Consider the following 105,751-nt stretch of genomic DNA (forward strand, 5'->3'; position numbering starts at 1 on the left):
GGATGTGCGAGCAACGCAGCCAGGCCGCGAGGAGGCCGGCGGCGGCCGCCGCCCTGCCCCAGCCCCGGGAGCCCCTGGGAAGGCCCAGCCGCCCGCGGCCCAAAGCCTGCCCCTCTCCCCGCTCCTCGCAGCCCCTGGCTCGGCCAGGCCGCTGCCGCCGCCATCTCGCCGTCGCCCTCACAGAGCCACCTGAGGGGAGGGGGGGGAGAGGGAAGGGGCCGGCGGCCCGGGGGGAGGGGCGGGGCGGCCCCCACCGCGCAGGGGCGGTGCCGGTCACGTGGGCCGCCGGCGGCCCCGCCCCGCCCCAGCTCCGGCAGCGGCAGCGGCGGCGGCGGCGTCGGCGGTGCGCGCGCGCGGGCGGACGTTGCACCTGGCGCCTTTCCTCGGGGCTCCGCGTCGCCAGGACAACCGGCCTCGCCGCGGCGCCTTTGCCATGGTGAGCGAGCGGCCCGGCCCGGTCCGGCTCGGTCCGGTCCAGCCTGGCCTGGCTTGGCCTCGCTTCCCACCGCCGCCGCTCGTTAGGGGGCTGTGGCGGCGGCGGCTCGGGGCCCAGGGCGGGGAGCGGCGGCGGTTGGGCGGCAGGTGGCGGGGCGGGTGTGTGTGTGTGTGTGTGTGTGTGTGTGTGTGTGTGTGTGTGTGTGTGTGTGTGTGTGTGTGTGGCGAGGGGGGGGGGCGGCTGGTAGGGGCACGCGTAACGTCTGCGCAGAGGCGGCGTTGGTATATAACGTATGGGCGTCCGTGTGGCGTGGCGGGTGTCGTACCGGGTGGGTGCCCCTGTGCGGCCTCGGGGTGGGGGCATGTTGTCCCCTTCCTTTCTCCCCCCGCCGGCGGCACAGGGGGAGAGAGGATGTGCGTGTGTCCGTGTACAGAGCGGGTGAGGTGGGGCGGGCTGTGTTGCCCCTTTGTATAACACAGGGGGAGAGAGATGGTGTGTGTACGTGTGCATAGAGTAGATCGGGTGTGGCAGGGGTGTGTTGCCCCCCCCCCCCCCCCCCCCGGGTATAAAGTATAGGGAAGGCTAACGTGTCCGTGTCTGAGCGTAGAGCAGATGTAGGGTATGACAGATTGGATGCGCGGGGCCACTGGGGTGTGGCATCGTGTTGTTTATATGCTCGTGCATGTGCGGTGAGCCAGGGTGTGACCTGGGCTGTGTGCGTGTAGCAGATATAAGGTGTGACATGACGGTGAAAACTGTGTGTGTGTGTGTGTGTGTGTGTGTCAGTGTGTTTGTCTGTGTGCTGGGTATGGGATGTGCGTGTGTATTTGTGTTGCAGCTCAGGGGTATGACATTGTGTGCAGGGATACGACATGGCATCATATGCCTGTCGGTATGTCTGTATACTACTGTGTGTTATGGGCTGTGTGTATATGTACATATAGTGAATGCTGGGTGTGATATAATGTGGATTTTTTATAGGCCTGTATGTTATGGGTGTGGCAAGGGTTATCTGTGCTTTTTATATGTGTGCAGTAGATAAATGATATGGTATTTCATGTGTGTGCAGAGTGACTATTGCTTGTGTGTAACTATACATAGCTGTGATGGCTTGACGTGTGTGCACAGATGAATATATAAATACAATATGTTTGTGGTATGTATGTGGTAGGCATGAGGCGTACTGCATCTGTACGTGTAGAACGTGTGCTATGGGATGTGTGTGTGCCGAAGGTGCAACAGAGGAGGAACAGTGTGTACTGTGTATGTAGGGAGTAAGTGAGACGGCACGTGCATGCATCAACTGGAAGGGAGACGTGCATCATTGTGTTGTGAAAGGAAGATAAGGGGCAATGTATAGAGACAGACATGGCATGTTTGGAAAGGGTGTTGGTATGATCCCTGTTTTCATATCTGATGCCTCCTTGCTTTCCAGTAATAGTTTTATACAGGAAGAAGGCAGAGTTGCTGGCTTTTGACGTGTGGGCAGATACGCTGTGCTTTAAGGCAGATCACTTGTGTGTGTGTGTGTGTGTGTGTGTGTTTAATGGTAGTAGGCTTCCTGTAACCCTTCATATGTGGGGGAAAAAATAAGTGCCAGATCTTAATGGAGAGGAGGAAGATGTGTGTGTACGCCTCTGGTGTTGTCCTAGGTTTATGCTGAACCTTTGTTCCTAGTAACTTTTCTTTTTATTCTTCCTTTGCATGAAGGTTTGTTCGTGCTGCTTCTGTTTCTTCTCTGGCTCTTTGCCTTCTACTTTTTCCTGATTTAGCCTATGTGTTTTGAACCTAACAAAACGACACCGAAAAATAAAACGTGAGGTGGAATAAAAATATGGATAGATTGTATGGGCTTGAAATACACTTCTATGTCATGTTTTGGAGGTAGATGGATTTGGTTTGCAAAGGTTTTGTTTTGGAAATCTCTGCTGTTACAATTACATCTCTGCTGTTGCATTTACAGACTGACAAACAATGAACAAAAAATCTTATAAGTGGTTTTACAATGTAAGTAAATGTCTTCCATTTAGTGAACTTCAGAACCAGGCATAGAGTTTTCCTTCGTGGTCCATTTTGACATTTCTCATTAGGAATCTTTAACAGTCTGAATTCAGAAAGCATAGAATTTGCAAAGAACTGAATAGTTGCTGTAACTGCACAGGTAAAATCTCATAAATTATACCAGATAAGCCTTACTGTAACGCAAATTAAGATTCTGATATTGGGCAGCTCCATAGTTGCACTTCACAGCTGATAAGAAAAGGATGAAATAGTCCTGAGTTTTGTTTGTTTGTTTGTTTTGGATATGTTTCAGATGCTTTATTCAATGAATACTTACACTTCAATCATTCTCTGTTACGGGACTGGTCCTGTTTAGGTTGTTCTCTTCCTCTTATTTCTTCATGGCTGCATAATTTAAAATAAAAGAAAGATAAGGAAGGAATTAATTTTGGCCAATTAACACCAGACCTTATAATATAGAGGGTATATAGCGTTCCTACAGTGTTCCTTCAAATCAGAAGAACCATTAGCTTGTTGATAGCTTGTTTTGACAGCAAAAGTAGACTAAAGGATTTAGTGACCTTAATTAAAAATAGAGACAACATGGAGATAAAAAATAAGGAAAGTTTAAAAGAAGTTTAAAATAAAAGTCACCTTTCTATTGAAACATAGCAACTATTTTTAAGTTAGTGTGGAAGAGTAGTACAAATCTTGGCACTGTGGCAATGTTGATCTGAATGCTTAAGCCAGCAGAAGGCTACACATTAAGTATGACAGAAACATATGAAATTGTGAAATCAAAGTTTCTCCGTCATGGCTCAGGCTGTAGCCTGGAGTTAGTTCAGACAATAGCTACGCCATTCATTTGCGTCCTTTAGGAAGGTTGTTCGTATACTGCATGGATAGACCCATTTTTCTCTTTATGCTTCAGCACAATATCATAACTGTTACAATTTCTGATAATATTTGAGCTAGGTATTTCGGGTGACTTCATTTGAATGTAGTAAGGTTGGAGTCCAGGCCTCTGAGCTTTTGCAACTCAGCTTTCCCACTTGAACTTTTAACATGTGATTAGATATTCTAATTGTTAAGATTCTGAGAAGGAAGAATGCAAATGCAGAGTAACTTCTAAATGACAAAAGTCAAACTCTGCTCCTTGCTACAACTTGCTAGGGGACCATAAAATGGGAACTGCTGTACTTTATTCCATTAGAAATCTTATCTAAATCACTGTGTGATTGTGGTAAAGGCCGATATCTTGTGTTTAAGAGAACTGCTGCAGCAGAAGCTTTCTATTAACTCCTCAAAATTAGGTTGAATTCAGCTTTGTTACCTGAGTGTTAATATGCTATCCAAATCATTTGCGTTAAGAACTTCATTTTTTTCTGTAGTAGATACTTGTTTGTCATGCCTTTCTGATCTACTCCTTTATCACAGAATCTGAAATAAACCAATTTTATTGTTAACAGTACAGGGAAAAGTCTTTACCCATTGCTAAAATGGGAAAAGGTAAGTGTAAGGCATTAAAGGTATGTAATGATGGACCTAAAATTCACAGTACACTGGTATTTGCAATGTCAAATCCATGTTTATTTTTCAGGGTCAAGAAATTACTTGTAAAACCACACTATATACACGTTCTCAGACGTTCATAGCACGATGAAAATCAGTCAGAGAGGAAAATTTGATTTTTCACAAACTGCAAAAATCAGTGAAAATCTTCAAGCTTACAAAGGACAAACTAATTTAAAGTTTGACAAACAGATACAAGTAACTTCTTGACCCTGAAAAATAAACATGGAGCAAGGGAACATGAAAGCAAACTGATCATTTTTGTGATGAGACAAACTTTAGTTTAATTTTTAACGCTGTCCCTATGAATGACATTGCGGTGGAAGCTGCCTTAGAGTCTGTTGCAGTATTTCTGCTTAGCGTCACAGCGTTACTTGAGTAATCAAAGGGAGGTATCTTTTTCAGGTATTTCAGACTTAAGCTTTTGCAAATTGCATTTGAGTCTCTGTTTTGTGTTTGAGGAATGATTTATTTTTTACCTGCTGAAGAAAAAGAAAGTATAGAATCTGAAAGAAGCTTATTTTTGCAGGCTCCAGTGGTCTCCCTTCCCCCCCACTTCATGAAAACCAGGTAAAAATGCAATACAGAGTTAAGCATTTGAATAAACTAAAATAATTTCTGTGAAGTACAGAGAGATAATAAAATGAAACAATACTTAACATTGTTTAAAATATAGGGATAACCCATTGGAGGCAATCCACTAGAGCCAGTCTCTAGAGTGATTCCCTCTGGGTTGTCATCATGGCCTTGGAGGAACCACTGCGCTCATGCTAGAGGAGGGATTGGACCTGGAAATGCACCTCTTTCTGGTTTTGCATATTTACGATTACTTAGAACCACAAGCTGCTGCTGTGCAGCCCATAAGAAAGTGCCTAAAATTTGGTATGAAGTCCCTTCCATTAAGGTATTAGCTACACTTCATGGTATACTCTTCCCCCCCGCCCAGTGTTTTCCTGTATTCTCCTTCAGGCAGAAGAAAATAGTAAGCTGTTTTCATTAGAGGTGATTACCGTTCAACTTGTTAGCCAGTGTTCTGAAAATTTAAGTAAATAAGGAGACAAGACATCATCAAATTCTCATAAATACGAAACTCTACCAATATGTCAAGTTCATCTGTCTCCAGAGGTTGAAAGCGAGGTCAAAACTTCATTGAGGAAAGACATTTTCGTATCATAACTTGATGTTGTGTAGCTATTATCTAAATATAAAGGGGCATAACGTTTTACTGTTCTTGGAGATATGAAAATGAACTTAGGCGAAAGTATTAAGGATAGTTTAATTCTTCAGCGAATGCAGGAAGCTGAACTTTGGCAAATGTCAACAATTAAATGGATGTCTAGCTTCTCCTTTAAATCTCAATCTCTTACCTTTCGTGGAATAGTATAAAAAAGATGTTTTGGAAATGGTGCTATGATGCTATTTCCTTTGAAGTAAGTCATAGTTGCCACTTGTTATCCTGAAGAGGTACCTAATTTAGTCTCTTGTAAATGAAAATTTTAATTAAATTATACACTGCATATATGGCTTGTGTGGCAGCTACACAGATCTTGTCATCTTTCTGCTGGTTCCTCCTCTGAGGAGACTGCCTGGCAGAGAAGGTTTGCTCTTCAAAATCCTTAAGACTTCACATTCTCATAAGACAGACATTTGTTCTGATGTAGTGTTTGTAATGCTGATCAAGCACTACTTGGAAAAGGCTTCATAGAAGCTGTGGAGTCATTTTTATAATGAATGACACCTTTTAAATCTCAAATATAATTTTGAAGAGCATTTGTGTTTGGGGGGAAAAGAATTGAAATTTTTTTACCTCGGAAACAAAGATGCTTAGAAGAAGGGATTCAGTTTCAACCATGCAGTCAGGACTTAAGATGTAATTTCATTTACTGCTTAAGCTAGTACTGTAGGAAAAGGAATTGTCCTTCTGGATATGGGATTATGTGGTTGGAGGGAGGACTGCAGTAGCCCAAATTAGAATGATGGAAACTCCTGGAGAAACAGATCTGCAGAAGAATTTCCATTTGCATGCTATGTGAGCATTTCTTCTCTCTGTCCTCATGCCAGCAGTGTGCTAGTTTATATGCTAATATTGGAGACTGGGAATAAAACTAGCCATATATTTGGTGATAAGTACAACTGTATGCAGAAGTGGTGATTCAGAGCAGGACTTTTGAAATGCCTATTCCTAAGGGCTCTTACAAATCTGTGACGTGGAATACATCTAGATGGCAAAAACGGAGCAGCCTCAGTGATGCACCCCACTTCTGATATTCCCAACCAAAAGTCAGTGCACTAAGGCGAATGAACACCTGTTTTTCTCTATAACTGATTTTCCAAAAGTATGTAATGCTGCCAATGTCTGAGAATGTGTATATAGTGTGTTTTTTACATGGGAGCATGAAACCGAATTGATTATTTTTGTGATGAGACAAATATTAATTGGAATATGCAGTCCCTATGAATGACACGCGGTGGAAGCTGCCTGAGAGCCTGTTGCAGTATTTCTGCTTAGCGTCACAGCGTTACTTGAGTAGTCAAAGGGAAGTATCTTTTTCAGGTATTTCACACTTAAGCTTTTGCAAATTGCATTTGAGTCTCTGGTTTGCACTTAAGGGTTTGTTGTTTACCTGCTGAAGAAAAAGAAGTTATAGTATCTGGAAGATGCATAATTTAGCTTTGCAGTGGTCTAAAGTTGACAACTACTTTCACTATCTGATGTTTATCTTCTGCCACAAGTCTGTTGCTCTTGAGGCCTGCAAACTAGATGATACAGGTTTTCTTGTGTACCACTTTAGCAGTCCTCACATTACTTCAGTGGAATGTTTTGTTTTCTAGGGATAATGTATAAATGCTTCACCATGTACTCTTTTTATTTTGGAATGCATAAGCTTAAAAAAGAAATAAAAGAGTAAAGGATAAATACCTGAAGAAGGAAATGTTCAAGTTGTTAAAATGTCTAAAAAACAAAACCTCCCCTCTACCCCGTCAGCTGAGGTCTTAGGAAGAAGTATATGACTAAGGAATGGAACTCCCCTTCAGCAGGTGAGGAGGATTAAACCTTACCAAATGCATTTTTTTTAATCTGGCTTCTTATATATGTTTAAAGAAAACTGTGTTGCAATTAACTTTTTCCAAACTTCTTATTGTTTAAACAGTCGTCTTCTAAGCTTCACCCAGTCTCTAGTCATTAGAGATTAGGTAAGGGATGGATTTTTCTTTTTTTTTTTTTTTCTCCATACATACTTCAGGTTTTTTGTGCCTTCTGTGGTAGCGGTTAGATCAAGATGCTTTAAAAAGAGAAAAGGTGGACTAAGTAGATCATAACCTACACGGAGTAGCTGTTTCATATTAGAGTGATCTTCCATGTGGCTCCCATCTCTGACTACAAGAGACTGAAGATTAGTAACATGATGGGGAGCAGCACTTAGAAATCCTTTTTTTCAAAATAGCGTAACACCTGTTTCAGTTGGTTAGGTATTGGATTGAGCCTAATGTTTTATGTCATGCAGACTACCAAGCATCAGTTATGTAAAGTAGGTATTGATAAAATGCTACCCTTCAACTGCATTTCAGGCCTGCAAATAATTAGGGCGTTAGTAATTCCCCAAGCCATTGGATTTCCCCTTTATAGTTTTCAACAAGTTAATTTGAATGTGGTAACTAACATGCTCAAGTTCCCTGAGGAACAGTCTACGTTTCCTGAAAGCTTAAGACTAGTACTGTTGAAAAACTCAAAAAGCTTTTTTTGTGAGGTTGTTTCATACCTCTTTGGATTTATATCAGAATTGACAGTGAACAAAATGTTTGAATAAATCTTTGTCATTGCAACTTAAAAAAAATAACGATGGTGGTTGGGTAGCAGTAGGTGAAAGTATATTTAACGTGTGGGACTAATTCAGAGGATTGCGTTCTCTTTGACTCGCTGAGAGACGAGATAAGTCTTGCATTAAAGCAACTAACAGTCTTGTGTCAGCACAGCTAACAAGTTAGGCTAATCTGTTAGGCCTTAGCAGCTTGCTTGTTTGGAATAGCTAAGCAGCTCTTAAAAGGGCTAGATCTGTGATTTCCAGTTTTGTACAGAAAAGGGTGATATCAGCAGTTCTGTCAGCTGAGAGTTGGCCAGTGTGTTCAACACAGTCGACAGGGCAGCCTCCAAGCTCCTCCTGCTCTGTGCTGAGAGGCAGATGAGTTGGAGTGGCCAAAGGCCTCAAGACAGAGCTGTGTGGCCAAGGGGATTAACGCTGAGGTGTTCACGAATGACCTCGATGTGTTACACAATGAGGACAGGGATTTGCAGAACGAGATGGATGCCCTCCGGTAAAGTGATGTAAATGATGTGGTCTGAGTACCAGTGCTGTTTTTTTGTTTTTTGAAAAAAAAAAAAAAAAAAGATGATGGCTTTTTTGGAAGTGCTTTGGGAAACCAAGCAGCAAAGTGGATGGTTTACCCTGCTGGTTCTGCCTGGCAAGTTTTATTATATTGGCCAGGGCTCACTCTGGGGAAACTTTAAAGGCAATATGGCCCTGGTAGGCAGCCCTAGGTCAGTGAAAGGCGTTATGGAAAGAGAGATCTGTCTGGATGTGTTGGATGTTGTTCTCTGAAGCTGAGACTTAGCGTTTTAAGAAGACCAGTGCATCAAGAACAAGAAGCTTTTGGTATGAGGTGTTAGTTGTGTTTGATTGGTCAGCTTCAGGCAGTGCTGGAGGAGACAAGATCCTTTAGAAAGATCAACATAAAAGATGCAGTAGCTATCTTAGCAGTGAAGAGGAAGCTTACTGCCTACTGAAGTCAATGCACTGAGCTCTGGTAGATCGTATCCAGCCACAGTTAGCTGCCATGGCAGGACAGAATGGCTGGGCTTTTAAATCTGTGCAAAATCAAAGCCGGAGTGGGTGCAGTGAGGCAGTGGAGTATAGGGCTGACTTAGCCTGGAGGGCAGATAGTGTCTGTGTGTGGGAAGAAAAAGACTCTACCACCCTCTGACTTCAGTATCTGTGGCAGCAGTGTTACTGGAATTATATAGTCTTTGTCTGTGCTATAGGTGGGCTTGGTTTTTAATGAGATTGCATTTTGAGGTTCAGTTTTGCATTTTGTAGTTTTATTGATTATACAGAAAGCTTTACTGTAGGTTCAAATTTAACAACAGTCTTGTGCTATCAGCTGTTGTGTCTTTGATATTACTTATTTCCGTTCTGTTAGCAACACATATTATCCATTCTCTTGTCTAACGCTCTTCTTGTTGCCTAGATACAGCTACTAGATTTTGCTAGATTTTGCTACTTGCATAGCGTTAAATGATTCTGCTTGTCTGCTTAAGTCTACTGTATTAATTGCTCATCTCTAGAGGAAGCAACAGCTAGCAGCAATTCTCTAGCCATTAGGAAACAGATTGTAGTGTAACACACAAGATAATCTTTAATTTATAGTAAAGAAAGATTGCTTTCCTTTTTCTTCTTCTTCCCCCTTCCCCCCCCCCCCTTTTTTTTTTTTGCTGTGGTTGAATATAGAGATTTTTAGTATGCTGTTGGTTACTTTAGTGTGGTCATGAGCAGCTCTGGGGGGAAAGCTGATCTGCTCACTTTCTTTTCACTGTAGCAAGAAGCAATTTCAGTAGCACAGCAAAGCTGAAATTGCATAGGCAACAATTAAGCCTTTCCACTGAAAAGGAGTGATGCGCAGCAAGCTGGCAGGTTTTGTTTGGTGACAAAAATCTGCACGTCAGGGGAACTGATTAAAACTTTAATTTTATTTTGTCAGGATTTTCCTGTAAAACATCTAGTTCTTATGATACCTAGTACTGCATAAATTATGCTAAATAAATACTGCTCTTGCCAGTAAAAACCTGAAAGACTTATTTTACATACAGAAATGTTTACGATTTAACTAGGAAGTATATGCTTTGTCAGTAATAGGAGTAGGGAAACACATGGATTTTAATGTTAAACTACTGTCTCATTTGGTGACACTGACCCAATCTTGGGTTGTATTCCAGACTTGATAAATATTTCAGCCATGTTTTCAGTGTATAACTACCTTCTCTATTTGCTGATGTTCTGGGGTCTCTCAGACTTCCTATTCCCTCTTTCCTATGCCAACATTTACTTGTAGGTGCTTGCTTCCACACCCTACTAAGCAAGGTTATTTTTGAGAAACTGATGTTAATAATTTTTTATTTGAAAAGTTGGCAGATTGAAAGTGCTGTCATTCATTCTGGTTTTAGTGGAAACTAGACACCTGAATATCTCTGTGGAACTAAGCCATAATGGCTAATCTGCTAGCATAACTTTCATGTGTAAAGAAAGTAGTCCTCTTTAATAGAGGATTGAAGGACAATGAAAACTTCACCACTGGAAAAAATTAAGGGCTGTTAACAAAATTGAGTATGTAACCTTATTTTGATGCTGAAAATACTAGTTAACAGGAATTTCGAAGTGTTTTAAATGAACACAATTAAGCCAGGATGAAAACTCCTTTGTTTCTTTGCATAGAAAAATGAACTTTTTGGCGCATGTTACAGTTCCTTGCCAGATTGGGTACAAAGCCACATAGGCATAAGTCAAGCAGTTAAAAGATTTCTTCAGCTCAGATTTTCTGGCTCAAACAGGAGAAATTTGTCAGTAGCTGTTAAAAAGACCAAAAGAGAATATGTGGCCAGTTCTAATGGTGGCAAGCTAACTGTGGCGTAACAGGAAGTTGTATTCCAGGGCTAATGATAGTATGGCTAATAATGTAGAAGAGGAAGCAAAAAGTGAGATGATTCGTTTTAGTTTTAAATTTGATAGATTTACGCAAGAGGTAGAGTAGATCTACTTACACAGTGAGGACATGCGACAAAAATTGTACGTAGTAGCTACTGACAAAATTTGGTGTAAACAAATAAAAGGCCCTTTTTAAGGAAATGTTCAATTGTAGCTTGTAACTAATCTAGAAAAAATATACTGAAGATAGCACGGAGAGAGATCAGTTAAGGAACATGAGCAATCTTGTTCATGGACACAGTGAATGCAATTATTTTGTGGCTAATAAACAGTTAGTTGTGGAAAATAAACTTTGGTAGATCATCATTACGATTTCTTCTCTCTCTTTTTTTTTTTTTCTTTTTTTATGTTGAGATTTTCTGTATCCCTGTTCACGTTTACAGGAATGTTAGAGCTGATTGTAGAATAACATTCTGTTATATATTTCAGTCTTACTTTTCTCCCTGTGAACAGATTTCTATTGTGTTTCAGTGTTCTTGCTGCAGTAAAAAACCCACACTTTTCTAGCGTTTGAGAGAATGAATGCCCTATCATTAACACAGTGAAACTTGCTATCAAATGCAAAAGTAAAGAAAGAAAGAAATAGTCTTTTTAAGTCCACAGTATTTTTAACTGATATTTCATTATATTATTGTATACAGGTATTTTGGGGATGTGTCATTGTCAGCACTGTCTGTAACTAAAGAAAAATAAATCATATTTGACAAGGTTATGAGAATGTTATTTATAGTAGCTGATGAAGTGTTAATTGAATGACTTTTTTTAAAGTTATGGTTATCTATTATGCATAGTAGATACAATAGAAATAGAAAACACCTAGCAGAAGTCATGTGACAACAATCAAGTAAAGATTTAAAGGATAAGACTGTTTACTTGAGGGAGGTGATATGACTGGAATGGAGACCTGCTTGCCTGTACCCAGCGTATATACTTTAATAATAAAAATTTTACATTGTCAGGACTCTTCAAAGAAGAAATATATTGTCCTATTTGGCCGTTCTCTCTTTCCTCTCCACCTGTACACAATCAAAATTACTTGACAAAACTTCATCTGGAAGATAGCTGCCCAATTATCCCTTGCCTCCTCTTTGTTTGTGGAAAGAGTAGTATGGAAGCCTTTTAAAAAAACAACAACAACAACAAAACCCCTCCCTTCTAAAAGGAGCTGTTTTGAGATGCAAATGCAATACCATTCTAGAGGCTAATATACTTTTTCAGAGTAAGAGTACTTTAAAGAGGTACTTTCATTTTTCTAAATATTCTTACCCCATAAAAACAATGCTTTAATGGGGTAACTGTAGCTGTTGCATGAAGAAGACATAAGAGTCATTGTCTGAAAAAAAATACCTTTGAACCTGTGGCTTGATCTGTGACTTCTCTAGCAGGCGTGGTACCTTACGTGTGGTGGGACAAGTCACATGCTTCTCGTGTTCAGTAGTAAAAGATGCATTTTTTCAGTTTAACTGGGATTCCTAAGTGCTAACATATTGGTCATGTTTTGGTGTCATTTATTTGAATTAGTTTGTCAGTCCTACTTTAGTTTGTCAGTCCTACTTTAAGTTAAGTTCAAAAGATCACTCTCGTACATACACAGATTATAAGCCTTTTTCACATAAGAGTTGTCAGAATTATAGTCTGATTGTAAGTTTAGATTTTTGGCTTGGCCCCAAGAGAAGAATAGTTACTGTTCCCCAAGCGCTGTGCTATATTTTTTAATGATTTGGCTTTTTAATGCAGGAGTTGATGAGGAGTTAGAAATGCCAAAAGACTTGAGCGCACATTGTAGCTGTTTTTATTAAATAGTAACATACTCATGCCTTATTAACTTAAATGCTGTGTCATATTCACATAGTGAACGTATATCCATGTTATTGTACATTTGGGAATCTACAGTGTAAAGAAAAAACAGGTAATATCAGCATTTGTATCAGCAAAGTGGTGGCACACATAAACCAGTAGCACCCTACAAAGCAGCCATATTTACCCAAAGGGGAAAAAAAAAGTGTGTATATATATACCCTTTCCACTTATGTTCTAGATAGATGTTATAACTTTAGAGGAAGTAGCTGCAGCTGTAGAGTAATTAAGTTGAAAGAGGACTTATAGTGGTCTGTGATACTGAATATTAGGCTACTGGACCAGAATTAATGAGATCTGGGATCACTTGTCGGTTTTACCTGCGTGAAAGCACACAAAGTCTGTGATAACTTTTTCTTTGTGAATTTTTTTTTTCCCCCCAATAACGCAGAAGAATTTTTTTTTTTTTCCTTCCTCACCATTTGGTGATTTAAGCTCTATGAGGATGGCATATACTTCTGCTTGTTGTGATTGAGTGCCGCATTGAATACAACTAGGCCTTGAATTTGACTGCTCTTCTCAAAAAATCTCAATATATATGATTGTTTTAATCCTTTAGGCTACCAACTGACAGAGTAGCATATAATATTGAGATGGCATATGTACAGATAATCCATAAATCTATCAGTTTCCAAGCTCTGAAGTAGTCAACTAGTTCTGAAAACAGTGTTGATGTACACAGTCTTTCAGTGTAATGGCTGAAAACAACAACAAGTACTGGATGCGGAGCAGAACGAAGTGCAAAGCTGAACCTGTGGTCAGCCATGTGGAACTGCTCTGTAAGTAAAACCAAGAATGTGTTCTTTCTAGAGGAACCAGAATCTTCCTATTGAAATATATATGCATATGTGTTTTAAGCTTTGAACCTCTACAGTCACTAACCCGTGAATATTTGTGCTACTCCAGTTGCAGGAGGAGGAAGCTTGATTAAACTTCTTGGTTTTTGTCCTACTGAAAGGTGACAATTTTATGTTTTCAGATGTGTAGTTAGCCTATTTGTTGTGTACAGAGGTGGTAGGTACAAAAAGTGGCTTTTGCTGTTATGTCAAAATTGAGAAGTGGTGTTATATGTTAGACCTGAAATCAGTGTTGTACAAGCTGGAAGAGAAACAAGTTTCTTCTCAGTAACCAGAAAGAGATTCTAATCTCAGAAGGATTTCTAATCTTACAATGTTTTTCAGGGAGATATTTTGAAAATTCCCTCACATGTACTTTCCTCTGTCTCCAGTGTTCTACAAAGACAGAGCCAAAACTATAATCAGCTCTTTTCCTTCTTTGTTTGATGCACCTTTTTCCAGAACCACCTCCTGCTGAGCTTTCTTCTTTTCCACCAAGAAGCAAAACAAATAGTTAACAAGTATGTGGTATGTGCTGATGGGAGGAAGATGCCCTCATGCTTGGGTCAGATACCAAGTATGTATGTAGACTAATTCAAGGGCGGTGAAAAGGTTTCTTGTCTTTTTTTTTTTTTAATATTTCTATTTTATTTGAGATTTGTATTTATCTTCTGGTCTTCAGAAAACTTATAGCTCCCCTAAGGAGGGATCCCTCTCCTTAGCTTTTGTCCCTGATAGTGCAGAAAATGTATTCCATAAAGGCCTTCCTCCCTTTAGAAGGGCAATGATTGCTTGGTGATTTTTGACTTCTTTCAGTCTGTGCCATAGTTCCTTAAATTCTAATTCACCTTCTCTTTTGTTTGTTGTTGTGTTCCTCTCACAAAATTTCTCAAACCTAAATATTAGCAGTAATTCACAGATCTGGTCAATATCTTCTTTTTTTAGTATTTCTGTTTAACTGTTGACCAGTTCTTTTCTCCACTTGCCTCACACTTTTCTCATACCATCTTAATATTGTCTATTTTTTCCGCTGGGTATTTTCTTTCAGTCTCTCTGTTTCCTCTTTCCGGGAGATGTGTTAGTAACGTGAAAGGCTAGGTGAGGCATTTTCTGTTCTTCTTGTAGCATTCACTGAGATGCTGCTTTTACTTATATAGTAGTCGCTGTTGTAGTGCTGTTGTATCTGTGGCGGTGAATTCTTTGACTCTTTAGACTATTACAGTTTATCCGTTTTCACATATCTTGGGCAACTGTAGACAGTGAAAGGACTTGAATAACTGGAAAATACCCAGTTTCTGTCTTCTGTAATGGGACAGTTCTGGAACTGTAGAGCTAGTGCATGCATGTATATATCTTGCTTTTGCTAGAATTGTTGCTACTACATAAAATACTTCTTTATGGCATATAAGTGTGGCCTCTGAGTATTTACTGAACATAAAGTTGCTCCAATTTTGTGCGGTTGAATCTTAGCGTCAGGAAGGAGCAGGTGTATGTCTGGGTGTGGCTGTTGTGCATATTGAAATCACCTTACCAGATTACTAAAAAACCTATTGAGAGGTAGGCATTACCCGTAATTAGAATTAAACACCTAAAAAGAAGGTGAAAAGACTCTCTGAAAGCTGGTTTTCTTGGTCTAGTGAACTATTTGTTGAGATGGCTGTGTTTTTAAATGATTTTTTTTCCTTCTGTTTCCAGGTTTTCTCAAATAATGATGAAGCCCTTATTAACAAAAAATTACCCAAAGAACTTCTATTAAGGTAATCTATATAATGGGTAAAGGAATTCAAATCTGAGGATCATATATTGTGTGATTTACAGGCTATAAATTACTGCTCATTCTTTCTTAAATCCGTCTTGTAATGAATAGAAACATATTTGGTTTTATTTCTGGAATTCTAGAATGTGTTTTCTTTTGGTTAGTCTTGATTTGTTTTAATGTGTTGAAATTATACTATACCACAGAAGATACGGTTTATTGATAAACTTTCTTACATACCAGAGAAAGCATTGAAATAAAATGTCCGGGAAGCTTTGCTATATAGAATACTCAACAAAACTCTTTTCTACCTTGTGCAAAGTTGTGTCTGTCTGAATAGTGTATTATTCTTTCTGTAATGTAATACCCTGTGGTGCATATTCAGACTCCTCTTGTTATGAGCTCTGGTATAACAAAATAAAATGTAAATAAAACTTCAAAGCTTTCAAAAAGTCACTACAGTGAAAAACATTGCCTGTTACTGTTACTCTCAGTCTATGTTGTACAAGTTAGGAGTGAGGGAGGGTTTTTCCTTACTGTAGTCATTCAGCTAGCCATGAGTCTCACCAACTTGCTGGAGTGTAAGTAGATCATTTGTGCAGGAATTGGCTGCAAGATCAAGAAGTTCAGCCTGTGGTTAAAACACCGATGGATGTCTTCATACTCTCATCATGTTAAAAGTTGATTTCAAGCAAAGCGCAGACTGCCTAACACAGAAATACTTCTCGACTGGATGTGACCACTTCTCCTCAGAGCTAAAACCGAACCAGCACAACATATCTTCCATATCTACCTGTAGTTTCTACTACAGTCCATTCATCCTGCAAAAAAAAAATGTTCACATGCATCGCTACAGTTAGTTTTTAATGATGATGTTATTAAAACTAAGCTCATAATTTGTTCTTCATATACTGAAGAGCTGTTTAGGTGACCTGGTATATCATTGTTGCATGTCTGATGTGAAAGGGAGAATGTCAGAAGCAAGTGTTTTGCTATTTTGCATCTAAAGAAAGTGTTCCTAAAATGTTATGACATCTTCTAGTGTCTGTACAGTGCTGTCATGGTGGTATTAAGGTCGATTGTTAAAGGATTTGAATTTACATTTTATTTTTTGTTGGGAAATATTCACTCCATGTGGTCAAAATGTTGTGAATTAGATCTCTAGAACTGTTTAGAAACTCTGACTAAAAGAGAGGCATCACTGAATGATATCCTGAACACAAATTCTGATGATTTTGCTTTGTTGCACTCAATGTCATACGTGAGCCACAAGATGAAAGTCACTTAATACGCTGCCTCCTTAGCGAGCAACCATAATCTGAACACGCTTCTTTTTTAGCAGTAGGACTCTCCAAATTTGTCTGCCTTTACTGTGGTAACAACAGTCCTCTTCACTGTTACATGTGTTAAAGATCCCAGTTATGTAGTTAATAGAATTCATTGAGTGTGTTTTGGATAGTGAAAACGAGTGTAGCGTGCACTAAGATGGTAGAGAGATCTTCTTATGAAATAACTTTTTTAGTTATGTGGTATGCCTTAATCCTCTGTTTCTAGTGCAAATATGTCCTCTCTTGGGATGTCACAGTGACCAACCAAAGCAGCGTTGCTGCTGTAGCCAGAAGAGCTGGGGGTCTGAGAAAGTGACTTGGGGCAGTTAGCTCTCTCCGTAAGGGTAGGCTGAGCCAGGCTCTAGAAAGGCTGGAAGGTAAGAGGTGACCTGAAGTCCTACCATAGCTCTCCTTAGGTACTGCTCAAGATGGAGACTTGAGGCCTGTATTCTCAGATACAGCTAACTGGCTAATTCTTTTTCTTTTAGAATGTGTCTGGAGAAGTAGGAGGTGGTGGTGGCAGTACCTACAATTCGTGGGGTAACCTCATGCTTGTATGCTGAGACTTGGGTGATATTCTGCCCACAGTCAGAGAGAAATAAAGTTCACGCTTTCTCAGCATCCACAGTATTGTACTGATCCTCAGGGTAATAACAGGGCTTTGGAATGAAGCAGAAGGAGATAAATAGGAGAAACAGTCTGTAAACTTCCTCTTGAAATTGTACTACTGCAGAGCCAAATTCACATGGCCAGAGACTGAGCATGTTAGAGGGAGTATAATGATGGGACATAGTTCTAGGTTGTAATTCCCACGGAATGCTAAAGTGCCTAGGGAAATTTAGGGGTGCAAAGTGGATGTCTAAAGGATTATTGGTGGGAATTTGTGGTTTATGTCCTGAACGGAAAATGCTTTTGTAAGCCTGAGCATGAATATCTTTTAAAACCTAAAACGCAGTTTGTGCTTGTGCTACTATACTGTTTAAAATTGTCTTGTAGTATTATTATGCCAAAAGAGATTCAATGCTGCTGTACTGAGTATAATTAATAGCCTAATTATTTTTACTATGTTAACTGTGTAGTCTATACTTTAATTAAAAAGAGTAAATCAGTTGCTGTGGAAACATTTTTCTCACAGGGCAGGAACTAAATAGTAAATGCTATTGCAAGTATCAAATGCACTTACTTTGCACCTTATATCAGATACATAGGAATACCCTTGGAAAACACTGCAGCTCTTTCTTAAATGTCTAACACTGGACATGTGGAAAAAGTGCTTAATACCATGTTGTTACATTCAATTTTCAGATATTTGTAAACGCAAAACTTCTAAGGCAAGAATCAATCTATTCTCGTTTGCATGAAGCATTTAAACTTGCATAATGTGACTGTAACAAGCTGTCCAGTTTTTCTCATTAGACTTTAGAGTCTAGCCTATTTCTGATAGCAGGCTTCGGAAATACTACTCCTTTTTAAAACTTACTCGTTGATTGAATAGTTTTATGCTCTGAAGTTAAACACAGTAATTGTCTGGTCTTATACTGCAGTCCTTATATCTTTCTCATTACCTTACCCCCCTGATTACTATTATTTATCTAACATCTAAAATTGGATTGCAAGCTCCTCAGGGCAGGCTGATGGCTCTTGCTCGTTTCTTCAGACTATCTACCACACTTCTGAGTAAATGACTGAAACCTTCAGCCTCTCAGACGAGGAAAAGTTCGTTTGGAAGTACCAAACCAAAGAGATCAGTTGTTCTGTCTCAAGTAGACTGGATAATTGGGCAGAGGAAGAAGAGAGTACTTCAAGAAACCCCTAGTTTGGAGAGAGTAGTCATGATTTAAGGTAGGCAGGAGAACAGTTTGAGTGGAGAAAGGGAGGCCTTTCATGTATAGCTTTCCTGTTTTATGGAGGTTAGTTTTTATTTGTAATATTGGAGTCAATTTTTTTTCTCTGAAGAAAATAGATTCTTCCAAAACTTTGATTGTTTTGTAGTGCTGTTCAAGGCAAAAGAAAGATAACTACCCCTTTTGCCTGTTGTAGTGCTATTAGTTTGCCAGTTGGCAAAGGCCACTAGACCCTTTGCTCTTATATTTTACGACAAGTGAAAAGTCGAGTGAATGCTCAATTGAGTAGTGTTTGAGTAAGAATGCCATGGAGGTATTTTAAAACTTGTAATTTAAGCAAAAACTTTGGACAATTGTAGCTTTATTTTTTCTTAGCCTGTACACTTATGGAAAAGCATTATTTGATTATGCAGTACATTACTTGCAGACTTGCATTGGAATGTGAAGTTAATAAATCTTTATCTGTCACAGAAGGATCAGAAATAAGGTCTGAGATGGACTATTGCAGTTTTAACAGTAGTGACTTTTGCGGTAAGATGTTGCAGTCTTCAGGAAGAGCTGCTTTTTATTTTTCTATTACTTGTAAATTGCCAGAATTTTCTAAAAGAGCTAATAAGTCTTACATTGTCCTAAAAATTTATGGTTTAGTGAACAGTGCTGTTTCTTTAGATAAAAATCAAAACATTTAATCACTTTTCAGAAGCTTCATCTTGTCCACGGCCAGTGTCTATAGTTCATTCTAATCACTTGCTTTGTTGGGTTTCTAATCACATCCTTGGAGTACCACTGGAAATAGGTAGGTGACTCCACAGGAGTGAATCTAGATTTGATATTACCCTGTTCTCAGTCCTGTTGCTGTTTCTTGCTTTCTGTCAATGTCAGATTCCATACTTCTAGCTAACAGTATATTTTCTTCATCTTTACCTAGAGGATTTTTCTCTAGAGAGAAGTAAGTGTGATCTTGCAGTGCTGTAGCTGCTCTGCACTAGTTCCTTGCATTAACATTTTTCTGGCATGCTAAAAAGGAGAACTTGCTTTACTTTATGAAAGTCATTTGCACAAGGCACTATTAGACTTCCATATACAGAAACTATATTTGTGTATACATACTTAAGGGAGATAAATCTTACTTTCATAAGCAGCTTCTGAACAATTAGGCTCCTCTGTATGAATGCAGATGATGCAGTTGTATCAATTTAGTTGTTTATGGTTCTAAGTAGCTATACTTGCAATTGCTTCTAGTCCTCCAGAGAAGTCTGTCAAAGAGATGTAAAACATGGTCTATGTCAAAATTAAAAAGATTGTGTATGCATTACAAGGTTTGAATGTTTTCCTGAGATTGTCAAACACTGAACAGCAATCTTTGCTACTCGGAGCAAAACATTGTCTTGTTTAATTATCAGCTGAAGTGAGGAAAACGAGGCAGCGTAGTTGATTGTCATGTTTGAGATGATAATAGATTTTTTTTCCTTCAAAATACACGTATTGTTTGTCTGCTTACTGAAATTCTTGCCAATTTTAAATCAGTTCCAGATGCAAATTTGTATTTCTTAGTTCTTTGACTAACCAGTTGTTTCCCTCTACACATTTTCTGAGTTCTTTATATGATATAAAGTTCAAAACACTTGCAAAGGATTACATTGTTACCAATTAAGTTTGACCTTTTGAAATTGGGAAGGGTAGCTGCCATCCTCTATTTGATATGGTTTGGTGATTTTTTTTTTTTTTTTTTTTTGTTCACGAGTGCAAGGCTAAGCTTAAATCTGAATGTTTTGGGCAGAGATGTTTCATATGGAATTCCTTTAAAAAATGTTTGTGAATGAGAGCCTGTAGGAACACAAGCAGAAAATTGTCCAATAGTGCTATTGCACACTGTGCTCATGCAGAAGAGATTTGGGAATGGAATGGGTTTTTCTGTTCAGGTGCTGAAAATATTTGAGAATTGTTTAAAAAAAAAAAAAAACAAATACTCTGTTTAATGTCTGTCCTCAAACAATTGGGACCCTCTTATAAATGGAGTGCTTCAGCATTACTTGATTTAATTACAGATATCTCTCAGTAAGAATATGTTTGTGGCAAAGGCTTAATCATGCTGGAACAAAGAAATAAATAAAAAATAAATAAATAAAATAAATAAATCTGAAACATGAGTAACAAGTAAAAGTAACAATGGCTTACACAACTCTCAGATTCATACATTGCCACTTGTTGTTTTGTTTCTTTTTTTTCCTTTTATGTGCTATTAAATTTCTCTTTAGAATCTGTACTTTAACTAATCAAGGCCTAATTGCATTTAGAGCTTTATTTGCCTTGAAATGGGAACCTCATTTAAAGTCAATGTCTTGATTAATGAATTATCAAAGCCAAGTGTTCAGAAGTCTCCATGATATAAAGAAGTCAGGCTATTTATATGAAGCTATTTTGGGAGGGAGGGGGTGAGGAAGGGAACGTTTTTCGTCCTAGTATTCCACACCAAAAGTGCCATCAAAACATAAAGGCAATTCAGAAGATATTCTTACCTTAGTATCTCTCCATACCAAAAAACCCACGTTATTTTCATTTTGTTAAATATTGACTCTAGAGAGTTTAAATAACAATGCCAAATGTTTATACTATGTTTTTGTTCTGTCTATTACTCCTGAAGTACTTTACAGTGGGGGTAAGCTCTCTTATTTCTGTTTTTCTGATGCAGAAATGGGCATCAGGAGGCGAAATGTTTTGTTCAAGGTCATCCTCTAAGCCAGTAGCAGGGCCTGCCAGTTGGATCAGCTCTACCAAATCCTAGTGCAATGACTAACCAAGGTTTCTCTGACTTTTATAGTTTCAGGGATCATGGTTTCTGGAACATTCCTAGGGTGCATACCACCATAGCATCATGTTATTTTCCACATCTGTGCCACCGCACTAGTGTGCAGGATGAGTATGTTTGATGATCTTGGCTGTTTTTGCCCAAATTATATACTCCCCTCTTTCATGGGAAAAGGTAGACAATGGGACAGTTGAAATGGCCAGCGAGTTGGATTGGGACTCTGGGCTGCCAATTAAACCTCTGTAAAGTAACCATTAAGCTAACTGCTTTATATTACCAAATTTGAACTTCTGTAGTCATAAAACTGTAGAATAGCTGAGCCTGGAAGGGACCTCTGGAGTTCGTCTAGTCCAGCTCCCCTTCTAAAAGCATAGTCAACTAGAGTGGGTTGCTCAGGGCCTTGTCCAGTTGAGTTTTGACTGTCTCTAAGGATGAAGGCTCCACAACCCCTCTGTGCAACTTGTTCCAGTGTTTGACAACCTCGACTGTTTATTTAAAAAAAAAAAAAAAAGTTCAAGTGGAATTTCTTATATTTCAGTTAGTGCCCTTTGCCTCTCACCCTGTCATTGGGTACCACTTAGAAGTCTAGTTCCATCTCCTTTACAACCTCCTATTAGGTATTTGTACACGTTGAGAAAATCCCTCCTGCACCTTCTCTTCCAATGCTGAACGATCCTGTCTCTCTCAGCCTCTCCTGATAGGGCAGATGCTTCAATACCTTAATCAGCTTTGCTCTTCACTCCAGTATGTCCATGTCTCTTTTGTACTGAGGAGCCTAGGACTGGACCCCGCACCCACGTGTGGCCTCACCAGTGCTGAGCAGATGGGAAGGATCACGTCCCTTGATCTGCTGCCTACTGCAGCCCAGGACGTCACTGGTCGTCTTTGCTGCAGGGGCACGTTGCTGGCTTATGTCCAGCGTGTCCACCAGGAACCCCAGGTCCTTTTCTGCAAAACTGCTTTCCAGCCTTTTTGGGTCCATGGGGTTATTCCTCCCCAGGAAAAAAAAAATCTCTGCTCTAGATAAGAGGGTCTGTAGCTGAAACTTTAACAAAAACGTTACTTTTGAAACTCAAGGAGTTCTATGAGCTGCAACATGCAGGATTGTAGAACTTACAGAACATGATAGCTTATACAGCACATAAAAGATTATTAGACTGGACAACTCATGGGACTTTTAAGGCTATAAATCTGGGTCCTCCCCCTTTAAGAGCTGATTAGGAAGGCATGAAAATGTGTCGATTTTCTTGGTGAATTTTCTTTTTCCCTCCCCCCCCCTCTTTTTTTTTTTTTTTTTTCCCCCCTCCCCGCTCTCTTCCCCTTTGAACTGCTGGTCCTTTACAGCTTCACCTCTAGCACAGGACGTGCCTTGGCATTTGGTTTGAAAGTAGTATTTGGTCTTTAATGAATATCATCATGGAAAGGGAGAAAGATGATAAAAAATAGAAAAAACTCCCAGCGTAGAAAGGATTCTGCGACTTTTACTATTACCTTTCCTTTTGGAAACACTGCAGTAAAAATCCTAACCAGTATTACCAAAGACTTAATGACATTAAATATTATTTAAGATTCTCTTTTAATAATTGTTATGGTTTTTCCTTCGAGATTCTTGTGTCTTGCTATTGGATAAATAGGGAAAACCAATGCAAAGAGGTGATTGCTCTAAATTGTTAGGTCACCGGCTGTTTTCAATGAAACAGGGCTAAGTGAGGATGTTGAAATCAATTCTAATATATAACTGACCTTTGGGAAGCATTAGATAAAATCTGTTTCACGATTTGAGCTTTTCCTGAACGCTTATTATATATCTTGTGTTTGAGTCTTTTTGTGACCTTCTAGAAGTTGAGTTAAATATGAACTTTTAAGTTGCGTTACCCGTCCATAATATCAGAGTAAATATAAATTAAAGATGCAACAGAAATGCATTTCTGTTCTATCTTTGTGTTTCATTTTCAGACTAAAATTACTCTGTGATTTCCATAATGTAGTTGTATTCATTACCTTCGTAATTGATCCTGCATAGGGAATTACCACATAATGTAGTTGCTGTATTCTGTATATCAGCTGTGAAAAATAGTTCTTCCTGAATTTATCATAGGGGATTTAGCTTCATATGCTAAAAGCCTTAGTTACTGTACATGTTGCCGTTGTGCTACATATGGTCATGCTTTATGAATAAGTAAATTTCTTTTTTTAGAGGAGTGATATGATCTGCTCATCTTGTGAGTAATGTAATGTATAGGCCATAAAAAATCAGATGTCATATAACTATAAAATGAATCCAGCAGAGCTGATTATTTGTAGAAAAAGCTGATTTCTGTTTCAACTGAAGACAAATTAGTTAGGCGTCCTGTAGACGTCCTATTCTCTTCTATTGTTAACATTTATGTCAGTATTGTATAGCAAATAATCATCTTGGCAAAAGAAAAGGAGGTTTGGCTTGTGAATAAGTCGGTTTTTGGTACCATAGTTGTTATTGAAAGATTTACTGCTTAGATATGTTGAGAAAGGCATCATAGTCTGAGTAGTTTGCAAATGGTGCTTGTGGAAAGCTTTGGAGTGTCACACCAAGCAGTGCCTAGCTTAAGTGCTTTAGTTCACAAAGTAGCACACCCCTAGTAAAAAGAGATTTGTTTTAATAATTGAGCTGAAAGGTCAAGAATTAGATCAATCAGTTGATGCGTGGTTTGTGCAGAAACCAGTGCTTGTCTGTCTTTTGTGAGACAGACAAATGAACTAAAACAAGTAATCTTATTTACTTTAAAATCATCCAATTCATTCAATTTTTAATATGCCTCAACATGTACATTTCCAAGGCAGGTATTATTGTGTGCATTATTGAATGGGATGTTACTGGGGTCTGCTGATGGTCCCTAACTGCAAAGTTGTTGAAGGTTAGGAGAAAGAAGTTAACGTATTCAGTACTGGCTCTAGCATTGTTAATTTATCCATATAAATATAAGTGTTTGTATTCAGAATTCTGTTATCTATTATCACTATTAATGATTCTATTTATCTGTAATTTTTCTGTCCTACATGGTTTTTATTGTAGTGTTTGTAAATACTGCTTGATCACAGTTACCAATGCGATGCCTAGTACCTCAGTAGGGTCTTTGAATTGGAGGAAGAAGTGGGGGGAGAAACCTTCCACGTAAAAAGAATTGCAATAATTTGTGTTATAAATTGGATATGTCTTTTTAGGAGATAGACAAAACTATTTCTGTGATGGTTGCGAGACTTTGCAACTGTGTGTGTTCAAACAGGATTAGTAGTGAACTCTGAGAGCAGTCAGTGCTCTTCTCCCTTGTTGCTTTTTTGCAGATTGTGCCTCGGCATTATTCCAGACCAGAACGCTGAGAAAAGCCTGTTAAAAAAGGAAAAGAAAATCTGTGAGAGTTGTACTTTGTCTTCCTGGGATACTTTTCCACATGTGAAGGCGTTAATCTTTCATGTTGCATTTGCATTCTAATAGCATGCAATGGCCTTCCATTAGAATGGGGTTTACTGTGCTAGGAATTGTGCAAATCAATAATGAAGCCCCTTCCTTAATAAGTTCACAGTCTAAAATGGGGAAGACCTGAGGAGTTTGTTGTATGTTCTTTTTGTTACAGCTGGAACATATGGTAAGGTTGAGAAGATCCTCTGAGAAGGTATTCTAGATTCTTCAGTGAGGCAGTCCTCATCTTTAGTATTTTGATTATCATGTTGATTGATATAGTTTGTTACCTTTCATTGAGTGTAAGCTCAAAAAGTGCAAACTTCAGAGATGAAAAATAAATGTGCTGAAATAGAATTCCATGCTCAGATCAGTCATAAAAATACCACACTTAATTTCTATAAAGCTTGAGCAATAATGTATCAGGCCTTTCTGTCGTGCTGCAAAGATACCAAACTTGGGTTTTTAGGCCAAAAATTCACAGTAAGTCTGTGTGTGTGCGCCTACGTGTGTGTGCTTTTATTGTTTGTTCTTTTTTTGTTGTTTATTTTTGCTATCCACTTGTAATCAGCCCATATAGTACTATATAAAAACGCTTAAAATGAGTAATTGCCAGGCCAATACTGTGAAAGCTTACTGCGTACGTGAACAAATTGGGGAGAGCCTTTGAAAGGCGAGAGGGCAGCTGTTTCCTTTTGCGTAGTTTTATTTCTCACTCTGTGCACGGTGCACTCTTCAGTGTTGGGGGTTTGTGTAATAGCTACTTCTTTCCATGGTTCCACGCGGAGGGAGAAAGAATAGTAAGAATGAAATCAGCCATTTCTGTGTCTGGAAAGAAGCAGCACAGTCTGCTTACAGCACATGGAAATAACGAAATACGTGTGGTAATATACAGGAAGAAGATAGAGGCTGTAAATCATCCCTTGTAGTTGGCAAGCCCATATAAATTGCAGGGAGACTTCCTTAAAGAGGTGACTTAGGAGGTCTGTGGCCCCCTCCTGCTGAGTTTCAGTGAGTCTTGGGTATCAGGAAAATTCCAGAAGACTAGAAGAATATTGCACGCTGACTGTAACACTCTTCAGCTAGGTAAGGTGGATGCTGAGAAAACTCGGCTTCATATCCGGCATGGACTGGAAAACTCACCTTAGATTTGTTTGGTAGAGAATGAAGGGAGAGGAGAGGAACTGACAGTTGCTGTGGTTTTGTGAAGGATAAGGGTTTGGAAAACACCGTTCCGTGAGATTAAACAATTGGCTGGGTTTACCGATCAAAATTATATGCACCTACTCAGACATTTGACTTTTTAATATGTCACCTTTTGGTTTAAAAGCACTGTTCAGTATAGTGGTACATGTTAAGGGAATTCAGAATTGGTTAACAGATTTTTTAAATTAAACCTTAGTAAGAAATTATTTGCATTTGAGTATTTTAATACATTGTTGCAGCAATTGAAAGGTAGACCCAGTATCATTCAGTTTTTTTAATCAATGTTTTGGAAATAACTGTTTCAGAAGTCATTGGAGATGAAAGCTACAGGTGACACAAAAGTAAGAGTAATGATAAATTACTACGGAGACAAGACACTCGCAAGGAAGTCTGAAAAACATGATAAATTGGGATGTGTTCGAACAAGATTTATTTTACATGGGTAGCTATATAGGTCTAAGGAATATTGCTGTGGCCTTGATGGAAGGTATCTTCTCAAAAGCTATCATAGGGGTGTGCAGGTAGATAAGCTGCTTACAAGTTTCTGGTTTGATGTTGTGTAAAAAAGGTTGATATAGTTGATGGCTGTGAAAATGGGGAAGTAGTGAAACCATACTTCATGTCTGTGCACAACTTTGTTAGTACTGATAGTTCTAACTGCACGTGCTTCTGATGTCCCCATTTGAAGAAATATTTTGGAAAAATGGAGAATATGTAGAAAGGTGAGATGTAAAGAACCAAACTAAACAGATTTTCAAGAAGAAGAATTAAAGATGACGTGATAAATGGCTTTAAATCTCCACAAGGAGCTGCTAAAGCGCTCTTTAGTTTGCTGAAGAAAAGCGTAGTGCTGGCAAGCTGAAGGGCAGACATTCACCTTGGAAATGAGGCAAAACATTTTAACCGCATGATTAACCAGTGGAACAAACTACTAGAGAAAGTAGTGATTTTTCCATCTCTTGAAGTCTTTCAAATCAGGAATAGATCCCTTTCTGGAAGTTTGGCTTTAGCCAAATACAAGTTCTTCAAGGAACTGAGGAACTGTGAACTTGCACAACCCTGTCTGCCTTTGGCACGTGGTTCATGCTTGCTGCAGGTACTGCTAACATTGAAAGATCTCTAAGGCCAAGCTCAGGAGGAACATATATGTCCACACTGGTACGTGCATAGGGGCGAGAAGGCCTGAAGAACTCCAGTTATTGGTACGCAGTTTTTCTTTCCTGGGCTTAGTGCGGGATAACTAAGGACAGTTTAATAGCCTGGGATATAGGAAGTCAGAATAGATGGTCCTAAACTTTACTGTGGATCTATTAACTTCGTTTCTAGCTTCCCTGTACTAATCCATGCCAAAGACTAAGTGGAAGTTAGTTCTGCTGCTGGCTGCATTAGATTCCATCTACGTAGCTATGGTCATAGAGGACATGTGCTATACACCCATCAGCTGGCCTACTTGGTTATTTTTCCCCTTTTTTTAAATTACAAGTGCCTGCTGGCATAGGCCTTCATCCTAAGCACCAGACAACGCTAATGTTGCCTTCTCCATCTTGATTGGCTGTTTCTGTTTGTTTGTTTGTTTTAAGCCTTTAAACCATACGGTCTTTTTGTCTTGCTGGCGAGTTTTCCTTTGCTGGTAAGAATTTACCAGTAGTTCTGCAGGACTACAAGTAGAAAAGTAACCATGTGCTAGTGATTTGCATGTGATACTATAACATAGAGGATAAATAAATAGAAAAGTGTGGAAAAAACATTTTCAAGCAAGTTGATAAAAGGATTCTTAGAAATTATAATAAAGGAGTTTACTGGTATCTCTTACCTATAGCAGTATTTAATTGAATAATAGTGAATCTCTCTTTTCTTTGCTGGGTTGTAATGCATCCTTAACATGGTTGTTACCCATGTAAAATAAATCTGTTTCCATTGAGACAGCTTGAGCTGCCTGCAGGAAAGCTTCTTTAGAACAAAAATGAAAATCTAAAGGCATCATCAATGTTTATTTACACTTATTAAAATATTTCTTCTTTCAACATAAAAAGACTATTTTTAGATTTTGCCTTTTTAGAAAGATGCCTCATAGAATAATGAACTGTAGAGGAAAAATAAATAAACCTGGTTTGCACTTGGTTTTAATTTACTTTTTTTTTTTGGTAGAAATCACACATTGACATTAATCTCTTCGTAGTCAAACAATCAAACATGAAGACAGACTGCTGGACAGCTCAGAGTAGTGGGATATATAAAGTAACCTTTTTTCAACATCTCGTAGTCCCTTCTGTTCTTTTGCTTAAAATAGAAGTTGATGCATCATTTCCGGTGCATGCCATATGTTCTCTCTTTAGACAAGAGTATTGTGTCATGAAATAATTTGTCGCTATCCTTCACGTCTTTATTAGAAAAATTTAGAAATCTGTTTTTTGTGCTTCATCTTCTGTAAATCAAAGATAATCCGATTCCACTCACTTAGCATTACTATGAGGAAGTTTTACAAGCCAAGAAGCTTTTGTAGCCCGCTAGCACAATCCCTACACTCTCACCTTCTGCCTTTTGCCTTGTGGAGGGTGCAGGTGAGGTGACTTCAAAGAGGGTTCACGATGGATCATTGCTATAAATGTTACTCTTGAGAGAGAACGTTTTCAGGGCTCATCTGAGCAGTTCGGCAGTCTTACATAGAGAGTGTGCTTCGTGTATGAAACACGGTTAGGTTTCTTAAAGGGTCTAGACCTTAGAACGGATGTTCAATTGATAAAACAGATGCTATCAAAAAAAATGTTCCTGATATGGTTTCAGAAATTATTCCATGACTTCGCAGAATGTTTGCCCTTCTGTGTGTGCGGCTCATTGTTTCTTGGGAAAATGTGTTATTGTACATTGAAAAAGAGAAAGCATTTATACGTATTGGAAAGCATTAACATCGGAAGTGCCCAAAATAAACATCCGGAAGGCCTGATGTTTCTCAGAGGTACTTCCGTTAATATTTGTTTCGTTGTTGGCTCTTACCACATCTAAAAAATGCAAAGTTTAAGGTTTAAACATCCATTTAGAGCTTGAGCTTCAGACTTCCACTTGGAAAATGGTGGTCAGAATTTTATGTTCTCTTACCAGTTATATTTGCTCCTAAGAGTTAAGATTTCAGTTTAAGAAGATGCTGTTATTATTCCTGTTCATTATTTTGATGACTGAAAAAATTAGTTAAGGAGCAGGTAAAGTTAATAAGTGAATTACAATAACATCTTTCATGTATTTTGTATCTTTCATTCTCTTTGATAAAAATTGATTTTGGAATAGGGTCTGTATTTTATGCTAAAGCTAATAGTTTTCCTTCTCTGAGAACATCCTTTCAACAATTTTCATTGTTGCTGGAAATGGTATTTAGCAAAATTCACTCTGGCAATAAAAAATTTCTTTTTGAAAACTATTAAGAGCATGCAGCCTTGAAGAATTGGTTCCATGTCCAGAATGTAGAACAAAATAAGAAGAGATACCGACTGTTTTAGACTGAGTAGTCACATTTACAAATTTGGGTCATTGTTGTTACTTAAATTCTTGAAGTTGGGTTTATATATGTGTTATTTCTCATTTCTTACTCTTCACCATCTTCTAAAATCTTTGCCTATATTTATGTAAGATATTCTTTAACTGTAGCACAATTAAATGTATATAAACCAGTTTCTCTGAATTAAAAAAAGAAAAAAATCTGTTATTCATACACGTTTGGGTAATGAGGAGGGAGAAACGCATTCAGTTTTCTTTAGCAGCACCTACTGGTTCTGCTATGAAGGTCTTGACTGCCTTAGAAGATGGCTATGAAATTACTCCTTATGTCTCGATAAGCAAAATAATTTGGTAAAACACTCATATTGCATTTAACTTCTTTTTCATATAACTCATGTCTTTCCATAGAGCTATAGAACTATAAATCTATGTATTAGTCTGAATTAATAATAAACATCTGTTGTTATTAATTATTGTTCTTTTGCTTTATTCCTAGAATATTTTCTTTTTTGGATATAGTTACTTTGTGTCGATGTGCACAAGTTTCCAAGGTATGTGTTTCTGTGTGTGTGTGGTGTGGTTTTTGGGTTTTTTTTTTTTTTTTTTGGCATTCTTTGGACGTTCTCTGAACTACTTGCAAATCATGGACTTTCGGACCACCTCCTTGATCTCCAAAAATCAAATAGCACTCTCAGCCCCTTCGTTCATTAAAGCAGATAAACAGTGGATTCAGTCTTGCATTCAGATATGTGGAATTATGTACTGGATTTCTGTTTAAGGCCAGTGGAAAAGATAGCCAGTAGTGTACGCTCTATATCTGGAGAAAGGATTAAGCCCGTTTTGGCGTAGTGGCATTTACTTTTTATAAAGCGTGTGGCTGTATAACACTATTTTTCAGACGCGTTTTCTGCATAAAATTCCATGTAGCTCAGTTAATGTGCACCATGTGTCTAAGAAGTACATCCATCATTTGCTTGCCAAGTACAAAAGGTGTTAAGTAGAGGGACTACTGGTAGAGAAAAAGGCACACAGAGGATAAGAGAGAACTCATGTCTACATAAATGTTTATGTTTAGCTAGTCTCGTTTTTTTTCTTGAATTAAATTGAAAAATATTTTGTTCCTACATGAACTGTGTACAGTGAAGTGTATAATTCTTGTACACCGTGAATGAATTTTGAAATTTCCATTCTTTTAATGAGAATTTATTTATTTATTTATTTATTTTTCTTTAACTGTATAAAAAGGAGTGCAATTATTTCACTCCTCCATCCATATCTCCTTGGCCTGTAATTTCACTAAGTTTTATGAGCTAACTAACTTCAGATTTTCTTAGTATCTTCAACTGAAAACTAGAATACAGCAGAAAAAAAACCCAAGGTGATTGAGTAAGTAATATTGTTCTCTGAGAACTATCTGGCAGTCAGATGTGGTACTCCTTTTCAATTTTTGCCCTAAACGTTCATGTAATAAGTACATTTGTTGAATCTCCAGCTTTGTTGTTTTGCTCTGATTTGAAAAGCTATCATTTATTGCTTCAACAGAGAGGGACAAGTTCCTGATGTGCATCTAGCAGTGGAAAGTCAGCCCCTTTCTGAAAGGTTTCTGCTCCTCTCGGAATAGGAGCTTGTCAAGTTGAACTGTAGAGATTAAGCATGTATACACATACATCTTAGCTCTCCTAGCTCTTTGTGTGTGATTTAGTGGTAGCATGTTAAGTTGCTATTTTCGTACAGATGGAGCAAAAGTAAATTACTCGACAAATTTGCTAAAACTTTTTTAAAATTGAGGATTACATTGTGTTTTGCATTTAAATTCTTGCTGATGCATGCTCTGTGGGCAAAAGTTAGCCTTTGAGGCATAATCTGTTGAGGAGATTTGAGATTCATTTCCACAAATTCCATGTTTTCAACTATTTTATGACCACAGGTATCTATAATCGCCTTTGTTTTTAAAAAGCACTACAAGGAAGTGTATATTATATTTGAGAATTTGTTATATTTGAATTGTTGAGAGGAAAATTTAGGGAGCAGGCGGCGGAGGTGTGTTAAGTGTTTTTGTTTTCTCTAGGCATGGAATGTTTTAGCTCTGGATGGAAGCAATTGGCAAAGAATAGACCTTTTTAACTTTCAAACGGACATAGAGGTTAGTGTCTTTTTTTTTTTTGTTTCTTCTTCCTCTTTCTTATGGTGATGTTTAAGAGCTTGGACCATTTGAGTATCCCATTGACTGTGCAAATAGTTCACAAATTCTAAGGGCTAAATTTCAAGATAGTAGTAATACTGTGCGGGAGCGAATAGAAAAAGCAGAACACTGTATTTGACTTGTTTTTTACACTGGAGGAATATTTGAGTTTTGGTTGTTGGCTATCTGTTAGATAATTTAAGTATATCCTACGCATGCAAGGCTCTAGATATTCATAACTGCTCATTTCCAGAAAATGAAGGCATGGAAGGTGCCTCTGGGGTGAGTGAGACCCTCAGGCTAGAGGATAATTTTATTACTTGTCTCTGGTCTCTCTGTGAGAGTGCCATCTAGTGCTGAAAGCTCTCTGGAATCTGGGGTAATAGGAGTTGGAAACTGAAACAATAAAATGCTGAACAACTTTTCTTTCTTATGACTTGGGCCGGATATGAATTGCTGTGTATCTTATTACCGTTTATGAACGTTTGTTTTCTAAGGTTTGAACCTTGGCTGAAATGCAGGTATATCTGGGTGAAAGTCCTTTTCAGCATATAAGGAAAAGATTAGAGCACTCCATAAGAAAAACATGTCTGTATTAATGCTATCATAAATGTATATAACCAAATAAAATATGACATCTTAATGAGAAAAATCCATGGGGAAATACAATTGCTTAAGTGAATCTGAACTAATTTATTATTTACGTTTGGTGATACAAGCTAAAATACAGAATACGATAATGAATTTGCTTCTGGATTTTGTGTTTAGGTTCTTAATTTAGCTGCATGAGTAAACTCTAGATGGGGTTCATCTGGTATGTTTTGCCAACTGTGGTTCAGACTGTTTCTAAAAAAACTTGACAATGGAATATACAGTAAATTTTCCCACTGCTCTCTTGAAACTTTATTGCCTGCCTCTTTGTTACACCAGTGTTAACTGTAAGGATCTTATGGCATCTTAAGGCAGAGGAAAGATTTCAGCATCTGCAGATTATCTAAATGTGTCTAAGAGGGCTTGGAGCTTTAACGTCGTATTTTCACTTGCCTATGAAAAAGACTGTTTCTTGTTTGCTACAAAAGAATAAACAAAAACATAGATCTGTGCCCCTTCTGTTGGTCAGCCTTTTCTGTATCTGAAACCCTTCTGCTATTTAGAAGCGTAGTATTGGGGTTTTTTTTACACTTTGGATATGTTTGTCTTAAATACCTAGTGGTGTTGCCCTTTGAGATGCTATGTCTGTAGCATGATATTTGAGAAAATGATTTGAAATGAGTTTGTGGTCTGCTTTTGATATAAGGCGTTACTATGGTTTTAAGCATTACTTCAGTACACTACATTTAAGTCTGTTAGTAATATAAACCCTTTAAATTTATTCGTAAGAGTATGTTAAACCAACAATTATTACATAAAATAGTTTTAAGCAAGAGACATTCAGTCTCTAAGAGCTCTGCTTTTGTTTATGCTATTTTTTGCAACAGATAATTCTTGCCTTTAACTTTAGGACAGGTAAAATGTAATAATTGTATTTGGCAACTTTTTGCTCAATTGAATGTTCATATGCTATTTGGTGGTGTTTCACATAGCACCGAACTACTCATCTGAAACTATCAGTGAACTTAAGATTAGGTTTTTTTGTGAAAATACTCTATTTAACACCTCATATGATAGAGAGTAAAGTAGAAAAAAATGCGTACTAGAACAGGAAAAAAATATATCTTTTCTACCCCAAAGTTATGTCAAAATCTTGAAGTTGGGTTTGCCAGAGAATTTGTTGGTATGTGGCACCAAATGTAAGATGGGATAGTTTGAAGAACTAGGGCTTGTTTTTGAGTTTCATTGACTTAGTTCAACACTAAGCACATCTGAGTGCGCTTAAACTGTCTTTTTGAATATTCTGGCTTTCTTTTTTAACGTGCTTAAAGTAGTAAAGGGGTTTGGAAAAACAGAACATATTGTGTTATTTGTTTCTGTTTTCTTTGAATAATAATGGTTTAGGTATTGGCTTTCTTTCCCCAATTCAATTGAATATGCATTATATGTAGTTCATTGTAAAGGCTTTATTCTTACAGTAAAGATATTTGACTTCTGCTGAGAAGTAGTTCAGCTAACCAGACTGCTTTTAAGAAATGCATGATTCCCACAAGGTATATCACGATCTTCAGTTTGATTGTTTATTTTGGTGTAAATTCCTCTGAGAGATCAGATCATCTGTTAGTTATGGAGCAAGAAAAAGCTCTGATAAGAAAATATTTTCACATAGTGTTAGCCGAGACTTTGATATTAAATATTGAATAAAAATATAAAGAGACGTTGTCCACTACCATCCCATATAGAGAGGAAAACAAACAAAAAATTACACACATGGAGGTGTGGTTTTATAAGTAGTTTTTCTTTTAAAAAAAAAAAATTAAAAAAGGAGAGAAGAAAATAAATAGTGCTTTTATGTATCTGTTATTCCTCTTTGTTAATTATCAGTGTTGAATGCTTTTTTCCCTAAAATTAGACACAATATGGGGTCTAGTCAGTTGCTGCAGTGATCGCCCACTTTTTGCTATCTTAAATATTTTCTTCTACAAAAATGTTAAAGATGGATGTGTATTTTTATAATAATTCAGTAACATTTTATCATAATGCTACTTTCAAACTGAATATTAGAAGTATTATGCCATTCTGGCTTATTGCTAATGTATAGCAAAATGCTTTCAGGGTGTAAATAAATGGCGTGTTGTAGGACGTGAGTCAAGTAGGGAATCTGTAAACTGTGCTTCAGCCTTTGACACATAGCTAAGCTGCACAGTGTGAGAAGTGATTTGCTGTTTCCCAGTGTCCCAGATATATACAGCTTGGAAATCTGGCAAGTAGGCTCTGGCAAATCTTCTGGAGGCAGCTGAAGTGGCTGTTCCCAAGAGGTGTGCAGCACCTTTCTTGTGCAGGAGGTAACCATCTCTATAGCAGGGACTGTAAAATGAGACTTGGCAGAGGTTGTAGTTCAGATTGATACACTAGCCTAAACATGTCTTCGTGGACAATTAAAACTTATATACTGTAGTAATAACTGTGATCCCTGAGGTACAGGTATGCTTCTCATTTTGCCTTTGGGGCAGGAAGAACAACTTGGACAGCTTTTCTGTCTCCCTGCAAATTTGACAGAACTTGAAGACTGTTTTAGCAGTCTTAATGGGTGGGTTTTGCTGAAACAAAAAATTGATCAACGTATGATAGACAAAACAAAGAAGGGAGAGCTAAAAATTTAATTGATCGTCACTCTAATCTGTGTGAGTGGGAGCAGATTCCCATCCGGTAACTGTTTTTTCCTAAAGTAGAAATTCAAAGAGGTGTAATTTTGCAGAGGGGGATATCTGCCATTGATTTTTCAGTACTGGCATTTTTAATTTGGTTATAATGTTATATCGGAATAAAACTCAACAAAACCTTCCTTTTATTTGATTTAAGGGTCGTGTTGTGGAAAACATATCGAAAAGGTGTGGTGGGTTCCTGAGACAACTTAGTCTGAGAGGTTGTCTTGGTGTTGGAGACTCCTCTTTGAAGTAAGTAAAGTCCTAGATTGAGACGTGACTTTATTTCCTACTATCTGGATCAAAAGCAATGACTGTTATGTTTGTTTGGATAGCTCAGTACTGTCTGATGACCAAAATGGGATCCTTAAGTAAGTACTAAGTACCTTAGTAATGACTAAATGAGGCTTCAGTTTGAGATCAAAATACAGTTACTGTTTTTTCTGGAAATGAATTAAGAAATGAGAATGGTGCTTTTCAGGAGAAATGTCTTTTTATTTTCATTAGTTTTATTTTAATATCTATTCCATTTTCAAGCATCTAAAATATCTTCAGATCCATAAACTAGCATCCTACAGATACAGTTTCATCAAGATAGTAGTCAATCAGTTTATAGTAGATTTTTTTTTTTTAGTTTGGACAAGAGGTGACCCTACCGATGGAAGGGGGAGTAAAGACTGATACAGCTGAATGCCTACAAAATTAGGAGAGGCGTGAGATACTCTTCTTGTAATGTAAGAACAAGCAGGCAACAGCAGCATCTCAGGAGTCTCTAAGCAGAGAAAAGGACCCTTCTTGCAATATGTACATTGAACAGTGCAACTTGTTGCCACAGGATACTTTGAATTCATGTAAGCTTTTTGGCCTATACAGACTGATCAGCCAGTTTCCTCTGTGGATGTTTCTTTGAGTATTTAAACTCAAAGATCCTACTTCCAGCTGAAGGGTCCCTAGGCCGCAGGTACTTGAGGGCTCAGAGAATATTTGGAGGAAGCCTCAGGATATGGCTGTTTACTGTTGTCATGCTTTCCTTCACTGTCACAGGAGACGATGAGGCTAATGAACGCTCAATGGCTTTCAGTCTGACCTAGCGTGGCCGTTCTTATGTGGGAAATACAAGCACAGAGATTTCTGTTAAGCAGTAGGCATTAAGTCAGTATCTTGTAACCTCTAGCTCTTTCTAAGATTTACAAGCAAGTCTAATTCATTTAACTAGTCTCCAGAGTAAATTCATGAGCATTTCTTATGAGTAATCTCTCACTTCTGTGTGTAAAAGTCAGAGTATCTCTTTCTTTGGAGGCTTTAAGGGTTTTAAATAAAAAATTGCTATGCAGAATATCACAGTGAGTAGCGCTGAAATGCTTGAGAAAGGAACTGTTGAGATTTAACACAGAGCTCTGATTAACTTTTGGCCAGAGTTTTGTTTTGGGGGGGGAGGGGGTGGAGACAGAGGAGGAGGACAGCAAAACCTAGAAATGTTGAGTTGAATTATTAACAATATTTTTTCTTTTATCTTAATCTTTCTAGATTTATTTTAGATGTTGCTTAAAAAAAAACATTTTTAAGCTTTGGAATCTGATGGAATGGTAAAATTATAGGCGTAGTATCAGATCATGGGGTTAATTCTTCACATCCATTTCACTAATATAAAAAATGTAACGTCTGCAGTCCTTAAGCTTTTTTTTTTTAAAATCATTTTTATATGTGGAGGAGCAAATCCTGACAGAGTTTATGGTCCTCTGTGTCCTGTACCTAGTTAAGCAATAGATTGCTTTAGTAACCCTAATTGGCATCCTAGCTTCCAGCCCAAAGATTTTCCTGGAGGTTTCCTTGCCTCTGTATACAAGACAGACCCCAAAGTCTCCACAGGCCACCCTCCTAACTCTTCCCTGGAGTGTTGCCATCTTCAGGCAGTCTTGTCTGCAAGCTGCTTATTGCCATCTTCTTCCCCGGTTACTGGCAGCTACTGTCAAAAAATGAAGTCGCCCCAGCAGAAGCTAACTTGGTGCGTAGCTCCTCCGAGTTCCCAGAGCGTTCGTGCAGATGGTCCCCCCTTCCTTGGTGGGGAAGGGAATAGCAAAGGTGGAGGACAAGGGGGGAGGTTCATGCTCCAAGAGAAATTTAAAGGTAGGAACTGTAATGGAGAGGAGATAGCAGTGAAGATGATGAGACGGGTGTAGCAGGAAATTGTTAGGATAGTAGGTAACATGTTTCTTTCCCCTCATTAGCTCCACTTTCACATTCATTTTGGGCTCCCCGACTCTGCTTCTGGGGACACCAAGGTCAGGGGACCACAGCGAGGTTGTGAGTAGAACCAGAAGTTGTTAAGAAGTGGGTTCAGGTATTAGTGGTGCATGAGAAGAGGAGGAGGGCTGGGACTGGGATATTTTTTTGAACTGATTATAATTAATAAACAGGTACTTAGCATAAATATATGGCAGTTCAGTGTGTAGCATGTTTGTTACTGAGATGGTACGGCCAGTCATGGAATTAGGATAGGGTTAGCCTAAGGGTGGCTGCCAGAATGCCATCAGTATTCACTGCGTCCATAGTGACCAAATGGTGCAGATGGCAACGTTTGAGAAACTTTATGAAGGAAGATGGTTCACCCGTGAAATGTAGGACGGTGATAGAGAAATCACTCAGTGAGTGATAAATGCCTGAACATTAAGACTTTCTTTCAAAACGTTAGCATGAGAAAAGCGGCTTTAATTTTCAGATACTTGGTCTGAAGGTGACCTTTCCTATCAGGCTTTTTGTGTTGATTTGCTTCAAAATACAAGATTTATTAGTTTTGTGGGTGATGCTAATTTCCCTTTTTATCCTTCTCGTAGATCAACCTCTTGTTTAAAAAAAAAAAAAAAAACCATTATCAAAGCGGATATTGGCTATGTAAATACTGGATATTTGTGGCATCTCTGTCAGGATATGCCCCATGCTCGAATCTCAAAGGCTAAGTTTACAGTTCCTGCAACTTATTACACAGTGTAGTGTCTTTCCAAACAGTTTGAAGAGTGTCATTTGTCTCTGTTATAAATCTCGCTCCAGTACATGAATTTTGGAATAGCTGTTCTGAGAATTCAAGTGGAAACTATCACCAGTATAACTACTTGCTTTTTTTTTTTTTTTCCATTGTTTTCAGTCCACACTGGAGAGCCAGGAAGTTGTTACCAGCTGAGTGTGTAGTCGGATCTGTTAACCACGGCAGGCCTCCAGACAAAACTGTTTTTGTGTGTTTCCTCCACCCCTGCCAATAAAATCCATGCAGTTGAAGGAAACATGGACATAAAAACAGTGCTCTGAAATGCAACGCAGCTGTAAATATTACTCTGCAGAGATGAAAAGAAAGTTTATGTATTTTTTCTGGGTAATTATTATAATGATACATACAGGCTTTTAACAGTATAATAGCTCCAATCATCTTTAGATTTCCTGCCCAGTAGTGCACACAGATGCATTTTAATTTTTGAAATCATAAATAAATAATGTGCAACCCACAAGGCTTTCCAGTAGGCTTAGGGTCCAATTCTGTATTATGTAGGGTACATGCCTTCTCCTTTGATATAGGAGTGAGCTCCCTTACAAAGGGTTCAGTAATGAAATGTGTGGAACAGTCTCCCCAGGAGCTTAACTACCCTAAATAGTTAACCGATGTCATATTTGAACCTTATATTTATTCCCTTGATATTTTTAATTAAGGCATTTGAAGCAAGTCAGTTCTGCTTTATATATGACAGAAATAAACACCTTGCTGAAATTGTATTTGAGAGAGGAACAACACTGGTTTCAGGAGCTACCTAAGACAGCAAATTGCAATAGCAAAAGAAAAAAGCAACCACTGAGACAGATGTATTTGATATTTACTTTGTATTTACTCTGTAGCCTGAAGATTAAGCTTTTTGACTGAGATGGAAGGAGGTAGGTGGCAGAGCGCACTCTGGTGACTGAATTATAACTTGTGACATTATATTAATTCTCCAGCTTTTTGTTGCCGTTTTAGGACCTTTGCACAGAACTGTAGAAACATTGAACACCTAAATCTAAATGGGTGCACAAAAATTACTGACAGGTAAGTCAAAGATTTTTTTATTTGACAGTGAAATTTGGAAAAAGAAGTAGCTAAAGGTATTTTTAGTGTGTCTGCTGTTTTGCAGCACGTGTTACAGTCTTAGCAGATTCTGTTCCAAGCTGAAACATCTGGATCTGACATCTTGTGTAGCCATCACAAACAGCTCTTTGAAAGGTTTAAGGTAAGAAGATTCAATATTTTGTGTTAAAGAAAAAGCTTAAAGAACTGTTTAACATTCAGTGAAGTAAAAAAAAAAAAAAAATTAAGCTGTGTTGAGCTTTAATATTATGTATCAGCACTGACTGTATCCTGTATCTAGCACCTCGTGGGTGTAGAGTATGGTGTTTGTGTGTGGTCTTTTCTCATGGCTTTTCTGTAGAGGCCTGGCACAGTCCACTGGCTATCATTAATTTCTAACAGTGTGTTTAATTTGGGTTTCCCACTGTTATGACTATATGAAGGCTGGATTTAACTTTATGTATTTTTTTAATTCTCCCAGTGAGGGTTGCAGAAATCTGGAACATTTGAATCTTTCCTGGTGTGATCAGATTACGAAGGATGGTATTGAAGCACTGGTGAAAGGGTGTAGTGGACTAAAAGCTCTATTTCTTAGAGGTTGCACACAGGTACATAACTGCTTGGGTGATCCTTTAGGAATAAAATTTTTGCTTTGGCTTTTTGAAATCTCCATGACTTAGAAAATTTTGTTTTTGTTAGTGTTTTGTTCAGTATTGCAAGATGTGTATGTTCCTTGGGCTGCTTTGCTTTGCTTTTAATTTCTTGTTTCTTTTCCTGTGTCCAATTTAATTGCTCATATAGTTAGAAGATGAAGCACTGAAACACATTCAAAATCACTGTCATGAACTTGTAATCCTGAATTTGCAATCCTGCACAGTAAGTATTTGAAGCTTCAAAAGATGCATTCTCTAAGAATCATAAACAATTTTCAGGTATTAATGAACTGTACTGCTACACACTTCATTCAAATAGTATGTTTACAGAATTTTGTGTGTGGAATACAGGCCTTAAATGAACTGGCTGTTTCTACAGCTGTGGGTGGATTTGGAGTGTTTGTTTTTTCTCATTATATCTTTTAACTGTAACGAGCTCTAGAGTAAGAATTAAGTGCATTCATTCAACTCTCATGAACTGTGTACACGGTAAACCAAGCAGTTTTACAGATGTGGGTCTTACTCTCCCATCCATTAAGGACAGATGTTTAAGCCTGTTGGTAATTTTAAAGTTTTTAATTGAGCAGAAGCCATATTTTTGGCTACGCTATTGAGAGTGTAAAATGTGATGGCATCATAATTGAAGAGGGATTGTCAGAACTGACTAGGTAGCAGGAGAAGGGCATGCTTTTTTAATAATAATGGCAGAATACATTCGTTTGTAATAAAATGACTGGGAATCACTCATGCATATTTAATACTACTTACATAATACACAAAGATTAGATTTGCTGTATTTTGTTTGCTTTTTTTGTTTGTTTGTTTCTAATCTAACTTTCTAGAAATGGGAAAGATTTCCTTTTAGGCTTTAAATGTATTTAAGTTACATTTTGTCCATAAATAGTCCTTAGGACAGTTTGAAATAAATTAGATTTTCAGTTTTTTAATGATACACCTTTGAACAAGGAAGTTGTTAGATTTTTTACTTGTGGAAAGTTTTCTACAGTTTTATTGCCAGAAAATATCTTAAAATCTTCTTGGTCTAGAACTTTCAAAACTATTTTAAACATTATTCCTCAATGAACGTGACATGGGACCATTTTTATTAAGATTGGATATAGATTTTTGGACTTAGTAGATTAAAAGAAAATGTTTTGAACATTTTGGAGTGTTGCAGATATAATACAACTGACATTAGAAGTTTTGCAGAATGATCAAAGCGCTCGCACTGCTGTTTATACAGCAGATTTCCTTGTGCTTCATACGATCCACGCTTTAATTTTAGTGGTTCTGTTTTGTGGACCTTGTAAAATAGCAGGCCAGCTTCAGCTGCTGTGGCATGAACTGATACTACCTCTGGAAATTGTGAATGCGAGAGTTATCATCTTTAGAGTGTAGAAGCTGGGGTTCTGCAGGCATCTTTTTGACCACTTTTCTTTCCCGTGAAGGAGGTAGACATTGAAATCTAAAGCAATTTCAAAGTGAGACAATTTCATATGTAGCTCAGGGGTTTTGCCCAACTCCCGCAGCAGCAAAAAATATACATAGTCCCCACCTACAAAATAGTTCTTTCTTGCAATAATAATGTCATGAGCATCTCTCAAAGAAAACAGAAAGTTCCAAAAAATACCGTATTTCGAGAGAGAAAGCTAGAAAATACTTGATTGATGTTTGACTTATTTGTTTATTTAAAACAAAAAAGCAAACGCTATTTTGCCGTCTGTAAATGATGCAAGTCCTTCTGGATCCACAAACAGAAGACAAGGCTTCTAGTTTTCTGCCTAGAATCATTTTTATTTGACAGAACAATTTTCAAATTTAAACTATTCACATTAAAAACTGCTGTGTTTGGAGGGGTAAAATCTCCCTTTGTGCTGAACTACTGTTATTTCTCATCCTCTTTTCATCTTTGAAAAGTAATGTGTGGTAATGGAATAATGGCCTCAGGAATATGCTATAGTAATGTTAGCATACGTAGATGATTGCCTCATAAAAGGAGTGTGTACTTTCAGTTCAAAAGATGGTAAAGGTCTTTGTTACCATTGCAAGAATAATGTTAATCCAGGAAATAAAATAGACTTGGGTCGGCATGAAGGATTTGTCATTCAGCAGAAAAATTAAATCCTTGGAGTAGAGGGGGGAGGAGGAGAGAACACTTTCTCCAGAAGAGAGGACCTAATAAAACGGACATATAAACGAAATAATATTCCTCTCCCCCAATAAGCTAGGTCCCATTGCTATTTTGTGTGCAGCTGCAATGAGGTCATTTCTTACAGTATATGTTTTGGAGGGAAAAGAAAATTTACTCACCTTCCAAAATTAGAGTTGCTTTTATCAGAATATCAAGTACAGAACAATTTTGGGAAAGGGAAAACCCAGTCTTCTGAATTAAATCTTTCGGCTAGAGACAACTGTGGGGCAAACCTGGCTTTTAAATTTAAGCTTTGTAAAGGAAGGATGAGGTATAATCGCTTACTGTAACTCTTGCTTTGAAAATTATCATATGTGAAGGATTTTGACTCTTGAGTCTTACTGCTGCAGTGTAACATAGGTACACTTTTGCTGTAGAGCTCCCTAAGCCCTCTCTGGCTTGCTGTCCGTGAACTTCTTACGTTGTGTAGTCACTAGAATGAAAGACCTCAATCCTACAGATGTCTGAGAAGCAAGACATTTCACACAATCACAACTGCAATTTTAAAAAATAACTATTTGAAAATTGTAAAACAAAGTAAAACAGAAGAACAACAACAAACAACTCTCCCTCTGTGCTTCAGATTACCTTAGAATAGTGCTCTGATCTGTGGGAAAACGTTAAGTAGGATAAGTAGGAATTGTCTGTGTTGATTATCTTCAAAGTTTTATCAGACAACATGATTCCACAATGCCATTTTGTGTTTAAAGATTGACAGGTTGCCATGGCCATGATCAGTTCAGAAATAAGACTTGGCTTTTGTTCTCAGCAGATTACTTGATAACAGAGTAACTTTAACTTTTTATATGTTGCAGCAAATTTCAGATGAAGGCATTGTGAAAATCTGTAGAGGATGCCATAGACTTCAGTCACTGTGTGTTTCTGGTTGTAGCAACCTTACAGATGCTTCTCTCACAGCACTTGGTCTAAACTGTCCAAGGCTGAAGTGAGTATGCCGTGAGTATGTCATGTTATTATTGTCCTGATCTAAGCAATTCACTTCTGAAGGATATCAGCTGATATCCACAGGTTTGATTTAGCTCCATGTTGTTTGCTTTACCTTTATAATAAAAACAAAACATTAAGTCAGAAGTGTGAACTGAATCTAAGCTCAAGGTCAGGTCCTCAGTGTAACTGCCATATGAATGTAGTCTGTTGCATATGGGAAAAAGAAGGATAATATATGACAAATAAAACACGTTGAAGGTAGTAGTTCAATTCTCTGCTTCTAACTAAATATTTTAGGTACTAATTGCAAGCCAGAAGAAAAGAAAACATAAGGTCTATTAATTTTTTTTAGAAGGTCAGAATATCTGTAGTTGTGTAGTAACTTGTGATGTTCTCTACCTGCTGAACACTTTTCACAGTGTGCACTCTAATGTGGTTTTATGCAATCTTTTGCCTTGCAAAAAATAGCTAAATCATACCTAAGTACTGTATTAACAGATTTTGTTAGAAATGTATTTTTAATATTATGCTCTGCTGTACATCCTGACAGTCTTAGACTCTGATATGAAATGGGCTAACGTCCCTGTGAACGCTGAGGAGCGGTGGTATTTGTGGGATACGTTTTGGGTAATGAGGGCACAGAAGATGGTTAGAATGTGTTGCTTCTGGAGCTGGTTCTTGTCCTCCCTTTTCTTAGTGTCTGTTAGAGCAACTGTAAAAACCTAGTATATTTTGAGAGCAGCAAATTGCAATGTGGAGGTAAGGAATTAGCTTTGTCACCATCTTGCATATTTCTAGTACTGGATTTTTCAGTGTAATATAACAGATACTGGCCTTTGGTTCTAGCTGGAGCCTCTCCCGCAGCAGGGAACCATGCCTGCTTTTGGCCTCTTTGTTAGCACAGCAGCACAGAAGGGCTGGGCAAAGCCCAGCTTTAAAGCCCAGCTTGGCTTTATAATATCGTTACCATCTGTAACTTACCTGTCAAGTAAAAGTAATGTAAACTGTTACATTGCTGTAACTTGCATTAACGCGTATCTCATGGTGGTGTTCTCGGAAGTGGGGAGAGCTTCAGCTTTAATAAGGAAGCTCGGTTATATAACAGTAGCACTCTCATTGTAAAGACTTGTAATACTTCCTGTAAGGTGGACTTTTAATGCAAACAAAATCAAAATAAAAGATGTTTGGGTGACACTAAATTGCCAGTTATGTGAGGAACATGCAGGAGTTGCAACAATTCTTACAATTCAATCACAGACGAGGGGAGGAAAATGTAGATCATAAAATTTAAAGCAAGCTGTCTTCAGATGCCATTGTGCAATATGCTGATAGCACAGAGTTCTTTCATCTGATTGAGTGAGAAGAGGTTTTGTGACTTTGGAGAAACCTTTCCTTAAGACTTTGGTAAAACTGGATCCCGAAGTGATGATCTCCCTCCCATACCCTTATAGTTACAAAAGCTTACGTGTGACCTTGTTTGGGGCTTAGGAATCTTCCGACACAATTAAATGGGTTCCTTAGAAAGTGGTGCTGTTATTACTAGTCTTTTTCTCTTGATTTCTCTGCTTCTCTCAATTCATAGCTCAATTTGGAAATAAAAGAAATTTTGAGATGCTGTTAGTTGCAGCTAGTTGTTGTTAGTTAGGGGAGTACAAGTGTAGCAAGAATCATTTTTCTAAAGAAGATTTAATATGTTCTTAACAGGAAATAGTCATTGGTCTAAGCAATGACTTTCTGTTGCATAAACTGTTAGCCCCTGTTTGTGCCACGAGGGGGAGGGCTTTACCATTTTTCTCCTGCAGCGAGGTAGGAAATAAGGAAAAAATATGACCCTTTGCAGTGATTACCACAGAGGTGAGCATGATGCATAAATGGTACAGATAACTACAGCTAGACCTTTAGGATCATGCATTGAAAATACTTGATTACAAATATATGGGAAATCAAAGGGAAATGTAGCTACACCTTTGTTTATATCTTCTGACTATTTCGTTGTTGAGTGTGAAAGAAAGCTTGCAGGAACCGAACTCTCATTTGCGTAGGGATCTCAGGTGTTTTGCTACACTGCTTTCTATGAGAGTGCTCTGTTCTGCAATTGTTACCTCCCTCAAAGTGGTATCTCCTTTGGAAAACATTCAGAGCGTGACCAACTCTACCAAATGGATCTCGGGGTCAGTATCCATCAGCTTTCTTTTCCAACATCAAGATACATCAGTCTTTTCAGTACTCTGTCTGCTCTATTAAGTGCTGAATAGCCACCCCCCTTCTTTTTTTAGCGTTTTTTAGCGTTTTTTTTATTTTTCTAGCATTTTTTCTTTTTTAGCATTTTTTTAATGTTAAAATACTGGTAGGTGTTTTGGTGAGACTAAACTTATTGGGAAAAGCACCGATGAACACCGTGGGTTCCAGAATATCCTTGTTAAGGTGTAGTTGTGAAAATTAGGAGTCACGTCTTTAACTGCCCCCCCCCCCCCCCCGCCCCGACATTCTCTCCTACCTGCCGCTAATTCAGCGGGAGTAGGGAAATGCTGTGTATAAAGATACTCCAGATGTACCCAAAAGACATCTGCAGGCAGTGAATGCAACTGTGAGGTTCTTTCGTTTCAGGAAAAATGGATTTACAAGAATGGGGAACCTACTCTGGGGTATCTTTCGACTCTTCAGCTCCTATGCTAGGTACTTTGTCACAAGTCACAGGATGAGAAACAAATGCCGCTGGTATCTGGAAAAAATTCTCTGGAGATGCCTCTATAATTACATATAATCACTAAAACAAGGCAAAAACTAGAACATCACTCATTTTTGTGCTGACCAGTGTCTTCCTAAATGTTGCGCGTGCTAGGACCTGGTTGATGCAGCATATCTGTACATAGCTTATCCTCCCCGCTCTGCTCTTCTGACTGCACACCTAATTCCAGAAAAGGCAAAACTGCTGGTTTCCTGGTCTCTCAGCCTCCGCACCCGTAATCTTCAGAGCTTTTCAGTGAGATGTGCAGTAGCCTTCCCGCTATTTTCCCACTGTAGATGCCTTTTTTACCCCTTTGAAGTGAGAAATGTCATGGGGTTGGGAATCCAGTGGTTGCAAGTATAGGGTTAAAAGCAGATAAGTAGTGGAGGGAGTGAGAAGCATAACAAACACAACCTGACTCATGCTTCTCCTCCCCACCCCCAGTCTGGCCTCCTGTGCAAGTTTCACAGTAGCTAGGAGTATTTTGTGATGGGTTGCTAACTACCCTTGATGCACAGAGTCCCCAAATGTGGATCTGGAAAAGGACAGTCCATGGATGTTCTGAGCATCCCATCTGGAAAGTTGTGCCTGCCCAGTACCTCTGTGCTGGCTAATCTTGGTTTCCCAGGATACTTCTGAACCTTGTTGAAGGTTAGCCATTTGGAAATAGTTATCAGGTTATCATAGTTATAGTGATCAAGCCTATGGGGCTGCTTAGCTCTAACCCCAGTTGTGCTGTCACTTTTGATTTGAAGAGATTAATTCAGCAAAGTCATAGTGAGAGCCCCCCACATCTCATAATCCTAGTGGGTTTGTATTTTTCTCGTGCACACAGCATGATTTTTGCTTTTCCGTTTTGTCCATAAAGAGAGTGCTTTTTAATGAACTCTTAAATAATGGACTGATAAAATTCGTCCAAGTGTTACCTCAGCAAGAGGTTCTTCTAACCATCTTTCCCTGCCCCCTCCCTCCTGGCTCCACAATGTAGCAGACGTTTGCTGTGGTGAACAGGTAAGCTTGTAGTCCTGATTACACAGTGCTGTGGTTTCACCTCATTTATCTTGATACTCGCTCCACTTGCAAAGTACCATTAATGGCACGGACGCCTGTCCTACTTACTAGTGGTGCTGTTTGGGGCAGCTGTCCATTTTTTTTGTCAGTTCCACTGCCTAGTGCCTCTCCAAATGGTTAATTATCAGGTGTTAGGTTTATCTTTCCGAAATATATATCTGTGTTATTTTCTTTAAAATTGTGTTTTGGCTTCGATAGTTTGTTTTCTGGTAGCTTGCTTCACAGTGCTTTGTGCACGTACTCTGAGAGAATTTCTAGTATGTAGTTCCTCTTTTTTGTGGCTTCCCAACATCACATGTTTGGAGAACAGCTTTTTCTGGAGCCTTTATCAGCATTTTCCTTAACTCTCTGTGTATTCTCCTGTATCTTTCGTCAGGTAACACATTAGAGAACTTGAGCATTGCGTTATCTTACTGAAGCAAGAGTTTAAAATGTGTGTGATTATGTGTAATTTTTCCACTAACTGTTCAGAACATTTGAGGATTGTATTTCATCTGTTCTGTAAGTCTTCTGATAAGCTGGATCAAAAGTCTGTCTAGTACTTTTTAATTGCACATCCCTGTGAAAAGTTGGCGTACATATTTGCTATTAAGAGCTTTAAATTGCAAAATATAGATTTGTATCGCAAACACATTTGCTTTTCATTATGTTAATATTTTCTTTAACATGTAAAACTTTTTCAGGATTTTGGAAGCTGCGAGATGCTCACATCTTACAGATGCTGGCTTTACCCTTTTAGCACGGGTAAGGGTTACTTCTGAAAGTTAAAGCTCACCTTGTTTTCACTGCTGCTGAACAGCTGTGAATTAACGTAGACCTGCTAGGAAGGAATCTGAGAAGAGGGAAAAAAAAAAAAAAGAGGAGAAAGAAGCCAGTGGAGGAGGATTTTTAAATTAGATTTATTATGCTTAACGTAACAACTCTAAACTTGTGTTATGTATTCCAGCCAAATTTTGCATGTAAAGATAGGAAATGCTGGGGAATATTTGCACCAAAAAGTCATTGTATGAGAGATTATTCTGAGCATAACTTGTAGCTACAAATATACTTACAGCCATGTAGTATAAACTGTAAGCACTTGTGCCCTGATTCATACTGTAAGTATGTAAACTAAGTGTATTGATGGTATCAAATGCTTAGAGTTATATGCTTGCTGGCTGAGAAAAACTGAGCACAAAAATAATATCCTGTAAACAGGACTCATTTACACTGCTGATCTGGAATGTGAGTGAAAGTTTCTGTAGCCACAGTGGTTAAAAAGAATGGTTTCTGATCAGTCAGCACTACAGTCTTAGGCTTTTGGTAGTCACCTCAAGCCTGCTTCTGGGAGCTGCAAGGTAAACTATTTCTGCTAGTGCCCGCTAATAACAGGGGTTGGAGGTAGGTCTGAGCACTAGTGCCCTGTGGTCTACTATGAGGACATAAGCTCTGGTCACACAGTTGCATCATTTTCTCGAAATTAGTCATGACCAGCTATTGAAGGCAGTTCTAAAAGCTTACCAGGATCTCTCAGGATAATGGGAAAATTCCTTGCATAATCACATATTATGCAGAGCACAGCTTCTAGTCTCAAAGTGGGCTCTATTTTGATATTTTCAGCATTCAGTAGCAGAGCAAATTGTTTTTAAAGTTTTGTACTAAAGCATGAAGGTGAAGAGAGATGTTTCATGGGCTGAAGTGTTTTTCAGATTAGTTTGGTGGAGGTTGATGTACACAGAAATTGGATTTATGTGTACACAGATTAGTTAACTTCAGTACACAGGATATAAACACCATAGGTTTGAGTTGAAGTTGACCCCACGAGAGGGAAAGGGAGCAGAGGTGGGTGAGTACTGTTCACATAGCTGCCTGTCCAAGCTTTAGAGGGCAAGAAGGAGAAACTTCACCTAGTAAGAAGAAAAAAGGATGGAAACGTAGAAATTGGGGGTAGGGGAGGACTGCATTGTTTGTGAATTTCTTTTTTTTTTAATTCTTTTTGTCCTGTGGTCAAATACTTGAAGCAATTTAGCTCAGAACTTGCTCTTGGAGGCTGTGCTTTCCCGTATAGCGAGCCCTGCGGATGATTTTGGAATATTGGTTTATTTCATCTTCTGTTTGTTTGGTTTATGTTTTCTAGAATTGCCATGAGCTGGAAAAGATGGACTTGGAAGAATGTGTTCTGGTGAGATTTAATATTAAAGAATTTTCAACATCCAGTGTAGGAATGCAGTGCCAACAAGAACATTAGCACTTGGAGTTAAATGTACTTTGTTTTTTATTAATACTTGTTGTGTTATTGGTAGTAAATAAAAAGTAATTATTGGGAAATTCTATAAATGGAAATACATGAAGGGTAACAGGTAACGGGATGTTTTCCAGAGAAGTGTCTGGTAGAGAAGTACCTTCATCTGGTATGGAAAGGGATAGCTTATTTGAGGGTTGACCTGCCCGCTGTCTTTACTTATGGTTGCTTTTTTGTGTGTGTGTATGTGTGTTTTTCTTCTAGATAACAGACAGCACATTGATACAACTTTCTATTCACTGTCCTAAGCTACAAGCATTGGTAAGTTTTCCTCTGTGTTTGTGAGTTTTAACACCTACAAAATAAAAACAGGCTGTCACTCTGTATCTGGAAAAGCTTCCTGAGGTAGTATGATACTGCACAAAATATATGCAAGTTTCAGAAGTATTCCAAAAGAAGCACTTGACTCCTTAACATATTTACATGTTTTTAAGTGTTGCAGAAAATTACTATCAAATCAGTAGTAGCCAGAAAGCTTGTATTTTATGGTTAACATCTTTCAGCTGTGATTAATTAGTTCAAATAAAACTTCTAGCTTAGAGTACCCAGATCCTTTATGGATACTCTTTCCTGTTCCTGAATGGTTTTCTTAGGGACTGTGACACTTTTAAGTTACAGATTGAAATATGTAAAATATTGAATAAATAAAAAAGTCTCTCAATGAGAACATGCACGTTCCACCCTACAGTCAGTTTTGCATGCAAGCAATTTTTCCCAAGGACTGAATTTACGTAGTAAATTATGTTGGGTTTTGTGACATAGTCTTTCAAAACTAAGTGGAGAAGACTGATGCGCCTTTAGTGGAGTACCTGGCTCTGCACTATTTTAAAGAACTAATTTTTAAGGAGTGGCTGTTTTAGCTGTTCTGCAGTCAAGGTACCTCAAAATTGCTAGAGTGACCTCACAACAGTGATTCCTGTGTTTAGGGCGAATTGTGCCATAAGGGTAGATCTGTTATATACTGCCTTAAATGTACCTGAGAGAAGAGGTATCTTTGTAATCTGTTCTTAGACAGGATTAAAGAAAGGTTTGCTGCTTCATTAACTGAACTGCCTTACCATTGGCTTTTCCCATGCACCCCCAGCTCAGCGTTACTAAGGTAGCAACAACAAGGAGAGAGAGATTTTAAAAAGGAGCCTTATTCACTTTTTTTGTTTTTTTTTATTTTTGCTCATTAATTGTCCCCCATCATTTTTGGACCATAATTCTGCATGTTAAGGCAAACAGGGGTTGCCAGGAGACACGGAGCCATTTTATGGGACTCCTCCTGTTCTTCGGCAAGGGGGGTATTTTTGTATTGTAACCCCAAATATTACCAGTCTGTTCCAGAGTTTGCAAGAGATATTTTGTACCAGTTCTGCCAATACTTCACTGGAAATGTCATAAAAACTAATGATTTTCAAGTATTTTTCTTAACTTGCTCCTGTTTCTTGTCACCTTCCTCTGTGTCAGCCCACAGACAGGGAAATGTGGCACTGATAAAATAACACCCCTTTTCAAATGGCACAAGTAGAAATTGAACTTTCTGTTCATGTATATAGCAAGTATGTAGCAAGGAAGGGTTGAGACTGAACAGTGCTGGGTTTAAAATTACAGGGAAAGGAAAAAAAACAGAATAGCAGATGCCAAGTGTCCCCACATTAACTAATCTTGATATTTGAAATATGAAATCATAAAACTATTGCTGGTTCTGTAAACTCTTGTGTGGCTGGGTTTTAGCATATATTTATGTATATTTGCACTTTAAACAAATGTTTCAAAGTTGCAGAAATCAACTCCGATTTTGTTTCTTAGCGTTTGACGACTGAGTAGACAGTGAAAATAAACAAAACCACTGTTAGAACAATGATAACGAACTGTTACACCTTCATCAGTATCAAAGTACTGAAATGCTTTATAGCTTATTGAACTGAAGAAGTAACTTCTCGTAAACTGTTTAACATTTCTGTATCCAACTTATTAGAGAAACTGTAAAATACTCTTGGATATTCCTGAAGCTGAGAAGGCAGATGAATTCTTCAGTTACGTTGATCATGCTGTTTCTTACTCGCATAGTATTTCATGCCTTACTTGATTTGTAGACAGCATTTAATTAAATGTATTAACAAAAAAAAGAATTTGACCATTTCTATTTATTCCAAAGGTTTTTAACAATAATATTCAAAAATTCCATGTTATTAACTCCTTCTACAAGATTATGAAGACAGAAAAATCATATGTTTTAATATGAAATATGTATCATTTGGCATATTTGTTTTACAAAGTTCTATGAAATCAGCTGTACATCCTGTATTGTCCTTTCAGTACCAAATACAGTGTCTCGGAAAAGCTGAATTTTCTAAGCTGCTTACTTCCTGGGATGGGAAACTCTTAATTAGCCAGCAGACTGCTACCATAACCGGTATCTTCATGTAACCTTCTGTCCTTCCTTGAAACCACAGTCTATTATAAATGTTCTTTAACTCTTCAGTTGCTGTTAGTTTCCAGGCTGTGAGCCGGTTCAAATGTTCAAAGTGTGTATGTAAAGAAAGTAGATATATGAGAGAACTTAAGTATTTAAAGAGTTAATAGACTTGCAGAATGAGAACACTTATGTTGTTGCTTGGGATCATTGCCAGCTGTGTGCACTTGGAGTGAGTAAAACTGAACCAGCTGGAGCTTAAGGGAGGATGTTGGTGGGTTCCTCCTCAGACTTGAGGAGAGCTGCAGACCTGTCTCCCGTCCTCTCTTCTGGTTACTTATTCCTCCTTCGCACTCTTGAGCAAAGGAGAAAAGAAAGGTGCAAGGCAAGTTGTTCTGAAGGATGGGACTGACTTTGTGCGTCTCGGGTAGCAGGCAAGAAATGCTCATGACTCTAGCCGAGATAAAATACGGGTAGACCACGGTGGTAGCCTTCCTTGTCCTGCTAAGCTAAAAAGATAGATGTGATGTGCTGAGAGGAAGGAGGGAAGGATTGCATGTTTGATTCAAGTGATCGGTAGGAGATACTTCGGAGTGCTGCTATTTGCTTGTGCTGAGTTAGAAAGCACTTTTGGTTTGCTGCCAGACATTTCTTCTTCAGTTGCTGTCTGAAAAATACTTTTGTCAAGGAAAAGCTATGTCAAAACCAGTCACCACTAGACTTAGATGCAAGTGTAGGCAAAACACAAAGCTAAGCAGAAAGGAAAGAGCTAGGTGAGAAAGCAAAGTGGGAGGAGTAGAATCTGTAGATCACGTGCACCTTGAGGGCAGAAGACGTGAGAGCATTCATTTCATTGGCAACAGAGTGGTTCTAAAGCCTCTTCCAAGGAAAGGCTAAGGGTTTCCTGACATCATCAACATTTTGCAGTTTCTGCAGAGGTCATAAATTCCCTAAAGAAACCAGGAAACTGCTGTATGTGGTGCTACTGCCTGGGAAGCTGCAACTTTTTTCCATGCTCTTTAAATTCAAGGGAGTAAATAAGTATGCTGAGGAAGAGCGTAATTTTGTGGTTTGTTGTGCTGATTCTGTTGCAGAAAAGACTTGCTCTTGCAGTTCTACAAGATATTTATTACTTTTTGTATGTATCAGATGAAGTGTTAAGTTCTCGCAGTTGTCCTGAAACTGGATCTGGCAAATCAGTCCAGTCTGGTTGTTCTTTATCTGTGTGGACTTGAACAAGCTTGGTCCTGGTGATGTGTACAAAAACTGACTCTATTGGGGTAGCTGTGAAATTCCTGTCTGGAGATCCCCATTCAGTCCTTTTGTGTTCTCAAAGTTCATCCTTTAAAGTTGTCTTCTATTTCTGGCACTGTATATATGCTGTTTGGACTCTCCAGTAACTGAGGTGTGTGACAATGACAATTGGCATAAGAGTTCCACATTCACAGAAGGCAAAGGGGGTTGACAAGTTTGCCGGTGACATACATTCTGGGACTTTAAGACTAACTACAGATTTTGAAGCAAAGTTACAAATTAACTACAGCCATTCTGTGGCTGTAGCTAAATCTTTTGTTATCACTGCCTAGTCTGGATTTCAGCACTGTGTTCTGTGGACTGGATTAACCACTATGATGATACAGTTTGAAGAGGACCTTGGGTGTTTGGAGGATTGAATGATTTGGGATTAAGTGAGGTCATTAACTGTTTGCCTCTCTGTTTTAGAGCTTGTCTCACTGTGAATTGATCACTGATGATGGGATTCTTCATCTCAGCAACAGTACCTGTGGTCATGAGAGGTTGCAAGTATTAGAACTTGATAACTGTCTTCTCATCACTGATGTGACTCTGGAACACCTGGAGAACTGCCACAACTTGGAGAGAATTGAGCTATATGACTGTCAGCAAGTCACGCGAGCTGGAATCAAAAGAATCAGAGTACGTGGTGTGCTGATTTGTTCTGGGGGAATGACAAAGCCATTGATACGTCCTGAGATTGTATGAATCCTGCAGATGTCCCGAGCAAAAGAGAGCAGAAAAAGAGTTTGAGTATCGTTCTCTTAGGTTCCCATCTCTAGGGACTAATCATGACTTTTCTGTATGAGCAGTAATTATTGTCTAATTCTGTTGATAACTCAAGATAACTCGTGCTGTTGGAATGATAGTGCTTTTCTTTTGCTTTCTACATATGTATTTTTAAATATGGGTTTCCAGACTTTTAGGATTGTGTAGTGGCATTCTTCCTTTAACTCTCCCAAAATACATTCTTAATATACAGAGCTGATTGATTGATAGTAAAGCGTCTGCATGGAAATTTCAATTAATGGGTTGTAGGGCAGTTAGGCCCTGGAATCCAGCCACAAATTAAAACTCTTCCTCCATGTACTTCCCCTGTTAGATCAGGGACGGCCTAACTTGGGAACAGCATTTAGCCTCCATGCTAATCTTGTCTGCAGCTCAGTACTACACAGGTTCACCTCCAAACACTTTTGAAATTGGGAAGCTCATCCCTGGTAGTGACTACTGAGGGCAGATGCCCTGTTCTATTCCATGCTGCTTTCTAGGATGAGAGAACCAGGGGAATATGGGAGACGAGATACAGACAAGTCTTTCTTCAGTAGCCAGGAATCCATCTCTCTTCTGCAGCAGAACACATACCTGTTTTGACAGAGAGCTCTTTGGCTGATCAGTGCTATATTGGGAAATAAGTGGGACCCCAAACAGGTGAGTGTGCCCAAATGTTAGTGTGGCTTAGCTGGATGGAACACTAGAAATCCGTGTCAGGACAAGACAGCTTAAATCATATCAAGTGTGTAATGCTTTTTAGCTTACCAACCTTAACGAGAGTTGGCTTGGCAGTAGTTGAGGTGTACGTTCCTACTTACTAGCTAAGTTTTTATTCTCTCCCACTAAGACACAGAATTTTCATCCACAGGCTCATCTACCTCATGTGAAAGTTCACGCTTACTTTGCTCCAGTAACTCCCCCTCCTTCGGTAGGAGGGGGTGGACAGCGCCTCTGCAGATGCTGTATTATTCTTTGACAGTAAGTGCATCACACAGAAAATTCTATTTTTTTTTTTTTTTGGTCGTTGAAGAAAAGAATTGGACTGAAGGTGGTTGGGGAGGAGTCAGTTTCATGACAGTCGTAATGGTTATGTTTGGTCATCCAGTTTTGTGACAAGAAAAGCATTTTTCCAGGTAAAAGAATCTTAAGTGATATGCCGATGTGGATTAAGTAGGTGTTGTTATTTGGTTTGTTTTGATACCTCCATCCTTCTGTTGGCATGAGAACTGAAGTACTGTGTAAAATGTGGGGGCGTTTCAGTGTAGCAGCTACTCTGTGGAAGTTCACTAAACCTGGAAGTAGATTTGCATTTGTAAGCACTGTTCCGTGTGAAGTTCTAATATAATGACGTGGGGCTCCAGTCAGTCACACACAAAACATGAAACTGCTGCTCTGTAACATACAAGACAGATTAAATATCAGGTTTAAGGACAAATCAGCTTTAGCAGATTTTGACCAAAAAATGCAAGGTAATCATGAGCTCTTAGAGCACAACAGTGTACTCTCTTTCATGGTTCAGCTTCATATTTGGTTACATAAAACGGGCCATAATAGGTGATGTCGAAAGGTAAGATAGTACCTCCAGATAACTATAGAAATATTTTTTCAGATTTTTGAACTTGGTTCAATTGAACTGTGTGTTCCTCTAAAGCTTGCTGGTTACTGAAGCACGTTTTATGCCCAATGCCGTCAGCCTTTAAAGGACTAAAGAATCCACTGTGGTAGAGCTTGTGCACTCTACTGTAATTGGCTGCCACAATCATTCATGGTGCTTACTGTAATGCCATTACCGTGTGCTCTGTTACCTCGGTTTGTGATGAAAAGCTGCAGCAGTTCTAGGAAGAGGGATACAAGATTTATGCTCTTCTACAGAATCTACAATGGAGCAAGGAGTTCAATCCCAGCTGTTTGTCCAGCCCATTTTTAGGGACTATAGCAAGCAGATGGGCAAAATAAACCTGTAGGCAGGAGTTGAACCAAACCAAACCTGTTGTTTTAAAAAAATGTAAAAAGCCAAACTTCACATTTGGGTTATTTAAGCAGCTGTCAATTTCTGAAGAAAAATAATAATAAAAATCTTAAGTATTAACTAACTCTTAAGGCCATGCTTTCATCCTTAGTTTTTCAGTGCTAGAGAGTAAATAAACAACTTTTTATATTAAGCAACCTAATTATCCAAGATAGATAAACTTCTCAACTGTTCAGAAAACGTTTCTGTGTAAGATTGAGAGTGTGTGCGCGTGTGTGTGCACGTGTAGGTTTTAAGCAGCCAGGGCCTGTGTGTTTGTTTACTCAAACCTAATAGAAATACTGGCTTTATTAAAAAGCAGTCGGTGGAACTACTGGATAATACTGCAGTTTCCCCAATGTTTAGAAACGCTTTTAAAAAGCGAGTGTGACCATTAAGAGCCTTCTAGGGCAAAACTGTGTTGCTAATATGCTGTGTTGCATTTGTGATGCTACAGATGGCAAATTCAGATTTGAACTTTGAGGCTAAATTGAAGATTATTATACTGCAGTAGATGAATGTCTTTCTTTACTACTGCTAATAAGCCAACTATGGCTTGTTTTGCACAGTAGTAAAGGAGTGTTCTTACAATCATACTTAGATTTCCATTAAGATATTACTATAATGGAGAGTTTTAAGCAGATTTTATTCTCAGCTGTACCAGGAAAGTCATTGGTACCAGTATGTCAAAATGTATTGCCTTTTGTTGGCTCATTTTTTTTCTAAGAACATAACGAATGTTGTAAGTCTATGGCATTAAAGATGTACAAAAACAAATGGAACCTACTCTGATATAGGACACTTAAATAAACAATCAGCTGATGTCAAATTTGGATTTGTTTCAATTATTTCAAATCTGAAGTCTTCTCTTAGAAGCAGCAGCTCTTTGTGTGTGTTGGGTGCAGGAAAAATTACAGCAGTGGTTTGGTTCAGTTATGTACCTTTTTTTAAAATGAATTGTTCGAGTAGGTCTTGCAATTTCTACATCTTAATAGCAAAGGTATCTCTAGTATATAGTAGAAGTAAATGTGGAAAATAAAAAGAAAAAAGCACATTTAAAAAATTATTGAAAAACATTTATTATACTTAAATTGAAATGTGTACATCTTATTTAAAAAAAAACAAAAGCAATTTGCTGGTGCCATAATTTAATTCCAATTTCAAGTGAGCTGGACAAACTACTGTACAACTTTCAATATTCTTTAAAATTAGATATTTGGATACTTTTCGATCAAGGATTTTTCCACTTTTATAAAACATTTGGATTTGAAAATGGTGCTAAGTTGAAAAGACACAATTGTCAGTTCAATAAAATACTAGGCCCAAACAATACCCATAGATGAACAATTTATAGGCAGAAATGTTTAAGTAAGTACATCAAATTTTACTTTCAGTGCAGAAAAAGTGAAATAGGAAGGAACCTAGCTTCCATGAATTTAAATTTTCAAAATGCTACAGCTTTAAGAAGCTTTTCTGCTAAGCACTTGAGCCAGTTATGAAAGAGGGAATGACAAATCAAAGTTGCTTTTTTTAACATGCTGTAGTAGTTGTTTACAATGCACACTGCAGCATAAAAAGCAAACTGTTCCCAAGCGTTTTAAGCTAGAGATCAAGGTGGAAACTTTCAAAAGGCGCAAAATGGCAGATATCAAACTGTCATTTCATACCTTTTCAAATATTCCCCCACCTTTAAGTACCTCAACAGTTGAGCCTTTGTTAACATAGGAAATGCAGTGCCCTGTCCTTACACGAAATATCCAAAATACTGAAAAAGCACATTGCTTGTTTCAAAGTAAAGTAAATATTTGGTCATATGGAAGAGGCACTGTAACAGTTTTACAGTGTGGATTTGAGGGCAAAGAAAAGTCAACAGAAAAGGTAAGATACTTGTCCATAATAGTGACTACAGCAAGGCATTTACCTGCTGGTAAGGAGACTTAAATGGTGTATATTTAGTGTTTCTTAAACAATTTATTTGATGTTGCTGAAAGCTATGATGGCCCCTTGGTGCCAGTGGGTCAATGATGTCCCTCATTAGCATAATTCCATTAAGAAGTCATAAAAAAATCCATGTCTCACTGCTAGTATTTTTAAACCCACAATTTTACAAGCAAAGAGTTAAACTGCAGCAGTGCTCTGCAGAGAACCTAGGAAACTAAAGATAAAGGATGCATAGGCAATTCTTTTCCATTAAATTTGTTAAAGCAAAACACAATTACTTGGTACCCCATAGGATTTATATTAATCCTTCCAGTAAGGTACAATTGATAATGCAGTTTGCTGCATGCATATATTGCATCTGTCTAGGACTTCCTAAAAGCCCTATTCTGGCATTTACACTTCTTACATACACTCTTATACACAATTTACATGGGAAGCTGTTTTAACAGCTTTACTCTCAAAGACCTGACAACCTGATCACTATCAGCTTAACTACTCATCTCCACACAGATTAATATGTGCTCTGCTAACATCAAAAAATAAAATCAGCATAAGGTACAAGCAAGTAATAGACAAACTGGCACAGAAAGGTAAATGCCCTAAAATAAGTTTACATTCATCTCCAATTGGATACAGATAATAGAAGAGGAATAGTGTTCCACTTCTAGAAACTGTATCTACTGGCCATATTTTGCCTTATTTCAGGAAAGGGCAAGCACCTTTGCTTACATTGTCTTCCATGCCTGTACGTAAGCTGTCATGGCATTATACCTCTCATGAGGACACTTAGCTATGGCAGTGATAAGAAAGTTCACCTATCAAACAGCTCATTAGAAAGGTCATTTTGTGTTTTCAATATGAAACATCTTATACAGTGAAGTTAGATCCCAAGTTTTTGGATGATCTTCATAATCTTTAGGCAGGACTTCAGTCTGCATTGAAATTTCAGTCTAGCACATGTGTGACATCACTTCAGAATTATATGGAAACCTTCATTTTCAGCTGAAAGAGAAAGAAGCGGTAGTCTTTCATAAGCAGAACCACAGATATACTAGCAGCAGCTCCACCAAAATGTCAAAAAAATGAACTTACTTATTTGTTCTTTATTAATTACAGAGACTGTGACATAGTAAAATTTGAAAAATGAAACGTGAGTAAATTGCTATTCAGACTAAATGCCTGAAGAATTAACTTTTTAAAATCTCTCCAGTTTGCAGTTATTTCTGAACTCTTCCTGTTGCATATTAAAACCAGCTGATTTGACAGTTGCAGTTACTATCATAGAAGAAAGCCATCATCTGCAAGCCCAATACATATCCTTAGTGTATCTGGCTTTTAATCACCTATTTTATGATGCTCAGCCTTAAGCTAGAAAACCAAATGGAAACGACGTTAAATAAAATCCTGGGGATTTTTACACTTACTTAAGCTAGCAGCACCATCAAAAGGCTTAACAACTGAGACAAACAGGTAACTAAATACTAATTACAGAAATAGACTTTTATACTATGTTGGTTTCACATCAAAACGCTGCAAAAACTGAAGTGGGCTTTCTAAAGAAAACAGTTTGTGTACAGCAAAAAAAAAATCTAAAGTTTTTTCCTCATGCTGAAGCAAATAAGTTATGATTAACAATTTATAGTTGGCTCGTCACAGTTGGGACAATTTTTTTTAATTAAAATGTCCAGAGAGTCAAACTTGTCTACTGGTTGTGGCAACTGCTGCCAACTTTTATCACAAAAATAAATGGGATTTCTACAAAAACATGGTGTTCATCTCGACAACTAGTGTGAAAAGGGAGATTCACTCCACCTACTGAGGAAACCTGAACAATGCTCTTTCTTTATAGACTAAGTTCAGATTAATCCCAGTTTAACTGCATATATGCAATTAAATGAGTCTACCTGTTTGAGAGTACTGGAAGAGTTTATTCTATGAATGTTCCAGGTTAAGTTTACTAGTTTACAGGGAACAACAAATTGATAAATGTGAGCCTCTGTTAGGCAGAGGAGACACAGCGTTGTCTTGCGTGAGCAAAAAGGCCAGGTCCCCTCTACAGCAACAAGGTACTAAAGATGATTACGAGCAATGAAAGCACAAAATGTTACAGCTCAGTTCTGCCAACTCTCAGGACTTGGTGAACATTTTGTTTCTGAACTTAAACCTGCTGACAGATTTTAATTATTATTTTGAAAATTCACCATGCTCAGTAACCGTAATAGTGAGCACTCTTCCATGTCGAGTGACTGAATTTTAAAATGAGGTTTGTTACCAAGTGCTGCACTAGTTCCGAGTTGAAAGCTTGGAGAAAACACTGAAGTGCTACAGAGAACGTGAAAGGTCTGGCGAGGAAAGGAGAGAGACTTGCGAACGCTTTCTGCCACTACTGTATGCAGTTTCCTTCTCACAAGTCAGCCTTTACTGGCACTGCCATAGCGCTTTCCTTGAAGGTGTTGTACTAGAATAGCACTCTGCTTTAAGCAAGTAAGTCTCCCTGGTGGAATAAAAAAAAATTATGTTTTTAACTATCATAAAAGACACCCTACCTTTTATTGTGGTGAATAAGAAACAACTCTCATCTTGAAAGTTTTGAACCATCTACAGAAAAAAAAGAACAGTGTGAACCATCCTGAGTATGACCAATAGAAAAGAAAAAAAATTACACCAGACATTAAGCACAGCCTTTTATAAGTAACTGCATATTTTGGTTTTATTCAGCAAGTGTTCAAAGACGACAGTTATACACTAAAATAAATTAAAATTCATTACTGTTAAAATAATCGCGTGTTACTACTCAGTTCACCCCATGTGACCACCAGTTGGGAGCCTATCACCATAGCCTATGCAATTGTGGCAGATGCTCGAGTAATCCCTGTTCAAGGGTATTTAAACATTATTTAGATGCTTCCTGCCTTTGGCATGCTCACTACATACCAACTAATTACTGCAGCATCTCAGCACTACATAAGAAGGAAGGCCAGGTGTCTTTCACTTCTTATAGTTTGAAATTATTCAGGTATGAGGAAGAGATTAAAGTGACATGTTTAAAGGCTGCTTCTGCTTATTTTAATGCAAAGAAGAAAAACAGTCAAAACATCAGAAGACACTAGGTTGCATCATCAAACAGAAATAACGGTAACTAAAGAAGCCTGCATGAGAAACTCCTCCATTCAATTAATAAAAAAAAAAAAAAAAAATCAATAAAGTAAAATCCCCATTACCTGATCACTAACAAGAATGTGGATACCAGTGGGACCCTGTCTGTAAACCTGATTGATCTGATGCAGAGGAATATTAAATGCCAAAGCAAGCTTGCGTGTGACTTCTGAGGCTGCCATTTCTTCTAAGTAGATTGCATGATAAACTACAAAAAAAGAAAAAAAAATCTATTTAAATAAGCATTGTACTAATTTAGAACAAGTAACTACATTAAAAGGTTTGTTGTTTATAGTCCTTGCTTTCAAAAATATTAACAGCTGAAAGACTTTACTTTACTGTCCTCCTGTTCTCATTAGCAAGCATAAACTGCCCTGACTTTTCTTTCAAAGTAAATCTGTTGTAAGTACAACTCTCTGAATAGGGGTAAGCTTTTGCTTGCTCTGATACTGAAGGCAACTTCCGTATTTTTTTCCAGTATCCTGCACAAAAAGACTTAGTCATCTCTGAAACAGAACTAAATGGATCTTTAAAGAGTCATCTAAGGATGACTTTGGGAACAGTTTTGGACTGTCTCAAAAGAAGCAGGTAATACTTTTTACCAGTAATACTATGCTGTTGCGTTAAATGGGTATCCAAACTTTTTTTTTTTTTTTTTTGGGTAAAGAAAGCCTTTTGCCTTTTTCAACTCTGCAGCTCTGAGGAAATGATTCAGACAGAGAGGGGAAATATGGCAGAGCAAACAAACAGAACAGTATCATGAAGTAGCTACTCATAGTTTGATGTTGTAGTTACAGTTTTACAGCTTTAATTAATGGTGCTAGAAGCCCTTAGCCGTTCCATGCATGGACACTCTTCCATCCCAAACTGCAAACTGAAGACATTTGAAGGAAAAAACCTAGATATTCTGACAGACAGCGTCCTACTTACAGATCCTCTTCCACCCCTGGTTCTTGCGTGGAAAACACACAAGCACTGTTACAGCATCAGCCTGTAAGGATTCTACAGATTTCTTGGTGGGGAATGGGGGTGGGGTGTTTCTTCCCTCAAAGTCAAGAGCAAGAGAATAATAATTTCAAATCACTCCATGCTCTTAATTATAAGATTGCTGTGAATTTGCAATTAAACATTAAGTTCCCATCTGTGTTGGAACAACAGCTGCCTCCCAGGAAAATAATATTAAAATCATGAGCCAGTACACAGCTTGGCTGTTTTCCCTTCTCCAGACCATGCCATTTTTATTTCAGTTGCATAGACGAGGACAGTAGAACGTAACTGAAAATGGGCAAGAATGTAAGTCTTCAATTTGCAGCTAGCTTTTATGTTCGTCTACGTTCACCTAGTTATTATCTTGGCTGTACAACACCACACAGCTAATTTGAGAGCTCCTTAATTAGTTCTCCAAGTAACTACAGTTGACTTTACCAATGGACTGAAAAAATCTGTGATTCAGTCTTCAGAGGTTTTAAGTTCCTGTTCATCCTTTGCTGTGTTACAACTGCTCTGTCATCATCCCAACACTTGTTGGGACATTTACATTCTGAGGACAACTTCCTGCAGTTTATCTGTATACCAGAAACCCAATTCCAGTTGTTGAAAAAACAAACCATTACAGACCTCTTCACTAGTCTTTTTTTCCTTCTCACCCATCTTGTTTTATATGTGTTCAGACAAAAAAAAAAAAGTTAGAAACTCCCGATGTGCCATACCATATATTGCACCATTGCTGTTATCACCATTGCCTGCATCTTGTCTTTCCAGTTGTATGCTCCTTGATGGCTCCTGACAGACATAGATTGTTAAACGGGGCCTAACAGACCTGCAATTCAAACCGATCACAAGTTAAAGAAAGGCTTACTTTCTTGGCAAAATAAGGAAACTGATGCGTCACAAATATGAATTCATTACGGTAATAGTTAACTTAAAATGTTTTCTTTCTCAGACCAAAAAAAAAAAAAAAATTCATCTAATGATTCAATATCAGAAGCAATGACTGGTCTCTCAGGTGCTAGCACACCTGATTTAAACAAAATTTCAATCAGTTCACATTCATCAAAACACTGCTTATTGGAATCCTGGAACGTAATGACTGGATGAAGAGCAGCGACAATTCTTATAAAGGTCAACGGCAGTAAATACCCATTTCAGTCAGAATCAGACAGATCAGTTAGGATGCTGTATGTGTTGATAATTACTAGCTGTAACCTCAAAGACTTATGGTTGTTTTTATCTCACCTAAATGAGAAGCTTTGTTTCTTGGCAATAAATTTATCTGTCTCCAAGAAATTAGTAGTGCCCAACTGCTTGCTACCAGTCTCACAGTCTACTTCTGAACGCATCAGTATCTGCATCTCTTCTGTGCTCTGCCCTGAAGGTGTACACAAAGTCTTCTTCTTGAGCATATTCATGCCAGTGCTCGAGACAGCTCACACAGGCATATGCCCATCCAGTTGCTGAACTGTGATCTCCCAGATCTCCTACTCCAAGGATGGGGGATTCTAGTCTACAACAGGACAAAAACCATTCAATTTCACATTCAGAATTTTACCTGGATTTCAGTGCATTATATAGCCGAATTCCATCGGCTGGACCACAGATTTGTACCAGATCTTCTCTTGTCAGCTTTAATAAATCAGCACCTGGAGAAACACATGCAGATTTAAAGTTTATTGTAGAACACCTAGACTTTAAAAAAGAAATCAGAAACTCATTTAAACCAAGAGTAACAAATGCAACCGTTATAAAAGTGGAATCCTGCAAACATGAACAAGCAAGGACAATTTAGAATAGGCAATAGCTAGCATTATGAAAAACGCCTGATTTTGCCAAAGGCAATTAGTTTCACTTGATGGCGGCCACATTTTTGGAAAAAACAGAAAAACTGCAAGACATGCAATTTTAGTAGAGGCAGATGACTGTTCTGTATCTGTATGTAAGAGGATGGCTTAAGCGACTCAAAAGTTTTAGCTGACACCTGGGTTAGTGTATTTGAGCAAAATACATGATGGTTTATTCTAAGCAATGACTTTAAACTGAATCATGACAGGCATTCAACTAGTATATCATACCCTGCCACGTGCGTAAGTTACTACATTTTATTCCTTAGAAGATATTGCTGAAGGTTTGCGTCAACTAACTCAGGGTTGTCAAGCCAGTAGATCAGCAGCCTATGGGGTGGGATGCACCTTGTGGGATATTTCTGGACATAAGTAATTTTTTTTTTTTTTTTAAATGAGCCTGAGAATACCGTGTGATCTGTGAAAACAACTGCTTCCCAGGAAATTAACTTCAGAAAAAGAAGCTTCTATAAAATGATACTAAACAGATCTAAAGACAGAATGGAAGGAAGTATACTTCTTAGAAGTGGCATAGGTGTCAATAAAGTAAATAACAGTTTGAAAAATCAGTTACTGTGATAGACAAGTGGAAAGACAGAAAAAAATTACCTTATTTATGAAAATATTCCACAGAAGATCTAAGAAGTTATGGGTAAAAGCCAGCTAGAAAAATTTGTCATAAACCTTTAAGTACTATATCAAAAAAAATCTGAAGGAACATAATAAAAGCTACACCTCTTGCTTCAAATGAAACAGATTAGCAAGATAGTATTAGATGCCTGTGAACAAAGAAAGATGATAAAGAACTGGTTAAAAGTTTTCAAAGGGTCCTTTTCAGAAATTTCATACTAAAGTTTACTAGGAAAGCTGAGCAGTCATAGCATAAGAAGCATAGGTCAAAAACCGACCACAAGCAGAAGAATAAATGGTGAATTTCTAACACTGCGAGGGATGACTAAAACATTGTGCATTTCTGTTACGTCCTATAGTATTTAAAATAAAAGCATCTCACTGATTATCAGCGACGCAGCGCGTCAGGTCTTGAGCCTGGAGATACTGTTTGTTCAAGGGAATCTTGCAGTGGCACTGCCCACAGATGTGCAGGAACAAGGTTTCTTTGCTAGGTGTACTGTGCCACTTTGAGAAGCAAAATTCAGGAAAGGCACCAATTTAATGCAGAGACCTCCAGGACTGCCAAGTGGTTCTTACACATTTGTGGTTATTTTGTTTGTTCAGGAAGAAGTCACGTTCTTACGTGTCAAAAGCTGCAACTTTTCTACAGGCCTCGATATCTTGTGACCGTCTGCTGAATAGTATTTGGAGAAGTTATACTGCCTGTGCATAGGAAAACACTGGGGTCCTTTGCAGTCTCCGAATACAAAATTTCAGTTATTACTGCCCATATTGATGTCACCATAACTATATCTAAATTGTTTTCTCAATGCCATGTAACCATGCTGTTTGCTGGAGAGCCTACTGCAACACTGGCTCATTCACTAGTGAGCTCTTAGAAGATAGATGGTACCTTCACAACTTGCTCAAAGGCTAAGCATGAGCTTACTTCATAAAACTTGCACTTCCTAGCAGAAGACAGCATGGATTTTAGGCAGGAAACATTTAGGCAGCTGCAAATAGAAATAATTAGCTACAGAAAAGACAAAGCTTTAATAAGTCTTACGGATGTCAGGAACGCCACATCAGAAAACCCCTACTTTATAGGCAGGCTGCAGTCCTTACAAGATCAAGCTGAAGGAACATGATCTCAACCGGTGACAGTGGCCTGGTACGAAAGGACTTCTGAAAGATGTATGGGCTAAGCGAGGAGGCAGAGCACGATGGAGTCATTCATCACATTCTCTCCATCACGTGTGACAACAAAGAACTGAGAAGGGATCGTGCTCACTCAGTTGCGTAAGGTGCCATCTCACCCTTCATGTAATTATATGGAAGATTAAGGAAGCAAAGGGCAATAACATAGCTCCAGACACTGCCTCTGTTGCCGTTCGTGCTTACACGCCTATAGTGGAAACTACACTGATACGCATTTAGGAAAGAGCAAGCAGACTTTTTTGGAAATGGGGGGGGGAAAAAAAATGTAGACATACGTATAGGTAAAAACTTTCCTGTTCTTTTGAAATTTGTTCTTTCCTTCAAGCAGAGTTCACTGCAAAAAAGAATTTGCCATTTCTGTGGCTTCGAAGACTGTCCAGAGCTTCAGAGTTTGGAAGGAATGAAAGCTTCATATGTTATAGTTAAATCTAACCCCAAAGAAAAGATCTATCACGGGGAAGGTATCAAATACTCTACAACTACCTAATGAGTAATTTTTTGCCCTTTCTTCCAGATCACCACATACTGGCTGCCATTAGGAAACAGCATACCAAAGCAGATGGTCTGCTTCGCTGACTCAAATTCATTCATTTTTATCAAGGGACTAATCAAGCTTAAAATGAGTTTGTGAGCCGTCATCAGGAAAATAGAACCTAGTTTCACTTTTGGGTATCGGGTCAATTTGCACAACAGGAAATTAGAATAAAATTATCTTCCAATGCAAACTGAACTTTTCATAAGCAAATTAGAAAGTTACACTAAATATTGATTCTATAATTTATTTTTACAGAATATTTCCCACACCAAACTTGCATGTTAACCCAAAGAAAAACTGTAAATAAAAAGTTATATCATATATACCTGAGAAATTTGAAAAAAGCCTTGTATAGGTAGAGAACCTATGTTTGAGCAACCATTGCTGAGTTTCCTGGATTGTGGCTGAAGGATGAAGTTGCTGTAAGAAACAAGGTTGAATATGATAATGTGGGTATTAAAAAAAAAAAGAAAAAAAGGAAAAAAAAGAAAAAAAATCTCACTCAGTTAAGCACTTTTCCTCAATACACATTAACATCAAGCTAGGTATAAATCAAATGTACTGAAACAAACATAAGCCTTTGTGCAACTACGGCCATGATCAATACCAGAGAACAAACACTCACATCTCCAGAGCCTTGAGAAGTTCCATCTCCTTGATGATTTGGGGAGGAAGAATTGCTAAGAGAGAAAGAGGGAGAGAGAGAGAGAGAGAGAGAGAAAAAGATAGTATTACTAGAGTCTTATGAAGAAAATACTCAAGCTTAGTGAAAGATAATAGGAAATTCCCCAAACAATAAATGTCTCCATTCAAAGACAAAAACAACATAGGGAGAAACTTAGTAAAGTTAAACAGTAAGGGAAACACTGTCACACTTTGGTATGCAAGTCATCTGGTTCCTATTCTCTATCAGTTGGAGAAGCAGCTTTACCAACACTCACAGGAGGATATATGGCCAGTTACTTGTCTTGAAAACAAACGGTGACTGAGACAGAGATAGTAAAATATAAGGCACGCGGAAGAAAAGTGTATAGGCCAGACAATACCACTACAAATCAATCCTTGATCATCCAAGTTTAATTGCAGTAGTTTATTTAATGCCTTAATGCAAAATGTTTTTACCTATACAATGTCTGTTAAAAAGCTTCTAAAGATTATTCTTGTTTTTTTTTTTTTTTTTCTTACAAATTACATTAACAGGGTAAATGAGGGGTGTGGAGTATGTGCTTACTGGAAGAAGCAATATAGTTTTCATACACTGATAAGGACTAAATTAGAATGTTTGAAAGGTATAGCCTTTGCTGTACACCAAAGGACAAGACGAAAAGTTCCCAACAGTGAATAGCGAGAAAGAAAAACGGCATTTGGGGGCAAAAGAAGTTATTTTATAGTTGAATCACTTGATGCAAGGGTCCAACTCTAAAATAAATCAATAAGTCAAGACATTAATCTAGCTGTCATTCCCCAACAGAACTGGAAACAGTTGCAACCTTCCAGATTTACTTTAAAAGTACTTTTAATTAAGCCGGATTTTAAAATGTTATCTTAAATTAGGTTACAGAAAAGAAACTTACCTGTCGGGGACACTGTAAGTACTATGTTGAGCAGAGGTAAAAGCTGGAGCAGGAGTAGGACTGTTGTTTACAAAAGTTGGAGTATCAGGCCATGGTGAGCACTGAAGATAAAAAATTAAAACTGTAAGTTCCCCTTAACAATATATTTCAACAATTTATTTTTTTATTTTGTTACACAGTTCTTTGGCTTAAACCCAGGCTTTTTTCCCACGCACACTTTTGATCTGTGATTCCAAATCCAGATTCCCTCCATTCCATACAACTCCATGCAGCTACTCTAGATAAAATCAAATTTTGGTTTTTATCTTGTTCCTTCAAAAAAAAACTCCTATCCTTATTGTCTAGTGTTAACACAATGAAGGTGGAAGCGATGGAACTTATGGAAGACCTGTACAGATTACTCAGTTAAAAAACACAAAAAACCCCAAGCCACCTGCTGAAAAGCTTCCTTTATCCTTACATGAAGAGGTTGTTTAAACCACAGGTATCATGACTTGACAATCGGTATTCAGCAATAGTAAGTTAAAACTGTGAAGCTAATTTCAGATTGCTGGTAAACGTAATGTATCTGCCCTGGCAGCAATTATATTAAAGTACAAACTGACTTTTCAGTAGAAATGTTGTGGTTTTATCATTTACTACAGGACTAAAATGATGCTACATATACTGCTTTCTTGAAACTGCCTGCTAAACTAAAATTTTTATACTAGAATTTTGAAGTCCTCACAGGTATGTGATGAGTCAGTTGTCTAATTTGGTCAGTCTTTTTTTGTTTTTGTTTTTTTTAAATGAAAGCCCTTCAGAATGGCACTAGCTTTTAGTATTTCCAATACCACTGCAAGTATTGTAAAGAGAAAAAAAAAAAAAAAAAAAACCTCAAAACAGATTTTGGTATGTTCAAAGACAAATGTACAGGAAGAACCTTTGCCCCTGGTTCTGTTTAATTCAGTATTTCTGGTAATCGCTGCATATACACTCCTGCCAATTATGTAGTCAAAGCCACTGAGACTACAGACAATGCCATTCACACAAAGCTGGCTCTTCCATGACCTTCCCGTGTTACCTGCTATTCCTTTTATTCTGTATATTCCCATCTGATGCTTCTCAAGTCAATATCTCACAAATTTTATATTGCAACAGGTGAACCAAATAGGTCTTCTTTCCCTATTTATGTGCTCTAAAACCATAGTTTTAAAAGAAAAGTTCAGCCTAATAGCTTTGTTCTTCTGATTTATTTTAAAAGTGAAATTAATTTTCTTTAATTTTCTGAGATTCTCTCCATAAACGTTAATGGAAAACATTTATCTGGAGACACAAATGCAAGGTGCTGCCTCTTCAACTCTTATTCTATTAAAGCACTCTCTTCAAGGTTTAAATTTAAATTTACAGGCAGGGAAGAATGTATCCATGTCAAAAAGCCATTCCTAAGGCAGGTACTGCAGTTAACGTTTCTGTCCTCCAGACCAAGCTAAAGACCTTGACAACAGAACTCTGGAGCTTAAACACAGGAAAGGGCATATTTGAAACATTTCAGGGGAAGGGGAAAAAAAAAAAAAAAAAAAAAAAAGTCCCAGCCCAAAGTCAGCAGCCTTTTTCATCCTGCAAACACACTTCCTGCCTTGGCTGCTCTTCCAGCAAAAGTGTTAACTACCCACCAAGATTGAATCAGTTAGTAAAAAAAAAAAATTCAACCTCCTTCTTTCTCTCAAAAGTTTTTGTGCTGCTTTCACTCCTATTAGTATCCTCATATGGTACCATATAAATTTAAATGAATCTCTATTTCTTATAACATGAGGTAATAAAATTAAAGGTGACTATGGCAGCATGCACATTGGCTCAGTTCTCTCTTCTTCTACCTAATAGATTCTGGAGAAAAAATAAATTTAGCACCAAGATACTTAATTCTGAAAGCTTTGAGGAACAGAGAAACCCTAGCTGCAAAAAAAAGGGTCAGAACGATTGCTACAGAATATATTCTTCAGGCATCTCCTAGCAAGTAACCTGATCTACTTGCACTTTCAGAATCACACGTGTGCACACCTATCCCACACTCTGTAAAGCAATCAGGCTCAGACAACGGATTAATCACATTCCTGGGCAACAAATCCATTAATAGATACTAGAAAGACTAATCAGGGACGTGCCTTCCAACAGCTCTGCTTGACAGTTTGGAGCACTAGGGGAACACAAAGGAAAGGGACCGCAGAAAGCGGCAAGACTAGCGTGCTCTCTCTGAATGGCATCGGCCATTTCCACCGCCAGAGACAGAGCACTGGACTGTACAGATCCTTAGTCCAATCCAGCAGGATATTTCTTGCATTCTTAAACCCAAATTGAGGTAACTAAGGACACTGAGCAAGCTAATGAAATGAACACAGGAGTCCCAGGCCACTAGTCATAAACTTAAGAGAATAGTACCACTGTGTTGCAGGGAATCATTCAACTCTGTGAAGAGCCATCAGAGAACAGGAAAAAGACCGGAATTATATGTTTGCCTATAAAGAACTATGAATATATACTGGTGAATTTTCAAACAGGTTATTTTTGAGATCTCCAGAGTAACTGCCCTCCATTACTAATAAACTGATGCAATACTACTGATACTACAGTGCTCCAGAAATTATGCCTTAATTTCTGAATACTGATAAATTCTTAAAAAGAGACAATTATTTTATTTTTAGACCTTTCATGTTCATCTGTATGGGATATAAATGGAGTTATAAAGTGTTGACCACTGGTTTTACTGAGTTAAAAAGGAAGACAGGAAATCTTTGTTTGAAATATGATTTTTCAGACTCCAGGATACGTAGCATTCAAAGCTAGAATGCTCCTAACTTTTTCAAGACTTCCAAAATACTCAACTCTGCCCAGATTCACGCTTTACAAGAGAGCAATGTTAAACTTTGCCAAAGAACTCAACACTATATTCAAAGAGCAAATCAAGATTAAAAAAAGGAAAAGAAAAAAAAACAAAACAAAACAGGTTGTTCTCCAAAATATGTTCATCATACTTTGGCACATAGCATCATCTTTATAGTTAAGACGACAGGTCAGCAATTTGATTACACATGACACAGAGCTTTGTCAAGAAACCTAGAAAATACCGAGTTCTTGCCCCAAGGAACTTCAGTCCTACTTGGCCAAAGCACAAAGCAACTGCTCAGACTTAATTATTCTGAACACAGAAGTAAAGAAATTATGCCCAGAATGTGAAGTCCCCCATATTACATATCCTATATTTTACTGATATTACTATATGAAGTATATATGTAAAGAGAAGCAAGCCCAAGAAATACTATATGCTTATGTTGGTAAATTAGTTCTGCCCCAACTTTACTTTCTGACTGAAGTAGTCTCCAGAAGGTTTTGTATTCTAACTTTAAGTAACTAGCAGAAAAGATTCAAGTTCTGCACAAGCCTTTCATCCTGCAAAGCCTAAGGTTCCCATTTATTTCAAGTCTGTATCTAGAAGTCTTCTAACTTCTAGAAGTTAAAAGTGTCCTGTCCATGTGTCCTGTCATCAGCTCTAGTTGCAAAAAAATGCCAAGTTTAATAAAATTGTACTTTACATATTCCTGCTCATGACACACAGGACAAAAGTGGCAAGACTAACACACCAACCAATGAAGTACTGAATACAGAAAAAGGTGCAAAGAGTCCGCTATCACAATACATATTCATCTGCTTTTGCAAAATACAAAGCAGGGGAAGGAACTTCCCCCTCCCCCCCCCCATTTCCTTAGGAAAGCTCTAGTTTCTGTATATCTGAAAGAGATTTTGAAAGAGTGCGTCTTTCATAAGACTGCCCCTCGAAGAAGGTCATCTGTATGTAGACATCAACTCTGAGGTCCGGAACGTAGCGTTAGGCTCATAGCCTTTTATCCTCCCTATAAAAGACTCAAACCTCCATACAACAAGACACCATTAATGCACGGTTTAAATATGCACCTGTCTAAGGAAAATACTGCGATAAACACTGCAGAAACTTGTGGGGAATGCACAAAATTCTGAAATATCAGGTGAAGAAAAGGAATAACGGAAAAGCTTTTCTAGATGGCATTCATATCAAAATGAACGAGAAGGAAAAGACAGAACACTAACTAGGTGATTGAAAATCCGGATTCTTAGAGAAGAATAGGAGAAGAACAGAACGACCTTTGAGAAAGCAAGCTTCAAACGCCTTCAATTATGTTGGAATCCCATAGCAATTAAATTAGAAAAGAAATGATTTTAGATTCAACTTTTCCTGGTTGAGGTAAGAGACCAATTTGGTAAGAGACCAATTTGTCCAAATCAGATCGTAGGTGAGCTGGAAGAAATCATACAGAAAAAAGAAATGTTAGCAATATCTAGCAAACAGATAGCAAAAGCTTATAAGGGCAGAACAAAAAGGTCAACATATAAAATCAGATACAACAGGCAAGGAACAAAAAAAAAGACAGCCCAGGTTAGGCGTAGGAAAAAGATAATACCCAACTCGAAAAAAGGAAGCAGACTATAGGCTGGATCAACCGAAATTTGTGAAATTCCCGAAAAAGATACCAAAAAAACATTTCTGAACATCTAGGAAGCAGCATACGCAAAACTAACAGCCAGCACACATTTCCCAAGAAAAATACACTTCAAGCAAGCTTGTTTTCCTTCTGTAATGGAAGCACAGTCCCTACACCACCTGCAGTTTAAGATTCTTCATATCTTAAACAGTGTTGATTCTCATACATCAACTGGGGAAACATGACTTCAGTTTTTGTGTCCAAGCCCCTCCCTGATAGCAGGCTGAACTGCACATACGTCCCCCTTGGATCTGCACATATGAGGTAAGTCTGAGACATCCAAACCTTCTGATTTATTGGGTGGGAAGATGGATCTCCAAGGACAGAACTGCTCTAAGTAGAAATATTCATCCAGCCTGCACTGCCTTCCCTGTCCCTATCTATAGGGCTCCCAAGAAAAAGCATGCCTGAGCAGAAGCCTGGTGAACTGGCCTTCAAGCTGTAGAACAGACGTTCTTTTCTAGCTCAAACAACTGTAAGTTGAGTATACAGCTTGCTTAAAAATAGTACTTAATCAGTGTATAACAATTACCAAGGTTCCCCTACGAATACTGCAAAAATAGTGTTTCATGGGATCTTTCATGGACCTGGTACTTTTTAATATTTTCGCTAATGACAAAAAAATCATCATTGTGGTGGAACAGACCATGTGTTAAATCTGATGATACCAAATTAGCAAGGTTAGGAGCGTTTCATAATACAGGATTAAAATTCAAAATGATCTTGCAAACTGAACAAATAATCTGAAGATAGGATTTTATTAAGACCAAGTGGCACAACAGGAATAGTCAGCTCTGCAATTACAGAATAGGAAAAAGGTAGGTAGCTCTTATTTCAAAATAACCCGTGGGTCCTAGTTCATCCCAATTCAAATGCATGTCAAGAGTATGACAATGTTACAGAAAAAGTAAGCAATCTTGACATACAGGTACAGCATCATGGCAGTCATGCCTGGTAATCTTTCCAATTCACGAGGAGCTGGTAAAGCTCCAGCTGGTGTACTGTGCTCAGTTTTAAGTATCACCTATTAAGAAGGATATGGACCACTACAGAGAATTCGGAGACAAACCAAGCATGATCACATGCATGATCGGAAAGCACTATCTGTACAAAGAAAAATCTGAGACAATCAGGATGCTCAAAGCTTAAGAGAAGCAAAGCCTTAAGGAAGACAAGAATATTTTGCAAGAAGCAAGCAATGAACAAATAACCTTCCTTTTTATCCTTTGGCATAGGCAATAGAAGTCTGCTGCTACCTGTCCTCACTCAATTTTTCTTCACTAGAGCTAAAGCAAATGCTCTTATTCATAGAAGCTTAGTATTTCAAGACATTTCTACTACAGTGGCTGTTGACTCTACGTTTTTGGAGGATTTTAAGAACAGGGTAGACAAATTTCAGGTAACATTTAGCAGGTAATTTCAGGTAACGTTTTGTCTTATTCTGGACAAGGGATTTATTACATCTTTATAAAGTATCTTTTTCTGTTATTCATCTTATAAGCTATAATCATTCTCTTTAGTACAAGTAACAACAGAAAGGAAGGGGTTGGGGGGGAAGGGGTAAAAATCCCTCCAGCAACCACTTCCAAAAGTTTCTTCAAGTATTAGAAAGGAGATGCTATATAAGTGATAAAATCCCATTTTTTCCTGTCGTTATTTCCCCATAGTGCCATCTGGAACAGAAATAAAAGATATAAAGGTATATCTTAAAAAACAAACAAACAAACAAAAAAACCCACCACACACCAAGAAGAGTAAACAGTAAATTCAGATAGTCCAGTGCTTACTTTCAGAGGGGAAAAGAAATTTCTCACCATCTTACTTAAAACTGCTTGCTTCCCTCTCGCCCCCTCCCCTGTTACATGCTTCATAAACAAAGAAAAGGCAGATATTTAAGAGTTTTATATCCTAAAGCCTATACATCACTTTAACAGATCACAAATGCAAAACTGTGTCTGAGGGACAAGAGCAAGGCAGTCATTGCCTAAGTGCTGCTGTGAAAGAACCGTAAAAACAAAATGCCTGCTCAAATAACGATGTCAAATAATTATCTTCCACCATCGGACTATTTACATACGTTTCAACAGGCCAAGTGGAAGATGCAGGATTATTTCTTATCTTAAAAATGCTACGGTCTTGATCTTCACCTTAAACAGCACTTTGGTGATCTAAAATGCTAACCCTTGAGAGGAAAAGCGTACAGGGTATCAGTTAGATTCATTTAAGGGGACGCGCAGAGTTAGCATCCACATGCTCTAAAGATGCGCTGACTGTTTTGAACTGTGTTAAAGCTGCTTAGAGCACAGTATGTAGATGGCTAAAGGAAGAGAAGCAGCTAACGAACAACCATCTGCAACAGTATGTGGAATTTTAAAAGTACTGATGTACATGGAAAGTTATATTGAATGCAAGTAGAAATATGGGACAAAACACTTCCACTAAATTTTGCTGTTCTTATTTCCACTAATTACACGCATAAAGGAAAGCAAAAAGCTATTTCATTTAAAGTCGCATAAACTGATAACTCTTGACCTTGAAAAGTTACACAGTCTCTCTGCAACATTTTATCTGATGTGTTAGATTTAGGAAGCATTCCTTTGCTAAACACAAACATGGAGTAATTGGTATACATAAACATGAATAAAATTCAACCACAGCAATCAAAATATTTTTACTTTATATAATGGAAGTTTCTCCTATATCTAACACTGCACAAGGTATCTTGCACAATGAAAAGGTAAGCAGAAGTCCCTTACACTGCCTCGCTTTGCCAGAGAATCACCGTAGTCTGCTGGCAAAGTCCGCTTGCTGGACTTTTTCTGCTCATGTTCAACTGCATCTTCAATTATAGGCTCAAGCCTCATCTGGACAAACACCAAAGATTTGGATCAATTTCTTTTCATTATACAGTGAGGAAAGATCTAAAAGCCTTTTAAAAACTTGAAATCTTTAGAAAACTGTATAGAACTCACTGGTATTTAAATAAAAAGAAAATGTAAAAAACTACTGAGGCTCTGGCCTTAAATTCAGTATCTCCAAAAAATACAGTCTGGAGCTCAACTTTGGCAGATAATTCTAGATTCCCCCCCTCCTTTTTTTTTCCCCCCCCTTGGCTTTTTAGCTGCAAAGTTTTTAGATCTGTACCATAAGACTTGCTCTAGGGTTCAGTACAGTCAGTCAAATAGCGTTCAGCCTTTGTGTGTTTTAATAAAAGCATCTATTGAGTATCTAAATAAAGTTTACTAAACAATCTTTAAATTTAATGTTGTTTTTATTGGACATATTTGTCAAATAAAAAGCCTACCTTTGTATAGAACTCTAATTCTCCCCCAGCCCTTCCAAGACTGTTGTATCTATGTATTTTTTCCTCAGTAAAGAGATGCAATTCTATTTTGTTACCTCTGTGAGAATTGTGGTGTCATAAGAAGGCTGATACTTTTCTTTTTCATGTGCAGTTCGCTTTTCCATCTTTTCTCTGTCTGTTTTCTGTTTCCTGTCTGCTCCTTTAGGCTAAAAATGAACAGGTACATGAACAAAAAAGCAACTTTATAACTGAAATCTCATCTCAGAAGTCAAGCAGTAATATAAAGATGTCCTCCATCTTTCGGAGAGATTTTGAGAGATTTATTAAGGATCTTTTTCCTACTGTTACCTTAAAAACTTTGATTTGACAGCTAGCTGAATGCAGATGATCTGTATATTCTCCATTTTCAGTCTGTTTAAAAGTGTCAACCTGAATCCGAAAAGGAACTCCTTTCTCTCCTCCATGTTTACGAGGGGTAAATTCAGTGCTGATACAATGTACCTAAAAATAAAAATAAAAAAAACAAAAACAAAGAACACTCTCAAAAGCATTCTAGCATTTACTTCAGTATGCGTTACTAACATCATCTACATTTTCTAAGGAGAAGTAACCAATCATCCAGCCTATTCAAGGACAAAGCTGCATAACTAATCAGTGCTTCTTTTTTTTCCTGTCCACATGTAAAAGAAACCCAAAACAAATATTGTGTCTCCAAAAACCTGAAGTCATTGTACATTCTTATTAAATGAGAACTTGCTGTAAGAGCTCTCATACTGGATCATAGGGTAAATACATGTCGATGACAACAGTATCTATCAGAAACACAGTAGAGATTTTTTCAAGATGCTGTTGTCCAATGCATTATAGCTAGCATAAATTTCAGAGTTACTGGTAATAAATACTACCAAAATAATATAAGGTTGCTGCCTGGAAGAGTTTTTAACTTCTGCTAAAGCAGGGTATTTTCAAATATGTTTAACGCCCAACTTCCTATAAGTCAGTAGGCATCAGTATTTTATTGCCTTAAGTGCTTTCAAAACTACGTAAGCCTACAGACTTTCAGTTTTAAGCTAGAAATACCCCTAGAAGATAGCTAATGGCAAAAAGAACATTACAGAGAATTGTAATGAATCTCACCGGACAACGTTCCCAGCTTTTGTTTGGAATATCAAGCATGTTTCTGGAATATCAAGCAAGCTACGCGCTACGGACAAGAGCATACTGCACGCTCCCAATGACAACAGTATTATCTTTTTCTTTTCTACGGCTCTGAGCAACAGCAGAGATCCCCAGGCTGGGATTTAAAGCTTTAAGTGTAATTAGTGCTGCTATGCTCTGTTCTCCAGCCTTTAGAATAGGTGAATCATGCTTGCATAATAGGAATCAGTTCCATTTTCAGTCAGTCTGTTATCACTTCCTCTAAAGAAGTGCATAAAAAAAATATTAAATGGCTCATCTCACACTTCAGGGAAGGCAATATTTTAGTAATTGTGTAATTCTAAGTGGAAAAACGTCTTCTTTTGCAGCAGATCTAAATTCATTTACTGACAATCTGGAAGTTAAGCTATTTTGGCAGCCTGAGTAAGGAACACTGCTCCCTCATAATAAAGGCAAAAGATCTGAATAAAAATAAGTGAAAAATTCCAATGCAAAACTGAACATTCTATCTAGATAATTTCCAAAACAAACATATTCAATTGTCCTAGACATCAAAAAAATCCTACTACAAGCAAACATACTGATAAAATAAGAATCTTCTTTGAAATTTTGCTTTAAAAACTTTATTTGCAGCACATTAAGTTCCATTTTGTGCAGTCAAGCCAAGCCTCTCATGAAACACCACTAGGAGAGCGGTGTCTCAACTGAAATAACGGAACGACAAGTTATTTAGAAGAATACATTAATTCTAATACTCGGCACGACTAGATATTTTAACCATTACAGCTCTCTTCAACGAGCATTTTCAAAACCCTTCATTTCGATTGTTTATAAAAGCTGCTTTTATAAACTCAAACGAAGGTGAAAAGCAAACTAGGAACCCTTACAGAAATAATAGTAGTTATAGTTCCGTGTTTCTTACAGCGCTGGTATTTAAAGGCTATCTCACAAATAGGAGACTGAGAAACTTTACAGTGTAAATGTACCACTGTTTGTGACCTGAAAGACACCAAACGCATAGACACCCAGTCAAGTAAAGTTTCAAACCTGAATAAAAGCAGATGTACATTTTGTTGGATCCCACAAAAATTCAACTGCATTGAGCTGGCTTGGATTTGTCTTGATATCAATGACTCCAACAGACATTGGAATATCTACATAAAAATAAGAAGTATATATTTTAAAATAAGCATATTTCAAGAAAACACAAGACATTTAATGTTACCATCAGCAACCACAGGTAACTGGAGAAAAGCTGCACTTTGGTGGCTTGACCTAGTAATAAGCAAGATAAAACCCATACAGCAGTTTCTCAGGAGAAATCTGAAGTGAACCCAGCATACAAAGGGTTAAGTTCTGTTTGTTTGTTTTATCTCCCTCCATTTGCATACACAAACATGATAGAGTTATGCAAAATAAAGAAACCACGTTGGTTCGATTTCCACAGTCTACAAGATTGTGGAACGTTACTTTGTCTGTGTTCTCCTAATTACTATACCATTTAGTAATCAAAATTAAAAGGAATACTAAATGAACATAGTCGGCATAGCACTATCTTATTTCTGCAGTGCTTACGAAAAGTTTTACAGGGATCTGAATCTGGTAAGAACATTTAAATCTGAAATACCCACTATGACAAAGTGGCACACAGAAACTGGTTTGTGGTTTTGTCATCAACCCTAGCATAAATATGACCATAACCTATTTAAACTTGGAATTTGAATTTCATATAATGGCCAACAGATACAAACATTTATACCTAAGTCCAGAAGTCTGTCCCCAGGGCGGTTCCACTTCCAACCTTCTAATTGCTGGTGCTCTGTATATTGCAACCTTCTGTCATGGAACACCACTCTTATAATACTCTTAAGAAAGAAGAAAACATCAACAGATGAGCCATGAAGTTACTACATCCTAAGAAATAGCCTGATGGTAAGGCACTAAAGCATTCCAAAACAGCCATACTGCTGATAAAAACACATTCACAGCAGAAAACTTGGCAACTATCAGTATCCCAAAACATTCTAAAACACAGAAATAGAACTGAACAGCAGGAGATGTTTGAAAACGTGCTAAAAACGCAGAAGGAAATTACATCTTATTGAATATTCTAAAGGTTGTTATAAATTACTTGCGGTGAAAAGAGTAAGACTGACAGCACAGTATCAAGACTGTGTGGGCAAAAAGGACTTGTTTTAGAAAACACACACACAAGACTTCATTTATTTGGAAAGACAGTGACTGTAGTTTGACAATTTTGTTTTCCTCAGAAATTTTGTGAATTATTGTAAACTGTTTTAAGGAATAGAAAACTCCTTCCTAGTAAACATATTTACAATAAATCTATGATTTCAATTAATAGTAAGAAGTAATAAAAATATCTTGCAAAATATTCCAACTATTCTAGCTGAAATATTCATTAAAAATGCAAGGACACCATTAGCTTTTCAGCTAGCAGAAATTATCCAACAATACCCATATTTGTGACCAGCTCTGCTACAACTGCGCTCTTACAGTTGTAAGAAAGAAATGTTTTGATCCTGCTGCGTGAATGCACATACAAAGCAAAGGAATGTATTATACAAAGGAAAAAAATATACATGAATTGCTACTAAATGAACAAAACGTAGATAAACATTTAAAATGTCTTATTTCTTCTCATCAGTCTACAGTATTACTTGTAATAACAGTGGTAAAAATGCCCCCCCCCCCCCCCATCACAATTTCAAAATGAAATGCCTCTTCAAGATGTATTACATTTCCTCGGTTTTATTTCAAAGAGCTTTTAAAGTGCACGTGCTCATACACCCACCCCAGGCCTTTTGCACTGCACACTGTTTAACGTGTTTGGAACGTGAAATATCTGCAGCCACTTCCAACAACATGAAATAACTTGTTTCTGAAAGTACCAGGATTACAGTCTGTAACTGTCTGAAACGGAGAGTTTCTTGGTGCTACACTAAGATTTACTTTTTTCAACTTTTATGCTGCTTTGTCCTAATCTGCCTACCAGCTGGCTCATCACTGATATATGAACCAATAAAAGTACAGCATAGCGATTCCTCAGAACGGTAAGGTAATAGTATATAAAGGGGCAAAATAACAACATGTTTACTACAACAGCAAGACAGCAGGCCAGGTAATAAAGTTTTAATTGCAGAGCTCACAAATCCGTTTTCCAGGCGTGTTTAACATTTCCTGAAATTATCTCTGAACATGCATCCAACAAATAAATAAGAGTAAGACATAGGACTATATAAGCCAGCCAGATTTCAGAACTGATGGAGCCAAAAGTTGACACGTAAAGACTCAGTTTCCCACAGGCACAACATTCTGATGTACTTTTCAGTGCAACTGTAAAAGTAACTAATTGAAACATTTTTCCCTTCTTCGCCAATAGAAAACAGGAGTAAGATTTTTCTGAAAATTTGAGAAAATTCTCAGGTATTTAAGAGAAAAGTTCATTTTTCTCCACCAGTCTTTTAATAATTTAATTGTCTGCTGAAGTGGATGTTTTTCAGTCTGCCTCATTCTTACATTGAGTGCAGTACCTCAGATCCACAGAACCTCCTGCTAACATTAAAACATAAGGACAGGAATCTGAAATTAGGAACAGGAGTTCAGCTATGGAACAAACTCTTCAATGAGCAGCAGCAGAACTGGAGAGGTCTGCTTTCTAGTGGATGTGTCTCCTATGCGTCAATATCCCACTGCTGCAAAAACCACAGGTTGTCTCCATGTGTCTTCCGTGACACCAGCGCTCACAAAAACATGCTCACAATACCTCCACTTCTTCCTAAATTAATCTCTAGCTTCCTTCCATATCTCCTAATCCCTTGAAATGGAAAAAAAAAATGGCTCAGAAGAGGCTGGATACAAATCTATAGAAATTGAGATATATTAAGCTGTGCATGAAATCATTCTTTCATACACACATACAAGAGTACTCTATGCATTGGGTATTCATATTCAGATGCATCCATATTTTAATATATCACTGGCCAACAGTCATTCCAAACAAGTATCTAATGACAGCAGAAAAAAAACTACAAAATGTTCAGTCTCTGGATTGGATTTATCTCACCTAACTTTAGATATCTCAACTTGAGGTCAAGGCTGTTACCACGACCTTACTCAGCAGAAAGAAATGGGCACGTTCAGGGAAGATACAGCTCATCTTAAAATAGATCAGACTGTAGACCTCATAAATGGTACATGAAGTGATTATCTCACCTTTAGTTATCTAAAGTTACATGAAATGAACCCATTCATAAATGGGGACATGCATACATGTATATTCTTTTAATTGGTAGTAAACCTGAAATAAAACAACAAAACTAAGCATTAGCTTCCACTGTGCCCGTTTTCTTTATTGGTCAGATCAGCTCGTCACTTTTTCCCACCCGCCTCCATGAATCAGAGTACAACAAAAGGTTAAAAACTACTGTTTTCATATGCAACCAGCAGAGGTTTGTTAGTAACACTATCTAGAGAACTTCAGTTCACCTTCACCAGTTTTCCATTGATCTCTGGTATGTCTCCAGCTTTCCGGTTATCTAGCATCCGTATTTCATAGGACTGACCTTTGAAGAGAAAAACGGTCGTATCAATAGAACAGTTAAAGCACAAAGCCATCTCGTGTTCAACACACCTAAATTAGCTTTTGGTTTATATCCAGTACACAAGAACATCACCTTAAAAGTTGAGTTCCTTTATTTTTGAAACTGATGAAAGGCCACATATGAGAAAACAGAGGTTGGTCCTGTGAAACAATGCTGACTGCAAGAAATGAGTTGTTATACCGTTCACGCAAACGACTCGTGTTACTCTTCCACGTTTAATTTCGCTCAAGTATCTGCTGCCTTTGTATGATTTTCAGGCTTGCTATGATTTTGGAAATAACACTTTGAGAAAGCTAGTTACTAGTTTGTTTAAATAGGCAATAGTAAACTTGTTTTTCCAGTGCATTTGATTAACTGTTTTGTTTCAATAAACAGAGAGAAAGGCAGAAGTAATTTATTTGAACTACAGGATTTTTTTTCTCTAGGTTGAGTAGCTGTTAATCATTGGCAAAACAATCTTTCCTTCATTAAGATATAGGACAAGATATATTTCAAGAAGTTCACCAAGACTGACTGCAGTGAATTCGTTACCTTCTGTACTACCTTCCAAACTTTCTTTACCCTCTAGTATTTGCTACGTTGAAAAGATGCTTACTGGCTTGCCTTACAAGGTGAAAGTCCAATTGTCTTATTCCCGTAAGGCACACTGAACAAGCAAGACAAAAATGACTTCCGCATCAACTCCTCCTTTCGTTGCTCCACAGACTGACGTTACCTCCAACTATGGGGATATTTTTTTAATCATGTAACATAAAATGCTGTGTATGTATAAGTATATATACACATATATGCTTTATATGTATATATGCTACACATACAGGCATCCTTTACTCCAGCAGCATTTGAATATTGATGACATCAAGTCTATATAAAAATCAAACGTACCCAGAGCAGCAGAGTAGAACACTCACAATTCTGAAGCAACCGATTATTTCTCCTTATATGTAACAGGACAGAGCATTTTTTTCTGTTAGTGAGATTTGTTCAGCTACCAGCATTATTTCACTCATGTAGAGACATACTATATATAAGTCCATCTAGCTTTATCCACATCATTAGCGTTTTTTAAAAAAAAATCTAGCCTTAATAATAAAAGTTTTGCAAATATTTCTCTCAGTTCTCTTTTACAGTTATTTTGAAAGGGAAAAAAAAAAAAAGAAAAAACACCTTTCTGATTACTTACTCAATAAGTGTTACTAACCTTTTATAAGTACCAAATAGTATTAAGAATGAGGATTTGATGAAGATAAAATCAACAGTATCAGACTCAGTAAAAATACAAAAACAGCCTTGAGAGCTTTTGAGACAATCCAAGGGACAGCTACCTTCCATTCTAAAATTTTTAACATGTACCTGCTCAGAAAGCATGAAAAGCACTGATTTTAATCATCTCTATAGTGAGTGCTATATATGTGCTACTTTCTCTACTCTTTCTTGGATTTCTCACTGTTTAAGACCCAACTGTAGTATTCTCTTTGCCTTCACAGAACCGCTGGCCTAGTCGAACTAACAAACCTAATGAATGTTTCCCCATTAGAAGCAATTCTCTTCCGTACAGCTTCTGTTATCTGAGGATATGCACCTAGCTAAACAGCAGCCAGCTTAAAACACTGTCCTACAACTGATAAACCATCTTAATGGACTCATTTAACAGAAATATTAGAAATATGAGCTGTGCCAGTTAAAATACTTACTGACAGAGGGGGTAAAGTCAGGGCTTACCTAAGCGTTCCCTTAGAAGATGTCACAGCTCAACAGACTTAGGGGAAACATGCCCTTTGCAGAATTCCAGCATTCCTAATCCAGTATACTAAGACAACGGCTGACAAAAGTAAACAGGATATCAGCTTTCTGTGGTGCCCCCTACTCACAATCCTCTTGAAACGATTTAAGGCAAGGCGCAGCCTGAGACTAGGGCTGTACTATACCCCAGATAACTGAAGTACTAGGATTAAAATGAGTCCTTTTTTAGAGGACTTCATCCAACTCATTACACAAACATCTGTATCCGCACAACTCAAGAGAGTTATAAACGGCAGCAAGTGACCAGAACAGGAACTATTTCTATCCTTATTTTAAAAAAGCTTTAGTACCAAAGATGTTTTACCACAAAACTACACGAATGTTTATAGGTTTGTACTAACAGCTAATAGAGAAACTGTTGGGAAAAAGCCTGAATCTAGGCAGCAAATGTACGGTCTTTCTGTCTCGAGCATTAAAATAAAAGGGAAGTGGGAAGACTGTTTGCACATGCATTTGGAAAAAGGGTATACCAACACATCGTTTTGTCAGCATCAGGAAAAGTTACCTAATATACTGAAAAAGAGCAAAATAATTTTGCGAAATAAATCTAATAATACAAATTAATATACGAGAGATTTTCAAGACCGGATGAAACAATCATTTCACATAGTGCTGCTCAAATAGCAAGCTCTTCACAGAATTCAAACAACAAGCACAATTTTCCTTGAGCTTGCAATTTTGTGCTAGTTCCCCAGAACACCGAGCAAAACTTCAAGCTTTGTGCTTGGTTAGGGAGGCTGGATCCTGACACTTAAGGAAACAAAGTCTATTTCTGCAGAATTTAAAGTTGTGAAGACAGTGCAAAGCACGTTGCTGGGCTAGAGTTCTGCTGCAATTGTTCTTCTGCTCCTGACTAGAGCGCACAGGGTGTAAGAAGTGATAAAAAATAAAGTAAACGTGACCTGAGCAGATAGCCGAATTACGCAATCATATGTTTGCAAGATATGTTATAAAAATCACCTAAAGACCTTCTGTTGTTCTCATCAACCAAAGAGTCTAATAATGTTTAAGGCTCATTTACAAAGACTGGATGCAGCAAGATGAAGCACTCTGTGACCTTATTCACATGGAAAACTGAAAATACTGCTTTGTCATCATATCAATATTAAATTAGATGCAATTTGCTCACATAAATTTTGGGACTCAGCACATGGGTTAAACACTTCCAAGCGCTAAAAATTCATCACCAGAAGCCCATTCTACGAAAAGCATTTTCAGCTTGAACAGAAAGAAGACATTATCAATACAAGACACATAATACATACATGCATCAACTCTATAATGCAAGCAAGAAAAAATTGCCAATACATATTTTAACCTGTATCCTCCTAACTGCACGCTGAAGTAGTAGTGCTCAGAGAAACATGATTTAAAAACAGGCATTGTACCAAAACACAGTAGATATGGAAAAGAAATGGTGTACATTGTTTTGTTTTTGTTTTAAATAATTGCACTGTGCTGCCAAGACTGTTTCTTTTAATTTCAGAGGGGGCCATCTCTATTGAGAGATCTTGGGTCCACGCCCACAAAGAAAAAAAAGGGGGGAAAAAATCTAGGAACAGTGATCTTTAGAGTGCTAAAGCCTAGAAAAAGAAACATATAAAAAGGAAATCAGCATGGTACAAAAAAATGTAAGATGCAACAGTGTTTTCGATTTGAGCCCTGAATATTAACTGACTAAATTTAAGATACCAGTGCCATTTCCAGAGATGAGGGGCAATGTATGACACAGCAGTGACTACATTCAGATTATTTTACTCAGCAGTCACAGCCTTGTGTGTGTGTGTCAGGGCGCGGAAAGGAAATCATATTTTCATGCCAGTCAATCACAGGCTATGAGAAAAAACAGAGAGACTCACAGGAGACAGCTATCTAGCTAACTTCCAACAACAGAGAGACATAAGTCTGTAAATACACAGAGACTGCAAAGGTAGCTGCACTCCTGTTTATGTTTCAAACATGAGACGTGTCCCTAGCTGGCTTCAGAGAGCTGCCTTACAGCGGCCTACCTTGTGAGACTAACTTTTTGACTAGAAATCGACACGTTAACTTCTAGTATATGTCTGTTGTTTCCACAGAAACACCCCCCCCAACCACCTTATGGAAACAGCATCCAAATAACTTCCTACTATCATCAAGTTTAAGCGGGAAGACAGAATGTTAAGCAATTATTACTATCTGAAGCTGCTGCATTGTCTTTCTTAGACTTGAGACAGTTTTATGTTCTTAAAAATACGCTCCATCTGCTTGATTGTTTGGATGTACCTACAACTATCAAAATATGAAATAATTGCACTTTTAAACATGTAGCATAATGGTCTTCTAGGCCTGAAATACATCAAGATACATACAACGACCTTTTCCTTTCTCTGAAGGAAGAAGGACATCTATTTTCAAACTTCCAAAGCCTGAGAAATACTGATAAACAACTCAATACCCAAATCTTCTCTTCAACTAGCATTTTCTTTCTTCAATTTTTCAGAAAATTTCTCATTTCTTGAAGAGATCACCCCTGATCCTTTATTACTACAACTTAGTTATCCTGATATTCAGTAAGCTGCATGCACTACAGTTATGCCTGCAACACATGCATACCAACCTTGGTTCAAGTATGTAAGAGTTTCATCATGTAATTTTACTGCTGGAGATGTTGCAGCACACATAACATACTGAAAGGGTGGATGTTTGGGCTCATTTTCTGGTGGAAGGCTGGAATCTTCCTGTTTGAAAATAGGCAGTGCCAAAACATCACTGAAAAGAAAAAACAAAAAAAACTCTGTGAGACTGTTGGCCCTGTTTTGCTTGAAGATTAAAAAAAAAAAAAAAAAGTTACGTTATTTAAAAAAACCACAGTAGAATATGTACAGAACTTTGTTGCTCTGAGGTCATTAGTAAAACCGATCTGAGTGGTATCCAAACCGTTTTCCACCAAGATTTTGCGCTAGAATACATAAACGATGCTGATGGAGCTAAGCAGACTAATAAAGTGCTGATCCTCTAAAAACTACACCCTTAGTTCTGATCTCCACTGAAAAACACTGTTTATGCTTAACATTTCACCTATCTACTTACCTAACATAATGCACCTGAAAGTAACGTATGTGCTTTTTTCCTTGAAATAATATATTCCCCAAAGTAAATTAGTCATGCTGTAAAAATCTTTCTCCTTATTCAGAATTATTACATGTAACCTATGAATTCTCTTTACACTGAAGATTTGTCAATCCTGTTATTAGGCTTCGGTTTACTGAATAGGATAAAAATGATTAAGCAGGAGCCCCAAAACCCCTAAGTTACAGAAAGTAAACATGCCAAGATTTGTTCAGTTATGGAAGGAAATAAGATGACTGGACAAATTTTGGAAGTGTAAAGTTTCAGAATAGTAAAGAGCAATCCAGGCTTTCCACAGGCAGAGGTAAGGAGAGCAGCTTTACGACAAACAGCAAACATTTATTTTCTGCCTTCTTTGAAAATTAGTTTCTAAACTGAAGAACTTGGTTCAGTTTTTTAATCTAAATACGCATCTCCCTCATGTTTATCTCCCTTGCATTAATCACGACCATAACTTTAACATAGTTTTGTAAAATAATTCTATGTGTTACCTCTATCACACTGCTATTTACTCTTTGCAGCATACGATTTTTGAAGTAAAATTTCTCATTTCTGTGAGAGCCTATTTCTTAAATAGAATTCTGCAATTGCTCTCGATTTCCAGCTCCTCTCTGGAGACTCAAAAAGCATCAATAAAATAATCAATCTTGAAAGTGAAATTCCAACCAATATTTCTGTGTCATAAAAGCTTATAGTACAGGCTTGGCCTTACTTATTAGGTGTGGGGAGTACAGCTGCTAATGGGCCTGGGTCACCCCAACTTTTCTTTCAGAGCATGAGCCACATACAGCGCTGATGAGATAAAAGCCAGCCACATCATACACTACCCCTCAGTTACCTGAAAGAAGCTGTATTGACCTGAAAGAGGAAATGCTTCTGAACTGTGAACAATTTAAGTAGTCAGTCTATACCTTCCTTACAGGCGCTCTCAAAAAGTAAAGACTAGAATAAGAATAACAAAACAAAACAAACCCAACACCCACTCTCCACTAGGACAAAACCCCAGGAGATGTTACTAACAAGTAACAAGTATGAAAGCAGGCAAAGGTAAGAAGCAGTCCAAATATACAGTACAAGCCTGCTGAACCAAACCGTAGCAATTTATGACGCCAGGGCCCCTAACTGGAGCCCAGAGGAGGCTATATACCTTAACTACCTACAAAGGAAGATAACGTGCAATTTCCAGACGAGAGAAGCAAACACTCTTGAAACCAGAGTTTATACACAGAGACAAAAGGAGCATCAGATGCAGAGGTAGGACCAGAAGATTTCACAGGAGATCAGAGTACTACTCCTCGAGGATGACTCAGGAGGCACAAGCAGATGCTGCATGGCCCTGATGTCAGTTCAAAGGCAGCCGGAGCAGAGGGCAGCCCAGCACATCACACCTGACACGAGAGGGAGCACTGCAACCAGCCCTTCTTTGGCAGGAGGAAGCACTGTCCCAAGGCATGATTTCAACACTACACACCTGTGCATAATTATAACACACTTTGGCACATAAAACACTAGTTAGCGTTTTTACAAAGAGGAACTTTAACACTGAAGGAACATGGAAACAATTACAATGTTTAAAATACACACATAGGAGTAGAAGCACAATAAAGACGGTATGCAAAACATCTCACCAGATGAACAACCCATAATTCTTGAAGTTCTGCAGTACTTGCTTTCCCTAAACCTGTTAGTACTTTTAAAGGCAACACACAAAAATAGTCTTTTACCTATATATGAAGAAAATCTTTTAAGCCTTCATTTTCCATCTAATTTACAAATAGAAACGCATCTGTTCTAGCTAAAGAACACCTAGCTTCAGAACACGTGAACTAGTTCAATTAACAGACATGGCACTGGAGGCCAAGAAATACAAAGGGAAGAAAAATTTAGCCAGCTTTAAACCTGCTTTTTCTAAGACTTACAAAGCGGTAATGACTAACTGCCACTGCAGGGGGAAAAACATCCAACTCTTCAACCCTACAATTAAGCTGTAAAGAGCGCATATTGCATATTCTTAAATGTCATCATTCCAAAAAATGTTCCAGCAAATAGCAAAAGGCAAATATAAGAATCTTCATACATTTTTGCAGCTAAAAACATGAGCTTTCTCATTAAAGAAACAGTCTTCTGGGCACTAGTACATTCCAAAGGAAAGAGAGAAGCTGATACAATTTAAAACTTCTTTCTATTGCATCTTTAAATAAATACCACTCAAATAACATTTTGGTTTGTTCACTCATACAAAATGAAACATCCATGTTTTCACATTTAAACATACGTGCGTTCCCACCGAGCAACAGATAAAAGCTGCAGACAATTAAATACAGTCAATAAAGTATTTCAAAATTAGGTTTTTTCAGTGTCAGTAATTAAGAAATGTGCCTCAAAAAAACCGAGACGTCTTTTCTGACTTTCTATAATGAAACTTTAATGGAGTGACTGGTCTACCTTTCAATCACAGTTGTACAGCATCAGAGAAAGACTAGTTTTATTTGACACCCACGAGCCTACAGTTCAACAATGCAAGAAGTTTTCCGGGCAGCACTGGCATAAGGAATGCCTGCCACACAGCCTGCTGCCCTCCCTACCTTCCCCTCTCCAAAATATTCTGCGGAGCTATGTTGGCCTCTCTGTCAGGTTACAGCACAGCCCAACACGCAGCTGCATGCACACAACTGGGGATAGTAGCAAACCAGTGATAAAAATCTTACTGGACAGAAACTCCCATGTTGGCAAAACTAACTCGAGGGTAGCCGTAGTGGGTGAAGCCCATTTCCATCCTCCTGATTGCTAGTAACAGGAAAAATGGAATCCCCAAAGAAACTGTAGTGTCTATGCTTACGTAAAACATCATGGAAAACATGCAGTCTTGAGAAACAGAAGAATACAAACATCGTTCCTCCCGTTTCTTTGCGGTCAGGAAAGTTTTGTTTATTCTTAGGTTGGTTCAAACACCGACCACCAAATTACACAGCGATAAGAAGCATTGTCTACAAAAAGTATTCACTGTATTCACAGCACAGTTGAAGAAAAGACACCGGGTATACTCATAATCAAAGTAGAAAATGTAACAGAACTAAAGGGAAACAGAGATTAAGTGTCTTTAACAGTCTTCTTTACCCACAGTAAAGAGGACTATCTTGCAAATGACAAGCTATATGATTATGTAGACCACACCCCTAAAAGCTATGGAAATCCTACATGACAGTCTTTTTTTTACATCTGGTTTTATACCAATTCTATTACAGGACTCAACAAAATTAGCAGGAGAGCAAGTGAGCCTTCTCAGTTCCATCTTTCTTCTCAAACCTCAGACAAAATTTCTGTATTTATATTGAGCCAACGGCCTGGCTGTGCAAGTGATCTCTCCCCAGTAAATCACAGGCAGTATCCACACTTATGTATACTTTAGCATCCAGACATTTTCCTACTCAGCTGGTGAAATTTTATTTGTGCTGGCCCAAGGCAGATTAGTGGCCGGCATGTTGATTGCCAGCTTTGCTCAGGTTATCTAGGATAGCCGAGATCCTCTGACCTAGACTGAGGCTTCACTGGCAGAGCTGCCCAGATGGAGGGGAAACAAGGTTTCCAAAACAGCTAGCGTTGAAACAATCTCAGGCCAGAGGAGAAAAGAGCTTTAAGAAATGGATTCTGCTTTTTCCTCTACCCTGATAACTTGGTCTCGTGAAGTCAAAGACTAATTTACTTCACTTTTCCCACCTAAGTGAATTTTGAACTATTACAAGCAAGCTATTCTCCGTGAGATATGAAAGAGGAGCAATGTTTTGAAGGAGCAGTAGCATCTTTTATTAGACTAGCTGATATAATTTGAAAGAGCAGACGAACATTATCAGGATCTTTCAAGGTTTTCCCTCCTGATGAAAAGAACTCTAAGATCAAATTTTGAAGTGATTAGCTCCAGTAAGAAAACTCTTATCTCAGTCCCTCAGAATTTGTTATCTGAAGCATTCAACCAAAACCATTCTCCGTCCTCTTAGAGGAAGGAGGAATTATTCCCAGAGAAACAGAAGTAATCTCCGTTATACACCAAAAACAGATTATAACTAGGTCTCCAAATCCCAACCTTAGCTATTTATGCCAATTATAATAAACGAAGTAGTATATAAATGAAACTTCAGCATATGAAAGTGGGAAGGTTTTCGAGAGGAAACAAGGGTGCACGTTACACTCGAACTGTAACATCCAGTAGGATGAATCACATGTGATAAGCTATCCTATTTTGTGTATCCTACATGAGCAAAGTACATAAAGACCACAAAAAATGCAAGTTACCCTTCTCCCATGCTTGTGAAAATGGCTGTCAGCCAGAAAACTACCTTTGTTCCAAATCCAACCCCCATCCCTTTTCATCACTTTTCCTGAAGCATTATAAAAGCCTATTACTAATACGATCACAAAGCAAATGAAGAACCTCCTGTTCTTACAAAAATAGGAATTAGTATGTCATCAAAATTCAAAGCGACTTCCCACCAATCGTTTGCCTTATCTATCTTCCAGATTGTATGCTTTTGGGAGCAAGTACTAAAACATCCAAGAACATGCAGGCCTTTTGAAACTTTAAACCATGATTTACAAGGGCAAATATTTTGAGAAAAACATGCGATCTCAAAAAAATCAAGCTCTGCACTGTTAAGGGGTCTTAACTAGCAATTGGGGAAGGGAAGAAACGGGAGAGGTGATACTTCCTAACACTTTTCATGTGCCCAAAAAAAGCAATTTTGACATGAAATGAGAGCCTGAAAAGTAGTTGCTGGGAGACAGTGTTCCCTGAAGCACTTGCTCAAATAACATGGCATAAATGAGAAAGAAAGCGCAAAAGTAAGGACTATTCCTGGGAATCCTACAAACTCATAATGGGAACTCAACCGGCTGAAGGCTCCAATTTATGGAGCGTCTGGCTGGAGAGAGAGAGAGAAGCCCCTGAAGGAACCAAAGAAAAGCTGTAAAAATAGTATCTGTTCACAAGTAAAAATCCCTAGGTTCTCCCCCCACTCCTCAAACACAGGCAGCTGCTCTAATCTGCACCAGCTACTGTATGGTATAAGGATTACTGATAAGTGGGAATAAGGCATAAAGCATAAGTGACAGTTAACAGGCTGCCCTGCTCACAATCTCAAACTTCCATTTCCCATGCGAGGAGAGAAGAAAACACAGAAGTTAGTTATGCAAGCTGAACAGTCTCTTCCTTAAGAATTAAACTGGTCTCCTTGACCTTTTAAAATGCATTCAGCCATTCAACTGGAAAAAAAAACGTCAGTGATCTAGAACAAGAGGTTTATCATTCAACATGGCCATTTACCGTTTGTAACCAGAATTGTTTTATGTATGGTAACAAAGCTGAGGTTTAGGTGTGGGGGTTTCATTTTTCCTTAAATGACTATTTCTGGACAAGTATTTGCATATTTGTATATCTGTACACAGAATCAAGCACCGACTGCAACCAGTACATAATATTTTATTTTAGTTTGGAGTCCAAGGGTTACTAAAAATTACGCCTTCCACTTACACGTGGGAAAAAACATAAAGAAAAATAGAATGGATCAGCAAAATGGAAGTTTTTTAGTTTATTCTGCAGAAAACAGTGTGTACATCTTAAAAAAAAAAAAAATTCCAGGTATCTTAGTAATCATCCTCCTACAAATAAATAAACAAGCAAACAATAACCAATAGCAGAGTATCAAAAAATTATCAGGATGTTACGGGAATGTGACTAAAAAGTTAAGACAGATGCAGTTGTGTTAAACTGAGACCAATCAAAAGGATGTCAGGGACCTAAAAATTGCGAGGAAAAGTCAACGCCTCATCTTCTTTACTAGAAAACAAAACTATGAGTTTTAACATACTGGTTCCCTAAATTCTAATAGGCAACCTTAATGTTTGCTTCACCCTAAACTTCGGACAAGCGTTGATGCTCTAAGTTCCTTCACCACCAAAGGCTGCAGCCAGCTCCTCCATGGCACAAGGAAACAAGACTGCAGAAGGTTTCCATTCTTTCTGGTACAAGCAGCAGCCTGTTAAACTCTCCAAAGACAATCCAAGCTTTTCGAAGATACAGCAGGATCAAAGCGACTTGATTCTCTGAAAACGAAGGACTGTTCAGATTTTAAAAATGTATTTTGGTACAGCCTTCTGTACAGGCTTTCCTAGTTCAGAACTAAGAGTTACCCTTTTCAATTCAGTTTAATAAGTTTCAGGTTTTAATCCAGAAATATATACGAAATTAGCTATTCCTGAAACAATCATTAAGTTTCGCCAAAACAGGCCTCAATTTCAGCACTAAATAACCAATGGAATGGCAAGCATTTGAAGTAATCCATACTAAGCTTCCAAACAACATATTAGAAAAAAAGAATCTTAACAAATAACAGGTAGCTCAGGAATACTCTGATATTAATTCTTATAGTAACACCTAATATTGAACTTAAATCAAGGCTTTCTTTATATAAAATAAAATCCGTAATTCTGCTAGAGAAATGGCAAGTAGTTGCTCAAGCTTTTCTTTTGACTGAAAGAGCTTCCATTCTTAATACTGCATAGCAAATACCAGAGGTCCCCAAAATCATACAGTTCTTGCTGGGTTAGGAAGATACTGTTGCCGATCAAGGATATTACGATGCATTTGAAAGAACTAGGACGAGTGCCTTAACTCTATCCATGATCGTTCTCAATTGAAGTTAACAGTAACACCCAAAACTCGACAACTAAAGATAGCGCTAAGCTTTTATACAGGTTGGGGGGTGGGAAGGGGGAGTGTTTTTGATACAAATGACAGTAACTCAAAAACTGTCATCAACTGAATCATTATTTCCTGTTTATAGTCAGTCTCTCATTGCCTGAAAAGATGTTAGAACAGAAAAACTGGTCTTCAAGAGATTTTTTAAAACTAATTAAAGACATGGGAACCTGCAGAGAAATGTTGTCCTCTTCCACTTCCACATTCCCTTTTAAGAAATCTGCAATCACTGATTCACGGACATGAGCAGTTTTCTTAGTAAGAACAAACATAAGAGTTATGTCACATATTCTACTCCTACTACTAGGAGTAAAATTGACCATGAACTAAAGGAAGCTTCAGATATGTTATATACGCCCTACCCTTAATACGTAAAGGGGTCACATGCAGTTCTTCCTTAAAAAAGGTAAGGACATACAGCCTAGGTAGCTTTCCCAGCATTTTTCTCTGGAAGACATTTTTTTTTCTTTTGCCATCTCTGTAAGGAAGAGACAAGTTATTAACTTCTACCGGTACACAGAACAATGACAGCATACCTTTGCCCTTCATGTTACACTGCTTATTTTTCCCTCTAAGATTACCATGAACTTAAGAAACCACGCTTTCCCCCCAAGTAGAACTTTAAGCAATAAATAAGTTATTTTTAATTTAAAACAGTCAAACATATCTGCCACCACAAGCCTGCTGAGCTCACAGTCCCTAATGCTAACAAGAGAGACTTCATTTCTGTACGTCTGAAGTCCCTGTATGTAACTCTGAATGGAGACACAGTAATTATAACACTTCACCTAAGAAGCGCTGCCTTAGAACACATATAATAGTTGAAAGATGTGGTAATCTTCAAGGTTCAGGTAACACTGACAGAAGACACTCACCTTCCACACAGGTTAGGCCATCAAAACTATCAAATGTCCGTGTTCTGTTTCTCTACGCTAGACGCAAAATACTGAATAAGTCTGTCAAAACCTCAAGCCAGAATGATTCTCGCTATCTTAAAAGTAGCTTCCTTTTTTCAGACTAAGTCACTTAGAAATCTAAGCACTCCGCCTAGAACTGAGATAAAACGTACTTATTTCAAACAAGTACAGCTTTATCTTAACTATGAAAAAGCACACCCAAACACTATTTAAACACTTCAACTGTAAAACAGTCAAGAGCTACAGAAACCGGCAAGTTGATTAAGAACAGAAAAAGGTACACGGCAGAAAAAAGAAAAGAAAACGAAAGAGTCACTAAAGACACATACTAAAAAGAAACATAAAACCATAAAGAGACCCGAGGAAAGTACAGCTATAACGCTAACCTGTCAACGATCACAATGCTAACTCGCAAAAGAATGAATGCTTTGAAACGTTAAACAAACAAAAAGCAGCTACTGATTGCTTATTATGAGCTAGAATTACACTTACTGACTAAGGAAGAACACTTTTCTGAAACACGGGGTCCAGGTACACAACCGAAAGACAAAGTAAAGGCCGTTTCCAGGGCAGAAAGTATACCCTGGGCCAACCAGGGGTCAGTAGAAGTAGCAGACTCATTTTTGAAGGGTAAAAGCTGAGGAGCGTGGTAAGAGCCCCCGCTCGGGCAGAGGCCCTCAGAGCCACTGGGAAAAACGCAGGGCAGTGCCCGGGCGGAGGCGGCGGCTGTCAGGGGGACGGCGGGCCGCCCTCGACCCCGTGCCCGCTTCCCGGGCAGCCTCCGGCAGCCGGCGCAGCGCGGAGGGGACGGGCAGCTTCCCGCACTCCCCGCGCAGGGGCACAGGCCGGTAGGGCCAGAGCACTCCCCTCCCCTCCCCTCCCGCCCGGTGGCCCGCGGGGGTACCTCATGCTGTAGGCACCGGCTCCCAGCTCCTGCCCGATGCCCGAGAGGCTGGCGTCGAAGTCGTGCACCAGCCCGGACTCGATCACTTCGTCCATCTTCAGCACCCACGCCATCTTCCGCCGCCCCCCGCGCTCCCGCGGCGCCGCAGCAAGAGCCGGACGGGGAGGAGCCGCTCAGCCTCGCCGCCGCCGCCGTCAGGCGGTGTCTCCGCGGGCGGCGCACGGGGGCGGGCAGGGGAGGGGGCCGCGGGGGAACCGGGGCGGGAGGAGAGGGAGGAGGGGAGTGGTGGGGAGGGCAGGGGAGTGCGCGCAGGGCGGAGGAGAGGGGGGGAGAGAAGTCCGCGTTCAGCCCCGGGGGGGCCCTTTCCCTGCGGCACGACCAGGGCGCGGGGGCGCCCTCAGCATCCTGCGCTCGCCCGGCCGCCGCGGGGGGCTGGGGACCCGGCGGCCGCCGCTGCTGCTGCCGCCGCGCCCTTCCCCGCCGCCTCCGACCGGACACAGTTCAGGGCCGCCGCCGCCGCCCGAGCTCCGACCCAGCCCCGCGGCGCCTCCCGCCGCATCATTCACCGCGGGGAGGCTGCGGCGGCAGCAGCCCGGGACCCGCCGCCAGCGCCGGGACCCGCCGCCAGCTACAGCCCCGCCCGGGGAAAGGCTGCTGCCGCCGCCAGCGGCGCCGGGCTGCCTCGCGGGGCTGTAACGGCTGCCGGTGAGTGAGGGGCTCCTCTCCTCCCCCCGCTGCTGCGCACCGCTCCGGCGTCCCCCGCTCCGCGCAGCACCAGCCCTCACGCCAACATGGCGGCTACTTCCACTCCCAGGTGGCTGCCGGGGCTGAGCCTTACCGCCTTCGGGAGCGCTCATTGGCTGGCCTTCATCAGCGCGCCCAATCAGAAGGGGGCGAGGAGGGCTGAGTGGGAGCCTAGCCAATGAGGAGGCACTTCCTCACACGAGGCGACGTCACCAGGTGACAGCCCAGGCGCTCCCTCCCCCCCCCCCCCCGAACCCGGACTATAGGGCCCATCATGCATTGCTCCAGCCCTCTTCCTTCCTGCGTCCTGGCCCCGCCGAGCGGGAGCCCCGCCGCGCGCAATGCGTGCTGGGAAGGGCGACGGCCTGGACCAATAGCGCGGCCCGCCCTCCCCGGAAGCGGTGACGCCGAAGCGTGCCTTGAGGAGCATCCCGTGCAGCGAATCCCAGAGGAGCAGGGAGAAGCCTCGCGCTTGAAGGGCTAGAATTGCAGGCGGCTGCGGGAGGCGGCCAATAGGCACGCGGAGGGGGCGGGGCTTCTGCTGAACGGGGCAAAGGCGGAGGCGGACAGGGAGTGACGTCACGGCGCCCCGGGCCGGGGTGCTGGCCGTTACACGCGGCCGTTACTCCGCGTCGGAAGCGTCTCCGCTTCCTCCCCTTTGCCCAGCAGGGCCCAGGCTCCGGGCTTAGAAATCAAGCGCTGTGATTTCGGGGACAGTAGGCTGAGCTGGAAATGGGAGAGCGCGGGTTACAGCAGCACTGGAACCTGAAGCGTTTATGGAAGGCAGTTATTAAAAGGGGCCTGGCAAGCCAAGGCAGAGAGAGGGCTGGGTGCGCTGACCTGCCGTGCTGCTGGCAGACATCCGCGTACTAAAGAAAAATCAACTCTCTGCAAGGTCTTCAGACAGCAGAGAAGCCAACATAATGCTCTCAGAAGTGGGCAATACCGTGGTTTGCTTCCTCTCTTTCTGCCCAGGGAAGTCGGAAGTTGGCACTAAATAGGTTTCTGAGAGTAAAAAAAGAAAAACGTAAGAAAAAGGAACACGGCTTATGTAAATCTCTCACTTGTTCTCTGGAAGCCTTTACGGGTCAAGATAAGAACCTGCCATAAAGAAACCAACCCCATCCGAATTTAAAAAAAGATTGCTTTACAATCTTCAATACTTGCTTTTTGTTTCATGACTTCCCCAATACTTGAAAGCATGCAAGGCATAAAACCACTCGTATCTCATTTAACATATACTATAAAAACACTATGCAATTTGATTCAAAAAAAAATCTTCACATCAAATCTCTGCATCCAGGATTCAGAATATCCTGCCTGTTGAAATGACTGTTCATTAATCTGAAGGCTCACAGGGCATCTGCAGGCAGGAACCTTGAAAATGACTGGAGTTCAGAGGAACGTGCTCACACCTCAGAGCCCTTCTTTTATCACCTAGTTGTTAAAACGAAGCTGTCAAGCTGTCATAATGCAAATATGGCAGGCAGATAGAGCTAATCTTGTCATGTTACACCGCATCCACCTGTGATAGAGGAGAAGTTCACTACTTCTAAAGAATTTCTTTGCTTAGTATTCATTTCCTGTGAGTCTCTCTCTCCCTCGATTTATTTCTTGGCCCATTTTATAGCATTTTAAGTCCATTTTGTAGATTTTTAGGATACATTAAAACTTCCTTCCTCTCCTTTATAGGCCAAAACAAGTTAAATTTGGGCGCGCTGAAGTAGTATTGAATTTGTCTTTTGGGAATATGAATTTACTCTCCGTAAAAATTAACTGAAGTTGCTAGATTTTATTCTGTAATTCTAGTCAATGACTTCCTATTTTCCAAGGAAAGGATTCAATAAGCAGCTAAGCTTTCAACAAATAATTGTCATTGATTATAATGGCCTAGCAGCTGGAGAAGATTGGAAGGGACACAAGGAAGAACTAGAACTGCTGGCCTAGATTTTAGGATCAGTGGGGACAGGATTAAAAATAATATATTTAATCTGAGGTTGGGGGAAGACACTAATAAGATAACTAGCCCATGGCTTCATGTATAGAAAGATTCTCAAAGAGCTCAAACGTTAATCATTCAGAGGATTGCTGAATAATTTTATAAGGAGTTTCATTAAAATAGTTTGCCTAGTGAGCAAACTGGAGAAAACAGAGTGAAATATAGTTTGATCATATAGCAACACGCTTTAAGTGGTACTGGTACTTTTTTGTGTGGTTTTAATGGTACTGGTGCTTTTGCTGCTATCATTGATTTAAGAGTTCCCAGCCTGGCTGCAGATAGATGAAGAATTCATCTGCCTATAGAAAGAAGCTGAAGAAAGCGAGACTCATGAAGAGGGCATGGCCTTACAGGCAAGCCACTAACATAGGCACTAGCTGCAAAGTTACTGCTTTTGTGAGAACAATTGAAAATGTTCCATGCAAATTACTGCTTTTAAGTCTGGCAAAAAGGCACCAAGACCCCGAATTCATTAATTTACTATTATGACTGAAATATCTGTTAGCAGTTCTGAAGAAAGATAACTACCCAAATGATGACATCATTAATTTCAGTGACTGCTGTGGGATGTTTATGGTACAGTTAATAAATTGGCTAGCATTATTCAACATAAAACAGTCGTGGGTACGAGTCAGCTCAAACCCTTCTGTTATGGAGAATTAGAGGTCTAACTGAAAACTCAAACCTTACCCTCAGGGAACATTTGTAGACCTAAAGTAGTCTACAACGGCAGTGCGAGTTTGACCAGAAAGCTTGTGGGAAAACTTGAAAGAGTGGTGAACTTTCTGCTTCTGACAGTCAGAGGTAATTTAAAAGCAAAATCCAAACCCAGAGAGGCTAGATCCAGTTTAGTTTACCTACAGCAAAACTGGTTTATCTACTTACTATACTTGTACTTCATAATAGTTATAAGATCATAAGTGGTGGATTTTGACTGGGGATTGTTTTTTCCTGAAGTAAATTCCAATCTGTGCTCAGGAAATCTTGAATGGATACAGCAAGACGCACCTTGCAACCTCAGTCTCTAAAAGTTGGGTAAAGCTTGTCCATAATAAGCAGACGAGCTGTTAGTATTTCTGAAGATGTTATCATTAAGATATTTTAAGTGTATCTAAAGTATCTTCTATTAAATTTATGCATATTTTAATTCATATATGTTTTCTTTTCTTAGGCAATATTTGTATCCCAGGCTTATTTACAAGTTTTCAGGTGACCTTTTTTTTTTTTGGGGGGGGGGGGAGGGAGGGGAGGGGTTTCTTGTTACTTTATTTATTTATTTTAAGTACAGATCCTTCATATGTTTGCTTTCTTTGGGGTAGATTCCTTGATCAGTCCAGTTCTCAGGGAAGGAGGTGGGGGGGGGGAATCAACAGTGCACACAAACACCCTTTTCCATTCTTGAGGCCAGGTCTAACCAACAACACATGGAGTTGTAGCTTCAGTGCAAATCAGCTCAAGTATTCAGCTTAAATCTCTAGCTCTTGTAATTATGATGCTATGCTCTCAACTTTTGGCAAAATGGGTTAAAAATATCTTTAGAGGGATAAAGCTTTACAAACAGAAATCTTGAAAACAAAATTTTTTTATTTTCCAGTTTTTAAACTGGCCTCAGATTTTTAATGCCTACAGTTGACATCCTGCATGATAGCAAGAATGCTAACTGCTCCTGTAGCTTACTTTTTTAAAAATCCTAATCTCTGTTAGTTTTCCCATCATTACCTTTCAGAATGATTTTTTTTTTTTGTTAAACTTCTATATTGGCCTTACACTCAGGGGGAGTAGAGTCGAGTTCAAGCTACCTGGAAAAATACAGGTTCCTTTAACAAAGATAAAATTTCTCTTACTTTTTATGAGCAATGAATAGTCTTGACTGGAAAACTTAAATTGTTGCACTTTTGATGCTGCCTTATTTCATAGACGACTAGAATGGGTTTAACCGATTAGGAACCGTTGAAAATCCACATACCATTCACATGTGGTACATTTTATATGCCTTTTTCTAATAAAATTCCTATTCCTATTCAATTTAAGCCCCATGCAGAGTCCCCCAAGTAGTTAGTCATATGATGTTTTTTGGAAGCATCAGATTGCAGAATTTGCTGATCAATAAAAGCTGAGAGCAAAGGTACTGGGACAGAGACGACTTTGTGCACTGTATGGAATGATACTTCCTCCTGGCTCCCTCCAAAGTTTTGCCTAATCTAAAATATATATAAGCTTTCCACCTACCTGGTGTAGTTGTCTAAAACAAGACTTAAGTAAATAAGCATTTTGAGACCTCAAATTGCTTCTCTTACCTTCTGAGCATATCAAATCGCAGGCCTAACCTGCGATAGATAATATTGCCTGCCATTCCACTTCTGCATGTCCCCTGTTACCACCTGAGCAGGACTCAAGACTTCAGAGCCGGTCTCTCACCTAACACAAATGCGAATCCTCAAGCAACTCTCTTCCTTCCACCTAAGTTCCCAGGAAGGGCTTGATGAGAGGCTCTACCCTGAGCCCAAATCCACCAAATATAATTTGAGACTTGATAATTAAAGTGAGAGCATGCAGCAGGAGCCTGATTTTGAAAAGGTATCTGCACAAACATGTTTTAAGTATAGTTGTACTGGGATGTGGGAGAAGGGGAAGAGAAGGGATCCTGACACGCTCCTGGCTCCATCTGCTCTCCATTAACACTGGCTGGCGTCCCCCCCCAAAGTCGTTTGCTGTTTCTATATAAACCTTACTGACGTCCAGATGTGGGACTGAGGCGTAGTGCTTCACTAAGGATCTGACAGAGCCCAGCAGCTCAGTGATCGTGACCAGACTGAAGCCTCCTGCATTAACTATTTTTTTTCCTTTCTACTTTTGGTAATCAGCCTCAAGCACCAATTTTGTCAGCTTCTGTACACAACCCTCAATTTATGGAAGTATCTCCCTGACACTGTATTTCATATCAAAACACAGGTGCATGCTGCCACCCAAACCTAAAGGCACATGCTCGAAAATTTGGGGGAAGAGTAACTTCAGAGGCACTTGTTTGAATAGCAGTGTTTGAGATGAGGATGCTGTGGGGAAACAGAGAAGCAAATACACGGAGCAGTGCAGAAAGACAAGACAACTGTGAAAATGAGCACTGAGAGAGCATGGCCCTGAGGACAACCAGGGGGGACACCCTCCTCTAGGCTGAAGAGCAGCTGAAGAAGGGGGGGGGGGTGGAGCGGAGATGTGAGCGGACATGCTCACATTCCCTTGTGGTTTGATTTCTTCTGCACTCAGAATTGTGCACGTTATTTGCAACTAAACGGGACTGCACCGGGGAGCTTCAACGTCCATCCTTCCTTTCTAGTTTATTGTCTGGGTCACTAGGAACAGTAGTACGCTACATATTCGTGTCAGCCAGCCTAAGTTTCAGATCACCCTGACCTTTGCATTGAAATGGCTTGATTATATAAAACTCCACTGCAAAATTTCATTAGTTTCACAGTTTGTCAGAAGCCAAATACAGCCTTATTGCTTTTTAACATGTAAAGCCATTAGCATATTTCTAATAACAGCATCCTACTCAACAGTTCTACAAGAGCAGAAGTAATACTGTGATACAGTACTTGGTATGAGCCTTTACCAACAAAGAAAAACCCATATCAAGGTAATTAAAAACTGAATCACGTTTACACCTACTGTTTTTAGCCAAGAAGTATTAAGTTAAACTTTAATACAGAGATTGAATCATATTATAGATTGAGATTTTAATGTCAAATTAGCTGGAAGCTCTGAACTTATCTTAGCTCTTGTCAAAACATAATCATTTTTAATTATAAGAAAAATTTGGATACCAGACCCAAATAATATTTTAGCCATGAAGAGGTAAAATAAGTCCATAGGAATATGCTGATGCAATAAGCTACATATCACATCAGAATTTCAAGGCAAAGTGTTGTTAACTGGTGCATCTGGACTGATATTACAAGAAGCTCATATTTTTGATTCTGCAGATCAACTGAGCTTCAGTAAATAAAATGCAATTTTCATAGAACTAATGAAACATTGAGGTATTTATGACTCTTACTACTTGTTATAAACAGTTTTACCTACGGGATCCACATAGAATTTGAAAGAAAAAAGTTAACATAACTGTGAGTATCATATTAAGCAGCAAAACATTTCCATTGCTGTTACTTGCACACATGTACGGTGGCTTGGTTTGTGAAAATCATGAAGCTATAGCAAAATAAATCTCCATTATAGTGACTCTACTGCTCAACCTTTTCTTAAAGGATCTAAGATCATCAGCTCTGTTTGAAGGCTTGAGCTTGTGAATTAGCAAAATCTGTGTATTCTACGTTCTTGTGTGTATGTGCATATATGTATATATATATAAAATTATGATTATTATTTAAAATCACCCACAGTTATTCATTTCTTACCGCAGGTAGCTGCTGCTACTGGTGGGATACTGGTGATGGTGATAATGTTCAGGCTGGCTGTGCCAGAAAAGCATTTTGGGATGAGATGAGGCGTTGTGCTCAACTGTGAGATGGTCACTGCAGTGATGGGGAGGAGAAAAGAAAAGAGAAATACACACATTCAGATTAAAGCTGTAGTAGTTTTCCTCTCACACTTTTATATTTAGCTGCTGCCATCAAGTCTGCAGGTGCCAGTCTCTCCAAAAGAGGCAGATAGCTCAACTCTTGGCAGGTTCCCATCTGCTCCCTAACTCATTCTGCCCTAGCTGCTGCCCTGCTGCAAGGCTTTATCGCTAGCTGCTGTGACATCAGGTGCAGCCCAGACCCCAACAGCATCCATCCCCGTTTATCGCCTCCCCTCCCTTCCCTGCTGCGTGTGCTGCTGTGCAGAGCTGCTGCCACCTCAGCGGCCTGGAATAAGGGGCTGCACGTTACAGGGGCAGGAGAAAGAATGGTTTCAAAAGCCCTTCCACCTGGGAGAGGCAAATGGTCCTTTCTTCACAGGCAGTCCACTGAAGTATTCTGACAAGATAACCTCCATAGATATGACTGAAGGGGGGAGAAAAAAAAATAGGGGGTTGGGAATATGCAGTGATGTCTGAGGTGAGCAAAATGCCTTCTCAGTAGCGTTTGGACTGCATCCCTTTATGTTTGTTATTTACGTCCGATCAAGGGGCAGGCTACTACATAGCGTAACATTATTCTTTCTGATTGCTTTCTTGCCGTTGAGAAAGATTAGGAAAAAAAAAATACATTGTCCAACCACAGGGAAACTATTTACTCTTAGGCCAGAAAGCCTTCCTCACTGTCATTTTCTTTGCATTTGATTTTGGAACTTTCTCTCTTAAGTTGCCAATTATTTCCCAGTTTCTGCATCCATTGATGGCTAGATGAAACAACCTCCAGCAAACCGTTTGTGTTTATAGCCAGTTACAGCTTCATACTCTCCCCATTAACAGTAGAGAGATGGGCAACTTGCAGCTCAGCTTAGGCTCCAACCTCTCCACTTTGGGGGGGGGGGGGGGGGATCACAGTCAGATGCAAACCAGCTGCTTGGTGCTCCCAAGCCTCAACACTGTTTGCTTGCCCAGGTTTGCAATTGCAATGTGGATTGTAATTTCTACTTTACAACACAGAAGCAAAATAGCATTGGCTGATCCTGCTAATACCTTGACACTCAGAAGTGAAAATGGGCACACATCCAAAAATCTCAGCTGAAAATAGTTACCTGCAGAGGGCAGCCATTCTGCTTGAAATAGAAACAAATACTAACAGATAGTAGTAGGTTGGAGGTATTTTTTAAAGCACCAAAAAAACGTTGCTTATTCCCTGAACTACCTTCTATAAAGTATACTTTTAAAAAGGTGGTCTAATACTGTGACAAGACTTAGGCTATGAAAACCAGCATATCGAAGCATAAGATTCTGGAAAACACAAAGGAATTATTTTGTATTAGAGTGATAGTAATATCCAACGATCAAAAAACTTCCAACAAGTAAACAACATTGTTCCTCTTCGGGCTTTTTTTTTTTTTTCTTCACAATATGAGCAAGGCCTCCTTTAACTGGCTGTTCTTACTCAACATCAACCAACAAGAAAAAAAGGCAAAGGCCAGAATAATAATAGAAGAGGAACTGTAGAAAAAGGAAGAGGAAAGACACCCACATGTGACATGCTCCGGAGAGGCAGACGAGAATTGGGACTGCTGGCTTAGCAATTCTCAGAGATTATTCTCTCCCAGGCATCGAGGTACCTCAAGGAAGGCTGTCATAACACAAACACACTTGTGTACCTGAACAAGGATGAGAGCTAGAGGAATCTTGTCAAGGTTAATTTTTCACTTAAGTATCTATATGTAACCACATACTTAATAAGCATCTTCTAGCAAATGTAAAGGGCTGAATAAATCCATTTTGCTTGTTCCCAGTGATCACTATTGTTTTTTTAAATAGTCAAATTCATTTGATTTCAGGGACTGTAGAAAAGCATATATGTACTATCCATTTTGCTCCATCTACTGGCAAGCTGTAAAATAAAATCACTCTTTGTCTCCAGCCCTAGATTTGGACAAAGGTGTCATATGCATTCAGGGCATCGGGCTTGGAAGAGCCCCATTGCCCTTTTTATTGATTATTGTCAAGAAAAGGACTACAAATCACACAAACTACTTTCACAGTCTTCCAAATGCTTAGCTGTTTGTGTGCATCTCACACACACGCATATAAATATATATTTACATACACACTGTTCACCAAGTTTTTGCTTTGAGCTCAGTAGATTTTGTTACTAAGCCTTTTCAGAATAGGGACTTGAATCCATCTTGGTATTTTTAAATAATGATACAAACACAAAACATCAAGTCACAGGTTTGTCCGCCTGTCAAATAAGGCAGCTTCTTGTGGTTGTAAATAACCACACAAGAAGAATCCAGACAAGCAGTTGCAGATTAGGCTACTGCCCTGAGTTTAGCCAGTATGTTTGCAGGTGGATAGGGAATGAAAGCTGTCAGGCCTAGGTAGACTGGTTTCAGTCCTCTCTCCTATCGTTGGCCTGTCTAGCTGTTAACAAAGCTTTGGCTAAACAGACCACACAAGTAGAGAGACTATAATAAAGCACAATAGCTGCTTGTCATTGCTTATATCCAAAGAAGCTACTGCCTCCAGGAGATGCAATATTTATTAGCAGAGGAGGGTGAAGTAATTAAAACTAGTCTTATCTCATGTATTGTCTCCAGCTTTGTTTCTAAGTCCTTGCTTCTTTAAAGAGGCAGCAGGCCTGCGTTATGTGTACTCCACATACCATACAAACCATTTCAAACCCTAGCGTGACCATGAAAGCTACCATTAGGAGTCACGATAATCCTGCTGAGACTACTGCACCTGACAGGGTAGAAGAGCAAAGCAGGACAGACTCTTGTGCACTTCCCTGCAAAAAGCACATTGCTAACTGGTAAGATGACAGCTGTTTCAGTCCATATAATTGGAATTGCTTATTCTTACATTTTAAGGCAATAAAAGTTTTACGGCACAATTGTACAAATGCCACAGTTCAAAAGGTGAAAGTTGTGAGTTTCTTCTGCTTTGAAGGAACCATTACCATCTCCAGTTGTGCAAGCATAAAAGCCTTCCTTTGCCCCTTCCTTTGTCCTCCGCAAACACAACTTAGAGTGCACTCGCTTCCAGCCCAGGTGGCTGGGGTGCAGGTAGGCATTTGCCAATGCATGTTTTGCCTACATACCACTGTGTTTTTAAATATCTTTGTGAGCCCATCTTCATCAAAATCAGTCATTTTGTAACTTGAAAAATAATTCAAAATACCCAAGTACCTGCCAAACCAACAGTGTGATGCCATGCTTACTGCACAAGGCCCGGGGTTCGGAATACCTGAGGTACTAGATAAAGCATGTGGAAAAGATGTTATTACTCAAGCTGAAAATTTAAGCACTAACATATGGGAAAAGTTAGAGACTCAGCAGTTACTATTTTATTACTTTCTTCTCTTTAGTCTTTTTGACCGATCTTCATAGCAAAACAGCAAAACAATATATGGGCAAAACTTCAACTACAGCATAGTTTTTGGTTTTTTGTTTTTAATCAGGATAAACTTCTTAGGTTATAGTTTAATTCTGTTATTTTGCTTCATAAAGCACTGTATATCATCCACACCCACACCTGCTGCCCTTGACTAACCTCTAGACGTAAAGGTATGTGCTTGCATAGTCTTGCAAGTTTGGGGACAAATAAGGTGAGTTTTTAAGCCTCATACTGTTTATTGTTAAGGGACTGGTTTTGTTTCTTGGTTTATAATCTGCCCAATAAGCACTAAACAAATCTCTGTAAAGGAGCACTGTATACACAAGCAACACAACACTATTTATCTAAAACATCTCTTGCTCTAAGGCTTGTGTATTGCATGCAAAGTCAAGCCCAAAATTTAAGGTGGGGAGGGTAATATTTGCTAATGGGTGGATATGCATTGAAGTTCAGCACTTCAGTGAATAGCACCTGAAAATTTTAATTGCTGGGTTTTTCCACCAAGACCATCCAAAATGATGAGGTCTATTAATGCATCTTTCAGTTTGCTGAACTTGATATATATATATATATTTTTTTAAATAGTGGTCAGACCCTGCTTTATTATGTGGTTGTCCTTCTGAGAACTGCAGCAAATGACATTAAATAGTGGTATCAAAATTGGTTATATACATAGTACTTTTTTTTTTTTGCTTTGTTTTTTGGCAAGTAAAAATAATTCCTCAGAGAACACATGAAAAACTCAATCACAAACCACATAAAACATTATAAACTTGGTCACAGACTATGTATA

The 105,751-nt window shown here is 38.7% G+C and overlaps 2 protein-coding genes across 6 annotated transcripts; one reads left to right on the forward strand and one right to left on the reverse strand.

Moving 5' to 3' along the window:
- The first annotated feature begins 296 nt into the window (after positions 1-296).
- Positions 297-65,863, forward strand: FBXL2 (F-box and leucine rich repeat protein 2). Of its 4 annotated transcripts, XR_011139743.1 has the most exons (17): positions 308-436; positions 15,153-15,214; positions 29,822-29,876; positions 31,394-31,468; positions 34,961-35,055; positions 38,804-38,872; positions 38,958-39,053; positions 39,372-39,498; positions 39,692-39,766; positions 42,550-42,680; positions 47,165-47,225; positions 48,598-48,642; positions 48,967-49,023; positions 52,886-53,098; positions 54,096-54,205; positions 60,811-60,920; positions 65,514-65,863. XR_011139743.1 is itself a non-coding variant. In XM_068935730.1 (16 exons), the coding sequence occupies exons 1-15, from the start codon at positions 434-436 to the stop codon at positions 54,201-54,203; spliced, it is 1,272 nt and encodes a 423-aa protein (XP_068791831.1). In that variant the 5' UTR covers positions 308-433; the 3' UTR covers positions 54,204-54,205; positions 65,514-65,645. The 4 variants fall into 4 exon arrangements, 3 of the variants coding, with proteins under 3 accessions (XP_068791829.1, XP_068791831.1, XP_068791830.1); XM_068935730.1 differs by lacking the exon at positions 60,811-60,920 and having other exon boundaries at positions 65,514-65,645; XM_068935729.1 differs by lacking the exons at positions 60,811-60,920; positions 65,514-65,863 and adding an exon at positions 58,387-58,522.
- UBP1 (upstream binding protein 1) lies at positions 56,290-94,605 on the reverse strand. 2 transcript variants are annotated; one of them, XM_068935726.1, is made up of 16 exons: positions 94,232-94,605; positions 85,148-85,299; positions 80,630-80,706; positions 77,883-77,988; positions 77,171-77,277; positions 75,314-75,466; positions 75,061-75,171; positions 74,418-74,525; positions 67,109-67,209; positions 66,160-66,214; positions 65,861-65,954; positions 62,881-62,971; positions 62,042-62,151; positions 60,398-60,540; positions 59,723-59,774; positions 56,290-58,178 (listed from the first exon to the last, which is right to left on the reverse strand). In XM_068935726.1, the coding sequence occupies exons 1-16, from the start codon at positions 94,342-94,344 to the stop codon at positions 58,144-58,146; spliced, it is 1,608 nt and encodes a 535-aa protein (XP_068791827.1). In that variant the 5' UTR covers positions 94,345-94,605; the 3' UTR covers positions 56,290-58,143. The 2 variants fall into 2 exon arrangements, with proteins under 2 accessions (XP_068791827.1, XP_068791828.1); XM_068935727.1 differs by lacking the exon at positions 74,418-74,525 and having other exon boundaries at positions 94,232-94,484.
- Between the last annotated feature and the right edge of the window lie 11,146 nt (positions 94,606-105,751).

This window comes from Struthio camelus, chromosome 2, assembly GCF_040807025.1.
Source record: "Struthio camelus isolate bStrCam1 chromosome 2, bStrCam1.hap1, whole genome shotgun sequence".
Lineage (NCBI taxonomy): Eukaryota > Metazoa > Chordata > Aves > Struthioniformes > Struthionidae > Struthio > Struthio camelus.

What these genes read in the sequence shown, in the direction of transcription:
- FBXL2 (XM_068935728.1), top strand. An exon ending in GTTGGAGACTCCTCTTTGAA is followed by an intron (nt 35,056 to 38,803) that starts GTAAGTAAAGTC and finishes TTGCCGTTTTAG; the next exon opens with GACCTTTGCACAGAACTGTA. An exon ending in TGCACAAAAATTACTGACAG is followed by an intron (nt 38,873 to 38,957) that starts GTAAGTCAAAGA and finishes GCTGTTTTGCAG; the next exon opens with CACGTGTTACAGTCTTAGCA.
- UBP1 (XM_068935726.1), bottom strand. Translation starts at nt 94,344, where the DNA reads ATGGCGTGGGTGCTGAAGATGGACGAAGTGATCGAGTCCGGGCTGGTG. An exon ending in ACACCACAATTCTCACAGAG is followed by an intron (nt 74,526 to 75,060) that starts GTAACAAAATAG and finishes GTGTTTGTCCAG; the next exon opens with ATGAGGCTTGAGCCTATAAT. An exon ending in ACTTACAGTGTCCCCGACAG is followed by an intron (nt 66,215 to 67,108) that starts GTAAGTTTCTTT and finishes TTTCTCTCTTAG; the next exon opens with CAATTCTTCCTCCCCAAATC.